Genomic DNA, 136,312 nt, shown 5'->3' on the forward strand with positions numbered 1-136,312 from the left:
ATTTTTGTTTAAGTACTATTCACATAATAGCAATTAACTTGGATCATAAGCCTCATCATTTTGAAAGAAAAGCCTAAGTAGATGATGCACGCACAGGTATATACAAAAAAGTTGAAATCAATCACATCATTGGCGAAGATTTAACTACAAGAACTATAGGATAGATGGATTAAGACCAAATAGACATGCCAAAAAGAATTTATATGCCAAAACAAAATCAGATTTGAGTTATTAAATACACAATGAATTCACATTTTCTCCATAGGGAAGAAAGTTAAAAAAAAAAAAAAAAAATCAAATGTGAGCTCACTATGAAACACAGGTCAAATTCACAAAGAACTCATATAAAGCTTGAAACTAGATTCTGAAAACTGTACATGGAAGTGGAACATTTCATTCGGAAAAAAAAGAAGAATAAATTTCAATATCAAAGCATACATTTGTGAAGAGTGAAGACTCGTGATATTACAACCTACAAAATATCAACCTACCAATGTTCTTTGGTTAACCGATAATCACGACCCACATATTCAACAACTACAAAAAATCTAATATTTTAGGGGAAAAAATAACAATGTATGGATATCACCAACTTGTTGAATACCATGTCCTACATGAAAATGGGCCCCCTCCCGCAATACTTGGGTGTAATTTGCTTCATTTTATCCTCTACTTATGCTGTACTTTTCATTATTTTGTACTTTTCATCTTTGTTTCTCTTTTTCTGTTTTTTTTATTTTTCGTATTTTCCCAACTTGCAACTTCATTTTTTATTAAGATTTGCAGAGCTGTGCTTAACCATCTGTCTTTTCAAGCACTTAAAGAATAACGCAGGATAAAGCATGGGCGACAAAATGAAGGTAAAATGATACCACGCAAACCATATTGGATTCTAAACCTCCTCTAACCAATCCTAGATGATTATATCCACCATCTGACAATACAACTGAAAATAACTTCACTTGTTTATAGAACAGAATGACCGAACTTCTTGTACTTTGAAGAAAACAGCTTTTCTGTAACTCAACTAGTAAGCCCTTCCTTGACTCAATCTCACTGTCCTGATGTTCCAGGGGAAGTTTATTGAAAAAAGAAAAAGAAAAAAGAAGATATACAACTGTCGATTCAGAAAACAACTCAATCAACAGATTCAACATAGCTGAAGCAATACAGCAAAGAATTTTATATAAAAGAGAACTAACACAAAATTTGGTTAACCATCTATTTGCTTTCTGGCATGATTGAATCATAAATATAGGCAAATGTGATGCCGAAGAAAATTAGAGCGTAACAGGAAGCTCAAACCTCTTAGTAATGCCTTTTTATGGAAAATTAGAGCGTAAGAGGAAGCTCAAACCTCTTAATAATGCCTCTTTATGGAAAATTCAATGCAACGGATCACAGCCAGCTTTAATTCCGCCATGTGTCTTCTATATGGGTTTTGACTGTTTGTTGAAAAAAATGGCTTTGATTGTTTGTTGTAAAAAAATCTGAGTAAATCCCAACTATAGCTGGAGAAAACCCCTTGTCATATAATATCCCAGCCATGCTCCATAGAGACAATGGCATGAAAGAAATATCCAGAAAAATTCGATCAAAATTTTGAAGGTTTAACAAAACAAAATCATCCCCCCGACGTGCTCGAAATGGTCTCTAGGAATAATGCCTTAGCTGCAGAGTCACTAGAGAACTGACCCAAAACGGCAATTGTCGCCGTACTGCTCCTCACCTTCTCAATCCCCCTCGATATCATGCATATGTGGTTGGCTTCCACAACTACAATTACTCCTTTACTAAAAATAGAATAAACTGCCTCTGCTATCTGCTTTGTGAGTCTCTCTTGCACTTGGAGCTTGCACCCATAGAAATGAACCAAAGATTGCAACCGGGCTCGATCTATACCAGACCCACTTTGTTCATCAAAGTAGCCGATGTGGACCACTCCGTAGAAAGGTAAAAGATGGTGCTCACATTGAGAACAGAAGGGCATATTTAGTGCCGAACGAATTATAGTAGTATGACCATTAGAAAAAACTTCGCCATTTTTGTGATTTGACCACAATTTATCGAGATTATAGCCATCTAGCTTCATTTCCGGGTTAGCAGAAGCCTTGAAATTCATCAGCCAATGGACATAACGATGTGGGGTCCCCACGAGTTCTTTCCTTATGGGGTCCTCACCAAGGGAAAGGAGTATCGAACTCACTGCGGAAACCATAGAAGAATAAGTAACTCCTAGTTTGGAAGGGATTTTACCATTAACAGTGTTCTTCATGCTATGCCCATTGGAGTAGGGCACCTCCAGGGAACTTAATGGACACCAAGGCTGAAGCGCCAAGCAGTTTATATTACCTTTTTCAGTGTTTATTCCTCTAAACTTCAAAATGGTTGAGAAATCATTCCAAAATGAGCTATTTTTTTCCTCAAAAACCCCCGAACAAGAAGAGGATGATATTTTAACCCAACCTTGCATACCCAATTTGGATGAACGTAGATTTTCTGGAAATGGAATGTGCCAACATTGAAGAGAAACGGCCACTCCAGCTGGCTTTATACTAGAGTGTAGAGCAGCACAAACTTCATTGGCTAGTCGATGTGGGTCTTGGAGTCTTTTAGCGAAGATATCAGCGACACGAGAGAGTTTGCTTAAACCAACCACTCGGTTGGCTGAGGGTACATAGCCAACATGGCACTGAACACTAAAAGGAAGCAAGCACAACTCACAGTAGGAAAAGAGGTCGATGTCACGGACAATGACTAGACCTCCAGTTCCTCCTGCATAGCCCGTTCCGTTGGGGATGCCAGCTTCAGGAAATAGAGCACCTTGCACAATGTCCTTCACCTTTTGTCTGTAGCCTAAAGAACGAGCAATTGGGATTAATTATGATGTTGAAAAGAGAGCAAAATTAGCGAAGTAAACTATCGTATTAATTGAGAATCAATAAAGGCAACTTGATGTAGCTTTAAGGAAGTATGTCCAAACGCCAGAAAATAAATTCCACTGTTATACACCTATAAGTTCCTACAATTGAATTTGTATACATTGGACTGATTACTATATAAATGTATCCAAGCAAGCACTGCAAAGCACTATCATCAAACACATACAAATGCATCAAAAGAAAGAAACAAACAAGTTTTACATTTATACACAGACATATAAAATACATACAACTACATGCACAAGAAGGAAGAACTCAACATTTTACATTTACTTACAGACAAAAATAAATAAACATGGACAATTCGTGTTTTGTGTCTGACCAACCAACAACTGACACAGGGGTTTGTTTTGGCTTGAACAAATTCTCTCTAGACCATAGCTGCAAAAATAATTTCAATTAATAGATGGTCAAGTCTTTTTTTTTTCTTTTGTTTTGGCAATACAAGTAGTGCATACATAGGACGGTATGCTATACTTCAACATATCATGATTCATGCCGCTACTGAATAATACTAAATGAGTCAGTTTTATGCAGTTATCAATGCTCGACCAAAATAAAAACAACTAGCAGAAGCTAAAAGTTTATCTAAATTTCAGCTAAGGAAGCTAATACTAAACATATCAGCAGTCGACAAATAAAAATTTTGAGTAAACTAGGCTTTCCTCGTCGATTCATGTTTCTAATAATTTCTTGATAACTTTCATGCAGCCATGTCAAGTTCAATACGTTTCAAGACGAAAGGAACCCATCACCAACTGCAGCAACATGTAGTAACACATAAAGCTATTTATGATGATGCAGGGTATACGTAAGCTATAAAAACAAAGGCCCTATAGAACAAGTAAAAGAAACCAATCAGCTAATAAGCAAAACAAAAGGAAATTGTTAACTACACTAGTGAAATAAAAGGTTAAAAAAACATAAGAGTCAACACTGGCAAAAAAACAATAGTTATAGATAAGCGAACCAAAAAAAAAAAAAAGGACTTTGTTTACATATTCTATCTGGGATAAACAATACAGTTACACCTAAAATTAACAAACCAACGTAAGGTTACAGCTAAAAATCCCATTTTTCAAAAACCACATCAATTACCACATGATTTCTAGCTAAAAATCCCTCCTTTCTTCGAGACTACGCATCCGCGATAGAAACCAAACACAACCGGCAAACAAAAGAGTAAGAAAACACTACGAAATAATTAAAAAGGGGGGGAAAAGATAGAGAGCGAAAACGCGGACCCCTGGTTCCTTCTCTGAAGGCCTTGGCGACGCGGTGCGGCGTCCTCCTGAGCCCCTCCCTCTCGTGGTCCTCCCCGAGCCCTAGCAGGAGCGCGCGCACCGCCTCCTCCACGGCCGCCGCATCGGATCCGGATCCGCAATCGGCGGCCTCGGGCTCGGACCCGCCGAGCTCGAGCTCGAGCTCGCCGAGCCCCCCCGCGCCCCCGTTCTCCGCCGCCGCCAACTCCCCCTCGAACCGCCCCTCCTCGAGTGCTCCCATCGCCAGAGAGAGAGAGAGGAAACCCTAGCGAGAGAGAGAGAGAGAGAGAGAGAGAGAGAGGAGAGGAGGAGGGGTGGGGTTTGGATGGAGAGCCAACGAAAATGGAGGGATGCGAAGGCTCCTCGAGATGTGTGGATCGACGACGCCGCTTCGTTTCCCCCTCGAGCGCTTTTATGGGTTAAGGGTTAAAAAATATAATAATAATAATAATAATAAGGGACAACAACAACAACATAAATGAAAAGGATTAACGGGTACACTGAATAAAGTACCAAACAAAGGGAGCTAAATAACTACCCCAACGCACACGCATTATACATTTGCAATATTAATGATCTTGTATAGTATTTTGCTTGTGATTTGTGATTTGATTTCACCGATTCACGTGGCTTAATAAAATTAAGTTATGTGCAAATTTAAAAGAAATACAAGTTTTTACTCTTAAGTATAGTTAGAGAGAAATTTTAAAATTTTTTTATGTGAGAGATTATTTATATAATCTTTATGATATCATTCCGTAAAACGGTATAAATTAATTCCTATGTCAACTTTTAAACCAAATCTATCCTATACTCGTGACATCCCACACGAATTGGAGTGTTGCAACAAATTAAAGTTAATAACATATTTATTAACTGATCTGAATAGTTATAACTTTATAAAGAGAGTAATGCGGAATCATGTAATTGGGTTCCATTCAAATTAGATTTAAATTAGATTTGGTTTGGACTTGATATCAACTCTAACCAAATCCAAATATAGGCTTAGTTGAGATTTTCTGACTCTTAACTCAAACCCAAATTCTGATCAAGTTGCGTCAAAGAAGGGTCGGTTTGAACCCAATTCACTGTCTGAAAAACAGTCAAAATAGTAGAAGGCGAGTTATTTAACAATATTTTGAAACTTTTATTACTTTTTGGATTATTTCCTGTGAAATATTCCTAACAAACACCTCCTAAACATTGAATTCACTCAGAGCATTGATCTCTCAACTTATGATAAACTTTTGTTTAAATTACCTGATTTCAATTTATTATGATTAAGGCATTAAATTTTTAATTTGTATTTGAATCAAAATCACTTATTCCTGCCAATTTTGCCTCAGTTTGCATCATTTGGGTGAATTTTGAAATATTCTTCGGCTTAGCGTGCCTTGGAAAAAATAAAACTTTTGGTGGGTCCAGGGCTAGTTAGGGGGGAGTGCCACAATCATGAATGATGGAAAAAAAGTGTATGTGATCACTGAATCTAGTGATTGCTGCGTACTAGATTTGGTCACCTGCTATTAATAGTTGGTGAAATTTTTGCACCATGCTGCGGCGGTTGTTGCATTGTTAACGTAACAATCTAAATCTGAACCTGAATCCGAATCTGCCACACATAGTAAGGACATGTTTGTTAAATCGGACTAAAATTGGATAAAACATTGAGCTCAAAAAACTTGCCATTGCACCCCCTTCCGATGACATTATTGATTTTATACTTGTATGTTAATTGATGAAATCGTGAGAAACGCGGTGTGTGGGCTACAACGAAACCTAATTCTTTTAAAAAATATAATATATTTTTTTAGATATCTTTTTTTAATATATATATATATATATATATATATATTTGTTTAGATATCATTTTTTTTTAATTTTTTTTTAACTGGACTCAGTAAATTCTATATCCTATTTATCTTCAGTATACACAGAGATTCAAACCACTGACCTTCTAATCGACTTTTAGATATAATTTGGTGGCGCTGGTGGTTGTTGGAACCAAAAGTAGTGGAAAAGTTGTGTTTGAGGCTACTTCGTAACGTCTAAGGGTAGACTAATGTAATCGCGAAAATGACTGTTTGAGAAGTTTTGTATTAAAAAAATCGACCAACACTTAGTGGGTTGGCAAAATGTCAATATAGTGGAAAAAGGAGTCCATTTTATTTTTCTCTTTTCACTTTATTGACTAGAATTTAGCGGGAATATGCTAGAAAAGTACGAACTATAAAAACCAATAAAAAAACGAAAGAAAAAAAGACTCAATGAATCAGCTTTTGCAATATATCATCTAACTAGTGATTAAGTTTTTTTTTCTTTAGAATTTCACTCAACAACAAATTTTTCATTACGTGCCCTTAGAATTTTGGAGTTGTAAGAAAATAATAAGCTATAACTATATTACGCACCAAGATATTATTATATTAAAACTTAATTCAAAGCACAAGCTTGGAATACCAACCTAGTAGCACCCAGTAGAATTTCTTGTTCAAAGCAAACGACACACCTTGAGTCCGAAGACCACATCTCGTATCACATCTAACGGTTCACGTTTCGAACTTTGAGATCTCCAAGTTTGATTCGAAAACTAGAGCATATAGATCAAATGCGCATGCAATAACTTCTCCTCAAATATATAAATTTTAGCCATTAAATAAGATCATCAAACTTAGTTGCAAATTAAACAGCAATAACATCGAAGAGAGGAATGGAAAACAAGTTGATTGATCAGGCATAAGGATATGATATGTACCACCTCAAATAGCCAGATAAATTACCATGGTGATCATAGCAATAATTAACTATTTTGAACAAATATATTACATGACACTGAAATAAAGAGAACTTAGAAATTAGGTGGTATAGTATGCCCAGTGGTATCCATTGCAATAATTACTATACAGCCATGCATGTTAAGGTACCAATGAGACATTTCAATTGCTAAAATGGAGGGCAACATACTGATTTGTGCTTCCGCTGCTGAACAGTTAATGCGCCGTAAAAGTCCACTACAATGAGACGCCCTCAAACTGTAAATATGGTAGGGCCAGAATTAGTATGCAAATAGGCGCAATAGACAAAATTTGCGAGAATGTCAAGTTTTTAATGAGCATTACCGATTTAGTACTCGAACATTGGCTTCGTACTAATTCATGCTTTCGACGGCAACTTGTTCATTATTGGATTAATCTTCTCATCCAGGAGACCCTTCTGCGGATCAATCTTATAAGTGTCGTAGAAGTCCAATATTTCGATTGAGATGTTCTTCACCTGTAAAATTACTAGTAAACAGTTTGATTGAAACCCAAATTGGAAATCAAACTCAGGCATGGGAGATAACCAAGTTGAATACATGCGTACACTGAATTATAGTGAATTTTCAAATGGTACCACGCTAATAGCAAATTAACCATCCATTATTGCTCATTTCAATAATTGCATTCAAATATACCAGAACTGAAAAAGGTTCTGCCAACAAGTTAACTGAATATACCATCAAATAACAAATATTACCATTCCTGTTTTAGCGCTGACTTTAGATATATTAAACAAACTGCAAGGTAAGGTACTAAAATTTTTAAATTTCAACTACCCGTTGCACTCTGAGCTTTTGTTCAGGCTAGGACTGTACGCTTTCACCAAAAATTACTCATTCAAATTGGTATTCCATTTGGGGAACTTACAACATTCATGTCGGCACGGAGCTCCTCAAACCATGCAGTTGTGTCTTTGTCCTTGAGAACACTTGCAATGTAGATGCAAGCTAATGCAATCATATATGGAGGGTATATGAGAATAAGATCCATTTTGTAGGTGTCATTTACCAGGCCCCTGCATGTTTACAGACACTGATCAGCAAAAAGTTCAAAAAAGGGAGCGGAGCTTGCCATGCTTATACAAGAGACTTAGGCCTCACATGGTGCTACTTATGTTCCTCTTCTTCTTCTTCTTTTTCTTCTTAAGGAACTCAAATTCTATGTGATTCAATGTCCAGACCAGAGTGACATCTCCGCTATCATTATTGTTGGCTAGCTTCTAAACTCACTGTATTTTTTTTTTACAGAAAACATAAAAGCAAACAAAATCCCACTAACATTTTGTTTTGTTGCCCAAAAACACCCCATATAATATAGATTGCAAAGAATGGGTCATCTACTGGCACGTCCAATCACATAGAATTTGAGTTTGAGAAACACACACAAAAAAAAAGGAAGAGAGAGTGATACTAAGCAAGAGCAATACTAAGCGGGACCTTAGATAATATTTCCATGAAAAATGAACAGTCCCCCAAGAAAACATTAATTTCTTTCCATCACATACTCTTCATGCTGCTATCAAAAAGCAGTTAGTGTAATGTAATATATGGCTGTTCATTGTTTTTCTTTACATATATAAATTACCATATCTAAATATGCACATATAGTCTATCTATATAAAATACATGTATACGCACTTCTTGGCTCACCTATACTCTCCCATCCTACTTCTCAGTACAGTTATAAGTTACGAAGTATGATTACGACAGAAGCCTTTTATGGTATGCAGGTTACTATTTGTGCTTAAGTCAAGCTTAATTTAATAAGCATAATGCATAATTATCATAATGAACCGTCCTATTAAAACTGCCTAATTTGAGCTATGTTAAATGATTCAAGAATGTGTTGCTTACCAGGCACATTGAGTCAAATCTGTTATGTTAGCATCCTGCAATAACCTGTTTGATAAGAAGTTACTTTCATAAATCTTCGTGTTGATCAACAGGTGAAATGCTTAATAAGCATACAGATTGCAAAGAAAAAGATAAATATAGATTAGAACCAAAGAGTTTAAACACACTTGTTTATCAGAACGCTCCGGGAGTTACTTCTAACCTCTACAATTGCAAAGTTCTAGTAGTAGAAAAGAAGAGAAAATAGAAATAGCTTCAAAAATTAAATCACGATTAACGAGATCTGCCTTTCTGCCAGCTCCCCTCTCTGAATTTGACTTGACTAAGAATCTATGTAAATGCCAAGAGGATAGCATTTATGTTGATGACTAGCCATATATCTAACCAAACATTTCTGAAGAGCCAATCAACTTTCAGGGGCATAATGGTCATGATCTTCTTAAAAGTACAGACAGAATCATTACTTGCGAAAGATGAAAAATTCATAGAAATGAGGAAAGATGCGAGTGATGACTAATTAAAGAAATAAGCTGATAAACCTCAAAACGTATTCGGGTTACAGCACTTAAACCACAGATTATGGTTTGTCGGGCACTATTAATTATTCTAAGTAGGTCCCATAATGGCAAGAGGTGGCATAGGTAGGCTAAGGCCCTTCGGTGGGCTACTGGTAGCTCAGAGCCTGACTGCCTGAGTCAATAACCCCAACCAAAACTAGGGTAGGCAACCCTACATTAAATAAGAGAAGAACTTAATAGGACAATGAATATTGAGAGCTAATGATTTCATCATATGAGGGTCCAAAATCACCATGAAAACAGTTACTCAGCAATAAGGCTTCACCAAAAACATGTAGTAGTTGAGACAAGAAGCTCTGCCAGTTCTTTACTTCCACCATCATGAAGGAATATATAAAAAATAATAGAGGATATGGAAACTTACTGAAGTAGAGGACGATAAGGATGATAAACAACCAAATAATAGTCAAGGGCTTCTAAGAGTTTCATTTCCATTTCAAGAATGTCCTTGATTTCAAAACGATACCTTTCATCAGGCCCTATCACATAGAACAAAATAGCTAATTAGAAAGCTAAAAAAATACAAGATTCAGAGTAGGAAAATTTGCTTAAAGTTTTGCACTTACACATTTTTTTAATATAAAACACAAGAAGTCTAGCTTGTACTGTGCTCTCCTCTGCTTTCGACGCTAAGTACAAACAAGTTGGGGTGACTAAACGTGGATCATATTCCGTCATGCTCTTTCTAAAAAAACCAAAAGTTAGAATTAGGACATTAAATATTATGAGGAAATCATAAAATAGATAAAAAGAACCAAATGGCTTTGAAAATCAGGAACCATAAATGCCAGTTTCAAATGTATTAGTCATATACATGGAGGAAAATCGTTCAGCCACACCTGCCACTACCTTCTTATTATGAGACAAGAAAATACCTCGTATACACGCGTCTGAAATAAGTAGTTGCCGTAGCTATAACTCTGAAATGTTCATTAGAAATAGTTAAAGATAAAGTTATAACGAAACATTACGATAACAATTTGTCTAAAAAGTTTGGGTTCTTGAAGTATCAAATAATAGAAATGCTTTCATAAATGTCTGTACATAATTCGAACAATGATTTTCATGAACAAGCACCAAAAAGAGATTTTTGTAATACAGCATCTAACCAACCTTTGCCTCACTTTGACTTGTTGTGCCAATTTCCAGATATCTGAAATTGTCAACATGGTTACTATCAGCATGAAACAAAATAAACTAAAATTTTAATACACTGTGAACAGGCCTATTCAAATTGAAAAAAAGAGAAGAAAAAAGATAACACAAATTTGAAAGGATGCCAGATCAACTCACGGATTTCATATTTGAGTGTTACGCGCGTAACAAATATAATTACTCATCTAACCAACACAATTGTAAGTTCACATCTTGAAGAAGAAGCAGTTCTGAGTATCAAGTGTTATAATGCTATAGTCCTGTAGGTATCGAAACAGTTACTAGCATTATCACTAAACTCGGTTCAGAAAGGGTAAATTGCAACGTAGTCATGAAACTATATAGAAGTTTTCAACTTTGTGCCCAGAACTTCCAATAACTGCAATGAATAGCTCAAATTGCCAGCATTCAAAACTTTCAATTAAAGTCTACAATGAAGAACTGCAACAACCAACAGCCGAAAATAAAAAGAAAGAAAAAAGAAGGAACCTATTAATAGTACTCAATACTCTCAATCTCGCTGTATCGACAATACAGTTTAAAGATTGCACCAAAAAGGTGAAATTTTTAAACAAATTATTGAATTTAATACACAAAAACAGCAAGAAAATTAAGATCAGATCTTCCAATAGCTGCAATTAATAGCTCGAGCTTGACAATGTATCAAACGGTAATAAACCTTAAAGATCGCACCAAAAAAGATGAAATTTTTTAACAAAATTACCGAATCTAATACACGAAAACAGCAAGAAAATTAAGATTAGATCTTTCCGATAGTTGCAATTAGCAGATCAAATTTCTCATTGTCTCAAACAAAATACACTTTAAAGATCACAACAATAACACGAAATTTTTAACCAAATTATCGAATGTAATACTCGAAATTAGCAAGAAACTTAGGAATGGGGATGATGACAAGGGGGATTACAGAAGGACATGTGGATCTTGACGAGGCGGAACTCCTCCTGCGTGATACCCCGCTCTCTGTCTAGTGGGTGGACCACGTCGACCTCGTCGGGGTCGAGAAGCTGCTTACTACAACACGAATAATCGAAGAGATTAGGACAAAGAGAGAAAGAGGGGGCGAAGGCGAGGAGGAAGAGGACGGAGAGAAATTAGGGTTTCGAGGATTACCAGTGCGAGGAGGTCCAAAAATTGGCCGCCATTTTTGGATGGAGAGAGAGAGAGAGAGAGGATACAGCGAGAGCTCTGTGGTATAAAATAAATAAAAATGGGAACTAACGGAGAGGTGAATTAAAAAAAAAAAAAAACAAAACAAAACAAAACAAAACAAAACAATGAGAATATATTAATTTCTTTTTTCTTTCTTTTTTTTTTTTTCGCTTTTCCTTTCTTTTTAGCACTGAGGTCTGAGCTGGGCATTATTACAGTTTTAGGTCTGATTTTTATTTTTTATTTCCAAAACGGCCCTAACGCCCCTCTAAGGCTGCAGCTAGGGATCCAAACGGATCCGGGTTGGTGGAGCTCCTGCTCCGATCTGTTCCGACAGGGGCAGTAAATAGAAGAAAATAAATAGATTCAGGGCAGAAAATGGGGTAAATTTTACGATTCGAAACGGATTCGGGACAGAAAACGAGAAAAATTTTGACCCGTCCCGAATCCGCCCCGTCATGATCCGTTCCGAATCCATCTCGAGTCCGCCCTGAAAATTATTTATATTTTTTAAAAATATTCTTAAAAAAATGTATTTACAAAAAAAATTCAAAATACAAATAAGTTAGTACTCTCATTTCTAATGTATTTGAAATATTTGAATTTTGTTTTGAATTGTGATTGATATTTTTTATTTTTATAATTAATATTATTAAATTATAATATTATTAAAAAATATTAATTTATAATTTATAAAATATTAATAATATTATAATTTTATAAAAAATATGAGACGGGCCGGTATTCGTAAGCGCTGCGAGCGTTATGAGCGGGGCAATTCGGGTGTCGCTCCGGCGGGGGAGGCGGGTACGAACGCCGCCAGATTCGGCCGGGGAGGTACCAGACGCGGATATGATCATATTTTTAACCCGTTACGATCGCGGGGCGGATATCGGAGTATTTTTTAACCGTCACAGATTCGAGCAGCGGAGCGGACAGATTTTGCGAGCGGGAGCAGGGCGGGATTTTGCTAGTCGGGGCAGGAGCAGGCGTAGGCTCCCGCCCAATCCCCGTTTGCATCCCTAGCTGCAGCACACCATCTCCGGATACCGAGGCGGGTAGTGTACTGTATCATACTTACACCACATGAGTTACTATAATAAATTAATTATATATTTATTAAAAAATATAATAAATTTTTTTTTTTATAATCATGATGTGATAGGTTAATTTAAAAAATTTATTTGATTTGTTGGAAACGCCACGTCACCGATATAGCTGATGCATTTAAAAATTTTCACGGCCGCCGCAGGCCTTGCAAATGTCTTACCCCCTAATTTCTAACAAAAATTGTTTAGACATGGCGCCCAAACTACAAGTTTGGAGAATGGGCGCAGCGCGGCCCATCGGAACGACCGGAAACAAACCCTTCCTCTTTCTTTCTTTCTTTCTTTCTTTCTTTCTCTTTCTCGCTAAAAACTCAGGATGCACGATTTTTTTTCTTTTTTTTTTTCATACCTGCTCGTTCAATGGGACATGTGGCAACAATCTGCATCGTCCGCAAACTATCCTGACCACTTTAATCGGAACTTGGATCAAATAAACATGCTATCAAGTACATGAAAGTGGCAGACTCGCAGGTGGCATGACCTCAACTTTGCATCGCACTGGATAAACTCGACTGCGGAACGTGCAGAATGGTTCGACGGGAACTCGGAACTCTAAAGAACACGCCGGTCATTATACCGATTGTTTCTAAAGCAAGTGACAAAAGACTTGATAGTTGGTATCCGAGACTCAAGTTCGAATTCTAGTTGATTCATATTTTCAGCTAAATTTATTTTTAAATAAAATAAACGAAGCGGGCAGCGTGCTACCTATTTCTCAAAAAAAAAAAAGAAAAAAAACATGCCAGCCACATGGTCGTTTCCCCTACTACAAAGGATTGTTTGTTTGCCCGTAATTAATTTTCATACTAAAAAATTTTCAATTATAATTAAAATTAAAATTCAAATAAAAATTAATTTTTAAAAAAATTAATTTTCAACGACTATTTATTTAATTGAAAGCCAATGGCCTAGCAATTGTAGTTATCTCATTCTTTTCTTATTTGTTTTATTGAAGTTTTTCATACTAGCACGTTAGAGGGCCAAAAAATAACAACAGTAAATAATAATAATGAGAGAGGAAATGCCAGATTACTTCCAATAACGCATATCACATGTTCGATAATGAACCAACAGCGACTTCAAAGAAAAAGAGAAGAAACCAAGAGATTTCATGACAGAGCTTTCAATAAACAAACAATTGCAATTCATAAACACTGCATCTCTCAGCAAATGTTACGAAGTAAATTTTGGCCCAAACTATGGAGCAATTTCTTCAAGCCGATGATAATGAGAAGTTTCCTCCAATAATCGCGGATATGAAAAAAAAAAAATTGGTACAAGGAGATAAAATGAACCCAGATCATTCTACCATGCAGCGGAGGAAAGGACAAAGGAAAAGAAAACACTAGGCCGTGAAAGGCCGGCCTAGTGTTTAAATTCGGCAAAATGAATACAACAAATGCCATGTTGCTCAAATTAAGAAAAAAATGGCAAGACCTAAATTAGACACTACAATTTTTAAGTTCATCCTAGTGCTACAACAAACAAAATCTTCCTTTCTAATACCTTAATCAAGCTGAAGCGGGCACCTCAGGAGTGGCGTTTCTAGGGAGCGCATTACCAGAACGGTTTCCTTGAGCACCATTTGACACGCCATTGTCGACTCTTTGATGCCCACTATCACCACCAGCACGGTTGGAAGATCCACCACGGCCTGCACCTCTGTTGCCAAAATCAGAACGGCTATTGTAATCCCCCCTCCCATAACCCCTTCCACCGCCATATGGCCCCCGCCCTCGCCCTCCCTCATTACGGAAACCGCCCCCTCTGCTTGTGAACCTTCCTCTGCTGCTAACTGCAAAAACCGACTCAAATCACTTGACAAATGTGTTATTTAAGATCACAGTAACAGAATTCTTATGTCGAAGATGGAAAAAGGGAGTTTGACGATACATGGTTAATAGATACTTTTATATCGAATAAAAGTTAGATCAGTTTCTCATCCACTTACCTCTTGAAGCTGTAGGCCGCTTTTCCTCAACATAAGCTTGGCGACCACCAATCATTACAGGCGAAGCCTAAAATACATATGAATATGATTTCAGCAAATAGTCTGCTAGAAGGGGGAGAATTTGACCAGCAATTATAAGATTATCATTGTAAGTAATATAAACCAAATTTTGATAATTTCGTGAGTTTAGCACCAAAAGCTTTAGCTAATTCTAGCCCTAAATAAAATAAAATAAAACATATAATGACAACTGCTTTAAAATTTGCTCGTTTAAGAACCAGAACAGGATTTTTCAAACTTTACATATATTCCTGTCGCGTATTACCTCCGTTTGTGTAATCTTCTTTGTGCAAAAGATTTTTGCTTGAAAAAGACATTAAATGCTGAAAATCATATAAACTGATGTTAGAGCTTGCCTACTATTTAAACTTTTATAACTTACAGCCAACAGGACTGACACTTTCTTTCATCACAATATCGAAATACTCAAGTATTCACAAAAGGTGATCTTATGAAGGTAACAAATAGAGGGAAGCAGGAGAATATACTTTCTTGAATTGGAAATAATCAGACTGACAGCAGAATCTTTGCACAGTGGCAAACAAGAGCAAAAACAGACAAAAAACCAGCTATTTACAATATGCTACAGGATGAATAGATCAAAAGGTAATTACTTTTATACTTAGCCTAACCAGATATTTCTAGCTAGAATCACAAGCTAATCCAATCTTATTTCTCATAAAGCAGGAGAAGAAAGTTCCAGTAGGCTAATGCATAATACCTCAATTGCACTTTGGACAGCAATAGCAACCTCAAATTCCACAAACCCATAGCAAAAACCTTGTTGCTGCATGTCATAGAAAATTGAACTAATTAGAGGAAAAGAGAGTAACTTCAGTGGAGAAAATTCAAGCAGTATATCAACAAAATGCACAGAAACTAAAAAAAACGGTGTACCTTATGGCTTCTGACTTGAATGCCTCCAGGCTTAATGGGCCCAAACGTCTTAAACTGCTCCTCAAGTTGTGCAGGAGTAGCATTCAATGGCAAATTTTTAATGTAAATTGAATAACCATCATCTGCAAATTGAATTATAGATGGCGATCACAACAAATGGATAAAGCCTAATACATATGGACTGAAATGAAAAACTAAAGCAATGGATCATCATTACCTTCGGTCTCTTGGGTATTGTAGGTTTCAGCAGCATTTAAACTGACAGATGAATTATCCTTTGCTGAAGCAGGTGTAGGAGCAGAAGCCACCTTTTCCGCATTAAGAGGTGCAGGCCTAGTAGAAGTCGGTACAGGTGTTGATATTGGTGCAGGGTTTTCTTTCATAACTTTCACCTACATCCATTAATACATCTAATATCAGCAAATAAATCAATAACTTAGCTTTCATGCTAATCTAAGTGCGGTTAGCCACATCAAATTGAAAAGGTTGTCAAGGATCCATCAAAAAGTGAGTATTGGCATCCTTTGAATACATGAGAATGCACAAAAACAGCTCGTCATAGAAAAAAATTATCCTATTCAAGCCACAAAGAAACAAAAATAGAAAGTATTACATTTGAAACACTTACTATAGATGCATATGACTTCTTAGGTGCTTCTTCATGTGCAGCAGTAGAAGCAGCAATAGCAGAGCTTGAATCGGCAGTTACAGCTTGCATACTAACAGGAGCCTCATTAATCACCTCATCATCTGGCACTTCCTCCTCCACAACCAAACCTTCCCCATTTTGCGGCGGGTTATACACTTCCACTTCATTCGTCTCATCTTCGACAGTGTTTATGACACTTTTACCATTTACTTGCTGCTCATGTGCAAGAGGAGGAGCATCTATGCGAACACATTAGAGAGTAAAAAGAAGAACCAATCGGATAAAGTAATAGGATAAAATATGTGGACTGTGACTGTACCATCCCAATATTGTGACTTGACCCCTGTAATTTTCACTTAAACACCTCTCACAGAACTTTCTTATATATAGCAATTCCATTCCAGACAATTCAGCAAAATCTACTTTTCCTCATAAAGTGACCATTTTATCCCTTCTCCTATTTATTTACTTTGATTTACTTCAAACACGGTTAAAATGGTCATTTTGCAACAACAATCAACCGATATCAAATTTTTTTTTCAACGGTTAGCGCTGAAGTCGCATCTAGGTGAAAAGGGATGAAGTCTCTATATCGGGATAGTAAAGGGACTATTCATACATTTTACTTCAAATTAAAAACTCGACTACTATAATTCTTCAATCGCACATACCACTAACTCCGTTCTCCGATCCATGAGTTTCCTGCTGCTCATTGGCCTCTTTAATATATCTAAATATGTCGTTTAAGACATAGTAGCCCTTATCCTGTGTAGCGAGGAAGAACGACTGAGTGAAGTGCCTCCTTAGGCTATCCTTTCCTGTGAGGTAGCCCGTTACAAGGACGAGAACCCCCTTATTGTGTGACTCCTGTGCATCGATTGAGATTATCTCGGCCTTCACACCATGATACTCCATCGCAACGATCTTCTCATTTATCGCCTTTTTAATAAAATTGGATGCAGGTCAAGGATTCAGTCACTCTGATTTATGAAACAACCTCTTTTTTTTTCTCTAAACGCTCAAGCTACTAGAGAAACGTTTTTCTAATCATTTATAATCAAAATCCAACACAGGATTCTTGAAATGTGGGAAGAAATCAAACAAGACTAAGAGCCTGAAAAGTTTCAAACTCGGTTACACAATGTGAAACAGCTATTTTCCTCTAAAACATTAAGCTGCTAGTGTACAATATTATAGCGCCAGTAGCTATCTTTAGCAGCGCGCTTGAGTTTTTTTTTTAAAAAAAAAATGAAAAATGAAGCAAAAATGATATTGTGATGCCCAAAAGCAGAATCTCCAAATGGGAACTTCTAATCTACTATAAGTAGAAGCTATTGCTGGGTATTTCAGCATAGTGCTTCTTTCATAGCATTACTCAAATAGAATCCTATCGAACATTACTACACCCTACTCGAACATCATGAATCCAATCGAGAGAAGTAGAGGAGGAAACCGGGGAATAGAGCATCTCACATCAAGAGTCGAGACGGAGGAGACGGTTCCATCGGCGCCGGGGCGGTCGAGCCTGCTATCCTCCTGGTAGAATCGGTAGACGAGCTCCGGCGACTGGTGGAGGATGTGATAATACTGATGAACAAAAGCATGGCCAACCTGTATGATTCCACAGTGAAACCGATTCAGCAACCAAACGAAATTGAGATTTGGAGAGGGAGATCGGAAGAGGAGAGGAGAGGAGAGACGGGGCGGGGTTGAGGGATCGGATCGAGATGGAGATTGAGCTTACCACTTGGGGGGAGGGCGGCGGATCCGTGCCGGCGGCGGCGGAGTGCGGCGGCGGGGTGGGGCGGGGGGCGGGCGCCGCCGCTTGCTCGGTCGCCATCGTCGGGTTATCGGAGAGCGGAGGAGGCGACGGCGGCGGCGGAGGGAGGGATCGGGCTTTTGCTAGGGTTTTGGAGCTCTCTCTCCCTCGGATCGGATCTCAGAGGAGAACTCGTAGGAGGAGAGAGAGAGAGAGAGAGAGAAAGAGAAGAATCGTAGAGAGGAGGAATTCTACACTGTCACACTTGCACCACGTCATCAATAACAAGCCAATCACATTCCTTCTTTTCAAACAAAAGTACAATAAAAATAATTTTTTACCATCATGACGGGACATATATTCTTAAAAGGATTAATTTGATTGATTTGTTACGCCACGTCACTAATATACCCGTTGCATTCTAGAATTTTTCCGTAGAGAGGGAGGTGCGCTCTTTTTCTATTTTTCAATTATATTTTTTTGGGAAAATGTATGGATCGTCCCTGTACTATTTTGTAATTACAACTTAGTTCTTTTAAACCCATTGCACCTCAATGGGCTCCTGATTCAGATTTGTTTTTTTAGGGGGGGAGGATTTGTTTGGGTATAGTTTTGCCTATGCTTTTAAAAGTAACAATTTGAAATAAAGTGTTTGGCAACAATAAAAATTGTGAAGCCTTTTATTACAATAAAAAGGAAATTTGAGCCTAAAAAAATGGCCGTCAAAAAATTAAAATTATTATAAGATTATGACTATTGAAATAGCACTTTATAAACTAATTTTACATCGTGTAGCAAATTTTTTTTTATTATTATACTTTTATTTCTTACTATTAGTTTTTTTATTTATAAAATGAGAGTTTTAACTGATCTCTCATTGCTCCTAAAACGATTCGGATTACGCATTTAAACAGATTCAAAAGGCATTTTTTATTTATTGAAAATTCAAGGAGTAAAGTGGAATATGCTTGAAATCTTGGTTATAAAAGTATTTAAGTAAAAACTAAAAGTTCCAATCTGCCATATTGTAATAGTACAGGGACTTTCGCGCACTATTATGAATTTTACCGCATTTTTCTTAAATTTTTCACAAATAAGTACAACCGCCTAGAAACGTATATGCGGAAGTACCACTGACCGTCGGATGGAGTCGAACGCACATATGGGCGGTCCATCGAGTGGGAGCGCATACAAAATAAGTTCTCTGCGACGCATTTTTGTGCGGCGCCGTTCTTGTACGGACAAATTTCGGTGCGAGCAATTAATTAACTCAAATGCCAAAGAACGCGTCGACGCCGTTGACGAAGAATCACCTCCCATTGGCTGGATATCGCGCGTACGAGATCGTGGTTGGTGCGGTGTATGACCAACGCGACACGTGCGAGTGAGAGCATCCCACACGTATTCGACTAGTTTAAGTCTGAATTTTTCTGTGCCCCTCCCCATAAATACTCGCATAATAATATATTGGGAAAACTTCAAATAACCCATTATGATTTCACTATTTTTCACTTTAATATCCTGTAGTTTAAAAGGTATCAAATTAGTATTTTGTGGTTTCGCACTTTCTCACTTTAGTACCATATAGTTTAAAGTGCATCAAGTTAGTACCATATGATTTCACACTTTCTCACTTTAATACCATGTGGTTTAATATTTCATTAAGAAAAAAATAAAACCACATGGTACTAACTTGATAAAAAAATAAAACCACAGAGTACTAATTTGATACACTTTAAACCACAGGGTACTAAAGTGAGAAAGTGCGAAACCACAGGGTACTAACTTGATACAGTTTAAGCCATAAGGTACTAAAATGAAAAAGTGTAAAACCACAGAAGGGTTTTTAAAGTTTTCCCAAATATATTTATATATATTGTTCTTTTCTTGTCACGTAAGCGTCGTGTTGGTAATTTTAAGTTCAACACGGTAATTGAATCATCTTTTTTAAATATGGTGATTGAATTATCATGTTCATTTTAACATTTTAATCTTTTTTTAACTTAGGAATAATAAATAATACAAAAGGGAACAAACACGGTGATTGAATCACCGTGTTTAACTTAAATCACGTGGGAAGAAGAGGGCAAACACGATGATCGGATCACTGTGTTCAACTTAAAATCACGTGGTAAGTGAAGGACTATTTATGTAAATATAAATTTGTTATGATCATTTATAAAAATAAAAAAAAAGAAAGTGAGGGGGGTTAAATATAAAAAAGCCCTAAATTTTACTTAATATGCGGCGTTTGTATCTGTAATAACTACACGTGGACCGCGGTCTATCAGGGAAATAAAAAAGAGGGGGGGTTTACGGTAGACCAGGTCCATGCAAAGTAACCACGCCCTACCGTTGGCGGAGCGCGGGAATCGGAAGACACGTTAAAATTGCGGACGCGCGGAGCCCCTCTCCGCCCCCGAAGACCCCCTCCCCTCCCCCTCTCTCTTTCCCCTCCCCCTCTTCGTCTCCCCCACCCCAAAATCAAGCTTTTTTCCGCCCTAATTTCGAATCAAATCAAGGGGAATTAGGGTTTTCAACTTGATTTTGATCCGTTCGGAGGAGGCATTTGGGGAATTTGGGGAATTTGGGGATCTTTTTTCTCCTTTTGTGTGTGTGCGTGTGTGTGTGTGTGTGTGGGTGGGTGGATAGGTGGGTTTGGATTTATGGGGGTGTCGACGGACAACCTCCGGGGGCTGGTGTTGGCTCTTTCGTCGAGCGTCTTCATCGGCTCGAGCTTCATCGTGAAGAAGAAGGGGCTCAAGAGAGCCGGGGCTTCCGGCGTCAGAGCAGGTTAGGCTCGGAACGAACACCAATTTGGGCCTTTTCTTTCCAAATTTAGGTTTTTGTTTTGGTACAAATTGCATCAGTTGAACATAAAAACATTATTCTTTTTTTAAAAAAACAATCCACTGTTTTATCAGTACAGGAGATTCTGAGATCAAATCCCACCACGCTCCGAGTCCTAGCATTTAGGTTTCCGGTCATCTGATAACGACAAGTTGTAAATTTTGATTTTGACTTGTTAATCCCTGTTTAAGTTGTTTTGATAGTTCTGAAGAATTATTGCCTGAGCTCAGTGCATTCAATCTCCGTGGCCCGATTAGTTACGGTTTTTCCTACTTGGGTACTCTCGCTGCTTGGATTAAAAGTATCAGATAAACGAAGGACCGACGTAGGTATGGTTCATGGATGCACGGATTCACCGGATGTAGGTGATAGTTTCTCGAGATTCAAATTAAACAGTTTAGACATTTGAGACGATTTATCACGAAATTTAGTTATCTCTGGAGATCAAAAGGTTGGCTTTTGTTCCACCTGCACATATTTTCAGGGATTTTTTTTAATTAGAGGGAAAAAAAACAATTTTGAGGTAAAAGTCTCTACTTTTTTTTTTTTTTTTTTGGTTCAGAACCTTGGTTTATATGCTTGGGAAATATTTAATCTTTCTTACATTTTGTTGCTTTGAATTGGTGAAATGACTTTCTTTTTTTCTTTTCCTTTTCCCCGCAATAACAGGGTCAGGAGGGTTCTCATACTTGCTAGAGCCTTTGTGGTGGGCTGGAATGATTACCAGTAAGTTTGCTGTTGAAAATTCAGTGCTTCTTCATTTTCTTGTTGTTCTTTTTTGCTGCAACCCGATCGTTCTCTTTTTCCGTAGAAAGTACTGCCACTATAATCAGATTGTAGTTTCAAAACAAATTCTATCCAGTAAAAGAGGTTTGTAATAGCCATTTGGTACTTTTGTGACATGTTCTGTCTCATCCGATTTCTCATTATGCTTAATAAATTCTGTTACCAAATATGCATCCAATATCAGTTTTCTTTTACTTTTTCTTTTTAGTTTCTTGTACGTGTGTGTAACATATTGTTTCGTGCTAATCATGATTTGTCCCTATTATTCAGTGATAGTCGGTGAAATCGCTAACTTTGCTGCTTATGCATTCGCCCCAGCAATACTTGTAACTCCTTTGGGTGCACTCAGTATTATTGTTAGGTATTGAATAATACCCATTTCACCAGATGTGAAAATCCTATCTTGTTTTTTTTTTTTTTTTTTTTTTTTTTTTTTTTTTTTTTTTTGATGGTTGTCACTTCATTTCAGTGCAGTGCTTGCACATTTTATTTTAAAGGAGAAGTTACACATATTCGGTGTGCTTGGGTGCGTTCTTTGTGTGGTGGGTTCAACGAGTATCGTTTTGCATGCCCCTAGAGAGAAGGATATTGAATCAGTTAAGCAAGTATGGTATCTCGCAACTGAACCAGGTATTTTGGGGAATACTAGTTCTTTTACTGTGTTGTAGTCCCTCACGGCACTCTGTTTTACAAACGTTTTAAAATATTTACATTGTGATGCAACATGCAAAAGTCATACTTTTCATTCTTTAAGTGTTTGTTTGTCATGATTTCTACTACAACCTATTTGTGTAGAAAGAAGAAATTTTTAGAAATTAGGTGTTTGGTGAACAAAAGTTAAAATGAGATTTTGGGCCTGAAAAGAAGTTACTCCAATTTGAACCTTTTGCTTTTGCTGTGGTGAGAAGTTGCCAAGCACTTTTGTGGAAGTATCTTTCAAAATAACTATGACTTTTCTTTTTCCCACAGGTTTCATTGCTTACTCTTGTGTAGTAGTCTTCTTGGTTCTTTTCCTTATAGTGCAATTAGTTCCACGTTACGGTCAAAGCCATATGATTGTATATGTTGGAATCTGCTCTCTCGTTGGTTCCCTTACGGTATGTTCTTCTATTTACTAGCAGAAGTAACTTGCAGGTTTATGGTTTAATACTTAAATGTTTCTCTTTGTTTTTTTATCGTAGGTTATGAGCGTGAAAGCTTTAGCTATTGCCTTAAAGCTAACTTATTCTGGAATGAATCAGTTCATATATGCTCAGACTTGGTTTTTCACATTTGTCGTTCTCACCTGTTGCCTCATGCAAATGAACTATCTGAACAAGGTGATAATAAACTCACATCCATGACTTCTGAAATAATTTCATTAGTAACTTCTCCTTTAAAGCTTTTGGGAATATACATATTGAAAGCATATAAAAGCTTTTGGTACAGAGAGAGACAATAGTGCTTACATGTGAATCATTGATACAAAGTCCTCTACAACAGCTATAAGGTTGTATGAAACTTTTATCTAATAGTTTACAGTTTTACAACATTTAGAAATGTACACATGTGATATTCTCCTGTTTATACATGCCCTTCTTAGAATCTTCCATGTTTGTGAAGCTTCTTCATTTGAGTCTAGTTTACTATTGTCTATGTTACGATGTCTTGTAACTCTCAAAAAACACTTTCCTTTCATTGTGTTTTGCTAGTTAAAAGTATGCTCTATATATGCAACTTTTCTCACTTATTGTAATTGTTTATTCCATCTCTGTAGGCACTGGACACCTTCAATACTGCTGTCGTATCTCCGGTTTACTATGTGATGTTCACTTCTCTCACAATTTTTGCTAGCATGATTATGTTTAAGGTAACTTCACGACAAGTACCTTCTTATGCTTGAGGATGACTTTCACATTTTATACTTTTTTTGTCTGAGAAAATTTTACATTCCATCTTTTGGCTAATTATAATGCTTACAATCTTATTCACCGTATGGTAATATAGCAGCAACCTTAAATTCTGACATTTGAGATTACTCTTTGAACTTCCTCAAATGACCTAGCAGTGCATTAAAAGGAAACATGGGTTTTCGAGGGTGACATTTCACTGGTTGTTTGATGAAGGAAACTATATATAGTGCCAATTTTAGTCACTGAAGTATCTCCACTCTTCTAGAAAAGTTGATTCCAAATTTGTGGGATTTTCTGCTTCTAAATTTTTCTCAGTAATTACATTTAAGTCCATTTCAAAATTATATCACCAAGTCACTCTGAGCAACAACTTTTTTTTTTTGGATCTAGCTCAGTTTATTAAGCTTCTTCTGTATTTTAATGAACTAGGACTGGGACTCGCAAAACGCGTCGCAAATAGTAACCGAGCTGTGCGGATTCATCACTATCCTTTCCGGAACTTTCCTCCTACATAAAACCATGGACATGGGTCAGAGCACACCCAAAGAGGCCACCACAGCAGCTCAGAGCAACTCATAGGAATTACAAGAACAGCGAAAAAGAAGAACATAAATTCTCACATTCTTTCATTCTTTGATCAAGCTTCTATCTTTTCAATGCACAGTTGAATTCAATTATTAACTCAAACATGCGAACGTCTTCGTGGCTTTTTGTTATATCATTCTAAGGTAAAAACGAAGCAGGATCAAAGCGCGTGTCGTCCTGCATGAGCAAAGTGAACAGCTTACATTGGAGCTGTGAGCAGTGATTCTTCTTTTGGAAGTTCCAAAGTAGAGCAGTCACATTTTTGAAATTTGAGTTTGATTTATGAATCCACATGATGTAAATTTTTGTTTGTATGTTGGTTATGGGCTATTCAAGGTTACTTCTGTTTTTGGAGGTGATGTAGAAATGAATAAGGGGTTTTTTCTTTGTCTTTTTTCTCTCTAGATAACTATTATAAACCTGGATGCATCACTTAAACAAAACCAACTATTTGCCATCAACAGGATCCTACAATCTTTGCCCTTGAAAATCTTGTATTATTTGCAATGCCGAGCTGCGACCGGCATTAAACAACGAAAGTAAATTTTCAAAATCCAAGTATTGGGTACATTTTTCGAACATCGTAGCAATGAAAGCAACCTTTTGCACTATCCTAGCTTCATTAGTGCTTAAGCAAACAGCTCTATACAAAAAAAAGATTCTTGCAGAAACTCCAGAGAGTCAAACAGGCTAATAGAGAGAGAATCAACATTTGTGCAAACCAAGTTAACTAAATCAATATTTGTCCAAGTATCGCAATCCATGTTACAAATTAAACAGTTAAATGGGCGGGGATGGCGTGGCCCGGAGAACTACAACAATAGCTTGCTCTGATTAATTGTTAAATTAACTTAAAACTGTCCTAAGAGAGCAAGGAAACTAATGATACAAACTCCGAGGTGACTCTTCCTTTCGATCTCGTGTTAATGACAAAGTGCTCGGGGTACTTTCGAAGCAATGTTAAGAGCCCAAACCACGGCCTCCCTTTTGTTTCCGTTGGCGGCCACTCCTCGGATGTGAGGTACCTTCTCACTCTGCTGTGGTGCCACACGTTGCCAAATTGTTCAACGAGCTGAAGAGAGAAGAGAGAACAATTAGAAATTCCGTTTAAAGTTATATACGAGGCAGGAAAGAGGAGAGGAGGGTATTAGTTACAACCAATTCTCAAAATTGAAAGATTGTAAATAAGAACGATATTTGGTACTAAGCTATGCTTTAGGTGAATATTAGTTATAATCCATTCTGGTCTGATTCGTCAATTGATCTGTACTGTAACCCATGTAGGCTTTACCTACAAAAATCTAGTCAAAGTTAACCCAGAAAACCAAAAAAAGAAGACAATGGTCCCATAAATTTTCCAGAAAATGGCTGGTCATCGATTTATGTGTCAATGTGAACGGATGCAAAACAAACCATCATTTCATGCAAAACAAGAGCTTCTATGACTAAAGACTCTTGGCAAAGAAGAATCCGGTAAATAGCTAAAAGATCATTTCTTGAATAACCTCCGCATGAAGTTTTGCTAGAGGCATCCATTCTCCAGGGCCACATAGATCGGAGAGCACCGTGGCAACGGATGAGACAACATCTTTCTCTTCTAATTGCAGTAGTTGATGATTATCTGCTTCTCTATCGGCCCTTGATCTTGTTTCAGACTTCTTATCTGCAAAGGAAAAAAGCAGTGTCATGTTACTTGAACATCTTACCAAAAGAGGATGCTCTTCTCTAGCCAATTGAATTACATGCAAGCAATGTTAAAGAGTTATCCGATGATCCCTAATAAAGCAGTTTGTCTTTTTGATCCTCTGCAAATTAGAAGCGACTTTTCTGTGTTTGCCTTACGCAACTTGGTTACCACAGGAAAGGTGAACCTAGTAACAATGGCATGTAGGGAGGAAGTCGAAAGATAAATGAATAAGAGAGTAAATGTATACCATTTGACTAAATGATTAACTAATTCCCAGAAACAGCAAACTTGCTTTAAGAACCTCCAAAGCACAGAATTAGGCATTTTTACACTCAAAGAAGAGAACAAGCTAAACAAATTGTTAACTCAGACAACATTATACATCCTGAACACTAATGAAAGTAAGTCTTTGCAGCTATATCTTTTTTTTGCAAGTGTCAAAAAAGAAGAAGGGTAAATGAACTGTAAATATTAGCATCAAAGTCACACTTTCAAGGAGGGTAGATTCTTCCACTGTACCACCATATACTAATACATCCCTTCAACATATTAGCTTTAAATCCACCCAATTTATGTCCTATCCCCACACACAATCATATTTTTATGCATGTAAACTTAAATCTCTCCTTTATTTATTACAACAGGAATATATATATTATTCCTAATACCGCCTCTTTATCATTCATAACCGGATAACAACCTTTCAACAGGTTTTACCTGTTTAAATTTTGAGCAAAGATTTTTTTTTTCCCCTCTCTCTTTGATTATTTCTAAGTATACTAACCTAAAAAGATAAAACCAAATTTGTACAGAAAACCACCAAATTGGTGTCTGTTAATAATGGGCTTAAAGGAAATGGAAAACATGAGATATATATAGACAAACTAATATTGACATTTTTTATTTTTATGTTTTTGATCTTTTAATGTTGATGTATTGATTTGCAATAAGTGAAAACCAAACCAAACATCATGAAAGCTATGTGAGTACTCACCCAAGGGCCCGGCCACTCCGGGGCCAACACCATAACCTTCAAATCCCTCTGACCCACCAGAAAACCTCTTCATGGTCTTCCTCGGTACCATCCCTTTAATGGCACCATCCTCCATGCTTTCCTCTTCGTCATCATCACCGTCCTCACCATCATCCTCATCATAGGAACCATCACGGAAATCAGACAGATGCGGTCGGCCCTTCCGTAGAAAAGATGATGGCAGAATCGGTGCCAGGGGAAGGGCGGGAGGAGGAGGGTGGTGGCGGGCGGCAGCGGCAGATGCAAAGATGGAGCGAGTGGGGAGGAGGAAGTAGAACTTCTTGTCGCCGATCTGGAGGAGGTCCTGTGAGTCCAACTTGACAGGGGGGCTCCCGGGCAAATGGAGAACACCTTCAACAAGGCACCCATTCTTGCCAATAACATCAAGAGCAAAGCGGCGGCGCTGGAAGTCGTAGAATATGCGTGCATGGTGGCGGGAGATGTTCATGCCGCCACCCAAGCTCGACAGATCAACATCGACAGTCGATTTCTTGCTATTGCGGCCCAGCATTATAGAATAAGTTTGCATGTAGTACTCAAAGTCCTCTCCTTGGAGCTTTGCAAACCCAGCTTCAACCTCACCGCCCCCGCCACTTGACCCAATGATGGTAGCCCCACTGCTGCCCACCATCGCCATCACCACTATAGTTGTTGGAGCGAGAGAGTAAAAGAGGTTCGTCGTCTCTTAGAGTAAGTTATTATCAGCCATATCTGCCAATATGATGCTTACTACGCGATCTGCAAAAGCATTAAGTTATAAAACAAGTACACAATAGATTGAAAAATAATAACTTTTACCCTTCCAAAATGCAGATCTTACCCTAATAAAAATACTTCTGGATCTGACTGTATCACTACGATAGTCCGTATTATACATCCATATTTGCATCTAACAAAAAAAGAGTGAGCTTTTCAGCTGCTCAACCATTTTCTACGAAAAGAGATGAAGTTCATGGTGGATACATAAGCAAAAATAATAGATATATTGCTAAGATCAATACACAACTAACAAACAAGCATGCAATAGCTATTTTACGAAGAAAGGTATCTGATCATATGAGGAGCAACATCAACTCAATTAGATGAACTGTAAAGAAATAACATTTCATAACGAAAAAGAGCAACCTTTAAATGCTTAATTGGATGGTGAAAATCAAAAGAATTAAAAAAAAACTATATTTAAGGGGTTCTCTGTACACTTTGACCTAGTAAATTTCTAACAGTTCTCAGAGGAACAAAAAAAAAAAGAAGAGGAAATTGAATGAATTGCTAGCTAAAAAAAGCCTAAAAATGTGAAATTAGTAATGGAAAACGAAAGCAATCAAATAAGTAGTTTTGCATGTATTTAACTAAAATTTATGTCCAAATAACTACAATAACATTAGGACCTATCAAGTGAGTAATTTTTACATATATTTAAGTAAAAAAACACTCCAATGGCATTTTTGGCCCAGAAAATTTCATAGAAAACACCTTTAGAACTCAAAAAACAAAATAAATACACAAAACATAGTGTTTTCGTTAGGAATTAGTCAAATGACGTGAGAAATGGACGAATTTAAACACAGAAAATTGCAAATAAAAAAACATTACAAATATGAACTAAAAAATGAAGCGCGCGAGATCGCACCTTCCCCTCCTAAGAGGATAGGATTCGAAACATCTGATCTCTCGCTCTCTTTCTCTCTCTATCTCCCTCTCTCGTTTCCTCTTTTACTCTCTCTCTCTCTCTCTCTCTCTTGCTCTCTCCTTTACCTTTGTTTTTGTTTTTTTGTTTTTTGGGTTGCTTTATTAATACTTTAATAAAGCTCCACTCTCGGACACTATATGAGAACATTGAGAAGGGTAGTTTCGCCCACATAAATATATATATAATTAATTGTCTTTGGGTTTGGGTTGGGGTTCGGGTTTGGATCCACACCTAGACCCGACCAAACTCCGAGCCGGCACCTTTCGTTTTTCTCCTTAAAATGTTTTATTTAGTTAAAAAAAATAATATGTCAAATTTTTATTAGTTTTTCTTTTATATATATTATTATAATGACTAAGATGACCATTTTAATATTAATCATCATTATCAAGTCCAGTGCAAGTTTTTTAGGTCACGTAAAGTCAGTTTTGAGGGTTTTTTTTTTTAAAAAAATATATATATAAAGCATGTACTCCACTCAAAGCAAAGTACTCCGTAAGGTTCCTCGTCGTTATTATGTTTTGTTAGTTGTCGTTACTATTATTTATTTGAAAAATTATAGCAAATATTGATTACATCCCACCATTTATTCAATCGACTGTAGCTAATGCAGTTGACTGAAAATTTGATGATCGATATCTGAAAATCCAAAATTCTTAAGATTAAATAGCATAAGTTTAGCCGCCGCATTCCCAAACTAGGGCTTGAATAGAAATGAGACAAGCAAAAAATTCAGGAAACACATTTATAGCATCCACAAGTTTTGGGTGTGAAGGAGCAGGAGCCAAAAGGAGACTGTTAGGTAAGTTGCATTTGATGCCATAGCAACAACAGGGGGAGGGAGGGGATGCACAGGCTCTTTGGACTGGTAAGCCTCCCAAGATTGTTCCGAAGCCGAGCAAAGCCGCTGCTGCTGCGGGCTTCATCTCCATCCCCTGATGCCGCCGCCGCCGTCGTCCAGCCACTTCCTGCCGGCCTGAAGCGCAAACCACCCCCAATTAGAACTTTTAGCAAGGCGGAAAATACGATAATCCATAACCTAAAGTTGTAACTCAAATTGGTTACTGGTTAGGAAGTCCACAACAATCCCAGTTTCTGGCTGGATTTAGGTGTGATAATCCACTGGAACTCAACCTTACCTGCTCTACATTGAACCAGCTCATGGTTTTCCTTTTTTTACCTTCTATTCAGTATAATCAATGGACCCTGGCATATCAAGCCTATTATCTACTGATTCAAAGTATGTACAACCTAATCAAGACCTATCCCAAGGAAATAAATATGGAAATAAGAAAGTTCATCCCCGAGCGAAATGCGCATCAAAGTTAACGCACTAAAAAGTAATGCACGACCGAGAAGCGACAGCAAAGAATTATATACAGACGATAAGATCCACCCTGACCAAGCAATCTCCACTGAAGATAGAAGCTACATGAAAGAAGAGGAGAGGAAGATTACGGTAACACAGAGAGTCCAGTTCTAGAAGTCATGACACACTGATCTGTTTTTGTGAGAAGATATTGAAATGGAGGGTTTCACTGTTGTTGGAAATTAAGTGAAGGTTTTTAAAGGGATTTTGAACGCTTTTGTTGTGGTTGATTGTTTCCATAGTGCTTTTGTGGGCTGTTTTAGGCTGTTCATAACAGTGTGCAATGAATGCTTTAATTAAGGATTAGTGGGGCACCTAATTAATTGACAGTTTAATGAAGGTTTCTTGCTTCATGCCTTAAATATATCTGGAAGCAAAAAATGTTATGGTTTACACTATATTTTGTGAGCGACAAATTAAATTAAACTGAAGAACTGAAATAATAGATTACTGATCAGAAAAGAATCAATATTTTGGGCTGTGCTTGAAAGAAGTACCAAGTAACAATACATATCAGAGGCACCCATCAATCGAAACAAGGAAACCTGAGAACACTGTCATGAGCAACCAATATCCAATCCACCATTATCATACTAAAAGAAAGTAAATACAGTTCACCGATTTTTGAACAGCATTAATACGAAAAATTTTAGGGACCGCTATAATGGACAGCAATTTCATAATATAAGTACAGTAAACCAGAAATTTCAGATTATTGACCTTGTTCTACTACTATCCATCCCTGAAGAAGCAGCAACTTCTCAGCCCTATCAAGACCAGAAATCATTGCCACCTGGCTTCTTCACGAAGATCTGATTGTACTCGGGCCTTGACGTCTGTATGGAAATTCACTTGTCAGTTAATGACGAATATCAAAGCAAAATAACAACAATAATTTCCAACGATCAATTACACCACGATAAGTGAAAACTTGAAGGAGTTCAGCAATAAAAGAGGTCTCCCGATCTGATTCTTCTCTTTAAGCAGACCAAGTTTTTTAGCCAAAGACTGTTTAATACTGATACTAGATTTACACTTTGCATAGCTAGTCAATTTGTTGTGCAGATAGATATGATAAAAGAGCATGCTCTAGAGCAGCCTTAGCAAACCAATATGCTTCGGATTTAATTCTTATATGTTTGCCCGGTCCAAATAAGAGCCTTAATTGAAGTCTTAACTTGGTTAATAAGTCAGTTTGAATTTACACTGAGCAAGATTATCTTTTGCGCTATATTCCTATCGTTTTAAAATGCTATAATGACTTCCTGCCCATATTTTAGGACCACTTGTTTTCGCAGCTGAAAATGATGGCCAATTGAATAAGATAAGCATAAGGAGATGTACTGAAAGAGACCTACTTATCTCCGTAGAATAAACCTAGCAGGAGATTTCCTAACTAACATAAGCCTAGATGTGCATAAACTCTTCTATGACAGCTTAGAAAAGAAATATAGGTCATTCAACCAAAAAGAATTAAAGTATATGGTTATATTCCCCTAAAAGCTACAATTTTTTGTAGATATCATCACATGCTTTTCATCTTTGAATGTCTTAACAATCTCTCTACTGTTACTCTTTTCTTTCACAATCTCTTTATTATCTCATTTTCCTTACTAACTAAATTTCCACTAGATTTCTTCAAGTGCTGCAGAGAATTCTCTCCTTCCTCTATAATGAATAGTTTCTGTTAAAATAAAAAGTTTTCTGCCAAGATTTATGCACTATAGTCTCAAATTCATTTAAAATTGGTTCTTTTCTTCCCAAAAATGTTCAATTAATGCATATTTTTGAGAATCTACTCCAATTTATTAACTTTTTGGATCTGTGCTTGCTTTTGCAAGAGACGAAACCAACCAGCTTCTGGTACAAGAATGAGTGTCATCAGATCACTAAACAATACATCTTTCTATTAGGCTAGGTTAAGTCCAATCGCACAGCAATTTCCTTCCAATCCAAACCAGATTCATCACATCAAAGGCCCAAGCGCAAAAATCATCATCCACAACCTAAAATAAGGTAGATCATCTGTTCTCCTTTACTTCTAGTTCTTCTCAATTCCTCTTCTTTTTTTTTTCCAAATCCTCTTCTATAGTTACTTTCCCCTCACAATCCTATCATTTCTTGCCATCAACCTCAGCAAAGAATCATCACTGACTGTTGCAAAAATCTCATCTTTCCACTACGAAAATCAGAAAAAGACTTAATAGCGATCAATTTGGGAGTGGGGGGATAATCACCAGGTCTTTGAACAAGAGGAAGGCGACGACGAGGAAGAGGAAGAAGAGGATCTCGAACTCCGCCATGCGGACGAAGGCGAACACCGCGTCCACCGCCCTCGTCACCGCCGATCCCCGCCGCACCTCCCCGCCGCCGCCGCCGCCGCCACGGCCGGCCCCGGGGCGCCGCATCGCCGCCTCGATCGGAGCTTCGCGCGATCGCGACGGGTTCAAGGAGCAGGAAGAAGAAGAAGAACCCTCGCGTGGTCGGTAATGTTCCACTCGACTCGAAGGTGGGGGGGTAAATGTAGGTAAACTTTTTTAATTAAATTTTGATTAAAATCAAATTTTACTTTATTATTACAATCACGTCTCATTAAAGTTAAACCCAAAAATTTCCATTTTGGAAATTGAAATAAGCTCATCAACTTTATAGTTTTCTTTTCTTTTTTTTTTCTAAACATCAATTTCCAAACTAAAAAATTATTATATATTTGATGATTAAATTTAATAAATTTGTTAAGAATTAACTGTTATTAATTAATTATGAAAATTACAAGGGGCAAACCGGCTCGAGCGGTCCACATCGGGTGCGTGCTCGTCGAAAAGGGACCGGACTCGACCGGTCCACATCCACTCGCCACGTCGGCACCCGGAGCCGAACCGGCCCAAGTGGATTCGGACCTTCCTCCTCCTTTTCGGACACATATAGAGAGAGAGACGGAGAGAGAGAGAGAAAGAGAGAGAGAGAGAGGAGTTGCTCCTCGGATCTCGCGATCTCCACTCCCAAATCTCACCTCTCCTCTCCCCCTCGATTTGACGAATCCATCTCCTCCTCTCCTCCCCTGATCCGATCCCCCTCGCCTCCCCCCCCGGTCTCGCTTTGGATCTGAATCTAGGGTTTCCGAACGCCCCCGCCACCCTTCTCCCTCCTCTCCCATGGCCCCCATCTCGCGGAGCCGTACATGTCGTCTCCCTCAGCTACGATATCTCTTCGTCGTCCTCCTCTTGCTCGCTTCCATCTGTGGCCCGCGAATCGTCTCCTCCGAGGTGATTGCAGCTTCTTTTCACTATATGCTTGTTAGCTAACATATTCGAGCTGGGAGCCAACTGATTCCTTTGTTGGATTTGATTTATTGTAGGGTTTAGAGCTCGACGATGATGAGGTGAAGGAGAATGAACCCTTGGATCGCCGCACCAAAGTGAGATAATTTTTTTTGTCCATAATTTCATGTATTTATTTATTTATTTGTGAGAAAGTTGCCTATATATGCTTGTAGAGTAGCGGAACCGTGGATCTGTCCATCAAAGGTTTATATAAAAGGTCCAAATTTGGAAATTTATCCTCTATGTCAGTTGACTGGCTAAATTTGACCCTTTTTTTTTCCTAATCAAATGGCCATTATGTCCTTAAGTAAATATCAGTTTGATTCATCTATTTCTTAATGCCTCAATTCTGTCATTCATGTTATTCTAAGTGTACCTCAAGTCCTAAGCCCTTCAAAACATCTCAAAAGTTCAAAATTTTCCATGGAATAATGGTCCCAAGGGCGAAAAATTAGCGGTCAAACTGACGATAATCAACCGTCAGGGACAACTCTGCAAAATTTTGCACATTAGATGGATGTATTTGAGTATTGACGCTTTGCAAAGAGAAATCTGAAACTTCCAAACTTTCGGAAAATATATTGGATTTTATTGTTCAAGAATCAGAGAGTTTGCATGAGTTTTTTTTCTTTTCCTCTAACTTTTGTCTATTAATTCTACTGCAGATGTTTCTTCATTCTTTCAGGAACAATACTACTAGTTGGAGCAATGGACTTCCCATACATCAAGATGGATTGGGGCTTTTTGATGCCTTCTTTGCTAGCTTGTCCATGATTATAGTCAGTGAGGTTGGCACCTGGCATTTGGTTCTTTTTTTTTTTTTTGGTGATTAATTTTGGTATGCTAGGTGCACTGTTATTTCATTATATTAGTTTCAAACTCTTAGTAATATTTCGTTTTTAGATCGGAGACGAAACATTTATAATTGCTGCTCTCATGGCGATGCGGCATCCCAAGTCAATTGTTTTATCTGGCGCTCTCGCTGCCTTGATTGTCATGACAGTAAGTTATGATGAATGTAACTTTAAAACATTGCCTCTTTGTTTACCAGGTCCTATTAATTTGCTTCCTAGTTTTTTTTTGTTTTTTTTTTTGTATATATAAAATTTTTGTGAAACTATGTCACTATGAACTGATATTTGTTGAATATTAGGTGCTATCTACTGGACTTGGTCGGATAGTGCCCAACTTGATATCGAGGAAACATACAAATAGTGCAGCTACAGGTACTTTATTCTCTCCAAGTTCAACTTATCAAAGTTCAACTTATCAATAAATAACTGTAGAACGCAGCGGAAGTATTCGGTTCGTACCTTTTGTGGAAGCGATTCGCGCAACAACGCGATGAGCCCGGATCGTTTAGATTGATTCACGTGTCCTCGGATCGTCCTTGAATGTCTTCTCACGCTCCAAACTCGCGGTGGATCGAACTACAAACGAGCACGATCGCAAATCCACCGTTCAAGTCCCTTTAGAATAATAGGTCAATGGAGGATGTGGTTTCTCTCTATTATTTTTTTATTCTCTCTTTTTCCGTTCTTTCCGTATATTCCGTTACATGTGGGATCGCCCGTCTATTTATAAGGAATTCCAAAATCCTAATAGCGTTAGAGATAAGGCCAAATCGGTTATTATTTGTTATCCTAATATGATTAGATTTATCTCTAATTAGCTTTCCAATTTGAAAGCGAGATTAATCCTAATCCAATTAGATAACATAATATCCGTCGGATCGAACCCGCTTATGGGCGTACCCGATTCGATTTAACCGAATGCCAACAATAACAATATGCTTTAGTGCTTATTTCCTATTGAATAATAAAGGCTCTCATATAAAAATGGAAGGCTGCCCTGTTACTTCAATGAATAAGATATTAGGATATGGGTAACAACACTAGATGAAGTGCTTTATATATCTGGTTAAGAAATAGTTCTAAGAGACTTCTCTTTTTCACTTTTTTTTTTTTTTTTTTTTTCTGGGGTCCGGATATGCTCAGTTTTTTGTATAAGACTTAGGGCTCACCGCTTTGAACTTTCAACTTTAAGGATCATTTTGTTATTTGAGGCATTCCTTTTGTTATTAATTTACCTTTTCGTGTTTTACAATGCAGTGCTTTATGCATTCTTTGGATTACGGTTGCTTTACATTGCTTGGAGATCAGATTCAAAGTCTTCACAAAAGAAGGAGATAGAAGAAGTATGCAAGCACATTATTTAGATTTTAGAAGCCCTATTATTTTTGTTGGACAATTTCCTGTTGATTTGTTATCGGCTTCCTTTTAAGTTGAATAAGAGTGCTTATCCCTAGCCAGCTTTAATGAGAATGCTCTATTAAATGCTATTTAGGTGATAAAGAAGAAAGAAAATGATGTGTCATTCCTTAGTTAGCTTCCTCTGGAGTTAACCTGTTTCTAGGGAATTCTTGTTCAAAAATTACCTCTTACACAGAATATTAGGGTATTGCCATAACTTAATGTTGCATCACAGCTTATGATAAACAGGATCAGAAAGTTATGTTGGATATTTGGCCTCTCGATCTATTCATCCTATCTCCTTCAACATGACTGTCAGCCCAACTTTAGTATCCATGTTATTATAGTCATTTATTAAACCTAACATCTAAGGGAATTTCCTTTCGATGCCTTCTATTTGGTCCCAGCTCATTGTAAGGTACTTCCTAGATTGAAAGGTATCAGTTGGTAGCAGATTCTGATAATACACTTTTTACTACAATTGATGCTATAGCCACAGTTGCGAGGAACAGGGAAATATTGAAGTCCTATTGATATATGTGTTTTGTTCTGGGCTTCTAGCAGTGTGATTATAATACTTCGCATTGATTTATTATATTAGATATATCTTTTTTATTCTCTGCTATTTCATGAATTATGATACCTGGGTGAAAACTTGTGTGCTGCTATAAGAGAATATTCTTGCATATATTTGATGTTGGCTATTGCTGCTGAGATTCTTCTCATAGGTTTGTTTTATATCCAAGATGACACACAAGATAATCGCAATAAATGAAAAATGGTAGAAAAAACCAGTTACAGCGCATGTTTCTTTTGACTGAATAATGACTAACCAATTTCACAAGCTGGTTTTTTGTTGGAATTGCTTAATGTAGGAGTTTCCATATTGGAAATGGTTAAGAAGATTGCTTTCCCAAATTTTTAATTTGACACTACAGCTGCTTGGTTTTTCAACTGAAAAACTTCTTGTCATCCTTTTCGTCCCTATTAGTTCTAATGTGTGATTTATTTAAGCTTTGAAGTATGTTTTGACAACAAATGCAGGCTTGCCAGCTGGAAACTCTATTTGTATTGTTATTATTGATATTATAATAAGCACATTCTTGTTAATCCTGTTGAACGTTGCTTGCTATTTTATTGGGAATTGACACTTATTATTAACATATTTGCAGTTGTTTAGTTCTGGAGAACTTGTTTCATAAATCGACTTCTTTGACCAAAATAATGCAGGTGGAGGAAAAGCTCGAGGCAGGGCAAGGGAAAACAACATTCCGACGCATATTTTCGAGGTTTTGTACACCTATTTTCTTAGAGGTACATTTCCCTCTATACATTTTCAACCTGTCCTTTTTTTTTTAATACGGTTGTTCATGCTTTAGGATGTACGCTTGTTTTTGTTTTTGTTTTTTCGTGGGGATGATTCTGAATAATATACAAAGAATGTATGAATTCAATCTCATGCCTTTAGTCGGTCTATCTCAGCCATTAACAGCGCAGAGCTGCATATTTCTCCCTTGATCTCTTTTATTTCTTAGTCAGCATCGCAAGAGCAAAATGTTCATTGACTCTTATTTCTGTATAGTTTTCACCTAAATTTACCAAGTAAACAATAAATATGAGTTTGTTTGGTAAACTAACTATTGCTTATGCTATGTCCAGTCCTTTGTTTTGACTTTTCTGGCCGAATGGGGTGATCGCAGCCAGATAGCAACTATTGCGGTAAGCATTACAACTATTTAATTTGTTTTGCGGGTAAATTTTTCCATTGTGGTTTCCTTGTTCGCATTACAACTATTTAATTTGTTTTGCGGGTAAATTTTTCCATTGTGGTTTCCTTGTTCGCACTTTGATTTGTTGCATTCTTTGTAGCAGGTTGCTTTCTAGTGCAACATAGCTCATCAATTAAATTACATGGTTTTGAATTTAACATTTGGACTAATTTAACATTTCTGACTTTCCCCGCCACGCAGCTTGCAACCCACAAGAACGCAATCGGGGTTGCCGTTGGGGCGACCCTGGGGCACACAATTTGTACATCCTTTGCGGTGGTAGGTGGCAGCATGCTCGCCTCCAAAATCTCTCAAGGCACTGTTGCCACCATCGGCGGCCTCCTCTTTCTAGGGTTTTCCCTCTCTTCCTACTTCTACCCCCCATTGTGATTGTAACTTGTCATCTGATTCTTCTTCTCTGTTGTTGTTGTTGTTGTTTTTGTTGTTGTTGTTGTTGTTCTTTTAGCATCATTTTGATCACTAGTAAGCCAGCAAAAAATTAGGTTCAATATGCAGCACATTCGTTATGTACGACATGCAGTAAGTTGATTTATTTAAGTGAAATTACACACACACTGGATCCTTGATGCCTCCTTCTCATCCTGTAATAGTATAACAGCAAAGTATACGAAAGTGCTTTCTTTTGGTGACTAGATGCCTACCTATATATGCCTTTTTAGGGTTCCACTTTTTTATTTAAGTTCCATTTTTAATATATGGTTGGTTTGACTGTGTAGCTAAATTTTCTAGGTTATATATTCCTAAGCCTTTCTTCCAGTGTGGAGTTGTTTGCTACATTTTCATTTAGTCCACTTCTCCCTCTCTCGTGTGTGTGTGTGTGTGTGTTGTGGGGGGGTGGGGGTTGGGGCGGGGGTGGCGCGTGCGCGCGTGTTGTTGTTGTTGTTGTTGTTGTTGTTGTTTTTTGAGGAAATAGTATAGTGCTCGTATGACCGCGTGGTTAGAACAAGGCCCCAGTAACTTTGGGCGAGCTTGGCATTGTCTCTCTCTCTCTCTCTTCCACGTGAAAAGCCGTTCCATTGGAATTTTCTTCATTGTATTTGTTGTGATCATTTTAATCTTCGAAATGCTATATATATATATATATATATATATGCTTAACTAATATTCGCAGGGATATATAATTTTTAAATTTACGTTATATTCAGAAAATTGCTTCTTTTCCCAACCGAACCTTGTAAATTTAGTCCATGTTTGGTAAATTCGGGTACAGCCACCGCGAATTTCCAGTGTATGACGCGTTACGCTGATGCCCAATTCGGAATCTGCACCGTTTCCCTACCGTTTAACTACAGTAAACACAAATCTCAAAGCAGTAATAGATTCTCCGAATCAAAAACAAAAAAGAAAAACCAACCACGTGCGCGGCACGTGCCTACTAGCACCTTACATAGTAAGAATTCCATCCCCTTCATCGTCCATCCTGGCGCGCGCGAACGGCGGGGTCGCCCGGGAGACGCTTCCGCGCATGACGCTCCCTCCATGCAGAACAGTAGCCGTTACTCCTTCCGCCCGTTTAAATTTCCCGCGCATTTTTTTACGCCTCTTAACCTCTCCTCTCTCCCCAGCGCCATTCCCCCTCCCTCCCTCCCTCCAATCCCTTCACCTCGCTCCGCAATATCGCGCCTCTCCTCCCTCTCCCTCTCCCCCCGAAAACCCCCTCGCATCCTTCATTGCTTCGCTCAAGAACCCGTCGCCCGCCGCCGCCCTTTCGGACGTCGAGCTCCTCCATTCGAGAGCAATCAAGGTCGGGTTCGCTCGAAACCGCCGAGTGGGCGCCGGGCTCCTTAACCAATACGTCAAAATTGGATCTTTGGGCCTCGCACGTAAGCTGTTTGAAGAAATTCCCAACAGAGATGTTCCTGCATGGACGGTTCTCATTTCGGGTTATTCTCGAAATGGACGGAACGAGACGGGGCTGCAGCTATTTCATCGGATGCTAGACGAGGGGGTTCAACCGAATGGCTTCACTCTTTCTAGTGTTTTGAAGTGTTGTGCAGGAATTAGCGACGTAGAAAATGGTAAGAGGATTCATGGGTGGATTGTGAGAAATGGGATTGTTTTGGATGTCGTGCTGCATAACTCAATCCTTGACATGTACACTAAATGTGGCACTTTCGAACATGTGAAGAGATATTTCCACATGATGATGGAGAAGGATTCTGTTTCATGGAATATTATGATTGCCGCCCATTTGGAGATTGGTGATATTGATGGATCGATGGACTTATTCGCACATTCGCCGTTTCAGGACGTTTCGAGTTGGAATACAATCGTTAGCGGGCTGGTGCGAAATGGATTTGACGAGATGGCCCTCAAGCTTCTCGATCAAATGGTAAGAACCGGACCGAGGTTTAATCAATTCACTTTCTCTACGGCTTTGGCACTGTCAGGTAAATTATCTTTGCTGCACTTAGGCAGGGAACTTCACAATCGAATATTGAGAATCGGGTACGAGCAAGATGCATATGTTACAAACTCTCTGATAGACATGTATTGCAAATGTAACCAGATGGAAGCTTCATCCATTATATTCAATTCCTCGTCATTATTTGCTACTAATTCAACGGCAAAGACCATTTCATGGAGCACGATGATGGCTGGATTTGTCCAAAGTGGTCGAAATGAAGAGGCTCTCGAGCTTTTCCTCAGTATGCAAAGAGGAGGCGTCACTTTGGACCAATTTACTCTCACTAGCTGTGTCACAGCTTGTGCTGATGCTGGAATTTTAGAGCAAGGGAGGCAGGTACATTCTTGTATTGAGAAACTAGGGCACGGTTTTGATGTACACTTAGCATCGGCTATCACTTACATGTATGCTAAATGTGGTAGTTTAGAAGATGCTGATAAAATTTTTCGCCACACCGATAATAGGAATGTCGTTCTTTGGACTTCAATGCTGTGCTCCTATTCTTTGCATGGGCAGGGGAGGCCGGCTGTTGAGCTTTTCGACAGGATGTTGGGAGAGAAAATAATCCCGAACGAAATTAGTTTTATTGGTGTTTTGTCAGCTTGTAGTCATAGTGGGTTGGTTACAGAAGGGTATCGATATTTTAGATTAATGAAGGAAACTTACGGGATAAGTCCCAGTGTAGAGCACTATACTTGTATAGTTGATCTCTATGGTAGATCCGGATTCCTTGATAGGGCCAAACAGTTCATTTATGAATATAAAATAAGCCATTATGCTGTTGTTTGGAGAGCATTTTTATCGGCATGCCGTGCTCATAATTACATCAAAGATGCAATATTGGCATCTGAAAAGTTGGTTGAGCTTGAACCATATGATGCAGGATCCTACATTTTGTTGTCAAATTTATATGCAACTAAAAGGAAATGGGAAGATACATTTGAATTGAGAAGTTTAATGCATGAAAGAGGGGTTAGAAAACAACCTGGTCAATCTTGGATTCAAATAAAGAACATGATTCACACATTTGTTGTGGGGGATAAGTCACATCCCAAAGCCAATGAAATTTATTCTTATTTAAATAAATTGATCGCAAGGTTGAAGGAAATGGGGTATTTGAGTAGAACGGATTTGGTTCTTCATGATGTAGAAGAAGAACAAAGAGAGTCGGCATTGAATTTCCATAGTGAGAAGCTAGCTATTGCTTTTGGGATCATTTCCACCCCTAGAAAAACACCTCTTAGGGTCATGAAAAATTTGCGTGTCTGCGAGGACTGTCATGAAGTTATTAAGTATATAAGCCAAGTCACGGAGAGGGAGATAATTCTTCGAGATACACACCGCTTTCATCATTTTAAGCATGCAAAGTGTTCCTGTGAAGATTTCTGGTGAACGAGCTCAGATATTCATGACTATTTTACTTTGTTATTTGAGATGAAGCAAATTCATGAAGGTATGTACCAAAGCTCGCATCTTAGATTTGCCGGATTATGAAATAGGCATATATGTGGTCTTTTTTATTACTTTTAATTCCATTTCACACCATAGAGCATTCAAGAACATAATTTCATCGTATTAGAGGACGCGCATTCACACAGAAGCTTTATGAAAGTGCTTGAATGCTATATGCCAAACTTTTTTAGCTGCTCTTTTAGCTGACTGCAGAAATTTGTCATCTGTTTTCTGAAGAAACTACAAGGTGATTTATGTTATTGCAAGAAAGAGGGGTATTCCTCTGTCATCGCTGAGCCGAGTGCTTAGGATCTGCGGCTTTGGAGGCATCATTTGTCATATCAGGATTAATTCGTTTTTTAAAAAAGGTATTTTAAATTAAAGCAAATCACACATTGTTATCATTTTATTATGCTTTTCTGATTAAAATTATCATATTGTCCTTGATGCAATGGCATGTTAACTAGTAAGAGGGACGAGTTGGTTGTATTTTAGATATGATTTTCCTATTGGCATTATTCTCATAATCATATAGTCGACATAGATTAAATATTGATTGAGATAAATAGTGCCTGATTAAAATTATCATATTGTCCTTGATGCAATGGCATGTTAACTAGTAAGAATTCTAAATTGGTTGTATTTTAGATATGATTTTCCTATTGGCATTATTCTCATAATCATATAGTCGACATAGATTAAATATTGATTGAGATAAATAGTGCCTGGATTGATGCAATATAAGAAATTCTATAGTGGCGTAGAACTTTGCGAATACAGAGAATTTTACATACTGTAATTTTAGAGAAGTATACACCCAATTTAGAATAATGTAGGCACAAGAGGAAATTTTTTACATTTTTTTTGTTCTCTGTTTCTCTCTCTTTTAATCTTGTGATATATTTGTTGGAGATTGATCATATTATCCAGTGGAGGGGAACAAAAAAGGAAAACATTTTAGTAGAAATATTTGTGTTACTGAGAGCATCTAATTAATTAGTATCATCATGCTTATATAAGCACTAAGTATATCTAATTAGGAACCGAGATACTAAACAAATCTGTTTTTTTTGGCATTTTACAGGACAAATACATTATATCTTTTGAGAATTCTAACTTTCTTGCCCTGTAGAAAACAAAAACAGTTCTGTCGATATCATTGTGCCCAGAAAAACTCCCAGTAGTCGATCTTCTCGCCGAGAAGACGGTAACGGTGGCGCCTCTGCCAGCATTTAGTGGCGATTCCAAGGAACCGTTTGCATTGCTCCACCGGGAGGTCCCCGACCACGCGCTTCCCGCCAGCCCTCGTCGTCTTGTATAGCACCGCGTCCTTGATCTCGTATAAGCACCCGCCGCGGTCGACGCGGCAGTTCGACGCGTCCGGCCACTCCACGTCGAAAATTCGTACTTTGGACGCGTAGTTGCCCTTGTATCCGTAGTAGCACTCGATGAAGAAAGGCCGCTTCGTCGGCGTGAAGAGCTGCTCATCCACGACACCTGGCTTTAGGTAGAAGTCCTTGAAGAAGATTGTTTCACCGAGGATTCGGATGCGGCACTTGAGGGCGACCTCGTCCGCCATCCGGCTCACAATGACAATGTTGTGCAACTCGGAGAGGGCTGAAGGGACGACGACGACGAGGATCGCAAGTAGGAGAAGGCCGCGGCCGTGCCCCCGCTTAGCCATTGTTTAACTTTTGGATCTCTGGACTACTTCTTGATATATGCTATACAAGAAATTGGTGTCTGATTCTGATCCTCTATATATATGCCGATAAAGACAAGAAAACCGCCTGACTTATGGCTCATTTATAAACAGATAACTGAATTCGCAAAAATTTGCATTTCAGTACTTAAACTTTCTGAAAATATAATTTTGGTAAATATAGATGTGTGGAAGGAGCAGGTGCAGGTAATAATTTCTCAAGTAGCTATCCTTACTGCAAGATATTAAATTCGAAATTGTTTACAAAATTATTAGGTACTAAAATGCAAACTTTCAAAGTTTCCTCACCTGTTTAACAAATGTGCCTCATAGTTTAGGTAACCCCTATGTGTTGTTTTTGTTCTTAATTTCCTATAATAAGTAGAGGAACATTAAGAAGTGTAATTTTCAACTAAAGAACACAACAAATGTATTAATTTGTTATGTTACTTGAAATTAAATTGTGATAAATACATAGCAACTTAATTATAAAGTGTTGTCGTGTTTTGAATTCGGAGGCGTTTATTATTGTCCTTTAAACATTTCCTAGGGGCTTTCGCGAGAAAATACCCAAAAAGAAAATTAAAAAGCATAATAATAAAGATAATGTGTGATTAGACTTTAATTGAAGTAGTAAGAGTACAAGGTTGTTCGATTCTTAGAGCTTAATGATTAAGTTATTGGTATCAATAACTAAACTATTTTACCATTCAATTTTCAAAAGATTTTACTGTAATTTTAGATGGATAATATCGTATTTAATTCTGGGTGTAAAATCTATACAATAATCTTAATACTATAAGAAAAAAAAATGGGATAACTTCAAAAACCCCCTCTGTGGTTTCGTACTTTCTCACTTTAGTGCCATGTGGTTTAAAGTGTATCAATTTGCCCCCCATGTGGTTTCGTTTCTCTTTTTTTTTTTTATCAATTTTATTAATTTTTTTTCTTAAATAAGCGACAAAATTAAAATTAAAGAATACTAAAGTAAATATTTGGTAAATCTAGATGGGTATCTGAAGTTTTTTGTATATAATTTAACGAAATATTAAGAAAAAAGCTATAGAAAAGATAAAAATAAAACCACGGGGCAAATTGATACACTTTAAACCATAGGGTACTAAAGTGAAAAAATGTGAAACCACAAGGGAGTTTTTTGAAGTTTTCCCAAAAAAAATTGATAAATAAATACAAGGACTAATCCTGTTGTTGAAATTTAGATTAGTTGCGATGTTACTGCGTCTTTTCCTTTGTTTATCCAATTTTGTGTTTACTCCTCAAAACCACAGTTTGAACACGTTTTTTCTAAAATTGTATAATTTAATTTTTATAAAAGCAAATTGCTCAAAATATAAAAAATCATTTTTTTTTTCAAATCTTATTAAATTTCTTTCAAGTATGCTCTTGTCGTGTATATAATCATTGATGAGTCAAGCACAGTTAATACAATTACATGCTTAATACTTCATGCAAGTAATTAATTAATCAATTAATTAATTTAAAAAATGTTGTGCCTTCTCAATCATACATGTACTGTGTAGATACATACTATTCATTTTTATCTGTGTGGATCTTTCGGCAGTCTCTTAAATCGCGCAGATGCTGTGATTTTACGTGAACGTACACATGCGCGGGCATCGCGAAATTCTAGTTGGTTAACTACTCGTCCACCATTGCCAGCGGCTGATGACGCGACCGACGAAGGGGTGGCTGTGAGGCTTCTGCCGGCAGTCATAGGCAAAGAAGAGGAACCACTTGCACTGCTTTGCCGGCAAGTCGCCGACCACCTGCTTCCCGCCGCTCCGCGTGATGTTGTACATCACCGAGTCCGCATCGATCAGGATCCGGCAGCCGTCGTTCTTTACCCTGCACTGGTCGGCGTCCGGCCGCAGCGAGTTGAAGATCACGACGTCGGCTGCGAAGTTTCCTCGGTAAGCGTAGTAGCAGCTGACGGCGTAGCCGTGAGAGAGAGCCTTGTCAGACAGGCGGAAGTACTTGCGGCGGGCCTCGTTAGTCTGGAGGGAGAAGCTCTGGAAGTAGTCGTCGCTGCTGCCCGGCGTCCAGGTCTTGCAGCTGAGGCTCACATCCTGCGGCATGTGGCTCATGAGGACTAGTAAGAAGCTGTCCGGCGGCGGCGGCGGCAGCCGTTGGGCAGCGCCGAGTAGAAGGTTGTCGAAATGTTCGTCAGCACCGACGGCAGCAAGATGCAGGAGAAAGAAAAACAGGAGGAGGACGTGCGGCCTGCTGCTGCTGCTGCTGCTGCTGCTGCTGCTGCTCATGGTGGCCATTGTCAAGTTCTTAGTATTTTGTGAAGGTGTAATGAATGTTGGTGGATTAATTGCTTGGGTGCATACATATGTAGTCACTATAAAAGGAGCGAATTTGTTGTTATTTTTTAGCAATTAGTTAATTTGTTGCAAATTTCTCTCTTCACTTTATCATCTACCACACATTTGTAACCCCCATCCATCTCTCTCTCTCTCTCTCTCTCTCTCTCGAGCAAAGTTTGTTGTGCAGGTAAAATGCCAACTACATATGGAAGCTTCAAAGTTCCAGCTTTGCAAAACTAGAATGGGTGAAATATAGCTCCCTGTAAACATGTTTATAATAAATGGTAAATATATTTTTATAAAATTTAATTTTTTATATTTATTTCTATAAGTGATATTTATATTTATTCTTCTGGTTTGTTATTATTAGAGTATTATTTATTTTTTAACAGATGATAAGTGAAATAATATTTTTGTCATTATAAATGTACCTTTAAAAAATGTCAACTATTAGAATCGTGCCGAAATATTCTTTAAAAAATCTTCGACAATTATCTCCTTTCTTTCTACCATTATAAATAACACATAAGAGAGTAGAAAGATGAATTTATCTCATTCACTAATAAGAGTTAAGTATTTTATCTATGGTTTACTATATTTTTCTAATAGATCCTAGCTAATAGCAAGAGTATATTTAAAAACATTAGAACTTTTGTAAAGATAAATATAAAAAATTAAACTTTGTCGAAAAATATCTGCTATTCTATATATTTATAGGGAGCTGTATGTAGTTAACCCAACTAGAATTGATAGCTATACATATATTTCACCATTTTTTTAAAAGGTAGCATGGTATCTGTTTCGTTTATTTATTATTTTTTTTATAAATAAATATAGTTAAAAATATAAAATAAGTATATTTTGAACTTAAATTTTTATCTTTAAATACCAAACATCAAATTATTTACTACTCATGCACATATTTCATTATTACCTAAAAAATTAATAATAAAGCTGAGATTTCATTACAGTTAATAGTACTGATTGTGGCAATTACATCAGTGCTTGTTACATTTACCAAGGATACTAGGACAATAATTCATTATCTTCCATTATAGATATATATATTTATATATAGGAATAACAATAATCGATCAAAAAACTCCATATGCCTCATACAAAAAAACAAAAACTAATAATTAAAAAAAAAATCTTTTATATAAAAATTATCATGTACCGTGGCTAATTAGGTAGATCATTATTCTTCTACATGCATGCATACCTATTAATTTTTAGTATGCTCTATGGCCCCGTTTGGCTCTCCCTTGCGATCCAAAATGAAACTCTACAACGATGTGTAGTTAAGGAGCATCAATTTTTTGTCACATATCACTTTAATTTTTATCCACTAATTATTAGATGAGAATAAAACTAATATGTGTCAGCAAATCAAAATCATTTCTAACAAAGTAATATTGAAAAATCTTTAGCTAAAATTTTTAATTAAATCATTAAAAATTTATAAAAATAATTATAATATAGTAAATATTTAATTTTTATAAAAAAATAAATAAATTTGTATTATTTTTTTAAAAAAAAAAATGAAATGGAATTTTCACTCCTTCCAAGGTTAAGGTTAGATCTTGGAAAGAGAGTCCTCCTCTCCGGGAGCTCAGGCCCTAAAGCCCAAGAGTTCGGGCCGTGCTGATTCAGCTGGCACAGCCCAAGCGGGCTCGGTCAGCCTAGGCTCGTTTCAGGCCGTGCCGTGTCTGACTGTCAGGCCACAGAGGAGCGACCCAGCACAGTCCGGAGGCTCGGGCCAAGCCGACCCGATATGCGTGCTATTATATTCGTATTGTGTCGTAGCCCGGCCCGAGACCGTTCGTCCGATCCGTTTTACGTCCCTAGTGCTACGTAAGCGCATTTGGCAAGAACCGCACTATCGGAGGCCCCGCGATGTACAAAAGGTTTAAACTCTTCCCTTTCGGTTACCCAATTCGACTAACTAAATCCAAAAAAAATAAACTTTTTAGGTGGTGCCATTTCATCCGTATACATACTTCTCGAATCCAAAAGTATATCTACGATATCCACAAAAAATTAGAAAAAGAAAAAGAAAAAGAAAAAGAAAAAGAAAAAGTGCTCGTTAAATATTATAATAATAATAAAAAATGTATATTATATTATCCCGCATGCCAACTGGGACTCCACATTCCACAACGAGCAAACGCCGCCCCCGAAATCGCAACGAAACCACCCCCTTCCTCAAAACTCCTCCCTTTTCATAAACGCTCGCCGCTCATTCGTTCATTGTACGCGGCGAGTAAGAACACGAAGTTTTCGATTCGGAACCCTAGAGAGGAGAGGAGAGGAGAGGAGAGGAGAGGAGAGGAGATCATGATTTTGGAGGCGAGAGGGGAGGAGGAGGTGAAGGGAGAATGGAGGAGGAGGGGGAGAGGAGGAGCATTTGGCTTCGGGAGAAGCGTCGCTGGGGAGGGGCTTCTCTTTCCCCCTTCCAATTTTGGGATGGTCGATCGCGGGATTTACCGGTGCGGCTTCCCGGCGCCGGATAATCTCCCGTTCGTGGACGCCCTCGGGCTCCGCTCCGTCGTGTGAGGATCTCTCGATTTCTCCTCTTCTTTTTTCCCTTTTTGCCTAATTTTTTGGGGGATTTTTCGGATTTGGAGATGGGATTTGGGGATTTTTGGATCTGTCTTGTGGTAAAATTTGGTTTTTTATTTCTTTTGTACAGGTATTTGTGTCAGGAGCCGTACCCGGATGTTAATGCGGAGTTTGTGAGGTCGCGTGGGATTCGACTCTTCCAGTTTGGGATTGAAGGGAGCAAGGTAAGATTTTTCTCAAATTTTCATTTTTTTTTCCTGTTTATTTTCATTATTTTGGATGTATGTTATAAACTTCTCTGTTTGTTTTCGTTTAGAAATCATGTAGTCTTGTAGAAAGATTTGATGGTGTTGGGGTTTTAGTGGATCTGTTTATATTAGGTATTAGGTATTGAGAGTTTACTATGTTTAAATTTGTTGTTTTTTCCTATTAATAATCATATAGAATGATAAATTGCTACGTAGCCCGATGGCATACTTAGCCTATGAAAGTGGAAACCAAAAAAAAAAAAAAAAAGGAATGTTGGATTATCAGCAGTTTGGCCTACCTACCTGCTTACTATTTTTGTATATCAGTATGCATGTTTAGCTTAAACTCGAAAAAAAAAAAGAGAAAGAAAAATGGACAAGCCCATGATACAAACTTCAGCATCTTACCATTCTGAGTACAAATTATCTGATTTTTCCTGTGTCCTGATTGTTTAGATAAGGGTTAATGTGAATTTCGTAAATATGTTTTTAGGTATTTATTGGCTTGACTACAAATTTAGTGCCGGATATGTGACCATGATGGCTTCTCCATCCACCAATTTCAATTTTGGCCACGAAGTTTGACCTCAGTTTCAAGTTTTTCAGAAAGATTGACTTTGGAGTTTCCAGTTGAACTTAGAGAAATTATAAATGAAGGTGCTGATATGGCACTATTCGGCTGCCAGACTAGTGAAGGACCTAATTGTCACAGTAAATTAACTTGAGGAACCGGATTCTTTCAATTGAAAATTATAATGGCGAAATAGGTAGTAATCCTGGTCAAACTACAGGAACCAAATTTGTAACACTTACTATGGTCCATGACTTTCATTGTTGTGCAAATTAGCATAATGAAATTTATTAAGCATACAGAAAAATGCTTGTGAGGATGTTAGTTTACTAGTTTCAAGCAAAATTTTAGGACTTATGTAATTTGAGGGCGATGTTGGCTCACTTAAGAGATCAGGTAAGAGCACTGTTGAAGTAGCATCTCATCTCCAATTTTCGTTAGAAGTTCTCATTTGGATAAATATGATACCTATAGAGGAGATTCCATAAATTGGTAAAAGGGTGTTACAAATGGTGCGAAAAGGGGAGTTAGCGAGATGTGCAGGCTTGGATAAAGTAGAAACTTCTCATACCTTGTGGGACCAGGAACAAAATTTCTGCAGAATGGTGAATTATTTAAGGAACTAATATGTTGATAGTATTAGGAGACTTGTATGCCAAAACCCAAATATTTAGATACCCTTAATTGCCAAGTATCTGAAGCTACTTAATATTCTACAACAACTCCTTAGGGTTTGTACCAGTGCCTAAGTGTGTTGGCATGGGAAACACTATTCCACCGAACTGTGTTGGCGTGCTATTTAATAAGGTTTATATTGTCTTGCTGTAGTTCTATCGTGTTGTTTCTAGGATTCAAAGATTCCAAAGAAAGGCACCTAACAAGATCTGTTGACATGCTCTATTAGTTTACCGATTTTATTAATGTATGTGCCTTTTTAACCATACATATGACTTGTTCCGCCATAATCTCAATGACTATCTCCTTTATTGCAGGAACCTTTTGTAACCATACCTAAGGATACCATCATGGATGCTCTCAGAGTTTTACTTGGTACTTTATTATTGAAGCATTTTTTTTTAATCTGTGGGCCATCTATTACATTCTGACTTCAATTGGTTGGTTCCATGAATAAGCACCATTCTTTCCTGAAATGGTATAATCCTTTTTAATGTGCAGATATCAGGAACCATCCCATTTTGATCCACTGCAAGAGAGGAAAGGTATAATAAATTTTCGGAAAAAATATGCTTGACCTATCGAAACATTGCTCAATTACAAATTGCCACCCGTATCTTATAGGGTGGAAGGGAGAATTTGAGATGACTCGGTATTTCTCGATAAACGTCAATCACATAAAAGCTAAATGACTCAAAAGTGCGCCTAAAATGGTCCGAGCATTCAAAAGAAGAGGGTATTTGAGTCACTTTGGTTTTTCATGTCATTGAAGATTGCTAGATGGTTGGTCGAAACAGTTGCAAAATTCAAAAAGTTGATTTAATTTTCAAATTTTGGTTTTTAAACTTTGGTGGTTATCTGCAATTGAGTGCATTTTTCCATAAATTTTGGGAAGTATGAAATCTTCGTTTTAGCGTCTTTTTTCTTCTAAAACCTCACACAGTATTCCATTGCTTTGTTTCCAATGCAGCATCGTACGGGATGCCTCGTTGGCTGCTTCAGGAAGTTGCAAAGGTGGTGTCTATCCTCAGTTTTCGAGGAGTATCTGCGATATGCTGGAGACAAAGCCCGGATATCGGATCTGCAGTTCGTCGAGATGTTCGACGTTTCGTGCATGATGCAGTCCATTCACGGGATTATATATAGATATCATGGCTGCGGCCCTCAAGGCGGACGCCTCGTCTACCGTCAAGAAGACGGTTGACATACAAAGATGCATCTGTTTTGCATAATTTCCTTTTCCCTTTTTTTTTTTTTTTTTAATTGTTCTTTTGCTTTCTTAGCAAGTAAGAACTTGTGAGTTGTAACATGAAATGTGGCCCAATGGCTTCCCTGATTTTGGCTTGTGAGAGAGAACTCGTGTCGGCGAAGCCGACTATAAATATCTCTTCTTTTTTTTCTTTCCTCTCTTGAGCATGAAATGTGGGCAGACAGTAGTTTTATTCAGAAACTCATTTGTGACACACCACTGTGTTATTTAGTTTATGTAGAAAGTATGATAGATGATCTTATTATGCAAAGAAGAATTTGATTGAACATTTTTTGATACCAAAAGTAAGCACTGATAGGATTGAGGTACCGAAGTGGATTTCGGCGAGAAAGTTTTTTTTTTTTTGTTTTGAGAGATAGGTAGCACGCTACCTGCTTCGTTTATTTTATTTAGAAATAAACTAAGCTGGAAATATGAATCAACTAGGATTCGAACTTGGGTCTCGGGTACTAACCACCAAGTCTTTTGCCACTTGTTCTAGAGACGGTCGGTTTTCGGTGAGGAAGTTATGTCGAAGAAGGCTCTCAGTTGGACTACGGGTATCATACCGAAACGTCCCTGCATCGGCTAATGGTAGGGATGTAATGTGGGCCGTGCCGGGCTGGCATGGCCCACATTTTCCGGGCCAAATCGGGCCACTGGTCGGCCCGGTCCGACCCGGTTCTTAATCCGGGCCGTGTCGTGCCGGCCCGTTTCCATGAAGTAGAAGACCCGGCCCGGCCCCCGGGCCCGCCCAGTACGGGCCGGGCCAGGCTTCGTGCCAGCCTGCCAGGCTACCAGGCCCTTTCTTTTTTTCTCCTTTCCACAGTTTTTTTTTTCCAGAATTTTTTTTTTCAGAAAAAAATATTTTTAANCGAGCCTAATTCGAACGAGCCGAGTAATACTCAAGCTCGGCTTGAAATGAATTTCGAGCCTTTTATTTTGTTCAAGCTCGGCTCATTTAATTTCGAGTCGAGCTCGAGCGAGCCGAATATCGAGCCGAACACGAGTCGAACGCGAGCCGGCTCGCTGGTTTGCCAGCCCTATTTGACACCCCTAGCTAATGGAAGGTGGGCTTATTTGAATGCACCAGCAGCTAGTCAAAGCTATTTATATGATTTCTACTTATCCATATTTACTTCTTCTCTATATCTATATTTTGTAATATATATAGTGTCAGATTATGGCATTCCCCGAAGCACCAATTCTTGGATCAACTCTTTTGATTATTTCTAATATTAGTCCTAGAAGGACAACTAAACTAGAGAGACCACAATCATTCCAATTCTATAATTTTTAAGCCAAAATTCGAAAGCACCAAATAATTCCGATAATCATTTTGAACAATGTATTTCAAATACTCAATTACATAATCATTTATTCTCAAATATAGATATTAATTTTTCATGATTGGATCTCATCCACCGGTTGAAAATATAAGTACCTGTTATTTTTTCTGAAAAACAGGTATCATTTCATTGTAAATACCAGCTTTATTCTTAGCATAATACCCATCATTTATTTTCAAAATATTAACTTATTTTTTTCTCACGCTCTCATAGGGCTTAATTTTTTTGCCATTGGATCTCATGGAACGGTTGATAATATCTAGCATATAATATTTCTGCTGCTCTGTTACTATCCAACATATAATTTTTTCGCAGCATATTATCTCATTGAAATGTTAATCTATTAGCTGATTATTTATTCTCAAATGTTAGCTGATAACAGCAAGCATCTCAATTTCATGCAAATAGTTTGTTTTATGCTAATCTCCGACTAGCAATATACCCCCATTCAGCTCTATTAGAAACTAACTCCATATATGAGTATGCCTAGAGCAAGTGGCAAAAGGATGGCTGGTATCCGAGACCCAAGTTCGAATCTTAGTTGATTCACATTTCTACCTAAGTTTGTTTCTAATGAAATAAACGAAGCGGGTAGCGTGTTACCTATCTCTCTCAAAGAAAAAAGAAAAAAAAAAAAAAAAAAAAAAAAAACTCCATATATGGGTATGCCTCTTGCTAATTCTACTCGTTATCGTGAGGTTTTTAGACCACTAGTCTATCTCACCACACCTTGTCCTGTTATTGCTTATGCGGTCTATATTGTTGCCACTTTGCTTAAACACTCACTTTAATTTCTTCACTATGCTGCACTTCTACTTATCTAGTGCTATTCGCAACAAAGTACTAATTAGGATCTATCCTTTTCCTTCCTCTTTCATGCCTTAATTTCATGTCTATTGTGATACAGACTAGCTATTGTGTTTTCTTCGAAGATTTTTTTTTTATTTCTTGGTGGTCTAAGAAACAAGATTTCTTCGCCCAAATCTTGTGTCAAAGCTAAATATCGTGCTAAACCTTCTGCAACTTAGGATATTGCATGTCTTTGCCAATTCCTCAATGACGTCGATATCCTCTGGTCTCTCTCGACACCTCTATATTGTGATAATTAAAGTGTGATTAAAATTGCGAATAATGCAATCTTTTATAAAAGCGCCAAACATATTGAAATTGATTGTTCTGTGCGTCATCATTATATTAATGGAATGATATTCCTATCATTTATTCCTTCCACTCAACAGCTTGCCGATTTCTCTACCAATTCTCGCTCACAATATTCAACAACAACATTATTATCTATGCAAACTCTCTGTATTTAATCTACTTTGAGTTTTCAGGAGAGTATTATCATAAATAAATAATTTTCTCTATATTTTTTACTTGGTAGGATAATAGAGTTTCTTTGCATAGTTGTGTACTTATATAAGTCTACTTACCAAACCTGGACTTGCTTTGTTTATTTGATATCTCTCTCTATAAGGAGATTTTTGGTGAATAATAAATAAAGATCAGAGTAAAAAGTTGTTTTCTTTCTAAAACAAATATTTTTTGTTTTTTTCAACTCATGAGTTACTATCCATGCAAGCATGCATTGACATACTTTATTTTTCAACAATAGGGCATGGGAATTGATAATTCATGTAACTGAACATCAATTATCCGAAAGGTTTGAGGTTTTAGAAATCAAATTTTATAATTGGTCATTATGTCCAGTAAATCCAAAAAAAAAAAAAAAAAATAAGGGAGAAGTGTCAAACGTTTTTGGTGCTTCTAAAATTGCTCGAGCTGAACTATATATCAACATCATATATTGAGGTTATTAATTAACGGTGCGTTAATTAAGCATAGTGACAACAAATCATACAAATGATTAGGAGACTTGTTTGGCCTACGGATATACACTTTTTGAAAAACCTCAATGAAAGGTCTAAAATGATGAAAAATTCGGCTTTTAGAACTAAAAAGCTCATTTTTATAGAAGTTAAGCCAAATAGACCCAAAATTCATCAAATTAACAACACTCTTAAGAATTACATCACATTTATAATCAATATCGGGAAAAAAATAGTGAGCAACATGCATACTTAATTAAAAGATAGAGGAAATAATACTACAAATTAAAGGCCACATAATTAACTAACTTGGTTAGCATGTGCTATCTTTTTTCATTAACATTCTCAATTGGAAGTCGGTACTCGAGACTCAAGTTCGAATCCTAGTTGATTCACATTTCTAACTAAGTTTATTTTTAAATAAAATAAAAGAAGCAGATAGCGTGGTACCTATCTCTCAAAAAAAAAAAAAAAACATTCTCAATTGGGTGTGGAGTGGTAGCCATAATCCTCTTCCCATTCGCTTCTCTAATGGTGCTAGGAGTTGAAGGTTGTTCTAGTGGTAAGTAAAACAATATGATGGCGAAGCCTACAATTACTTATTGCATAGAAAGATAATTATGTGTTAGTGATAACGTGTTTACATATATACAGAGGGAATTCAGGAATAAAAAATTGTGGGATGAAAAGAGAACAGACGAATAAATTTAAACAAAATAAATAATTATTGGGAGTTCTTCAGATTATCTATTTAAGATTATAGGATCTATTGCCACGTAGGTGTTGAACCCTCCATTTCGAGATAATTTGGTAAAATAATCAAAACTTGCTTTTTTTCAACTATCAGTAGATTCGAAGTATTTTTTTAGATTTGCAAACTCAAAACTAATAATAATAATTCTTATAAAAAAATAAATATGAACTCAAAAAAAGAAAATTACTATTTGTATACTACAGCAGGGATGTGAATCTTACTTCTTTAGTCTTAAGAGTTGATAAAATTTTAAATAATTTTAATAAAAAATAATAATAATAATAATATAATCATTAGTATAATAATGGTCATCTTATTTTAAAGGGTTATTACCAGTACAAAAGTTTCTACATGATCTAAGCAAAGATAAACCCTTCGACCGGTATCTTTTTTCCCCGTTCCTCATATACTTTGGTGTTAGGGCATAGGGTCCTCTTTCACCCTCTCTATCTCTCTCGCTTCCTCTATATTTTCCCAAATCCTTTTATACTAAGGATTCCTAATTCGATCCCAAATCCTTTTATACTAAGGATTCCTAATTCGATCCCAAAACCCTTTATCTCTACTCCGCGCAATCACTCTTGCGAGGTAATACACTTGTTATTCCTTATTTTTTACTTAATATATCGGAATAAACCACCCATCTCTTCATATCCCAATCGTTTTGATTGGTTTTTTTTGAAAAAAAGTTACGATCTGGGTTCTTCTCCGAATCCCTATCTGGGTACCTTTTGTTTTTCTCAATTTCGATTATTTTGCTGCGATTTTGCTTCGTTTTTGGATTGGCTTCCCGTGAAGATCGCAGTTTTGGTTCTGTAGATTATTTTTTATTTGAATTTATTCAATTATTCGGGGTTGGGGATTGGGGATTGATGGGGAAGAGGGTGAAACCGAAGGCGCGAAACCCTCGTAAAGCGCAGCCGCAAGCGGCAGGTAGATCTGCTCAAGCTATTTCGGAGCCGAAAGATCCGAAGAGCGAAGTAGGGGATGAGGAAGTGAAGGAGAAAGAGCAATGCAATCACTTCACTAAGGATTCTTCTCATCTGAATCAAGTTTTATTAGGGATGTTGTCGTCGAAGGATGTCGCGGCGTGTGAGCATTGTAGGGAAGAGCCCAGTGGTAGTAGGAGAGGGAACAAGGAGAAGGGGAAGCAGAGTAAGAAGAAAGGAGGGGGAGGAGGTAAGTATTCCGAGGCGAAATCGGAATCCCAATTCATATGGGTTTGTTTGGACTGCGGCCGCTCGTTCTGCGGCGGCACGGCGAGTGCTTCTGAGCCGTACGGCCACGCCCGCCGGCATGCGAAACAAGAGCGCCATTCGTGGGCCGTTCGGTCCGACAGCCCGAGCATCGCCTGGTGTTTCCCGTGCGACTCGGAGATCCCAATCGAGATCCCAGAGGAGGAAATCCCTAAGTTGACGGTTGTTGATAAGGCGTTAGAACCTGGAGCTGATACTCTGAAGTTGAGTAATTCGAAAGGGTACGTAATTAGGGGGCTTTCAAACCTTGGAAACACCTGCTTCTTCAATTCAGTGCTGCAGAATCTCCTTGCCATTGATAAGTTGAGAGAGTACATGGTGAACTTGGATTGGACTATCGGGCCGCTCACTATGGCATTGAAGAAACTCTTTATAGAAACGAGCAGTGTAGATGATTCCAATTCGAAGGCTGTATTAAGCCCTAAAAATCTTTTTGGGGGTATTTGCGCGAAGGCCCCCCAGTTCAGGGGGTACCAACAGCAGGACAGCCATGAATTGCTCCGATACTTGCTCGATGGTTTGTTTATGGAAGAAACATCCGCACGGAAATCACCGGAATCTTCGGTGGAACAAGAGCAGAAGAATGTTTCTATTTTGGAAAGTACTACCATGGTGGATTTCTTTTTCGGGGGGCAACTTTCTAGTACCATTGCTTGTAAGGAATGCGGGCATACTTCAGTAATCCATGAACCTTTTCTTGATCTCTCACTTCCTGTTCCATCAAAGAAGCCGCCGGCTAAGAAGCCACCACCACCTCCGCCGAGGAAGAGTAAGCCGCCCCTAAGAGATAAGTATAAGAACCGGAGGTTTAAAGAGAAGACGAGTTTGAGAGGGGAGAACATCGCTTCGCCTTCAGAACCAGAGGCTGATGCAGTGAACGTAGAGGAGCCTGCAGAGTGCAGTGGGTCGTGCGCGCCTGTACTAAATTCAGAAGAAAATGCAGGTGTCATAGTAGAGGATGATTCGTGGTGGATGGACTTTATTGGACCCACTCCTGAGCCAGGTGTGGCCAAGTTGGAGCCTCAAACTGTTGGAGAATGTACTGATGATGGGCAGGTTTCCCAAAATCAGAATATTTTACAAGACAATTTGGAAAATCAGATTGTGGATTCCCCTAAGGATGAATTGGAAGGCGCTTTGAAAACTGCCATCGACACTTGCCCTAAAGAACAAGCGGGTTCTCTAGATTATTGTGGGGAGAGTTTGATTTCAGATACGATCTCTTCTTCATGTGTCCAAGATTCTGGTGTTATCTTACTTCCTTATAAGGAATTAGATCCCGCCATGGAGGAAATAGACGGAACAGCTTCGTCTTCGCAGAATCTTCAAGTTTCGATCCAAGCTGTTGCTTCAAAAGAAGAACCGGATATGCAGTCTTCATTAAATGTTAACAATGAGCAAGCTGAAGTTGAATTTGATGGCTTTGGCGACATGTTTAATGAGCCTGAGGTTACTTCTGAACCCAAGACAGAAAACGGCCCAAGTGATGATATGGATATCATGTTCTGGAATAGCAGTTCCAGTGAGTTAACGCAGGATGAGGTGGATGACAGTAGTGCTCCTGTTTCTGTCGATAGTTGCTTGGCTTTATTTACTAAACCCGAACTTCTCACTGACGAACATGCATGGCATTGCGAGCACTGTTCGGAGGTTTCATCAAGCAATGTTTTGAAACGAAGAAAGCCCGCTAAACAGTCTATGGAAATTGTTGATGATTCAGAGTCCTTAAGTTTACAGGTTAAGGGTGAGAACTCTTCGGATGTAGAAGAATTAAACAATGGAAAGATTTCGTCAATCTGCAAGAACATAGATAAACAGGTTGACACACTTGATAATTCAAATGTGGATGGAGAATCGGAGAGCAAAAGATGCAATAGTCAATGTAGTATTGAGAACAAATCAGAGTTGCTAAAGCCTGCATTAAGTGAACAACCTCAGAGTTCTAATTCCCAGAAGAAGGAGAAAGATATAATGGAAATAGGCCCAGAAAAAAGTACAACAGATGAGACTTCAGATAGTAAAGACAATGATTTGTGCAGTGTAGGCAATCAGCAAGATGCTGGTTGTGGTGAGGATGCTTCAGAAGCTTCTTCTAGTAGCTTGAAGGATGATATGGAAATAAGGCATTCGAGTGCTCGTGAGAACGAGAGTACCACTGTGATTAATAAAATAGAGAAGAAGCATTCCAAGCCGTCAAACAGAGCTCACTCCATCCAAGACAGCAGGGGAAAGGGTAAAGTGTCGGAAGGGAGGAGGGTGATGAGGGATGCTATGAAGAGATTTCTTATCTACAAGGCACCGCCTATTTTAACCATTCATTTGAAGAGATTTAGCCAGGATGCTCGCGGCCGTTTGACTAAATTGAGAGGTCATGTCAACTTCCAAGAGATGCTTGATATAAGGCAGTACATGGACCCGAGGTAATCTACATTATATACTTCTAGACGGATAATACCGCTGCCGTCTCTTCTTTGTCCTATGTATGCTTTGATTTGTATCATTTTATGTATAACTACTTTGCTGTTCTTTTCTTTTTACTTGTCAATTTATTTTTCATGTTTCGTTTCAAATAGAGGAATAAAATTTGCCTTTGCAATCCAGTTGATACCTGTGATCTAGGTTAAGACTACATTTAAGTTGGTAAAAGGACGCATTGCCTATGTAGTTTATTCCGGTTTTCATATGTAGTTGGCGCTTGTTCCATAGTGGATTATACTGTGTTCAGAAAAAAGGGCTTCATTTCTATCTTTTAGGGAGTTTTATTTTGTAGTTTTAGATGTAGACCAACGCATAGTATTCTTTTAGTTTTGTGTGGTTTGGATGTGGTTCTGCACTTTGTATTTGAATTAAAGAAATATATGAACAAAATTAAAGCATGAATTTGATGCTTGTGGAGATACAAATTTGTTGGGTTAGTCAATCTTGTAGCATATATTTTTCTTATGCTGAAACTTTTAAAAACTACGTAAAGCGCATGCACACGCACACATGCATATATATAGAAAGAGAGAGCTTAACAGTTAACACAATGTAATTTAGATATAAAGTTTGACCTTTGAAATGGCAGATTGTGTATTCAAAATATGTGCCAATATAGAAAAAGAGCCAGCCATATGGATCACAATAGTGGTAGAAGGAAAACTTTTAAGTTCAAAGAAATTAAGCTTTTAAAAGTCCCCATCTCCTCCCAGTCCTCCATGCAATGGGAATAACCTGGATTCTTTTCTGTGTACTAACTGTTCTCTGTGCAATGAAGATCATTGAAACTTTTTGAACTAATGGTGCATGGAGTTGCAGCATCTTGGCTTTGTAGCTTCAATGTTGACATAGACTTCCATTGCCAAAATAATCTAGAATGGTGCAAACAAAAATGCCATTTATTGATGTTAATTAGCTTATAACTACCCTCAAACATAGCATAAAGTTTTCCTAGTCTAGCGATTACATTTGTTTGTCATTTAGAAATGGTTAGAAATTTCAAAGTAACTAGGAATCACATCAAAAACGAAAATTTAGTTGTCTACTGCAAAAATTCTTGTTGTATGGATGCCTATTTCTGTACTGGTGCATTTTCACTAGTAAACTTTTCATGTAAAACAAAATAACGACGTGGAAGGTTGTTCATGCCCTGTAAGAGTAAAGAAAAGAAAAAGAATGTAGATGTAATGATAAGAACGAATGTTTGTAATAGTTTAGCTATTTTATATGTTTGGTACTTTCCTTGTGTAATCGTTATATAAATTCTATTACTGTTTGGAATGTTTTAAATTGTACTGGTTGTGACGTCTTGGGCTGATAAAGAAAACTTTATCTGTTCGACGGGTTTGTGCGCGTGGCTGAACTGACCAAATTGGCGGTCTCGAGGGCATGACATGCCCACTTAGTCAACCAAAACAAACAAATACTAAATAAGAAAATATGTGATAGATAATTTTAGGCAATACTGCTAAGTTGTCATTTGCTCCTAACCACATGAAAATTGTACTGAATACTCTGCTTCCAGGCAAGATGAAATTCATTTTCTTGTGTCTTATTGCTCTTATTGATTTGATGTACTCTTTTTCCTCCTGTATGATCCGAACTAGCTATGCTTCCACTCGTGCTGTTTCGATGAGCAATATTTCCACCTACTAAAACTTAAAATGTTCTGGCTTGCCCTCTTTTTGTCTTCAAGTATTCGTCTAGTAAAGCTGGCTCATTTACTGTTGTAAGGACAGGAGAGACTCTGCTAGTGATGAAATTATCTGTTTTTGCAACCTTCCACGATTTTCTCTCACATTGAAAAAGTAAAGCAACTTCATGCAATTCTACTCAAGTACTCGGACTCATGCTAGTTAAATGGTGTGATTACCTTTGATGTTTCCTGGATTTGTCTGAAGATTGCTGCTCTCATGTATGACATGGATTTAAGAACACATTGCTTTTGATGATGCAAGAATATTCACTTAAAACTGTTTTTTCTGAATTTTTCAGATGCAGGGAGAAGGAGAAGAGCATTTATCGGCTGGTCGGAGCGGTGCAGCACTCAGGTAGCATGGGAGGAGGCCACTATGTTGCTTACGTGAGAGGAGACAAAATCCAAGGCAAATCCCACAGAGCCGTCGGCTCGCCTTCGTGGTTTTATGCTAGCGACGCTCATGTCCGAGAGGTTTCTTTCTCTGAAGTCCTCAAGAGCGAGGCTTATATCCTCTTTTACGAAAGACTACAGGATTAAAAATTTATTGCTCTTCAATGCCAAATCAGTTGCTGAGGGTTTGATAGAAAGGAGAGGGAATGGAGTTCATTCTTCTTCTTTAAAATTTTGATTCCGAAGAGGGAGATGATTTGAGGGAGAAATTACGGGAAATACTCATTTACGGAGTTTGAACACGATCATCGAAGAGATGTTGCAGCTCTGTTGAATGATTGATAGATGATCTCTTCTTTTCCTTAAGAGTTTTTAAGGATCGAAACCGATTCTAATTGAAGACTTCGATGTAATTTGTTGTGATGAGCCATTTCTCCCCCCATATTTTGATCGATGGGGGTCGTCGAATTATGAATTGATAGGTATTGGGAACTACACTTCTCATTTCTTTGTTGATTCAACAAACCACAAATAATTGACTTGTGGATTGAGTTTTACAGGTAAAAAAGATGGTGATGTATTTTGAGATCAGATCCAGATTCAAAGGGCAGTGCAACCCTTTTATTCATGCCATTTCCTGTATTCTCACTTGCTCAAAAGTAGTAATTAATGGTGTAGTTGAAGCTTCGCCCAAAGTGTAATTTAAATAGAGAACATACTGTTTCTCCCAACAGCCAACCAAGTCAAATTTGGACTTTATGCAGAGTATTCTTAGTCAAAAAGTAGACGTAGCATAATTTTGGGCCGAATACGGATTAAGTAATTCCAATGCCGGCGACGACTTGTGTAGGCATTGCCGACTCCAGTCGCTTCAGCCAACCAAGAGGAGATAAGAGAAACGATAAGGTTTGAATTATTAAAAAAAATTTAATGCTTTTTTTTATAGAGAGAGAGAGAGAGAGAGAGAGAGAAAGATAGTATGCTATCTGTTTTATTTTTTTTTTAGAGATAAATTTAGCTGAAAATATGAAGCAACTAAGCTTTGCACTTGAAACTTCAGATAACAATCATCAAATTTTTTGTCACTTGCGATAGAAATTGTCGGTAATTTTAATGCTTTTTTATTCAACTATCTGAACTACAGTTTATGATACTATTAATTGTACTATACTATTACTTGAACTTTAAAAATAAATTTAGCTGAAAATATGAAGCAACTAAGCTTTGCACTTGAAACTTCAGATAACAATCATCCAATTTTTTGTCACTTGCGATAGAAATTGTCGGTAATTTTAATGCTTTTTTATTCAACTATCTGAACTACAGTTTATGATACTATTAATTGTACTATACTATTACTTGAACTTTAAAAATAATCCGAACTAGAATAATAAAAATATTCAATAATTCCCGATGAAGAAAATTGAACTTGAGGGGCGTCTACATTAGAGAGGATTTGATATATGTTTACCGTTTTTGTCCAAACTTTTTTATTGGCCCCAAACTTATAGTAATTTACAAACCTTTTAAATTTATTGAACTCAGAGGTGGTGGGAGTTGCAAATTTAGATATTTATTGGATGCACTCTTGTGCGTAAATAACAGAAATAAAATAAAATTATTTAAGAATTTATTAGGGACTAGAATTGCCGAACTTGAACGGTCGAGGACCAATTTGAAATTGCCTAAAGTTTGGGGGCGGTGCAATTTGTTTACCCATTGTCGAAATCCAAATGTTTTGGGTGGTAAAAGTGAAGCGTTCTCAAAGTTCAGGGACTGGTAGTGCAATTTGCCCGCATCACGGGTACAAATTAGTAGACCTTAGCGGGCCCCACAACGGCCAGGTGAGCCAATAGGAGAGCAGGAGAGAGACCAACGTCAAAAGTGTGGGCCCCACGTTGATGTAACGTATTCACGTATGCGCGCATGGATCCACGGATGGGCCCCCACGTACGTACAAGCTGTCCCCCCTACCTACGTCCGCACGAAAACCTCATTATGCGGGGGGCGATCAAGATCGGTGATCCGATTCCCAAGGGATGCGACGATCGTGGCCGTTGGATTGTGGATGAGGTACGTAATCATTTTGTGTCGTGCGCCTTTCACGGTGCCGTGATTGTGATCGTCCTTGAAACAACACTACTACGTATCTTTTGAGACGTTGGATCATTCCGGAAAATAGTTAATCGCAGATAATTAGTAAAAAAAAAAAAAAAATTAATGTAATTGAATTTCTTATAAATTTTTGTCATCGTGAAAAATACAGATCGAAGATAGCACTCTTATCCAAACAGCAAAATACAACGCCCAAACTATTATTATTAGAAGATGATAGATTACCACAAATGCAAAAGGTCAATCAATGATTAGTGTTAAAGAAGATCACAAAAGTATTGGACAACAAAGGATTTACGAAAGTGAGATTAGTTAGATGATTATCAGGTGGCGGATGAGGTGTTTGGTGGGAAGAAGATCTGCTTTAATTGGACTGTTGTTTTGTTAGAAAAAAAAAAAATTTAAAATTTCTACAAACACTTTGTTATGCTGCAAAAATTTTTTTTTTTTTTTGAAAGAAAGGTAGCATGCTATCCGTTTCGTTTATTTTATTAAGAAATAAACTTAGCTGAAAATGTGAATCAACTAGGATTTGAACATGGGTCTCGAATTCCAACCCCAAACCTTTTTGTCACTTGCGCTAGGGACGATCGGTATTATGCTGCAAAAGTTAGAATATAAATTTTATAATTATAACTAAAAGTAAAAATATTATCATATAGACACTTAAATATTTTAGAAATAATAATTGGGAGATTAAAAAGTAATAATTTGGCATGATAGGTAATCAAAGCTTAATCTCATCAAAGCAAAGGACGAGGCTAAGATTGAAATATTTGGCACATTCAAACATGTACTTGATAAAATTTTAAGTGCCAAAATGAAACACTCAAACGTTAGTTACAAACAAAACAAGTTCGTTAGGAGCTCACGGGTGTAAAATTCCGTTAACCGGTATTTTAGCAACGGGGTTTGGGACACGACCGTGAGACCCGTTCCCACCCCCCCTCTCCTCACCTCTAACTCCCCAACGAGAGCCCTACGTCGCCCTCTCTCTCTCTCTCTCTCTCTCTCTCTCTCTCTGACGCGCACTCTGAAAAAGGAAACCCTAGAAGAAGAAGAGGACGACGAGGAAGAGAAGGGGCGAAGCGAAGCCCCAGAGGGGGAGGGAGACGAGGAAGGAGACGAAGAAGCCCCTCGAGATCCGATCCTTTTTTTTTCTTTTTTTTTTTTGGTTTTGCTTTCGCTCTCTCTCAATATGCTTTAATATGCTTTCCCTCTGACATCCGTCGATTCTTCTCGTGCTTTTATGCTTCCTTTTGTCGCTAATGGCCCTTCTTTTCCCCGCCGCATTTTTTTCGAATTTTTTATGGTGAAAAGGAGCTCGATTTGTGTGGTTGCTTCTCGATTCGGCCATCCGGGGGGAATTGAGGGGGTTTAGGATTCGAAAAGGCGAATTTTTGGGTGGATTTGGGGTGAGTTGTGGTGGAATTTTGGGGATCGGATGCTGGGGATGGACGGAGGGAGGGACCTGCGGCGGAGCGTGACGCTCTCGGACCAGCTCGCCGCCGGGTACTCGTCCTCCTCCTCGTCCAATAACCTCCGGGACCTCCTCAAGGTCCGCGACGACGACGACAACAACGAGATCCGCCACCTCGGCCGCCGCGCCTCCGTCGCCGGCGACGGCTCCACCCTCGCCTCCGCCATCGCCGCCGAGAAGGCCGGCGTCTCCGACGGCGGCGCCGCCGGGGGCCGGACCCTCCTCGATATCATCCGGGAGGAGCAGGGCGGCGCTTCCCCCGCCGATGCCGACGCCGTCGAAGGCGACGCCGGCGCCGGCGCCGGTGCCGGTGCCGGGAATGGGATCAACTGGAGGTCGTTCAAGGACAGGCTCCGCATCGGCCGCACCGGCGCCGCCGCGTTCGCGTCCTCCGCCACCGCCGCGCCGATCTCCGACCCCGAGCTCGTCCCGTCCCTCCGCGCGAACCCTAACCCTAGCCCCGGCCCTGGCCTCGGCTTCCCCCGCTCCCTCTCCATCCGCCCCTTCTCCGCCGCCGCGCAGGAGCCCTCGGCCCCGGGCGGAGAAGAGCCCGACGCCGACTCACCAGTCGGGGCTCCCGCCAACCCTAGCTCCACCGCCCTCTTCCGCTCCTTCTCCATCCGCCGCCCCCGGTGGCGGCGGAGGAGGAGGAGCAGCCGGTGAGGGTGTCTCTGATGGCGTTGCTGGAGCAAACGGACCGGCAATGGGCCGGCGGAGACGGGGCGGAGGGGGAGTCCCCTGTGACGGCAACAGCGTTGGCGGCGGCGGCAGAGGGGGAAGAGGAGGCGGAGGAGGAGGACGGAGGGGACGATGGGGATGCGAAGGGGGGTATGTACCACGTGTGCTGCGTGTGCATGGTGCGGCACAAGGGGGCCGCTTTCATCCCCTGCGGCCACACCTTCTGCCGCCTCTGCTCCCGCGAGCTCTGGGTCAGCCGCGGTAACTGCCCCCTCTGCAACGGATTCATCCTCGAGATCCTCGACATCTTCTAGAGCCCCTGCCACCGCTGCCGCCACCAATACCGCTCGCTGCCCCCGCCGCCGCCGCCGCCACTGCCACTACCACTACTTTTATTATGGTAAATTCTCCTCTTATATGAATACTTGATTTTTAGATGATGTTACTCATTTGAGATAGTGGAGTAGTGCTGTGGATGGGGTAATTCTCAAATTGTCATCTCATTGTTGTTACTGTCATTGTTTGGTGAGTTGGGCTCGGCTACTCTCGATAGTATTTGAGGACAAATATTTTTATTTTTCGACTTACATCCGTCGGATGCATATTATGATTCACTGCCAAATTGGTTACAGGTCTATTACTTGTTATATGCATGATGATTCTCTAGAAAACGATGATTCCCATAAATGAATAAAACACCATTCTCGAGTAACAAATCCTTTCAGCAAAAAAAAATGTTGATTCACTTGTTATCTGAGCAGAATGTTTTGGAATTAAGATTTTCATATTCCTAGTCTCGTTTCGTATCGCCAACTCATGAATCAGAATGCACAACTGATGAATAAAAAGTCGAGAATATTTACCCTCTAATGCTCTCTACGGTAGCCAATTCCAACTCTTTATTTGGTTGTCTAAATTGTCCCGGTCTTTGGGTGTCTGGTCAAGTGGTACCTCAAAGGAGGGGGGATAATGTCATATTGTCATGACAATGATCATAATAATCATAGTAATTGTAATATTTCTCTTAAATGATGATGGACATTAAATTTCTTTCTAATTTTTCGTCTTCTAAGCTTTGCAAGGCATAGTTCGTAGCGGTTGGCTTATTTAGGTGTTAGATTTCTTTTGTTTTAGTTGTCGATTCATATATTAAACCTAGAATATAGTTGTGATTTCTTTTTTTGAGATGTTCTCGTGTCCCTTTCCGAGTAAATTTTTGTTTTTTTATCCAAAAACTATCCGACTGTTTCTACAATAAAATGAAGTCACTTTAATTTTCCCTTAGCTTATACAATCCTAGGTGTTTTATTGCCGACATAGTTGGATTATTAAGGACAACCCAGTTTCAGTTGATTGGAATTGCAGGTTTTGGAATAACCTAGAATAAGTAACTTGACCAGAGCAATTGTTTTCATGTCTCTTCACCGATAGAGTTTTTATGTCCTTTTCTTTTCTTAAAAAGTTGTTCATGCAATTTGAGCCAAGCAAAACTGAATTATTGTCCTAGCATCCTCTCTCTATAGATTGTTTCAGAACACCAGAGGATTTTTTGTAATTTTTTGTTCTCTTTACTTTATGGGAGATAATAATATGAGGGATTTTATTGCCTTGTTATTATCCCCCACCCAAATAGTGCCTTAAAAACTACATATCTTTTTCTTTTCTTTCTTTTTTTTTCCCACCTTACAGATTTGTAAAATTTTTAATGGCTTACTACAAAATATATGCGATATTTCGATTTGCGTTGTGTCATTTTAACCCCTGCTCTATGGTCTAGGTAGTATAAACAAGCTTTTCTCCACTGTCGCTTCAAATGAGAATCTATGTTTTTCACGTGCTTCCTTGGGACCTTTTTCACCTCCCAATCAAATGGTTTGCTTGAATCCAATTCTCTTTTCCCTCACTCTTCTTTTTGACCCATCAGATTTGGTGAGTTGGAGGTTTCCTTAGTCATATATTGTATTAGTGAATCATACTAATCTTTCAATTACACTAATCTCACCGATCAATTCGGTTTTACTGCAATAGAAGTTTTGTACTATTGATTACTATTTTGCTAAAAGCAGGAAAAATGGAGTAAAACAGGCCCCAACCCAATCCTCTCTCTCATCTTAGACATGTAAATATAAATATACATATCCCCACAAAATTGCTTCTTCAGCATCATGCCAAAAAGAGCTCCAAATTCTCTATTTGCTTCTCCCCATTAGTGAAGTGCTGTTCCCAAGATATTTCACATAAGATAATGGCTTTGTGGGGACTGGATGGGGAGGAGAAGTTGCTTCTGTTTTGTCCAGAGTGAAAGGATGCATGTGATGCTGTTCCCAAATAAAAGGAAAAAAAAATATGCACTGGTTTGGTTGTTGGTCTACTACTCGACTCTCTCATCAAAGCTTTATCCCTTTTCATTTTATCATATCAGCTTTCGTTAACAGTTGGGATTGTGATATCTTTGGATTCTGCTCATCTTCTTATTGTGGCTCCCACTTCACTCCTAATTAATTTCTAGCTTGACCCAGCTCATCATTTCTCCCCTCTTAGCCGGCCTTGTCTAAATACAATAATAATAATAAAACAATAGGGTTATTTCAATTTTTAGAATGTTTGTTACTGATCTCAATCATGTTTTGTTCGTCAAAATGCTCTCAGTAATGTTTGGTGCTGTTGCGGCAAATATGTGGTCTGATGTTGATCTGACAATTTTTTGTCGAAATTATTGAGCATTTGACAGCAGGGATATGACAGATGATTAATGAGTGTCTAAGAGAATTGCAAAAGTTTGTGAAAGTTGGGGACCGATGACGCAATTAAGCGAAAATAATATGTAATGATCAAAGATTAAGAAAACTCTGGAGGAGGTGGGGGACCAAACAGAGAGAGGGTTAAACTTTGTTATCAAAGGGAGCAATCTTAGCATATACCAATTAAATCTTCTGACAGATGTTTAGAGAGAGAGATAGAGAGATGGGGATCAAGTAACCAAAACTTTTTAAGAAAAAAAAAAAATGTATATAGAGGGAAGGGAGAGTGAGACCTAAACAGGGTTAGGCTTAAATTAACAAGTAATATGATTCCATATAACAGTACCTTTTCCAATTTTCCATTTTTTTTTTTCAATCCCAAGCTCAGAGCGTGGCCCAACGGAGCAGCAACCATAACCTTATCCCATTACTGTGAACTGACCTTTTCTGATTCTTTTCTATTTTTTCTCGATCGTAATCTAGTAACCGTGCTCGATTTGTATGTACGCGATAACGCGAAAGAGAGGGTGTGAGAGCCGCGGCCACATGGGAGTGGGGGACCAAATCACAGTATAGGTTTAAACCAATCTGGGTCGTGACGGAATGGACGGTGGATGATTCGGCGGTCCACGACTGACCTGGTGAACCAGCTGGGAGCAATAATTTCTCCCCCCCTCACCGAACACATGGTTAGGTTTCAGTGACTCTGCAGAGGCATAAAAGCACTGCAACCGAGCAAGTACCAACCCCAACCGTACCATTGATTGTGCCCATCACAAAATCAGTAAGGGGTAGAACTAGAACAGAAAAAGCTGTTCTTAACTATCTTTCATGGAAGTGATCATGCATGATGCATGCCCAGTTAATGCAGCCAAGATGGTTCTACTGAGGAGATTAGAGCAGTGAACTTCTTCAAATTCTCACAACTGCTATCGATAAATCGACAGATTTCGCTAAAAACATATGCTGTTACTTCCGAATTAGGGTACTCAAAAGTTAATCCTCAGCTATAGTTTCTTTCCTCAAGTAACAGAGTAATCTGCTAGGCCGCAAAATATTCTGTCGAGACCGTTAAAGATATTATCAATAGAACGAAAAATGTTGTAAAGTTAGATAGTTGAATCAAAATTTTTAATGTTCACTCAAAATGACCGGACCGGGCCGAGTCAGGTTGGATGAAAAGAGCGAATCCTGGGTCGGGCCGGATCAACAAAAGGAAGAGAACAGACCCTAAGAACACTTTTTTTAGAGAAAAGTAGCATTCTATCCGCTTCGCTTATTTTTTTAAAAAAATAAATTTAGTATTTTTAGTTTTAAAAAAATAAATTTAGCAGAAAATGTAAAACAACTAGGTTTTGAGTTTGAAATATCAGATTTTAATTACTAAACACTTTGCCACTTGCGAGAGGACGGTTGGTGGCGCAAAGAAAACTTACTGTCTTACTTTATCTAAGTTAATAGAAATAAGATAAGCCTATAACAACTGGTCCAGTGAGAAGGACAATCAGAGAGTGGAGCTGAAAGACATCCTGCATTGGGGTTTGGTTAGCAGCTTGAAAATTAGCAACAAAAGGACAGAAAAAGTAAACAAGTATTATCTCATCAAAAGCAGAAACAACAACCTATTGCCAACTACTGTAAGTACAATGCTAACTACTACATAAGATGCTACTCCATAGGTCAAAAAGTGGCACTTCCCAAAATTAGACAGCAAATGAGGGAAAGGGCTTGTACATATCCCTGTAGAATCATTTATTCACAATTTCTACTACTGAAAAATCGGAACCTGCATATATACCCTTTATTAAGAAGGTGCAGCTTTTACAAAAATAAGCTTATTAGTAAGTACAAGGGTATATATATATANCTGATTTACCTCTCTTAGAAGACTAATATTGAAAATACCATTTTTACTCTCCAATCTATTTCAAATATACCCCTAGAGTTAAAATCTGCTAATGAACTCTGTTATCTCTGTAAAATTACTATTTTGCCCTTTCAAATATACCCTTCTACCATCACTGACTTTCTTATTTGCCCTTAAAGTCAGGGACACAAAAACTATTTTGACTTTTGGTCTTTTCCAATATATCCCTCTACCATCACCAACATTTCTTATTTGCTCTTAAGTTAAGGGCAAAATTAGCATTTTAATTTTTTTTTAACTGTGGTAGATATTTAACTCACGTTAAAAAAAAAAAAACTTAACAAGAGATAACTGCGGGAGTATTTTGCAATAACGGTGGAACACATGAGGGATATTTTACAAAGAAAAAAAATGTATGGATAAATCGGATATTTTCAAGCGTACGAGAGGTATATAGGCAATTATCCCATATATATATATATATATATATATATATANTTAAGCCTCCTTTTTCCTTACTTTGTTTTTCTAAACTATTTTCCTTGCAAAGAGTTGGGCTTTTTTTTATCCCAACCTATATTTTCTCATGGACAGCTTTATGTGGCGGTTTCCCGCATTACTAGAGAAGGGTTGCGCATTTTCATAGATAATAAAGACGGAGAATCTCGAACTTTTTTATAAAACAATCCTATAGAATTTTAAAATTTGCAAAATAACCTTCTCAATATTATATTTGTAAAACTAACGCTACTTTCGCCACGTAGGCATTGGAGTGGATATTTCTTATGAAGGCGGTGAATCGTTCACCGCCTTTACGCCTTCCTAATTTTCCACAAAGGTGGTGAACGATTCACCGCCTTTTGCTTATTTATTGTTTCTATATCCCATATATAATTCTAACAACCACATAAAAATTTTAACAAATCATATATAATCTTAACAACCTAAAAATTCTAATAATTTATCCATACAATTTTATATAATCTTAACAATCTGAAAGGATTGTATGTGGATCAATATAATTTCATATAATCTTGACAGTCTAAAAATCCTAAGAATCTATCCATATAATTTCATATAATCTTAACAATCTGAAAATTCTAATAATCTATCCATACAATCCTAACAATTAAATAAAAATTCTAATGATCCACATACAATCCTAATAATCTCATTTTTTTTCTATTTCCTACATAATCCACTTTTCTATTTCCTATATAATCTACGTACAATTTTAATGAATGCAGCGAACGATTCACCGTATTTAAAAAAAATAGAAAAAAACGGTGAACACTGCCTTTAAAAAAAAAAAGAGAGAGAAGGCGGTGAACGATTCACTGCCTTTAAAAGAAATTGAAAAACGCGGAAAACGATTCATCGCTTTTCAAAAAATACTCACACATAGCTCCTACGTGGCGAAAAGATGATTAGTTTGCCACGTGGTGAAAAGAGAGTTAGTTTGCCATGCGGCGAAAAAGGATTAATTTGCCAAATATAAATTTAGCAAAATTATTTCACAAATTATAAAATGTTAAAAGATTATTTTATAAAAAAGTCCCATATATGAAAATCCTAGTTTTTCTTTTTGAGAAAAAGGTAGAATCCTAGTTCTTTTTCTTTTTGTTTTCTAAGAGAAAGAAAAAGATAACATGCAATCTGATCCGTTCAAATTTTTTTTTTTAAAAAAAATGAGGTTAGCTGAAAATGTAAAATAGCTAAACTTCAAATTTGAGATCTGGACCAACCATCAAACCCGTTACCACTTGACGCTAAGGGCGGTAGGTTGAAATCCTACTTCTGATTTCTGAAGTAGCACATATGTAAAACAGAAAATTTGCAAGGATATGAAGGTAAATATCTCAATTCTCAAAAGAAATAAAAAAGAAGTCAAACAGAAAATTAAAGGAAAATTTAAATTTCTGCAACCACCAAAAGCATCACAATCAGCAACTACATAATACAGGAACTAAACCGAAAAAGGATTCAACAAGTATAAAGGGCAGGATCCAATACCACACAATGATCCCTCTGAAACATCCAAGTATTTCAAACTACCTTAGATAAAAGTAATTGTACAAAAAAAAAAAAAAAACAAAGGACAAGAGGAGGAGAAAAAAAAGCATGAGAGAGGAATTAAACACACCAAAACAAATCTGCAGAAAACTTAGTCCATTCAACCTCTTGTTCTTGTGATTGTAATGCTGCCTTTTCCGCCTTCAGTGCGGATCTTTGTTTTCACTACCACAGGTTTGCCAGAAAAGGCTGAAGTGGAGTATGCAATTGAATCCTCATCCTTTTTATGCTTTATTTTGGACATGGGCTTAGCGTGAATCCGTTCATTTATGTCGTGCAAAGTTAGATCCCCGTGAGCTCCACACGGTTTAATAAGGGCAAAAGGATAAGCAACTGAAGTAGCAAACTTTGTAGGAGGATCGATGACAGACTCGCTACCTAAAACACAAGATGAAGTGCATAAGATGCTACTAATTAAGAGAACAAATACGGCTGTTCGACACAATTTTACTAAAGCAATCAATAGGAGGTAAACTATAAGGCTGAAAGGTAGAGTTTCATTGGAGGATTCGTATCACAGGGATAGACATAAAAACAGTCACGACAACCGTAGTTCAATGTGTTATCCCCATTGGATTTGGCTTGGGTGGTAGCATGGAAGTATGAGTTACCCATGGTATAGGTTTAGCCTTAGGAATAACTGTGCAGCATAATCTAGCGTAAAATTCTTTCTATGTTCGATGGGAGAGTACAGAAACTTTTACCACTGTGCCCAGCCTATTTCCCAACCTTACTACACTAATTAAAGCTAGACATACCCGTAAGAATCTTCAGTTGAGCAGGAATAGAGCGGTCTTCGACTACATTAGCTCCCGTTTCAGGTGAAATATTGTACAACTCTAAGTAAAAGAAAAGAGTACAATAATATCACATTTGGAATTTTGTTGACTCTAGAAAATGTCAGCGACAATTCAAGAAGAAGGGATTTCACTCACCAGAAACATCAGGATGGTCAGTAGAAGCCATAGAATTATTCCTACAAGAAGGCATATGATGACTTCCGTAATGTGCTAATAGTAACAGTATAGGTGGTAGAAAGAGAAAATAAAGGCAAATTGCACCATGGGTCCTAAATCTTTAAGCATAGTTTCAATTTGGTCATTGACCTTTCAATGTAACAATTTGGACCTCGACCTTTGCAATTCGTTGCAATCTTATCCTTTTATTTCAGTTCCTCCATCAAACTGAAATGACAAATAGACATAGTCGTCTTTAACAGAGACATAACCAAAGTTCAGACTTCCAATATGGTGATTTATGTGCATAATTTCATGTTGTTATGTAATGAAAAGAGCAACACGGCAACGGAATACAAAAGTCACGGCCCCGATTCATGAAATATTGAAAGGCTAGGGACCCTTGGTGCAGTTTTCCCAATAAATAATTCACAAAGTAAACCTAGACATTTCTTTGGAGCCGCTATTCTCCTTGCTTTCATTTAAGCAATCAACTAACCATCCTTCTGACGATTGATCCAACCCATCACAATTTAAGGCACACTGATCATCTGAATTAGGAGAAAGTTTTTTAGAATAACTGTAGAGGTGATATTGATTAGTTGGTTCAAGATAAATTATATAGGAAAGAACCTGAAAACTCGAAATTCCATTGTGAATCCCAATGAAAATTTCCTGAAATCCCATCTTCCATCATTGAGCATTCAGCCACCTACAAAAGTATTTACAGAAAACAAATGACAGGGGAAATGATAAATAGGGTAAAAAAAATGGCTACCCGGGTTTGGCTTATATTCCGGAACATCTTCTCTACTCCATAAGCAATGGCCAAGTATTTGGCGAACAAGAAGTTCGACGAGTTTGGAGCTTTTGCTATGCCATGAAGCTGCAATTAGCTTAACCCTAAAATAGAAGCTCTAATTTGAAGTTTTACTTCTGCTACAGTGAGAAGTTACTAGGACTTGGGAAGATTTTAATGAAAAATATGTTAGTGCTTCTTCAAAATTGTACTCAAAACAACAATTCGTCAAAAGCACCAAATAGGCCAAACTGGCATTAAAGAGATAAGATGCTCTCTTTCCAAGTAGCCACTATTAGAATGAGATGAGAGTTTTCGCCAACTACAATAACCTCATTGCCTTCAGAAGTAAATTGCAGCATGCGTCTTCTTTTGATTTGCGAAGAATCCAAACATTCCTCCAACCCTTTGTCGCTGTAATCTGAGTTCAACTCTCTCATATTATAGTCTTCAGTAGAAAATCTTGGTTACTACTGACCTAATATGCATTAGTGAAAACAATATACCTCCTATATCAGAAACTTGGCAACTTAATTCCGTGCAATCCTTTATTGGAGTTTGTTCATCAAGCATGTACAAAAAGCCGTTTTGATTCACATCACCCCACAAGCAGTGAGAAACATCTGCGGAAAGATAGATTATAAGAAGCAATTCGAATCTTCATCAGAGAATTCCCAAAGATTGATTACAATATCCACATACCATTCAGTGATACTCTCTGCAAATCATACTCTTCTCCTCGCCATTCCCACATCTCACTGTTGCACATTCGACATGTACCGTAAAAATGAACCCGGGTAAAGTTAGAGAAACGACACAAACACACGAAAAACATTCTTATAAACATACTTAATGATTGGTTTTCTCTTCTTAAGAAACTAGAACACAAGGCAACAAAATAAGGGAATATGCTCAAATTTGAACAAGAAACGAGTTGCGTTTTAACTCTGGATGGAAACTACTAAGTTTACTTTCACTGGATAATCAATGTAACAGTTGGTAGCAGAGGAAGCAGCAAATTCCAAAGGGGCCTATCAACAAACAGGTTAATAACAGCGATTTAGTGCTCACAACATTGAATTGAAGTAGCAAAACCCTAATTATATAAATACAAAGATCAATTAGGCAAACTACAGAGTTCACAAACACTGAAGCTGCTTCATATTGCAAAACCCTAACTTTTTTTTTTTTAAACTGCTTGATCCAGGGGAGAAAAGTTGAAAAGAGGAAAACTCAACTCACCGCATGCATCAAAAGTCAAGATCCCATCATTGAAACTTTCTTAAAAATAGTAAAAGTGAAATTGTGCATTTGATGTCCCAACGAGACCCAAACAAAACAAAACAAAAAAAAGCGACTTTTTATTACCAAAAATGCAAAATTTCTCTCTTTTTTTTTCAAAGCATCCAAAATCGAAAAGAATTTGACAAATCCACTCCACACCCACTTTGAATCCCATTCCCATCCTTCATTTACACTTCAAAGGACTAAGACCCACACGAACAAAATCCAAACTGAGTACAATATATATGTAAAAAAGGACAAAAAAAAATAGAAAAAAAAAAACAGAAAGAAACCCACTTGTGATTGCCACCATTATCATCAAACTCCATGGTCTTCTTCCTCCTCCTCTTCTGAATCCAGCAGAGATTCCCGTGAAAAGAAAAAATCCAAAAAAGAAAAAGAAAAAGAAAAAGAGAGAGAGAGAGAGAGAGAGAGAGAGGAGAGAGAAGTTTCAACCAAGTCCCTTTCTCTCTCACACTCTCACACTGGGACAGCTGCCACAGAGGTAATTATAGCATATGATAATTTAATTACAACTAAATCTTATAATAATATTTTTTTAAAAAATAAATATAAAAATAAACTATAAATAATAATTAAGCACTTAATTCGAGGGGTGAAATAAAAAAGGCAACATAGGAGGATCAATGGCGTTACTTGTAATCAAATTCCTAAATAATATTTTAATATAATTAGCACTTTTATTATTTGTGCGTTACTATGAATGCAGATCAAATGTACTAAAATGGAGACATTTTTCTTTTTCAAATATTTCACACTTTATATTCAATTATTATATATTTCATTAATAAGGTTAAAAAATTCTAAATTATCATTCGAATTATTTTACTCTATATACGGAGAAATTAACACTGTATAAAGTGTATAATAAAATAATAATAACAATTAAAGCAAAAATAAAAAAAGTAATTGAGACATGAAGTACGGGGCGATTTTGGTAATTTAGCCTAATAATTTTATGCGGACATTGGTACGCGCCAGTATGGACGTGGGCGGACGAGATGAACTTTAGCGAAAAGGTGAACGGTGGATCCTACGGTCGCATGTGACATTATATGCGCAACGTACGTACGAAGCATCATCAGTTAAAGGTGATGGTTTTTGGGCAGGTAAAAGAACCGAGATACACTTTATGAACGTGGACCGCTTCTTAACGGTCCTCGCCACGTGGCCACGTGACATGTCTTGTATTGTACATCACTCTTCACAAATTGCAACAATACAACATTTTTTTATTACTAAATTATATTCTTATTAATCTTTCAAATTTAATATGTGACTCGTGATGTTTTAGTGCTTAATTTTAATTTATTATATTTTTTTATCAAAAATATTAAAATGAATATTCGATAAATTTAGGTAAGATATCTAAAAATTTTTGTATATAATTTAATAAAATATTAAATCACATGGTACTAAAGTGAGAAAGTACGAAACTATAGGGTACTAACTTGATACACTTTAAACTATATGGTACTAAAGTAAGAAAGTGCGAAACCACAGGATGGATATTTGAAGTTTTCCTTTAAATTTAATATGTTCGTTGTCTATAATTCAAATTCCAAAGTAAAGTTAAATTCAAAAGACTTTAAAGAGATTTGCGCGGGTTTGCGAATATACCTACTATATTTAAAAAGTTTATGCATAAAAATTCATTAATTTTTTTAATTTATTATATAGGCATTCTAAACAGATTTATAATAAACTGGGATCCAAAAATTTATAATACTTAGTGTTTAGACTTTTTTTTTTATTTTAAAAACTTTCAAATAAAATTTTAGGTGTGTGACTGATGCATGAGATATACGACGGCTCTCTGCAGGCAATAAAATTATTTTCTGAGTTAATGCGAACTAATTGAAGTGGCTCTTTATTAAGCTTCGACAACTTTAGTCATCATCGTCATATCACAAATCTAAGATAAAACAACTAATGTAACTGCTTCATTTAAAGTTAGTTTGATCCAACCATTGGACCAGGTAAGAATCATACTATGTTCTTTTAATGTTTTCAGCACGTGGTTATGTACTTAATTTTTAAATTAACTTATTATTTCTTAGATTACCTAAAGTATAGAAACAACCAAGATTTGGGTAAATTCAATCACGACCAGTTTACCAACCGTATCAAAGAGTTACGCGAAGGGTGAACAACCCCCAACTATAAAATTGTAAGTAGCAATATTTTACAAACCACAAGATCCAACAATTTACACTATTAATTTTTCCGTAAAATATATTATTTTACTACAAAGTCGGAATCAGGTGAACATTTTTTTATGACAATATCAAACTAAACACATGAAGATAACGATGATGAGTACGAGCATTACATAGAGGCAAAAAGGGTTTTCTACTTGGTCACAGGCCAAGAGAGGAACTCACAAATTAAGATTTAGAGTAACACATGAGAAAATTCTTGGTTAAAATAGCAAGTGCTCAATCCAACGGAAAAATGCTACAGCAGAATATCCACTAATTTAACATCCCAAAGTATTCAAATCCCCGAATCATTATATCAACGACTCAGATGCACCGAGAGTAAAAGGAAGAAGTTCTAAACTTTATAAAACAAGCTTACCATCTATCCACTTTACATGACATCTAACATCCTTTCAAAGATCAGAAGATGATTTCTTTTTCTCCATTTTTACACACCTCCTGCTATTCCCCCCGTCTGGTGGAGCATAGCATCAATCTCATCTCCATCTTCCATCTCAAGCTGAAAAAAGAAAACAAAAAGTTGAGACTAGAAAATCGACCCAGGAATCAATCAGCAAGCATCAAGTTAAATAAGAAAATAGAGAAGTTGAAGGTACTTCGTCTGGTGTTTGCTCCCCACGAAGCCTACGGCCGTCGAAGAGGAAAGCAATGGAGTTGAAATCCACCGACTGACGATCACAGTAGGCATTCATTAGTTTCTTCAGCTGAGTGCTTCGCTTGATCCTGAAAAATACCTCATTCCCATCCTAGGAAGCAGCCCAGAAAAAAAAAAAAAAGGAATATTAAGATAACAAAAAAGTTTGATAATAATTCATAAATAAATTATAATCCTTTAAAAGGTAACAATTTTTGTTTTCCCGTACACTCGATTGTTAGGATCTTCTCAAGTATTTTTGCAATTCCAGATCACTTCAAAGACGACAGCAGGAATAGATGATCATGAAGCAGAAATCTTAAAGGAGGTAGCTTCAAATGCAGAGGTATTTTACATGGATAAACAGGGTTGTATTTGTTGATATACTTTTTGGTTTTCCCTGACTCTCCAAGAATGATGTTAACCAAGGATTACATGCACTTGAACCTCCTATTAGATATAGCGGGACCACTTCACTGCAACATATAGTTATCTCTACAGGGAAATGCTTGACAAGATATTTACTACATATGTATCATACTGACATACAGTAAAAGATGAAAGATGATAATCAATGACCACGACATACAGCAAGCTGAGAAAATGATGCACAACATTGTGAGTAAAGCATAAGGATGTAAAATACAACTAATCAGGTAGAGAATATAGGGAAGAGTCGACTGGTAATCAGTTCTAAGCAAATTTCAAAAAGCACTCAAGCGACTCAGCAAATTATACTTGAAACTCAGAAACTCCATTACCAACCTAGAATCATGAAGAAACTGCAATAATATACCAAAGGAACATCGTGTATCTAAAACATCAGCATCCTTTGAACCTTCATTGATGTAGTTATTAAGAACACAAGATCAAGAAGACGCAAGTATCAAAAGATTGGAGATCAATGATCAATACAGGGATAATAACTAGCTCTACTCATTGCAAGCACAGCAAACACAAAGGTATTCGTGCCCACTTTCATGAGTCCTACTTGATAACATTGTTAGATCATTGTAATGATTTACATACAGCAGGGCTAAGAGTTTATGCAAGGAATTAGAAGTGTTTAGCTCAAGTATGTTGTATGCCAAATTAATAAAAAATAACTGAAAATGAAAATGCATTTATTTATCAAATCAAATCTAATAATAGGCATGTATCAAACAGATCCTTCTATAATGCGAAACTACATCTCTCTTTGCAAGAGGAAGGGCTAATGAGCTACAATAAATTTTTCTCTATAATCAACAAGCTTAGAATCCACAGGCACACCTCAGCTCATGAAATACCAAAAATAGATAGGTTAAAATGTGTGACGAACCACTCAAGTATAGACCTTTTTCAAATAGGCTCCTGATCAACCTTTCTGATTAGCATCCTCTAAATTTTCATTTAATTTATCCGAATCATTTCAACTAGGGATCCAATTAAAACTACCGGTTCCCTAATTACTGATTGTTAATTTACTAAAATCACTAAATAATTTAGCAAAATCCCCTCAACTGATTAAAGTTTCTCAAATCAAAACAAATCAAAATTAAGGGAGTGTTAATAAAGTTCAGATGAGTCAAATTAGCCTACAATTAATGGATCTCCGTCCCATTTTGCCGAAAAAAGGAAAAGAGGAAAAAAAACAAAATTCACACTAAAAACAACGTGTTAATATGAAAGCAAAAGGAACAAAACTTCACATCAAAAGAGAAGCAGAGAAAAAGAGAAAGATTAATCGAAAGAACCCTAACCTGTCCCTTAACCTTGAGATTGATGTGCGCGGACTGATCCGCGGGCTTCTTGTCCTCCTCCTGTCCCGCTCCCGACATTCCGATCGTATCAAACCCTAACCCTAAACCCTCGATCTCTTCTTCTCTAGGGTTTCACCCTTCTCCTCAGAGACCCCAAAATTACCCTAAAAATTATTGTGTTTCGACAAAAATGTTTCTTCTTCTACAACAACAAGAGAAGAGAAAAATCGCCAAAATAAATAAATAGAAAACAAAAAGCTGCTAGAAATAAAGAAGCATCTCCGCCGCATTTATACTGCGTCGGGAATTTCAGAGCCGGAATTAATAGTTTCCTCGCGCCCGCCGATGGCCCCAACGGAGCGAAACCGGCCTTTTATGAAGGCGCATGGGTTTCTATGCGGGACTACGTACGGCCGTTAGATTGGACTATGAGGTTAAATGAACGGACACGATGGAGTATAACGAACGGATCCCATACGAGTGATATACGGGATCTCGTACTGGGGAGTTGGACGGCGCGCGTAGTCCGCATATGTGTATCGTCCACGTGGCGTTCCGGGGATTGGATACTGTATTTTTTTTCTTTTTTCCTTCCATTCAATGGGCTCTAATCCCACTAATCCCAATCTGCCTGCACCAGGTGTATTCATAGGCTTCATGCACCACATTCTTTGTTTGATTTGTAAAAGACAATTTTTGACAATTTGCTATTCTTCTTTATACATAATCATTTTAGATATTATAAATTACGGAAAATAAATTAGATTTTAATTTTCAAATTCTTATTGTCAAATTTTAGGAGTGTGATGATGTATAAAATATGTTCATGCACATGGTGCAGACAATTAATTCTCCGTAAAAATGTATAAAATTTGTTTTAACTATAAATTATTTTGAATTTTAAGCCAGCTACCAAACTTTTGTTTTTATTTTACTATACAATCTATTCAATTTATTTAATTCGAGCAGGTCAATAACACTTTAATTTCAAGTGTAGTCAATACAATTTGTATAATTTTTGTAATTATAAATTTATTAATGTAAAAAATTAATTTAAATTTTAAAATTAAAATATCGTTGACAGATTTAAATTAAATAACTAAAATATTAAATAATTAAATTTTGAAAGATTAGATAACTGACTCAAAATGATTTGTAATGCAGATAAGTTTTATACTTTTTTATCTTATTTCTTTAATCTACAGTTGCCATCTAAGGACCAGAGAAAAATGCTTTGGTATAAGTATTCGGGATTGGATATGAACAAAACGTTACAACCATTCTCTTAATTTACATAAATGCTAGCAAATAAAATACAAGTGTGTTTACAACCACATAAAAGGAAATGCACAGCAAGCATCCGCTGGTTTTTTACACAGCAATGCATCATCATGGTAATGAAGGAAGAGCCACTTTGTTGAAGGAGAAGAAGCTGACACGCCCATGATCGACGTCGCAGAATTTGAGGGGAATGTCGTTGCACTTCTTCTCAAGATTTTCGACTGCTTTTTCCGAGGGAGGTTCGCCCCTGCAACGGAAATCAGAAAATTTACGTTTTTTATATACGACAGTTTGAAGCAAAAGTAGTCTTCTGAAGGACATACAAAAATAGCCAGACGATAAATGGAAACAATGAAAATGAATGCAGCAGATCCTCGCAGACAATTTCTAAATTATGCTGACATCAAAATAGCTTCAGACACGCTATTGTTGAATTCCAGAAAAGAAAATTTATAGCACATTATAGGAAGAGAAATGTGTCAGTTTGAGTTCAATCGTATCGGCTAAATTCTTTCAATCATAATGCTCAACTTCTGTAATAGTAACAGCTCTCTAAATCCTTAGGTTTTAACACAGCATAAAAAAAGACCTTGTGGTATCTGAGTTATATACCAAAAGCCTCATTCATTTTGCTAAATGGAGTGGAGGATATCTATAATCCTGTTAGAATGCAAGTTAAATGAAGCATCTGACCTAGTTAGTTGAATCAGAGATAACATTTAAGACATATCACAAACTAAACCATTTAAAATTGGAAAAATGAAATTATATACCTAGAGCATTCTATCCAATTACAGAAGGTTGGTTTTTTTTTTCCCCACTGTAACAAGTAAAAAAAGCTACCAATTCTTTGCAGACCTCTTTTGAATTAAAATAGGACTAAACTTTAGACCTCAAGCACTTTTAATTATTCAAACGAACTTGTGAAACTATTTTCTACTTCCAGATAGAAGAAAACTGGTGCAGGAGATATAACGAAAATGACAATTGAACTAGAGCTCTTAACATATGTAAATTCAAAGCTAATTATAATCTGAACAAATTGCTTGGAGGTCATCCAATGTCCAAACATATTCTCTCTTCAACCTCCGTGGGCAAACCGGTTACTATCTATGAACTCCAATAAACTTATAAATTATCAAAGGAAATATTATAACAAGCTTTCTCAATAATTTCATCAATTAGAATATATATACCAAATCCAGTTAGCATTCAGGTCCTGTATCAGTACAATAGTACACTTGTCTAGATAGCTACAACATAAGGGCTCTCTCAAGTAGGCTATCGCAGAGAGTGTAGAGCCGGAATAAGAAACACAAAAAGTTGGATCAGGCAACCAAGCCAATTTGCTACTTACTCAGTTATATGGCATGCGGAGTAGGATCCACAATTACAGTAGAGATCATAATGAGAGAGAATTGAACCTGTTGCTTCACTATCTACTGCCAGATAGAAATATCAAGAAGCAAAACTACAAACAGAAGTCCTTCCACGAAAAACAGCCAACCATCATATGAGATATTCATATCAAATTATCAACTATAATCTCCAAAGTAAGACCTCTTTCGGTGCCATCTAAGTGTTTTTTTTTTTTTCCTTTTTCCTCCTAAACTCCAGATCTTACTATTGGTAGTTAGCTTCCAAACTCATCTTTATAACTTACAACCCAAAAAAGAGAAAAAGAAAAGACGAAGAAAGTTACTACTAAATTTTTATCTTTTGTTGCCAATTGCAAAACAAATACAGTAAATTTATAGAAAGCAAACAAGTTGCCACATGTTGGTACATCAAATTGCACAGAAATTTGAGTTTAGAGATAACAGTAAACAGAAGTGGCACCAAACGAAGCCAAGATATGCTTTATATTTATAAGTAAATAGAGCAATACATTACCTGAGTAGACAAAGAATGAAACTTGGGTCTCCAGGCAGAGATTTTTTAAACTTGCTGTTTGGTAAATACACATCAAAGGCTGGATATATCTCAGCGATTTGCATAGCGTCAAGCATATGTGTAATGAGAATGTCATCTTCGGTCTCCCGCTCTGGAATCTGATCTCTATCTTCAGTGTTCAACCAAGAACTACAAGCACGCAAGCTCATATCATGCTTCAATGTCCAGTGAAGACCATGACGTCCGACAATGTACCCAAGTAATTTCAAGTGTCTGTAAGCCTCAAAGGACTCCCAAGAGCACCCATACTTTCCATCAGCAACCTTTTGGTACATTTCGACTAGCTCTACGCTTGTATCATCATTGTCGAGCAGAACTAATGCCCCTCTTTCAGCTAGAAACCTGCATATTTTTTGATTTCAAACCAGTCGAAATCCTAATGTTTTACGAGTCTGAAGCTTGAAGGAACTAATCTTCAGGGCAGGGCCAATAATAATTATTATGCTTGTCGCCATGTTATTTGCCAGTCTATGCCTATTTGGGCTAGTTGCTGAAACGACTTCTTTACTCTAAGAAGCAAAAGCCATGGAAAACAAAATGTTTAAAACTTTTATAGTGGCAGGATGCTGAGTTTACAGTTACAGTTGAGAGCATCTCTGTAATAATTACAGTTACAGTTGAGAGCATCTCTGTAAATTTAGACCTTTGCCTACAAATATAAGGAAAAAGAACAAGTTGAATGCACAGAAAAGTAAGATCCATACATACACTATTTCTTCGATGAGGCAATAGAGCTTGCCATTCCGAACTACTCCAGTAGTTGTCCACATGCTGCCCTTCTTCTCTATGACTTCTCCCATCCCCATCTCCTCGACCCATCGAGCCCGTGATACCTCCTTTCTTCTCTTCGTCCAGACAACCCAAAACAGTTAACACGAAATCCAAAAAGGTCTCCTCTTGGTGGTAAGAGGCACAGGATTACCTGAATTGAGGCCGCGATAGAGATGATTTGGTGATGCTAGAAGTAGAGAGGAATGGATTGTGGTGGTGTTCTTCAGGGTCATCTTCATCGTATTCTTTCAGCTCTTTTCCTTTTCTTCTACCCCTTGATTTGTCGCCCACTAAGCCCATCTTCGAAAGGTTAAAGGTTAAAGGTTTCAAGTTTAATAAAATAGAAATAGGCTGACAAGGCGGCAAGATGGCTTGGAATGGAGGGCAAGTTGACCTGCGGAAGAAAACATAGTTACGACTTATCATACCTAGGCAAGAGTACTAGGGTTGGGGTCGACTACTATCGATTGAAGTGAAATTTATGACGAAATAAAAAGTAAAACTTCAAAGATGAAATAGCAAAAAATGGACAAAACTTATACATGAAAAGCCTCTAAAAGCATCTGGTACTTATTCCTCCAATTTTTATACATATTTATCTCTCCCATTTGACTAAGGGTTTGTGGCCGAAAATTGACTCTTCGCTATATAAATGTCCATTATTTCCCTTTGAATGTGTGTTCCTATACATATTTTGATAGTATTTTTTTACTCCTTATCTCTCATGACCCATTTGAACCCTACACAGTAATACACTTCCCTATATACAGTGCAAACGAACAATAGGAAAAGATGATTTCTTTCGACAGCTAATTCCTTCTCCAAGTAAATGCAAACAAATGTCGAGTCCTTCCAATCAGACTATTACCTGATAAATTAAATCAAAATTTGAGCCCTCGATACAGCAAAGGCCGATCGAATTACAAGGTATAATCCAAAGCATCCCAAGTATAAAAAGAGTAAGCAAAACGCCAAAAAAGACTACACTAGAATAAGTTGAACTGTTGAATCCTCCACTAAACAACCTTGAAAGAACAGGAAAACTTCAAAAACCTAAACCTAATATTTACATAAACACCCACAAAATATAAAGCCCCACAAAAATACCTTGAACCTTAAACCGTAGAATCCACACCATACCGATCAAACTCGCGACCAAATCAAACCAAAGCAGGTCACTCCATTCAATTCAAAAATTACATAGAAAAACCTCAAACACCGTGATTTGTAGCTCCCGTTCAAACGTACCAAGGGAAAAAAAAGAAAGAAAAAAAAAAAAAAAACGATCCTCCTAAGCACTAGCATAAGAACCGATCACTAATCATCGAAACAAGCATATAAAGTATATAAATTTAAAAAAAAAATCGCAATTAGCGATCAGAATAGAGGATCAACCCACTGAGGATCAAAACCTAGGGCTCGTATGAGGATGTGATGAAATTAGAGAGAGAGAGAGAGAGAGAGAGAGAGTGGTGTCCGCAGGGTTTTGTTTTTTTTATTTATTTATTTTGGGGTTCGGTTTAGGGTTTAGGGATGTATATGGGTAGATCCGGCCCATTATCTAATGGGCCAACACTAAAAAGATGAAAGTTGGGTCATGTTCCTTGGCCCATTAGGATGGGCGAGGTCACCGTTATGACCACGAATGATGATGATTGTATATGATTTTTCATGCTATATTATATCTGTATATATTCAATCACATGAAAAATATATATTATATAATAATTATGTTAGATCATCAAATTTAATATATTATGTAATATAATAAGTCACGCCCCTAAAACCAAGAGCCCATTAGAGTAACTGATTTCATATCTTTTTGTTTTTCTGTTTTTTTTAACTTTTTATTCTTGGTGGTTCTGAATCTTCTTTGCTCTCGTAGGGTCGGGTTTGGTCACAATTTTATAACCGGTTGCTGGCCAGGCCTGGACCCGACCCGCTCATAAATTTGTCCGGGGAAAACATTAGATCAGACCCCTGTAACTTCTTGGAATAGTTGTTTACATAACTCGATATCCATCCAAGTGGAGATATTTAAACCTTGCAAGTAAATGTAACAAGATCCTGAACACGGAAAATAGAAGCATTGTATTATTATTATTCTTATTTTTATCTTAAACTCCAATTCTACCTAAGGAATGCAATTAGGATGAAAACCTAAGCACACCAAGCTAAAGAGAAGATTCAAGCTCCCATTCACACGTGAAAACCAGCGAAAGCCAATGAAATTTGAGCATCGCATATAAACCTTCAAACTCCTTTTTAAGTCTCCGATAATCGAGGAAGGTAACACCGAAAAGCTTTAAAAAAAAGGCATTCATGTTAGGATTGATCTAAAACTTTTTACACAGGCTTCATACTTTTTCTGCACACATTCTCACAGTATACAGCTTCTGGTTATCAAAATACAAGTTAGAGAGTACAAGATACACTAGTGAATTTGTCATAAGCAAGCGATCCCGCATCTACTGGTTATGCCATGAATGAACAGAAAAGAGAATAAAAGGAGCCCTGCTAAGACTGTTTACATCCAAAAATTTGCAAAGCCATGATGCCGCCAAATAGCACACAGTAACAGATAACGCAGATGATCAACTTAAAGAACAGGCTACACGTTGCCATCGTTCTTGGTTTTGGAATTCACCGCCAACAGTATCTTTTTCCTCGGACCCTGGAAATCCCCCATGTTAATTATGTAAAAACAGAAGATCAAGAAGCTAAATGCACAAGAAAATTAATGTATAGAAGTTCAGTAATTTTGCCTCCTCAAAGCGTATTGGGATCAGTAAACATAAGAATTTCATTGATGGCCTTCAGATATGCATACAATGTTATTTGTGACTACATATGCAACGGTATAATGACTTATTAGAGACTATATATGCAACTCTATTTGACTCATTAGAGATTTGCTGCTGACTTCCTAGAAGAACCAAATGCATTGTTAGATGCAGGTGCTTTGTTATCTCACTTTCTGCCATCACCAGAAAAAGTCAAAAAGCTCTACTCTAATACCAAGTCAGTTTAGTAGAATTAGCTTCAAGACTCGACCTGAGTACATTTAGTTTTGGATTTTAAAACACAAAACACTAGACAGTAAAAGTTGCATTAACAAACCTCAACACAATTATGAAGGACAAACATATCTAGGAAAAGTCCGCTGGGAGTTTCATGTTTTTACATATCAAGAAGAATTGTGACAACAAAGAGTAAAGGCACCAGAGTATAGTTATATACCCTACTAATGTTCATTATTATCACTGTTTAAAGCAACAAGTCAATGACCAACACACCAAGTCAACTTCCAACTTACGACATAACAAGCGATGACCAAAGTATGAAATAGATTGCCTTACAAGTCATTGAAAATGAAAAGTACAAAACTATGATATATGCCTATTTTTTCCATACAATCTCTAGGGGAGAATGACGAATAGTTGGCTCTCTTCTCGAATCCCAAGAAAGAGTGTATAATTTGCTCAGCAACAAAGGCTAGAAACAAGTTATCTCCATTTTAGTTCATCACAGGTTTGACTGAAACTATTTCTTCGTAGTAGAGGCACCTTTTGGTAACACAAAAGTATCCAAGCCATATAAGCCGTTTTAATTCGTATCTTAGAAAATTGGAATTGCAAAAGAAGTACCAAATACATATCTGACAAGTATCTAGTATCATATCCAATATGGACACCTAGAGTGTTAAAAACCCATGCTTCATGGGGCTGTCTACGAACCATTTTTTCTATATTTAGAAAAGGAAATGAATCGATTCAGCTTGCCAATTTTAATGACCCCTAATATTCAATATCTGACAAGCATATACTTCTCATATAAATAGTTTTAGGTCATAAAACCAGATAGTACCTTTTGTTCAACCGTGCAGAAACAATTGGTTAGGTAATAATTTGATAAAGTGTAAGAAGTCTCAAAGGGCTTCAAATCTTAGATTTAAATAATGTAGATGTTCTAACATCCAGTTTGATGTGCATCCTGATTGGAATCTCTAATGGCGTGAACTCCCTACTTTAAGCGCAGGATGGACAAACAAGTAATGTAACATAAACATCATCTTCAAAAATGCAGCACAAATATCGAAGCAACAAATTCCAGCGTCTCGACACATTCTTAGAGAAGGCACTATGTGGACAGCTCACTGAGAAAACGACACGAAATAGTGAAAACCTTCTTACCATTGGGATTCCCAAAGACTTCAAATCCTCATCTGTCAAATGCCTTAGAGCAGTCATATCCACCTACGAATCCATATGCCAAAAAATTGAAAAAATAACCATGCCAATATGTCCAACTGCAGAACAAGGATGTCTTTGCAAACATACCTCTTCTGCCCTGAATGTAACTAAATACTTCTCTAGGCCCAGAGATTTAAGTAAACCCTCCACCGACGCCTGAACCTGCATAAATAATTAAATAAAGGATATGCGTAAGACAAATACCACAGCAAACTGAACAAAGAAGACACTTGAAGATGAGAAAAGGAGAATAGCTCTCATAAGAAATTAGAATACTTAGAAAAGGAATTAAAAAAGACCCTTCTTATTAAATATAGTAAAAGTGCAATGTTTTAGTCTATGAAGCACGGATACTTCAAATTTCATGCCGTACCCGTATCGGATACGTATCGAATACCGATACGCGCCCGATACGCGCCCGATACGTGTCCGATACGGGAATGAAGTATCGGGCATTTTTAAAAAATAAAAAAATATCGGATACGGCTCGGATACGTGAGGGATACGGGGGGATACGAGGGGGACACGGCCAGGTTCTTTTTTGATCTAAAATGATCGAAACTTAAAATTTTTTTAAAACACTCACGTCCAAACCTATTAGAAAGAAGGAAAAGAGTGAGAAAAACGTCAATCTCTGTTCAATTTGTCATTTCATATATCTTTTTGCTCCTGAATGGTAGAAGGCGCTCCCTCTCGTTCTATCTTCACACAGTATATGCTCTCTTTCATCTAATTTGTCAACCTAGCATTAAGCAACAAAGGCTATAGAAAATATGATTTTTTTATTTCTCTATTACATTGCTACCATATTTTTTTATTACTATTTTAATAATAGAACTAACAAAACAGACATGTATATTGAATGACTAATTATCTAGTTTGTGCAACTACATATCTATTGTTATCATTTGATCAAGTTGGATGACAGTTGGTTTGATACTTTTTGAATTATTATTTTATATGATTGATTATCTTTTTTTATGAACATATGTAAAACAATTATACAAGTTAATGCATATTAGAATATATTCCTTAATATAGTCCAGATATTCTGATTGTTCTCAATATATCATTACATATAATCAACATATATTTAAATATATTTAAAATAATATTTTATTCAAGTATATCCCGCGTATCGTATCCTAGAAGTTTTAGGAATTGCCGTATCACCGTATCCGTATCGTGTCGTATCCGTATCCCCGTATCCGTATCTGTGCAACATAGGTTTTAGTACTTCTTGCAATGATTATTCAATTACAAAAGAAACTAAGACTCATGAATGATGCCAAAATGTCAACTCCTGTGACAGGGCATGGGAACTGGCAGGGATGAATAGTGACAAATGCTGGAGCAAGTAAGAAAACAAATTAGCAGAACCTAGCGATGCAGAAAAAGACACCAAACTTCAACATCTGACCAATCATAGAGAGTAATATTCTAGTCAGAGATTATTGAATCAGCGACTTGTTCATGAAAAAACCCTAAAACAACTATGGAAACAATTGAAGATAATAAGAATAAAATAATTTAGAAGACATCTACTTTTTGTTGGGACTGCTTTCCGGAAGTAGTTGAAGCAGACATTTTTCTTAAGACTGAAATCTTAGCTTCAATGGTAGGGACGTCACTCTTTTGAACAGGTTTAGAACACTGTGCTACAGGCTTTGGTTTCAGTGATTCAGTATTTTCTGACCGAGGCCGCACTTTGCCAGATAGCTTGTTAAGAATAGCTTGCTGTGAATCTTTTCTTTGAAGTTTCAACCGAAGGTCTTCAGAATTAACTCCAGCTTCTACAAATGCAGCCAAGATGCAATAAACATCACCAGTAAAGGTAAACTTAAAAGAAAAAAAAAAGCCCATGTTAGTATAATCTAATATTTTAGGACAGTTATATATACTTGAAATCTGAGATCTCCTGTCATCCTCATAAAGCACACGCCTCCACATGCCATCAGTTTGGCGCTGCCTGCAAATCAGCTTTATGAATCAGCTAGACAACGCAAAAACAATAGAGCAACAGAATACACAAAATGGCAGGTCTATCAATGTCATAGCCTTAGAATTACAGCACCAGAGGTTGTTCAGCTGTGTTTTCAGTTAACCGATCGGAGAATCAAATGAGTGGCTAACAATGTTTAATCTAACTGAAACAGCGATAAACCATTGCCTACGTAATCTCATCCCTGCTTCGTCATCTCCTCAATTAAGAATTCGTAGGCTCATGTTTTAAGCAATTTAACTCTATAATGATCGTGCAATACTTGGGATAATCTGTCAAATATTTCAAGCAAAACAACTTCAATAGCATTGTAAGAAATGAAATGAAGGTCCAGTCCCTCAAGTGGTATTTCATACCAAAATGCCACTTGGATCCTTCCTGATGTAGATTGTATTTTTCCTACTTCCATGTTTTGTCATATTGCAACTCGTCTTCGTTTGTAAGGTGAGATGTATCACTGGTTGATCATATTTGCATTTCACTACTTTGTGGTACCATTTGTTACATTTAATAACCCTATGATCGTTGTTCCAATAAGCCGTAAGGACCTCTGCAGTAGAAGTGCAAATGCGCTAAACTACAAGGGGGTATATTTGAAGTTCTCCCAAATCGTTCGTTAACACTAAAATCAACTAAATGTGTACCAAATTAACCCCAAATTTCTTTATCAAAGACAAATAGAGGTAAGCTAAACCACATGCTTGAATCCAAACAGAAAAACCTTAGCTACAAGCAGCACTTGGCGCTCAATCAACTCCATCAAAACACCATTTCGGAATGTAAAAAGCTTAGAAACGTCTAATTGCGTGGGGGAAAAGCTCGGAAGGGGAACCTTTTGGCGTCGCGGGAGCTCGGGAGGGGGAGATCGTCGTTGGTAACGCCATTGAGGCGATCCCTGATGGATCTCTTCGCACCGGAGGCGACATGATCGGCGTACATATTGGTTGAGAGGGCGAGAGAGAGAGAGCGAGAGAGAGAGAGAGAGAAAAAAAGGTAGGGTTTAGAGAAGGGGAAGGAGACGTAGGGACGAAGATGGAGGTGGGGGCAGGATAAGGGAGGGATTTCGCAAAATGTTTGGGGGTATTTTCGGAAAATGATCTTGTCACGGCGACCGAAGGACAGCCGATGGCTGTTGGAGGAAAGATTGGTGCACATGGTCCACCACGTCATCCATAGACCGCCTCCACCACGTCATCCATGGCCCGCCTCCTTGACAATTTTATTATTATATTTTTGGCTTTTTTTTTGGTATAAATATTTAAAACATAAAAACACTAGTATTAACGTTGATGTAAATTGCCAAAATAAATTATTTTTTTCTTTTAGAAGATTTTTTATATTTTTTCTCATGTGTGTCTCTTCTTTAATCTATTGATCAAATTATATTTGGATCTTTTTAAAATTAGACAATTATGACATATTTTTTATTTTCTTTTATTATAGATTTTTTTTTTCATATTTTGTTCGTTATTTTCTAGCCTTTTTTTTCTTTTAGCCACCTAACATTACACTTCAAGATTTTGCTCCTCTTTTCTTTTTTATTAGATTATCTGCTTGTGTGAATTTGATATATATTTTGAAATTATATTCGACATGAAAATATGATAGTTCTAGATACAATTTAAGATAAGAGGCTTAATAGACAACAACATTAAAAAAAGTACTTCTGTTCAAACATTCCTCAACTTCTATTTTTCTGAGTTTTAGTGATTATGAGTTTGATTATTTTATAATTTAATATTTAGATATTTGGAAGACCACACGCATGATCTATCTTTTTTTATTTTTTTACCCATTCTAATTTACAGGTTTGAAAATCTTCATTAATATTTTTTTTTCTATATTTTGTTTTGGAAATAATTAATTTTCTCTTATTACTAAAGATGAAATCATATAATCTTATAGTCAAAACTGTATATTTATGTAATCAAGCTCTACAATTTAATGAAGTACCGGCATGCTAAGCAAATTTTTTATTTTATCTATACTTTCAACCAAAATTATTTTATAATTTATATTTTCAAATATTTAAAAAATTATTATTTTATACAAGTTCAACCAATCTCTCTAGGCTCTATTTCACCTTTAACTTTCAATCTTAATCAATCAATAATTTATGTTTTAATCCAAATGTCATTAATTTTAATTAGATTAGATTGTTAAAGTGTTAGCACAAATAATATCAAAATTTTAATTAATTCACGCTGACGTGGTGGAGCAGGTTCAGCAAATAACCATTCCGTTTTCCCTTCACCTTATCTCTCCTCTACACCTCCAACTCCCGTGACTCGCCCTTCGCTTCTATCCATTCGGAGCTAAAACGAAGCTCCAATGGCGACAACTGCGGCGATGCTCCAATGCTACACGCTCTCCTTCTCTAGGGTTAGGGTTAGGGTTTCGAGTGGCGGCGGCGGGGGGACGACGCTAGGGTTCGCGAGCTCCCAGTTGGGCGGAGCCAGGATCAGCATCTCTCGCCCCGCGCCTCTTCCCCATAAGCTCCCGACCCAGCCCATCGTCGCACGTAATCCTCTCTCAAAACCCTACAATTCCCTTCTGAATGTTCTGTTTTCAATTCATGGTGATTGGTATCCCTCTCAGTCTCTGCTTAATTAGGGAATCCTTTTGGCAAAGTGGGAATTTTCGCTCTTTTGAGTACTTATTTAGTGTGGCCCTTGCTGAATTGCACTGCGTTTTCAGTGTTCATCGCAAAATATTAATTTTTTTTAAAGTACGAAATTAGAAATAGATAAAAATGTATGAAGAATAGCCATTTTGAAATACGCACCTGAACTTTAATTTTTTGATCGGCATCTCCTCAACTTTTGTATGTTTACTTTGAGTTATTTTAGTCTATTGAATTGAGTATTTCATTAAAATTAACGGCTTCATTAGCAATTGATTATTCGTTGTTATCAAAATCGGACCACCACTAATTAATTAAACAGTATTTCCAGTTCAATTTACCAAAACAAATTAAAGTTGAGGATGGTTCAATAAAAAAAAAAAAAAAAATTAAGTCTAGGAATTTATTTTTAAATGGCTATTGTTGTGGGTGCCTCCCTACAATTCTATCAAAGAAATAATAGGGTGTACAGAGATGAAAAAGAAAAAATGTTTTTTCAATTTTTTGCTTGTAGATTGATTTGTCATAAATGAGGAAAATTCTCTATATTCGAGCTAGGTTAAAGAGAAGTGGAAGCCTTACTCAAATCAGATGTATAATTCTTGGATATATTTAATTGTGCACTTATTTTGAGTTCTTTAGACAGAACCATCTTTTCTTCATATTGAGTGTCACACTTTGTTGCTTCACTAATGCAAAAGAGCTAATTTTGGGTGTCTGATCATAATATCGGAGTAGAAGTTTGCTGAGAAATCCTTTTCTTATTCAATTTCAGAACCTTTTTAAATAATTTCAAAATCCCGCAATTTGGGTCTTATTGTGAGAAACTATTGATTAATTCCCATTTTCATCAATTTCCAGTTTCTGTTTTGCTTCCTATGTCTCCTATTTCTTCGACAAAAAGTTTGGCTGTTAAACTACTGTTCATGAACTTTGGGTGTCCATCGAACATAAATTGTAGTAATATAGAATAATTACATTTAGAACTACTAAGGTAACTTCTTCTTCTTCTTTTTTCAAAGTAATGCAGTGTCGATTTGCTGTTAGTTCGGTTACAAGAATGAGCAGCCAAAATTTTGCTTTTCAAAAGCATAAAAAAGAAAATTCCTTTGTCTTGGATGTATTGAGTCTTGTATCTGCTAATATTCTCTTCATATCGTATAACTCTGTATCTAATTGTTAAGCAAGACAAATTGCCGGTATTCTCTTCATATCATATTGTGAAAGTTGATGTTTCAAATTGGAGCTTCCGCCTTTACAACCAAACAATTATTTCAGCTTTCCGTCACAGCAAAAGCTCCGGTCTATTTGATTTATAATTGTCTTGTGTCTAGCTTCTACTCGCCAGATTTGGCAAGCTGCTCCAAAACTTGAAGCGAAACGACACTCAAATATTTCTTCTTTCAGGGAGGGTGTGTCCTTTCACCGGGAAGAAGGCGAACAGGGCGAACAAGGTCTCCTTCTCGAACCACAAGACGAAGAAGCTGCAATTTGTGAACCTGCAGTACAAGAGGGTGTGGTGGGAGGCAGGGAAGCGCTACCTCAAGCTGCGGCTCTCGACAAAAGCGCTCAAGACCATCGAGAAGAACGGCTTGGATGCTGTTGCGAAGAAAGCCGGAATTGACCTCCGAAAAGAATGAGCTCAAGCAATCATCAGTTTATTCTCCTTTTATTTCCATTTTTTTTCTTGTTATGTTCGCATTGTGCCAATTTATGTTGAAAATAGAAAAACTCTTTTTGTTTTGCCAGCAATTCACATTATTAGTTTTAGTTTCTATGCTTTAATTTCGCAGAGTAAATTGCAACATAGTTCCTCAATCTTTTATTGTAGTCTCATTGTTATCTCACCTTTTTTTGCTTAATTTTCTTGCCAATCGTATCAGTTGCTTCTTTGAGATACGTGCTCTTTAGACATATGTCAGTAGATAGAGAGCTTCTCAACGAGGACTTACTGGGGAGCTTCACACTTAAGTTTGTTCGTATGAACTCGATTAAATCTAAATCAAAATTGTTGGTTTATTCAGTTTGAATGCAAAATGCCATTTATTGTTGGTTTATTCAGTTTGAATGCAAAGTGCCATTTAGAATAATGTGTTAAACTATTACATGACAGATTAATCATCATTTAATCGTGGATTATCTTTTCTTTTCTTTTTATTTTTTTCTTTCAGTCCCATGTAAGGCTCCATTTGAAATTGTAAGGAGAATATGCTACCTTTGACGAAAATGCAATGTACAATTATTTTGCTTGTTTTCTTAAAAGTGAGCGTACTACATAGATCTTAAAAATTCAGGTACAATATAATTTTGTGTTACCGCAGAGAATGGAAATGCCTTCTTTCATGTACTTTTGCTCTAACTATATTTGATGAACCACACGGACTTATACCATGTGTCTATTCAATTACAAATTAGATGCAGCAAAATATATTTATTTGGTTTTCGACGTAACCATTATAAAATATGTTTTCTAGTTCAAACCTTTTGAACCGAATAGTCTACGACAACTTTGGAGCCACCAACAAAAGCTTTCTATTCAAAAGCTTTCCAGAGGATTTTCATCTTATCTTATTTTGAATTTCATTAGTTTTTTTCTTCTTCTTCAAATTAGCAGTTATCTAGAAATCATACAAAGCAATTATTATTCTAAATTAATCATAGATTTCAAAAAGTTACATAAATTGAGAGTCAAAACGAATATCACGAAATTTCACAGAAAAAGCATGCACTTTTTTCTTTAATCTCCCTAACTAAGAAGAATCTCTAGAATACTGACAGTTTTGTGCATATTGTTACGTTTTCATTGAAAAATAAAAATTATATTATATTTTCTAAAATCGTTAATCGATTCTCCTCAACACCAAAACGCAGAATCTAAATCAAAACTTTGGAGTAGATAATAATTACTAGACTAGGCAATGTTTAGAGATAAAATCACATTAATGAAAGTTGCAGTGAAAATTGGATCGAATACCACCCTCAACTTTACTAATTTTTTATTTGAGGGAAAGATACCATATTATTATTATTTATTAGTTAACCAGTTAAATTATTAATCCAACTGCGCTAAATGCCATTATGGGTCCTCAGCTTTAATATTCGAGCTCCAGTACAAGGGAAAAAGGTATATATAATAATAATAATAATACAATAATAATAAGAGAGTAATAAGGGTATACGTAGTATGTTCGTAGTACGTAGGCCCCGGGGTGGGGTGGGAGAAAGGCGTTGGAGAAGAAGATGCCGACGCTCTGTGACTCACCAGTCAATAATGACCGCTGCCCCTCCCCGTCAACAACTATTTCTCTCGCTGTCTCTCTCTCTCTCTCTCTCTCTCTCTCTACACATCCATTAGAGGCGCCCAAAAGAGGCTCCTTTGAGGCTACTTCGCATAATTGAAGCTGCTTGGATCACAAAAGAGGCGGCTTTTTCTCTTTTGGGATCTCCCTCCGCCCAAATGGCAGTGAGTTGTCGCGTGTTTTTTTAATTGATATTTGGTTATTCTCGGGTCCTGGTTAAGTAGATTGAGGAAAAATTGGATCTTGGGTATTTCTAAGTACCTTGGTCTTGGTGCTCTGTTGATTATTTTTTTTCATGGTATTTTTGGTAAGAAATGATGGTGCTTTTGAGTAATTTGAGTGTTGGGATAAAGGGTTCTCTTTTGGGATCTCAGTGGTAGTGCCCTTTTGTGTCTTCTTGTATTGATGTTTGTTAAATTTTGGGTTCTGTTTAAGTTGTTGTCACATAAATTGGGGGGGAAATGGAACTTGGGCATTTTGCAGCATCTTGGTCTTTGCAATCTGTTGATTTCCATGCTGTTTTGGGTGAGAAATGGTGCTGCTTTGAGTAGTTTGAGCACTATATTTGGCTTCTGATTTAGGTTTTTTTTTCGCATGATCTTTTCATGCTATTTTGGGTGAGAAATGGTGCTGCTTTTGAGTAATATGGGTGTTGGGGAGACGGGGTTACAATAAATGGTGTTTTATAGATATTTGTCTACTTCTGGATTCTCCTTCTTCTTTTTTTTGAGCTATTTTTTGGGTTATGTGTAAGTTATTATCACATAATTGTGGGTGAATTCAGAAAAAAAAAAAGCTTGGAATTTGGGTGTTTATTTCACCATTTTGGTCTTACTACTCTGTTGATTTCGGTGCTATATTTGGTTATAAATGTGCTACTTTGAGTAATTTGGGTATTGAGGAGATAGGAGGTGGTTTTTTCTTTTGTTCTTTTTTTTGTTTTTTTTTTTTGGAGAAAAAGGTAGCATTCTATTGTGCCGTACATTAAGCAAATGAATTTAGCTATAGAATGAAGAAGCCGAGGTCTCAAGGTGAAAGAAAAGGACAAAAGAGACAAAAGAAAGGAAAACAAACAAACACTTCCCAGATGGGAGTTCTTAAGTTCTGACCAGTTTGATGTCTTATTTACTAGTTTGTACTTTCTTCTTCTTCTTTTTTTCGGGTGGAATTGGAAGAAAAATTTTAGCTTCAGTTGTGGTTGATGAGAAAAATTGGACTTTGGCTGATGTTTACTATCTTGTCTTTATAATCTATAGATTTCGATTCTTTTTTTGGGAAACTTGGTGCCATTTTGAGTAATCTGAGAGTATCCTGAAGTAGGATTCTGAAAAGTGTGTTTTTCACGCTCGTACTACTTTTCAGGGGAAAATAAAAGCTGTAGTTTGGTTGAATTCTAGTTTTCATGTGGGTTTTTGCTGCAATTTCAGTAGAAGAGATTGGGAGATTTCAACATTAAATGAAGATGTTATAGAATCATTTGGAAACTTTGATTAATGTCTAGGGTTGTCAAGTAAGTTTCTCTAGTATTAGTATATTTGAGCCTGACTGAGTCTGATCCAGCATATAAGCATCGACTGGGAAGATTTCGAACAGCTGTTATAGGATATTGCAAAAGGATATCTGAGAAAAGTAAATTTCAGCGTAGGAACTCGCTTTTGGGTAAACTGCAACATGGGTCCTCAACCTTTTTATGAGATTTAGCTTCTGTCTCTGACTTTTCAATTGTTACAATTGGGTCCATATAGTCTTCATTATTTGATGCATTCAAGGTCCTTCCATATTTTATAATCTTCTGTTCAAATATTCCAATTCTAATCCTTCGCTTTAGCTGCTCCAGCTGCTCTGCAGATTCTCTGATCAGCTGCAAGACCCAAAAAATTGGTGAACTCGCAATTGTGTCCCCTTTTATTCACCACACTTGATTGAATTTTAAATGAGGATTGAGATGGGATAGATGATAAGAAAGGTTAGAGATCCAGTTGCTGCAGCTGTAAATTTACGGGCTAAAGTGAAGCCTAGTTAGAATAGATGGGTACCCGTGGTGCAATTTGCGCATTTACTTTTTCACCTTAAACTATCTCTATAACCCTCTTTATAACTACTAAGATCTCTACTACTCAAAGTATCTTCTGGGTATCATAGATGAATGTCCTGTTCGTTTTTCACTCCTTGAGGTATCTGCATATTTTAAGGAACAAGTAAATTATCAAACATGCTGATTTGTTTATTTGTTTGCTGGTTTTAGTATCTAGTTGTTTGCAACTTATTCTTGTAGCAATAAGCTGTTCATTCTTTCATTGTAGCAACCTGTTTCGAGTAAAGGGGGAGGTAGCCATGGACCTAATAACACTCCAGGAAGATCAAGGATGAGAGGCGGTGGTCGAGGCGACGAATCAGTAATTGCCGTCTCCTTTTTATCGAGGGGTTTCTACATATATAACCTTGCAAAATCATCTATTTACATACATATACCCCTCAAATTTGCAGTTGAGGTGCCATCCAATTCATTGGGGGAAGTTGGTTTTTGTTCCAGAAAAAGTTTTCTTAAGAGATGCACTTCTGTAAAAATAAGTTTCGAACAGCATACATGAATTCAAATTATGCAAGGGTATTTATATGTGATTAGACAATTTTTCAGGTGTTTCTTGTTTATGTTCTTATAGAATCGTAACATCACTTTGTTAAATGATAGCCCGAGATGGGGTCGACCGTGCCCAAGTTTGGGGAGTGGGATGAGAAAGATCCTTCATCGGCTGATAATTTCACCGGCATATTCAATAAAGTGAGGGAGGAGAAACAGGGTGGATCTGCAAAAGCTTCAATCATTAATGACGACGCAAGATACCTCTATGGCTCCAATCATGACAACAGAAAAGAATCGTCGGTACGTGAACTGTTCACAGATTCACATACTACGAAAAAATTGATATCATCTTGCTTGAGATTAGCATCTTGCAAAGATTCGAGATGGTATAAATAGTTTGATATCGAGCTGTGCAACTATTAGCACAATCTGTCAGGTCTGCAGCTTTTGTATTTTGTTTTAATCTAATGAAACTTATAGGGCGTAGCGCCTATAACTTTTTCAAAAAAAAGAAAGTTCAGTAAAACTATGTGGAGAAAATAACTAAGTTGTAGGGTATGTAGTGTTATTCGTGATGAAATGAGTTAATGATATGGTGTTGTCAATCAAATAAAAATTGAACCTCTAGTGCCTTTTACAAAATGGCCTGTAGTTGAAGTGATATTCATAGTTATTACTAAAATTTTCTTCGGGAGGCTTGTTCATTTTCATTCTCAAATCTCATATTAAGATTGGTCTCAGGGCCAAGTTAGTTTGTTTCATTCTAATGTTATGGATAATGCCTCGTACATTTGAGCCTCGCTAGATGCTAAAATGATGCAAACCCTGTGCAACATTTACGGTTCTATTCCATGACACATAATCGCTTAGCTTAGGACTTACTTTACTGAAACCAGCAAATCGGTGCTCCTTCAACAGGTCTGTTTCCAAAAGTTATCTGATAATTCAATCGTTTCACAGTGATATATCTGTCGATGAATCTACATGATAGCGAACTGGTACCTTACAATTTAGAAACATAACATTGTTACCCATTAACTCTTACGAGGAGATCGATACCCTGTTTCGATTACTTACTTTAATTTCGGTTTTGCAGAGATGTTCATGCTTCCCTTGGTTCAAGAAGTGATGTGCTGCTGACGAAGAGAGTATGAAGCTTTGGACTATGGACATTTCCTATAGTAATTTTTTTTTCCACTTTTTGAGAACACTTTAAGGATGATTGTTTATGGGATGGATGTATTTTGCTGTTGCATTTCGCTACTAATGTATCCAATTATTTGCTTCTTGTGATGGTGATTCTTATAGCTACATGCAAAATTACTTTCACTTCACTTTTGTTCTCTCTCTCTATATCACAAACTTGTACAAGTTGCATTTGCAAGTTGGATTAGATTCAAATTTGATTAAATTTGCATGCGCTTCAAATTAAAGTGGATTTGGATTATGTAACTTTTATTTACAAACTTTAATCCGCAATCCGTTTGAAATATCTTTCAAAGAAAGGGTTAAAATGGTTAGTTAAGGGCTTATTTGGTTTTATTATCGATGTAATATTGTTTAACAAAATATTATATGAGAATTGCATTTGGGACAAGCAATATACTAAATTCCTTCTGGTAGTTTATTTTTGCTGTAAAATTGAAAGATCTAAATGTAAACTTTCACTTTTGAGCTTTAAACTTATATTTCTACTTTTCGCCGTAGCAAAAGCTTTATATTTTTCTAATTATCAACCATTTTGTTATATGTAAACTGCGAATAAAGTAAAAGTAGAAGCATAGTCAAATGGGTCTAAGGTCTAATTTGGAATTGCGAGGTTTAAAAGTATTCATACTTTAGAAGATCTAAAATTTTTGAAATTATTTTCAATGTTTGATCCTCTAATCACGTAAAATTATGCACTTCTTTGTGTTAACGGTTGAGGTATCAAAAAGTGCTTTGAGAAACTTTTTTTTTTTTTTTTGTTGGTAAAAATTGTCTCTTATCTTTATTTTACCTTTTTTCGCAAACAGAAATCTAAATTTTTAATTTTAACAATAAGACTTTTTAAATTTTGTAAAATAGTGCAATTAAATCCTTTCTTCAATTAAAGTTACTTATTTCAGAGTCATTATGTTCGTGTATCTTGCATATAATCATATAAAGATTTAAAATACAAAAAAGTTTGTTTTCCTATTTTGACATATAAAAAAGTATAAAAAATCAAACGTAGGCTCATCCTGTTCTCCAATCCTCATGCCTAATTATTAAAATTAGAGAAGATAAAAAAAAGATCTCTTTGGTATTTTGAAGTCGTGTAAAATTATGTGCACGATATTCATCAAAATAGTTGTATAATTTATAACTTTAATTGAGAAAAGGAATCTATTAAACTATTTAATATAGTTTAAAAAGTCTAATTGCGGAATTAAAAGTTTAGGCATTCTTTGCAAAAACTAGAAAGCTCAGGGGTCATTGTACATTTTCTCCTTTTATTTTGGACGTATCAAAGTACGAAACTGGTTTACAGGGACTAAGTATTAATATTGAGATAACACTGGGCGTACTGTGCAATCATAAACCTGTTTTCTTTGCTTTAAAATTTTGGTAAAGTTTCAACGGTCAAAGTACCCAAATTAAAACTTTATAGGAGTCTTCTTTTGAAATATCTAAACTTTAGAGCAGCTTTCTACATTCTTCCTTAGGCTTTTTCTGCATTTAGCCCTTTTAGAAATTTTTTTCTATAAACACTATAAAATTTATATTTGCAGGATTGACTCTATTCCTGTGACGCAAGCGCGTGAGCGCCACGGGAGCGTCGATGGCGGTGGAAGTTAAGTTGTGAATGATTCGCCATATTCTTTCTAAATCTTAAATTCTAAATATTAAGTAATATTATTGTAGAAAAATAATGAAATACGGATTCACCGTGTTTGGACACAGTGATAGTTCACCGCGTTCAACTTACCTACTTATGTGGCACTCGCGTTGCGTTTGTATTGCGAAAATAGAGTCAATATTGTAAATATAAATTTTATAGAACTATTTATAAACTTTTCTTTGAGTGGGGTAAATGCAAAAAAAAAAACTCTTTTTCCTTTCTTGTGGACCTATGAAAGTACGAAAGCTGGTGTCCTGGGCAGCAAGAATTAATATCGGAATAAAATAGGGAGTACTCTACAATTTTCCGAAGGGCAGTGGGGAAAAACGTGGTCGGTGAAAGGAAACAAATGTATAAAGGCGAGTTCTCAAAGCGGAGAACTTCCCCTTTCTCTCCTCATTCTCGATCGCTTCTCGACCTTCAAAACCCTAGCCCACACATCAAGGGCGACGCCTCTCCCGCGTTTGGTGCGATTTCTCGATCCTTTCCTCGCTTTTTTCCCCCTTTTTTGGCGTTTTTTTTGGTTATTTTTCTAGGTTTTATGTCGTTTGCTGAGGGGCGTTCTTTTCCTCTTATCCCTTCGTGGTTTGGATCAGGAATTTGACGATTTTAGTAGTGATTTGCTCCATATTTGTTCTGCTGATTTGATCTTTTGTCTATGTGGTGCACTTAAATTTAGGGCTTCGTATATCTCTAAAAAGTTTTTTTATTAGAACTTTTTTGATTTAATCTAATGCCCAAAATCGGGCTAAATAGGGAAAAGATTTTTTAGTTTAATTTATCTATTAGTTTAAACGCTTGGATTTGGGGCTTTTGTGTATAGAATTATATGGAAAATTGTTGTTTGATGATAATAACCTTTTACATTAAATTTGTTCAAATTTATGTCACGAAAAGGGGTAAATGATGAGAAAGATTGGATTTTTGCTGCATTTTGGAAGGACTTGGAACTCATTGGGTGTTATTCTTGTTGTAGCTTGGAGAAATTCCAGGGGTTGTACTGTTAGGTAAAAGGCTTCTAAATATCCCGAAGACACAACATGAGCGCACTGGGGCCGACAAGGAGATCGATGAAGAGGCGTGGTCGCGAAATTCCGCTTGGAAAGGAGGTATTTGATTTGGACTTGAATTCTCTGCCGGTTGAGATTGCTGATGCGACTTCAGCTTCCAATGTGGGGCTGAATCGTGCGCCCATCGATGTTGATGCTATTGAAGATGAAGTTCAGTTGCTCTCCTCCTCAAGAGGGGTTCCCCAAGTACGTTCGCTAATTTCCATCGTTTTTATTTTATGTAATTGTGGTTGTGAAACCTGTTCTGACTATGCAAAGTTTTGATATTTGCAATCATTAGTTGTGCTTGAACTCATGTATAAAAGTGTTGCATGGTAACAAAGCCCGGCAAATTAGATGTAGATTTCTCTGCTTATGTATAGTCTCATTATCATTGCTACAGCGAGAATGATCTGTTAACTTATTTGTATTTCCTTCCTTTTTTCTTTTTAATTACAGACAAGGGCCCGGAGTAGACGGGAACACCCTGCGACAATAATTTTAGATGATGACTCAGAATCAGGTTAGATTTTTGCTTGAATTGATTGTATTTGGACAGAATGCTCATAAAGTAGTTATAGGTTCCAAGCAGTCTTGGATTTGCTTCAAGCAATGTTTTTGTTTAGTAAATCTAACATGTGCAATATTTTGTCGCTAATGCCGCTCATGTCTTTGTTTATACCATTCATCAGACACTTTTTCTGTATAGTTGTCAAAATATGTTAGACTGCTGTTAGGTAGATCACCCTATGATTTAGGCAGTTCATTATTTTAAAATTCAAACAATAATTTAAAAGAGATCTGAACTACATTGGTAGAATAATATGTGATTTGCTGTTCATTATGTGTGTAGCATCAAGTAATAGCTTACAGTAGATAAAAACTTGTGCTTCTGAATTAACATCGATATGAAACATCAAAAGGAGGTAGGAAAAGTGAAAATTCGAAAAAAAAAATTGTCCAAAGGAAATATTTGTGCGTCAGTACATATCGAAGTAAATATCAAGGTGTGGAATACCTTTTTGTTTTCAGGTTGATCGTTATTACAGGATTTAAAGACAAACATCTATGAGCAATTTTTGTCTGGAACAATCTGCAGGGATAACTTTTCTTTATTTGCATATGACATATTGACCCTTTACTTGTTTATTCTTCCATAGTATGATAGGTATTTTATGATTTGCTTTCGGAAGTTAATATTGGCTTTTAATTGAATTTCACAAGTATATCTTCTTCTGCATGTTGTGTGGCTTTTGTTTATTTTCTCTATTTTTTTCCCTTTTTAAAGGCCTAACTACTACTGCATATGTTTAATTAACTACTACTGCATATGTTTGGTAGATTTGTGGGATTTCCATTTAGAAAATAATCCATATGGGACTAGACGAGGACTGCCTGGGTTCGAAAATTTTAGCCTAAGTTGATCTATACATCAGATCACATGTGGCTTCTTCAGTAAGAGCAATAATCTCAGGATTTATTAGCAAGATTGCAAGAGCCTTATGTTACAGAGTGATTTTCTATCTTTCGTGGCTGAATTGTCTCTAAAAATGGTAAAAAGTTCTGAGGCTGCTGCCTGTTGTAGGTCATCATTGTTATTTGGCCACAGCATAAACAGGCTAGACATGCAATTTTTTTCCATTAAACTGCTGAGATTAATTTTCTTTTTGGAGAGTTACTCTTTCTTGTTTATGCCAAATTAATATTCATTTCTTTTCAGGCGTCTCTATCAGAAACAATGAATCTAGGACGGCTCCACTGAATAGGACTGGCACAAATTATGATGTTTATCAAGATTTGGAAGGAGGCTACAGTGCCAAGGTATGTTGTTTTTTTTCTATGTTTTATTTCTTGTGTACCATTCTAGATTATGTTGTTTCTTCATTGTGATTCAAATGCATCACAATTTTTTTTTTTTTAACAAAATGTGGCAATTGATACAGTATGACCGTTAATTGGAGTATGTTTCTGCTATTTTTGCTGATCTTTTACTCAACCATTTTGTGAGAACAATTACTTAAACATACTAATGCAAGGGGTTTGGACAGTTGGGTGTTTCAACAATTTCTAGTGTTTTCTAGCATATAATATAGGTGGATCTTGGGTTGCTTAGTTATTGGCAATGATCTTCTTTAGATAGCTGATTAAAACCTGCGAGAGGAGTAGAGGTCACTCATCATCCTCCACCATCCGTATAAGTAAGGCCTTTTTTCTTCAATAGTTCTGTTAGCATCAGTTTGGCCTGGATGGAGAGTCTCCAGAAGGCGCTAGCAGCTTTTATTAAAATCTCCTCAACAGCATCTGCTGCAGCATGTTTAGTGATTCTGCTTGTAGGGCCAAAATGCTCTTTTCAGCTTCTTACCACAGCAAAAGCTTCGGAGCTGGTATTTGCTAAATGCCAAGTTTCTTAAGCTTCTTCTTTCTGGGTAGAAAAGTTACTCCAGAAGCCAAGCCAAAGAGGCGCTTCACCGGTTTTTCGGTAATCTTGGTAAACTTAATATTTACACTTTTAGCTTGCTTTCCTACAGCTTGTATTGTTACTGCCATAAACCCATAAGTCACACTAAATTAGGTACTTTTAACTTAAAACCATCTCGTAGTTACTTCAGTGATTTTTCCCCTCTTGTTTTATCAACTATTGTCAGCTTTCTCGTCAACTTAGTCCTCTTACATCAAGTTATTCTCATCAATACTCTTTCAGAGTATTTTCGAAGGGGGAAAGGCATCATTTTAAGCGTCGATTTGGATTTCAGAGGAATTAGATTGAACCCATCAAGCAATTGATGTATTTTAATCGTATTACAGCTTTCTTTTCTTTAATAAACATTTGATTTGACATTAATCTATAGTAATTTCCACTTCTCTTAATTGCAGAAAAAAGATGTGGTGAAAAGTAATCCGGGGCCCGTTGTCAAGGAGGTTCCGAAGGAACCCACATTCACCTGTCCTGTATGTATGAACACGATGGTCGAGCCGTCATCAACTATTTGCGGCCATGTTTTCTGTAAGGGCTGCATCAAGGCCGCAATTCAGGTTCAGAAGAGATGCCCCAATTGTAGAAGGAAGCTTACCGTGAACAACTTCCATAGGGTTTACCTCCCAAATTCTGAATGAGGAAGATGGATATTTTGGTCGCTTTTTCTCTGCGCATCTGTTTCGCTCGCTTTAAGTCTTAATAACTGCCTATTTTGGGTCACATTCGCAGTCCTTTTTTTCTTTTTTACTTCCAATATTTTCGCTCTCTGTTGACAATTGCTAGTTCTTGTGATTCGACAAACTTGTGTTGTATATGTGTTTAAAGAATCATCTTTCTGTTTCTGCTGCTGTACCAAATGCAAGTTTTTTAGTAACATTATGTTAGTGAAATAGTGGGATATGTGAAGATCATTGGTACAGGACCTGGACAACTAATTTTACACTGGAAGTGTTCATTTCCTCCACTAGAGGAGGATAGTACGAATTGTGCACGGCCCCCTATTTCTGAGGCTTGAAAATCAGAATCTAATCATCCCCAAAGAACTCTGTATCGAAAGTTACAAATTTTGGGCTTCTTATTTCGTATGGACCGAACAATGTACTCCGTTATAAGTTTTCAACCCTTATGATGTTTTCAATAAATAAGTTTTTTAACATGTTGAAAATCATATCAACTGGAATATATAAGGGTGTGATATCAAGATGCTAATCAGTAGATATTAATATCAGAGAATGGGGTAACTATTGATTTCATTCTCATCCCTTTTCATTTTTCCATGCTATTTTGATTTCTGTAGGATGTGAATAGTAATGTTCCGAAAAGAATGCAAGTTAATTGCTGTCTCCTAAAAAACAGCTGTGGGAAGCAGAGCTGCTGGAAGAAGTCCTAACAGCTGATTTATAAGCTTCAGAAATGAAAGCTTTATAAATTATAGAATAAGTATTGAGATGTGCCGGATCGTCGGCGCTAACTATTAATCCCAAAAATTCAAATCGTTAGAAATACGTAATGAATTTACTTAAAGTATATAGATTCAGCGTTCACAGATCTTGATTGTCACTCGGCTCTAGCCTTACGCCACTTCGAACATGACTCGGTCCAATCCAGCCTCATACAATTTCGAACATGACTCGACCCACTTGATCTTCCGTCACAGGACAGGACGCTGACCTATTTAAGCCAATAAGATGGTGATCATTATTGTTGCTTTTGCTTTAATTTTTGAGCCGTGGATAATCCGTTTAATCTAAGATTACACATCTTTTTAATTTTAAAGTCTTGGATAATCCGTTAAGAAAAGAATACCACATCCTTTGCGCCAGTGCTAGTATAACCTTTCATTGATAAAATTAAACCAAACTTATGCCCAGATCAAATGGGGAGTAAAAAGAGTCCAACATAACTGCTAAGAGAACTAAAAACGAAAAATTGTTATTTATGTACATATATTTGTGATGGGCAATGGAGTGTCATCATCTTATTAAACCCAGAAGAACGTAATATGCAATTAGCACAGGCAGGGAAACAAGCGTTCCAAAGATGACACTGCAAAGTTAATCAACATAATTTAGAATATATTAGTTAAACAAACCAATCAAATAAGAACTACATAAAGTTAAAAATTTGTAGTTTTAACGAACAACAACTTACGCTGTACTGAGCACCTCAGCATGCAACCCATACTCCCTTGCGAAGACAAATGTGGTGATCGATTGAGGTAACGCAGCCTACACAAAATACATTCGTTGGCGATACTAAAATTTGTAGTACTTCGCAATGTATACTTAATTCTAATTCCCAATGTTTAGGAATGTATGCATTTTCCAATCAAAACTTCGAAAGTCGAATCTAAACCTGTATGATAGCCAGACGCAAGACGTCCCCGCGGAGTCCTACGGCGATGGCACCGACCATGGCGGCTGCAGGTCCCGCGATAAACCGCAAAGCCATTCCGACGACCGTCAATCTCGGCCCGCAGGCGATCAACTTCTCTTGCAGTGCCATGAACAGTCCTGAACACCAAGCAGAAACTTCAGTTGAAGATTTTATACTTATTTAGGAGGGTCTAACTCGATGTGCTTACCCATGCTAAACATAGCCATTCCGGCACCGGCCCTCGACATGATCTGCACTGATCCTTCGATTATGCTCGGCATCTCAATGCGCCATCTACAAATTCATGAAGAAGATAACCAATATCGAACATCTTTCTATCGAAATTTAGTGCGACATTGAAATGTTTGCACACATTTTATATTGCACGTATCGTGTTCGAACATGCGTAACTACTTTTCGCATATGTGCAACTCTAAGCCATTGGTTAATATTGCGCTTATTGCACAAATGCTTTTAATAAGCGTGCAACGTATTCTATTAAACAGTGGCAGTGGATGGGGGACAGTGATAAAGCGACGATGGTGACGATGGTGACTTTTTTTCTTTTGGTTAGCTTAAAAAATTTTAAAAGTAGTCAGAATCTGCAGAATCAAAAAAAAAGAGAGTATAATTCCACTTTATGAAGTAAAAAATTAAGTAAATTTATTATGCAAACACTAATTTATTTAAATTGGCTCCCAATATTCTAAGATCAAAATTTTGATTTAATTCAAATAGTATAGTGAACCGAATCAAACCGAACCAGGAAAAAAAAAAAAAAAAAAAAAAAAAAAAAAAAAACACTGATTGCTCACCTGCTGGCAATGGAGGCCCAGGTGATGCCGACCATGCTCGCCCAGAAGTTTGGATGACTGCGAACTTAACCCAGACTGTCTTCATCAACACGCGAAATGACACTGCACTTGTTGTCTGCGCTTTCTGTGCCCTCCTCCTCATCTTTAGTCTCAACATCTTTAATGACCTGTTTTGAGGAAAAAACTATAGAGAGTAGAAAAAAAAAAAAAAAAAAAAAAAAGTTTGAATTGAATTTTAGTGGAGAGAGAGTGAGAGAAAAGAAGAAAATTATTTTTTCATGCCTATTTGATTTTCAATTTTGGTCTTTCAATCTACGTGCATTTTTCCTTATGATCAGATTCCTGTTCTATAAAATCTATTTTAATTTACTACTGTAAACACCATTAATTCTAATAAAAATTATTACTTGACAAGATTTGGTGTTATTGTGGTATTGGCGTAGCAATTATTATTTTAATATTGATGTGGCATTTTTTATTAGAGTTAACGGAGTATTTAACACTGCAATTTAATTAAAATAAATAATAAAAAATTAAAAACCAATGTTAAAAAAAAAAAAGATTAATTGGAGATCAAAAAATAAAGAACAGGTTAAAGTCTACAAACCACTGATAAAATTAACTTTTTTTTATCGAAAACAGAAAGAAAGCAAGAAAATTAATAAAAAAGAAAAATAGACTCTTTTTCATTTGTATTAAATGGAAGTATATCATCATTTTCATTTCTTTTCTTTCGCAGGGATCAAAGAGAGCCGAAACTGTTTGTCCCCAATGAGCTCATTCGCATTTCAGACAACGACCTTTTGAATGTTTTTATAACTGCCAAACAATTTGTGTATAATTTGTTGTACATTTTGCTTTACAACGGAAGGTCAGATTGGATTGAGTTATGTTCGAAATAATGAAAGATCAAATTGTTGGTGTAAAATCCAAAATCTCCAAATCTCATTTAGTTTTATAATTATTCTCATTTATTGTCTTTTATTATGTTAATTAATTGGATGGATTAAATTTAATTTATTTCTCCTTTATTTTACATTAAAGCATAAATTAAATGGAATTAATTATTGGAGTAGAATGTTGGGGTATCCAATTTGAAAATGCACCAACATGAGCTCACCTATCAACATGTTCTATATTCACACCCTTTTATATAGTACTCTTTCTACTGTTCATGATATGAACTTTACAAACAGAAACATTGGAGGATATATATTTTTTTCTATCTATTATTTTTATCTATTTGGCTTTGATCTTTTTATCATCGGGTGTTGAAAGAGTCTTCGTCAACCTCCCTCACGATCGTGCTCGCAATAGGAGGAATTCCGGTAGTACCTTGGGGCGGTGTTTCCGGTTAATCCCGCACGTAAGGACGGAAATACGCCTTAGGGCAGTGCCTCGCACGCTTCCGGATCAATTAAATATTTATTTGAATTTGCGTTTATATGTAAGTTTGTATTTATTTATTTTTATAATAATATTTAGTTAAATTTAAATCACAATTAAATTTTCGTTGCGGTATTTATTCTAACACAAATTAAATAGAGTTATGTACGAAGTGGCAGAAGATTTATTAAGCTGAGTCACAATCCAACTGTACCTTTTTAAGTGAATTAATTACGTATTTTTAACTGTGCTTTTGGGATTAAAGATACCGGCGGGACGGGGGCGGTCGAGGAAGAGAAGCCGATCCTGGTCTTCCGCAGCTCGAGGGCGAAGAGGAGCATCGGCAACCACACGGCGGCCTGCAGCACGGAGAGCTGCACCACCAGGTCCTGCGCCCACTTGCCGTACATGGCCCGCACCAGCGGCACCCCGACCACCAGCGTGTTGTTCAGCGCCGCCAGAGCGAACCCCGTCACCGCCCACCCCCCGCCCGATCCGCCTTCCTTCTTCTCCCTCGCCGTCCTGCCGACGCACGCCGCCGCCGCCCACACGCACGCCAGCGCGACGACCGCCAGCGCCTTCGCGATGGCGTCGGCCGCCAGCACGCGGTAGTTCATGGCCAGCGTGTTGGTGTGGACAGTGAAGTCGAAGCCGAAGAAGGGGAGGATGAAGAGCGTCACCAGGCGGTTGATGGCGCCGCATTGCTCCGGCGTGAACACCTTCCACCACCTCACCGACCCGTAGCCGAGCACCAGCGCCACGTACAGCGGCGCCATCGCCGCCGCCACCTTATACACGTCCCCCCACCCTATCATCCCAGATCACTCTCTCTCTCTCTCTCTCTCCAGTGAGTTACCTTACGTTCCTACTATTGCTTTAGATAGAGTGGTTATATATATAGAGTGCGTATTGCTTTAGATAGAGTGGTTATATATATAGAGTGCGTCTGGTATGGTTTTAGAAGCACGGAGCATTCTGTGCTTCCAAGTTATTTTCGATGTTTGGACTTTCGAATTGACGATCGGCTCAGTTAGACTTGATCTAGAGAATTTGAAGTATCAAGAAAATAAATTTAGCGATTTTTCGATATTATTTGCCTAGTGATCGAAGTGGCTCAAAATCAATGACTGAAAATAAAAATCTTACAAAATATGATAATATGACATTAAAATTTTAGATCAAAGTTACTGATCTTGTTTTGTATGGTATAAAGAATTCTCTATCAAAATTTCATGTGATTTGGATATTTCTACACCGTTAAACTTGCAACCGGCTCACTACGGCCATTAAAATTATTGATTTTGAGCCCCTTCGATCACTAGGCAAATGATATCAAAAAATCACAAAATTTATTTTCTAGATACTTCAAATACTCTAGATCAATTCTAACGGAGCCGATCGTCAATTCGAAAGTCCGAACATCGAAAACAACTTGAAAGCACGGAGGGCTCTATACTTCCAGAAACATACCAGCCCTCTCTCTCTCTCTCTATATATATATATAGAACTAGGCTGGAATACTATCGATAGCACCAAGGGCTTGGTGCTATTAGGTTTTTAGGCTTTAGATTGAGAAATGTGCGTTTAGAATGATGTGGGCCTCTTAGGGTTGATTAGGTGGTTGGTTAAATAGTATAATCTAACGGATAAAAATAATCAAAGGATTAAATCTAACGGTGAAAAACTAAATAGCAACAAGCCCTTGGTGCTATCGATAGTATTCCAGCCATACTATATATATATATATATATAGCATGCAAAGGGTTGAGGGTTGGTATATATGTATACATATGCGTAACGTGGTTCATGCATGATACCAGCAGCACTGGAGCCACAAGTTTTATGTAGAATTAAGGCGCACAATGGATGGTCAACAAAATTTTAAACATCTCTATTAGCTTTAGTTTTCCCATATTTTATAAATTATACCAAAGTTAAACTCTGCCTTACAAGAAAGATAAATATATATATATACTAGTAAATTTTAATTCTGACTCGTTGGTTAACTAAAATATTCTTAATTACTCAAAAAATTTTAACAATGAAGGACACTAGATAATAATTTACAATATTTTTCTTCACTAATATAAAGAAATTAATTTGGGGATCAAGTAGGGCCAGTTACCGCTGCATGTTATATCGTTTTCTGGTAGATTAAATTTTTAAAGAAACACAATAATTTTGGATTTATCATACATTTCCGAAGGGAAAAGTGCTTTGGAACATTAGAAAGGTGAGTGAGTGAGGTGTGAGGGAGAGAGAAGGCATAAAATTAAAGGCTAATCTTGTAGTGGATGCGCATGTATATGCTTATGCAATGTTGTCCATTAATGCATGTGATATAGAAGTAGAGACAAAATTGGAAAAGGATACTTAAAAAGAGACAAACTTTAATTAAGAGTCCTAATGAAAAAGAGCTAGCTATACTATGGTTACCCAAGCCATATATTCTATCAAAATGATGCTCTACTCCATTTGCAATGATACTTTTGGCTAAACCAAGATACAGTTGATGTGAACATGAAGTACTGCATATGAATTTGATGTTGCATGCATATGCCTTGTGTGTGCTTGGCCAAGGATGTTGAGTTTTAATGAATTTCTCTCCTCGTACTAAAATAATTTCTTATCTTTTACCAAACAGCAAAACAAAATAAATTTTTTCAATCCAACTTCGATTTAACGCAAACAAAAATTTCATCCGATCGAATTTCGTTAAATTTATTCTATTCAAGCATTTTGCCAAGTGTCTGCAAGTGGAATAAAGCCCTTCATTACAAGCTCGATCATCATACTACTTTTTCACTTTTTTTTACCATTAATTTTCGACTCGTGCCCTAACCTTTTAGCATTTGTTGTCAATGCATAAAAAAGTAATCTACAACTATGAAATTTCAATTTAAAAAATGATTCTTTTGTGCCAAAAACAACCAAACAATGTGCCATTCCTAGTCATCTACCACAACTATATATATATATATATATATATATATATATATAATGCCTAAAGGTTTATTTGTTTGGATTGAATGGAGCTTGTAAATTTAAACACAAATAGATCAGTTTCTTGTTCTTTGTCAAAGTCCTACCATTAACTTTCGCTGTAAATGCCATTATAAACATAATAGGTTCCAAATTAAAACCCGAACTTTGGGAGCTTAATTACTAATAAGAGCGAAGCCTTATTTGTTAAAATATAAAAATATATAAACACCGTTCTCTACAGCTTAAGGTTTTAGAGTACAACAGTTGTTTCACATTATTCTTGTTTTTGCTGGTTAGCTTGTAATAATACAACGGATTACAGAATAACAACATCTTGGGAAAAAAAAAAAGAAGAAGACACAAATAGAAAAAGCACAAAGACCAAACAAGACTAAGCTACTTAATATGTTTTTCAAAGCATTGGACTGCTTAATCTCCTAGCTAGCATAGAAACTTTTCCATATCCAGGATAACATGCACTCAAATATATATATATATGCATGTCTTAATTTGGCCATTTATGCTGAGCTTAAGAGCACTTCTAGCAGTATCTGGCTTTTATACTATAGTAAATGGGCAGCTAAGAGAGAGGGGACAGTAAGAATAATGGAGCACTAATGAAGTGCTTTGTTGAGCCTTACATAGTTACATATATACTTAATTGTCTATACTAGGAAGCAGACAAAATAAGGTAGTTTGGCCATAGGATCTTTCTCATTCTTTTGTCATTTAAACCTTTTGGCATCTCTTCTTGAACCATTGTCGTTTCATCTAAATAGTGCCTAAAAAATTGATATGATAATAAGACAATATATTCACAAATAGTCTTAGGCCAAATTTGATAATGTGATCGCTAAAAGCATCTTTTTACACAATAAAAAATGCGAAAAAAAAAAATCTAAAAGTGCTTATGATAAATCTTTCCTCCTCCGATGCTTTAAAATTCAACTGCTACCGGAGAAGCATGCATGTAGCGACATTCTTGTCTGATAGTGCTTGCAACGACAATTATATAATATAAAGAAGTAAAGATTGAAAACAACTCTTTTGAAATTCTAAACTTCTATAGTATAATGGTGCTTTTAGCCATCATGTCATCAAACTAGATCTTAATATCTCTATTCACATAAGTGTTGAAGACCATGGAAGCCATGGCATGTGCACCCGCGGAAAAAAACATAATAATAGTGATAATAATAATAGAAAGGCCGAAAAAAAAAAGAAGAAGAACCCACACCATTAAAGAGTGAGTGTGGGAATTAAGCTTAGGACTGCTTGGAATCAAGAGCACTTTGGATCGACTTCGATGCCCTAACACCCAAAAGAGTCGATAAGATATGTAACGGTACTAAAATAGTTTAGTACTAAATTAATGGTATTTATGCTTTAAATGATAATTGGTATCAAATTCCTTATCAATTTCTTGTTGAGAAGAATGACTAATTAAACTTAGTGGATTTCCAAATCATCTACCATTCGAGAATTTTTCTAGCGAAATGTTTAGGGACGAAAACAACCCAAGCACATAAAGAGAGGCTAATATATTATATATGTTGCCCTTCCAAGTCATCTATCACAAAGTGATGCTTCTTGTATCTTTCCATGTTGATGCGCTATAATGTTTAGTTCTTTCCATGAAGAATAGAGCGAAACATGAAGAGTGAAAAACTTTTAACAAAGAAAAGGACTTAATTAGGACATGAACAGTCCTAGAACTTAACAATGCCTATTGCTCTACATCTACTTCTTAATTCTAGTCTAATTTCAGTTCTGAGCCATGATTGAGCTCCTCAAATGAATTATATGCAAAAGTGTATAGTTTAGTAAGTGTTGCAATCAAATATTCCACGTATATGAAGACGTCCCATTTTTCTCAAAGCTTTTGCTTGAGAGATCCTATACTACGTACGGATCACATTTATTAAATTAAATTTTAACCCATCTATAAGTGATTGCAGTGTATAAAGTGTGCACACACCCATTGATTGGTCTCAGTTGGTTAAGGTGCACTTACAGGATGCATGTTTGGTGCTATGTAATTGCAAGTGTACTGTAGTTGTAAGTGCAAGTTTTTTTTTTTTTTTCTTTTTTTTTTTGGAGAGATAACTAGCACAGTCTGCTTCATTTATTTCATTTAGAAATAAATTTAGTTGGAAAAGTGAATCAATTATGATTTGAATTTGGAACCTTCGATACCAACCACCAAGCCCTTTGTCATTTGCTCTGGGCATGATTGGTGATTGCAAGTATATTAAGTTAGAGTTTTATATCCCTAATCAAATCAAGACCAAGCCCAACCTTTTGAGAGCCTAAGCTGGTCGTGTCAACCGGCTAAGATTCAACCCAATTAACTAGCCCAGCACAAACGGTCTAATTTAGTTCAATAACAGGATTCCGCCTTTTTCTATTTCTTTTTCTTTTTTTTTTTTTCCGCGCTCTTCTTTTTCTTTTTTTATTGTTTAGCTTTTTTGCTACCTGTTTTTTTTTTTTTTTTTTTCCTCCTGAAGGCCTTTCTATAGTTAAGTTTTTTCTGTAGCTAAGTTGGTGACTCTTAATGAATGAGGTGGGTAACATACTATTTCCTCTAAAAAAAAGATCCTTTTATTTGGCCATCATTTTCTCATTTTGAGTTTTTATAGTAAAATGTTTGATAATTAGAAAAGTCTTTAGCTTTTGCTGTTGCCAAAAGTAGGAAATTGAATTTTGTTTTTCAGAAAAGAGGTTGATTAATTATAGCACTCCTCCTAACAGAAGTTTTCCAGATCATGACCTGCTTCATAAAAAAGCACTACATCACATGGTTGAGCTAAATAGGTTCATGAAATTATTCGATGAAGTGTTATTTGAAAGGTACTTTTAGAAATTAAAGGATCATACTAAAACTCTCCAACAAGCAAATTTTGGAGCTGCAAATTATATGCTTAATATTTGCGGATTAGAATCTCACTTCAGCTTCCCATCGCCACATATATATGTTTCAAACTTTTATTTTCACCAAAATAATTAAGCCAAATGTATAAGCAGGTGAAGCAAGAAAAGAGTAACTTTAAGGGGAAAAAAAAACAAAAAAAGAAAAAAAAATTATGAGGTGGGAGTTACATATTCCGGACCCAATGTAGGCTCGGATCAAGCTAGGATTCGGGCTCCATTTGACTTCCAAGTGGAGCCTAAGAGTTCAACAAAACTATTAAGAGAACTAAAAAGAAAATTGTTATTTATGTACATATTTGTGATGGGCAATGGAGACTTAATTAATTATCTTATTAAACCCAGAAGAACATAATATGCGATTAGCACAGGCATGGAAACAAGCGTTCCAAAGATGATCCTGCAAAGTTAATCGACATAATTTAGAATACTAATTAATTAAACCAATCAATCTTATCAGAATTCTAAAATAAAAATATTTGCAGTTTATTGAAGAGCTTACGCTGTACTGAGCACCTCAGCATGCAATCCATACTCCTTTGCAAAAACAAATGTGGCGATCGATTGAGGCAACGCAGCCTACACAAAATATATTTGTTTGTGACATTAATTAGATCACTAATCCGCGATATAGTATATACATCGTTTTTGTAATTCATATATAATACTTGCAAATATATAGATTATCAGATATTATGGAATTTTAGAGCAGTGTACACATCAATTGACTACTGGACTAAACCCCTAACTAGTTACCGAAAAAAAATTATGTGCAACCTGTATGATAACCAGATGCAAGACGTCCCCGCGGAGTCCTACGGCGATGGCTCCGACCGTGGCGGTCGCAGGTCCCACGATAAACCGCAAAGCCATTCCGACGACCGCCAATCTCGGCCCGCACGCGATCAACTTCTCTTGCAGTGCCATGAATTGTCCTAGACACCAGGACGATGTCAAAATTCTTGCATGCTTCGCAATACAAACTTTAGTCGAAAATTTCATTCTTATTAATTTAGAGGGATATATAAAACTCGATCTGCCTACCCATGTTAAACATAGCCATTCCGGCACCGCCCCTCGACATGATCTGCACTGATCCTTCGATTACGCTCGGCATCTCAATGTGCCATCTACAAACTCACGAAGAAGATAAATATTTGAATGTGTGCAAATACTGATGCTTATTGTGCAAAATGAAAAACATATATAAATTGGTTTTATGGAGTTGAAAAATTAAGTAGTTATGGACAAATCCTAATTGAAAACAAAAAAAAAAAAAAAAAAAAAAAAAAAAAAAAAAAAAAATTGAACAACAATTTATTTAAATTTACTCCCATTCTAAGATCAAAATTTTGCTGCTCACCTGCTGGCAATGAAGGACCAAGTGATGCCGACCATGCTTGCGCAGAATTTTGGATTGACTGCGAACTTAAGCCAGACTGTCTTCATCAGCACCCGAAATGACACTGCAGTACTCGTTGTCTGCACTTCCGCGCCCTCCTCAATATCTTTAGTGACCTGCTTCCATGAAAATAATAATCTAAGAGGAAAAATTAAAACGAAAAAAATAAAGATTGGAGATCAAAAACAATAGAGAAGTGCTGGTCTCAATCCACCCCCTCTCATCCAAAAGCTAGCCTATGTTTCTTTACTTGTTTTCTTTCGCTTTTTCTTTAAAAAACTAAAAACTGAAAAAAAAGAAAAAAGGATATTGGTAAATTTTATAATACTTGGATGGAAGAAAGTAGAGATTAGAATCCTTTTTTTAGTATAAATTTAATATTTCTCTTTCTGAAAATAAAAAACTGCGTACATGGAACTATATATTAGCTATTTATTATTGAGTAAATTAAATAGATTCAACTTTCTACCGAGTTATAATAAATTTAGAAGACTAATAAGATGAGTTGGGTTAGTCCAAATTAAAGTTGAGTGGGACCGTGGTACATAATAAATCTTACGGCAAGAGGTCTAATAATAAACTTAACGTATAGGTTGAGTCTAATCGAAACCCATGAGTAGTACTATAGTTGAGCTTTTAAATGCGATAAATAAGTTCTTTCTATTAACATGTGCTTTTGAAATAGTTTGATAGCATTTACGATTCACAGCAACTATTAGAAAATTTAAAGAAAAAATTGACTCTTTCACATTTGTATAATATGGAAATCCTTCTTCTCTTCATTTCTTCCTGCAACATTCAAACCAGAGAAGAAATCACTATTATTATTATTATTATTATTTTCTTCCATGATCTCTTTTCTCTTCTTCTTTACTGTTTTCTCTTCTTTCTAACGCGCTGAACTCTTTCGCAGTTTAGATAATGACCTTCTGCACGTTATTATATTTGCTGTAAAGTTCTCTCAGTTCTGCTGAAAAAGAAGAAGAGGAAGAAGAAGATCAAGAAACCGCATACCGGCGGGCCAGGCGCGGTCGAAGAGGAGAAGCCAAGCCTCATCTTCCTCAGCTCGAGGGCGAAGAGGAGCATCGGCATCCACACGGCGGCCTGCAGCACGGCGAGCTGCACCACCAGGTCCTGCGCCCACTTCCCGTACACGGCGCGCACCAGCGGCACCCCCACCACCAGCGTGTTGTTCAGCGTCGCCAGGGAGAACCCCGTCACCGCCCACCCCCCGCCCGATCCGCCTTCCTTATTCTTCCTCGCCGTCCTGCCGACGCACGCCGCCTGCGCGCACGCCAGCGCGGCGACCGTCACCGCCTTCGCGATGGCGTCGGCCGCCAGCACGCGGTAGTTCATGGCCAGCGGGTTCGTGTGGACCGTGAAGTCGAAGGAGAAGAAGGGGAGGGTGAAGAGCGTCACCAGGCGGTTGACGACGTCGCATTGCTCCGGCGTGAACACCTTCCACCACCTCACCGACCCGTAGCCGAGCACCAGCGCCACGTACAGCGGCACCATCGCCGCCGCCACCTTGTACACGTCCCCCCACCCTATCATCCTCTCTCTTTCCCTCTCTCTCTCTCTCTCTAGTGATCAGTTACGTAAACTACTATTGCTTTTGCTTTGCAAGAGTGGTTTGCATGCAAGGGTTAAGGGTTGATATATATATATATACATATGCGTGGTTCTCGGTAGCATTTATTAGAGAAAAACGGGCATCTTTCCCATGTAATAGAAGTCCACGTACGTCTAGGATCTACGGTGCAAACGTGGTTTGTGTGCTGGAGATGAAGGGTTGGTCATTCCAATGGAAAAGGTGGTTTGGAACATTAGAATATCATTTAGTGATTGAATGAGGAGTGAGGAAGAGAGGAGGGATAAAATTAGCTAGAGACTTTAGTTGACGCATGTTGTCGCATGTGCTTATGCAATGTTGTCCATTAATTACAATACGTATATACTTCCAAAAGCACGGAGATCAGGTTCGTGGTCGTAAATTATTTTTAATAATAAAATATACAATCGGTTTTAATTAAATATAATCTATTTCTCTACATGAAAGGAGGGTTTGGGGGGGCCTTGGGGTGACACGTGTCCCTCCAAACCCCCCTTTACACTCTCTCTCCCTCTATATATATTATTAATATATATATATATATATATATATATATATATATATATATTGATATCAAAATTTAAAATTTTAAATCTCTAAACTCTATGAAATTAATTAATTAATTAATTATATTAATAAATTCATTGTATATAATATAATTAATTAATATTATTAATAATACACGTAATAAATCGCATAATAAAATCTAATTTGATCGATGTATAAAAAAATACATAATTTAAATTTGAGGAGTAAGATTTTAGAAATATAGTGCGTATGTGTATATATATAATTAATTTTATTAAACAAATTCTTCCATTATTTTATTTCCCTTCTATTTATTTTTTTAAATTATTTTGATATATTTATCACAAATCTTTTTTCGCATAAATCTTTATAAAATAAGTTGTCGTTTTAATAAATTTTATTTAAATAAAATTAACTATTAAATTATTTTTATATAACTTTTATTTAATTAATAATTAGACTTATACAATTATTTAAAAATATAAAAAACTAAAATTTATTAAAAAAATTTTAAATCCGCAGCATCGCGCGGGTATTTCACTAGTTTACACTATTAGAAAGTAAACAAATAGGCAAAAGCAGTAAACAGAGACCAAACATGACCTACTTTTGCTTTCCAAATCATGGGGCTGTTCTTTCTCATAGTGAAGGAACTTTTCAAACCCAGGATAACATGCACTCAGATGTGTGCATGTCTTAATTTGGCCATTTAAGCTGAGCATAAAAGCACTTCTAGCAGTATCTATCTGACTTTTGTACTGTAAATGGGCAGCTAAGAGAGAGAGAGAGGACACTAAGTATGGAGCACTAATGAGGGTCTTTATTGCGCCTTGCTTGTATACTAATTTGTCTATAGTAGGAAGCAAACAAAGTAAAGCCAAATTTTGGCCTTTGTGTCATTTAAATCTTTTTGGCATCTGTTCTTGAACTTACTTAAAGAGGTTGATATAAAAAAAAAGGGCTTCAAAAATGGCCTTAGTGTATATCTCTATTCGCATTCGTTTTGAAGATCAAACAAGTGATAATATGTGCACCGACAGAAGAAATAATAGAAGGGAAAACAAATACGACCTGCGCCTATTAAAGCGTGATTGTGGGAATTAAACTTAAGACATGTTGGGATCAAGAGCGTTTTGGATCGACTTTGATAGCATGCCATGCACCCAGAAGAACTGATAAGATATGCTTTAAATGATCCTCGAGATCAAATTCCTTACCAATTTCATGTTGAGATCGAATTACTAATTAAAAATAGTGGATTTCCAAGTCATCTACCATTAGAGAATGTTTCTAGCGAAATGTTTATTATGTTGCCCTTCCAAGTCATTTACCACAAAAAATTGATGCTTTTTGTATCTTTCCATGTTGATTTGAGTTGGAACTACTGCAATTAATGTTTAGTTCTTCCCATGAATAATAATAGTGTAACCTGATAGAAGAGTCAAATAGCAGCAAAGTAAAGGTCTTAATTAGAACATGAATAGTAGTAGAACTTAACAATTCCTATTACTCTGAATCTTCCTCTTACTTGTGGGCTAATTTCATTTTTAAGCCATGATTTTAATTTGGATTGAATGTAATTAAATTAAAATCCTAAAATTTATTATACATAAAGGTGTATAATTTAGTAAATGTAGCAAGCAAATACTCCACACGTATGATGACGTCTCATTTTGCTCAAAACTTGTAACTCCAGATATTCATAAAAATTTGAATATTACAAATCACATCTATCAAATTAGATTATAACCATCTATCAACGATTGCAATGTATAAAGTGTGCATATACCCCTGTTGGTCGCTTGGTTGGTAAAGCAATATTTAGGGAATGTTTGGTAGATTGTAATTAACTACACTGATGTAAGCATATCGTGTTAGAGATTTATATCTCTTAGGGTGCGTTTGATTCGCATTATGAAAGATTACTAGGAATAAAAGATATCCGAGAATCTTATTCCTATTCATCCTATTACTAAGAATGTGGAATTCATGTGTTTGGTTCGCACGGTAATATTAATTAGCCATGTTATTTAATATTACAAAAAATATACAATTAATTAATTAATTTATTTATTTAATTTTAAATAATGTTACCAAAAGTTTCAACATCTTTTTAGAAAAAAGAGAGAGAGTATAAGTTAGAGAGAGAGAGCATAATAAAAAAAATAGAAAGAAAAATATAGTCGAAATTAGAGGGAGTGAGAGAGTTGAAATTTTAGAAAGAGAGAGAGAGAGAAAGCTTAGTTTAGAGAGAGAAAAAAAAGTTGAATTTTAGAGAGAAAAATAAGTTTAGAGAGAGATATAAGGTTAGAGTGTAAAGAAAAATAATATCAATTAGCCGGCGGGTAGGAAGAAAAAAAGAGATTAGACATATTATGATTACCCCAATCCATTAATATGAGGATACCCACCCCCCTCAAGGGAATGAGATTAGTACTTTGGGGTGAATCTTATTTCCAAGTGAATCCAATATTACCAACTAGATTACTTAGTGCGTTTAGCCAAACACCGTCATATTTTTTTATTCCCATTGGATTACTAGGAATCTTTAAAAGATAGCGCGAACCAAACGCACCCTTAACGTAATGACAAGACCAAGCCCAACCTATTGAGAGTCATGTTAATGGGCTAAGACCCAGTTAAGCCCAAAATACTTTGTTTATTTAGCCCGATAACGGGTCCGCCTGTTTAGACATGATTTTTTTTTTTTTTTTTGGTTCACTTTCGATAAATAGAAAAGCCTTTTAACTTCCCCTATCGCCTATCGGCTAATCGGTAAGTAAAGTCAATTTCACTGTAGGTTCGGATCAAGCTAGGGTTCGAGCTCGCACATTGGCGTAATTGGCTCGACCCAAACCCCAAATCCCGACTCGATGTGTTGTTTCTTGCCCCAAAAGCTAACCCTCGTGACAAAACGCGAATAAGTGAAGAAGACGACGAAGTAACACACCACACCACACCACACACCGTTTCTCCATCGTCGTCGTCGTCCTCCTCCTCCTCAAACCCTCGAAACCCTCCTCGGCAATGGCTCTGCGGCGCGATTGGGTATACGAGAACAATGGCGGGTACTCAGATCTCTCCCCCCAATCTCTCTCTCTCTCTCTCTCTCTCTCTCTCTCTCTACATGTGACGAGGTGGTGGTGTCGCAGGACGTGCGTGGCGATCGCGGGCGCCGACTACTGCGTGGTGGCGGCGGACATGAGGCTCTCGGTCGGATACAGCATCCTCACCCGCGACCACTCCAAGATCTGCGAACTGTACGTGATTTCCCTTTTTTTTTTATATATCCCGTGTACCCTCTCTTTGATCGATTCGTTATTTTGGGTCTTAGGGTTTGCTGTCTGATCTTAGTTGATTCGACGAAGATTCTAATTGTCGATAAGATTTAATCGTGACTATGGTGACGAAGACGAAGTTCGATTGAAAGGGGAAAGGAGACACCTTTTTGTAAGGTTAACCTTAAATAATTTATCTTTGTATGGTGACAATAATTGGAGTTGTTTCGAGGAGGAAGTCGATTTTGCTTGATGCAGGGGTTGAAGAGATTCAGGCAAAATAGAAATTTTAGATCAGTCAAATGGCCCTATTGTTGTTGGAATTTACTCTATGATTACCTTTACATGGGGATGATGTTTGTTAATTTAGGGTTTTTAGTTTAATCTTAATTGTGCTAGGAAAGGATTAGTTTTGTTTGAGTGGAGATAGATAAAAATTGCGTGTCTCTCTGGAGTGAGATTTAGTTATGATTATGGTATGAATCAGATATAGAGGGGGGAGGAATACTAATGTTGAGGGAAAAAAAAAGGAGAGCCATAATTGTAAGAAATGCCATAAAGAAGCAGGCTTTATATCTGATGTATCATGTGTTACTCTGCATTTGCTTCACTACCTTTCATTTTGTGAATTTGTTTTACTCGTTTTGAGTTTTTAAACATTTTACTGTGATCAATGGTCCTTACCTTCAAGATAATTGATTATGTGCGCATTTGTTTGTTTAGTGCGGATAAATGTGTATTGGCTTCCTCTGGCTTTCAAGGTGATATAAAAGCTTTACACAAGAACTTGGCAGCTAGACATCTGGTGAGCGTTTAGAAGATGATAATTGCTACATCTTCATTTTATCCAGATTATTATCTTACCGTAATGCCTTTAGATTCTTGCGTAGCATTGCGTTTAGTAAAATCTTTCTCTTTTAGTGTAACGTTTAATATTCATGCTCTATATTGATTCTTTGATGCTTAATATTGGAAATTATGATCCAAGTGTTTTGAATGGTCATAGATTTCATATTGACAATGTAATATTGTAGCACAGAAGCATCAGTAACTGGTTGTTGTATTATCGTGCATAAGGCTTAAAACCACATTAGGGAGGCAAATAGTGAAATGTTGCTACAAGTTCAGTTAATTTCAGTTGACGAACTTCGGGAATCTGCTCCGATGTATTTAGCATTCAGTGGCTAAATTTCTCTTTGATCATATCCATCAAATTTCTGCCTGAACATATCCTATTTAATCATATTCATTGCAATCCTCTTAGTGTTTTATGTAATTATGTCCATAAACTTTATGCCCATGATTCTTCAAAATACATAGAATCACAAAGAAGCTTGCTTGCTCAACTAATTTGATAACACTTTAATCATGAGGCACTGTTGTTTATGCATGGCTGGTGCATAGGCCTATATTGCTGAGCATATCACTCAAAGAACAAATAATAAATTAGTTGATGGGGAATGCAAAAAGATGTTTACAAGACTACAACCACATACTTCATGAAGCACACGAGCTTTGAGTCAGTTCTTCAAGTATGATAAATCACCTCATAGGTTTAATGTACTATTTATTAAATTTTTGCAATAGCCAAATATCAAACTCCTACGTGGCTAGGTTGTCATCACAAAATGAAGTCCAGATAGTGGACAGCTAATACTTGGACAACTTGATCCAATGTTCAAATAGGCCCAAAAATGCTCATGCATGAAACTGAAGCTGGTCAAATGATGCAAACTGCGTTCTGATCTAGTACCCATATGATGTATGAAGAATGCATGATGCATCTCGTTCTCAAATGCAATAACGTGTCTGTTCCCAAAACTGACTGAAAGAAGATCATGTCGCTGGGTAGTGCATAAAATATAACTGTATTAGACAAACATATTCCTCTATTAAGAACGAACAATCTAGATTGTCAGAAGTTTTGAAGGCTTTCTGATCACACTCATTTTGCTTATGCAACTATGCTTAAAATTTAACTACTCTTTTCTGTTGTTATGTACTAAAACAATATAATGCCTGGTTTTTCATAGGAGTAATTAAACTCTCTGCTTTGCATGTTCTTCTGTAGATCTATCAGCATCAGCACAACAAGCAAATGAGCTGCCCTGCAATGGCTCAACTGCTCTCCAATACTCTTTATTACAAGCGATTCTTTCCCTATTATGCTTTCAACGTACTTGGTGGACTTGACAATGAAGGTATGACAAAGTATAATTAAACTCTAACCACAACATATTGTATGAGACAATTAAGTTTCTAAATACATCAATTGTTTGTTTTTTGTTTTTGTTTTGTTTTGTTTTTTCTTTGCAGGAAAGGGCTGTGTGTTCACATATGATGCTGTGGGATCCTATGAAAGGGTGGGATATAGTGCTCAAGGAACAGGAGCTACATTAATTATGCCTGTTTTGGACAATCAGCTCAAATCCCCTAGTCCTCTCTTACTTCCTGCCAGGGTATCTTTTCTTATCTAAAAATATAGTTAATCTGTGTTGGATTATTCAATTGAAGGATTTGAAAATTTAATTCTCATAAAAAATTGAGCAGGATGCTGTGACACCACTTTCAGAGTCTGAAGCCGTCGATTTGGTTAAGGACGTTTTTGCATCTGCTACTGAAAGGGATATTTACACGGTATGTTCTTTTCTTTTCTTCCCTGATTTTAGGTATATTTTAGTAGAAGAGCAGTCATATCTCATTTGGGTAAAATATATGTGGGAATTTTGCAGGGCGATAAGCTAGAGATAGTTGTCATCAACGCTGCTGCTACACGGCGTGAATACATAGAGCTTAGGAAAGATTAACTTGGTATATTAATGGAGTTCGGAATTGGTTTGGGATTAATGGTGCATCCTTGTTTCCTTCATGATTTTCCCAGCAGCTTTAGTAACATTATCCGTTCAGAAACAAGATTGTTGTGCTTGAAATGCTGATGGTTTTCTTCAAACCAACACCTTCAGATTATCAATTACATTATGTCGAACAAAGGCTTTTTGAAGTTACGAATTTGCCCATGATTCTATGTTTCTATTATGCTGTATTTCTTTCTAGTTGTGTTGCATAATAGCTTTTTAGTGTGAGAATTCATGGATAGCGATAATTCGGTTGCTACAACAGCATCATGCTATAGGGAAGATCACAACAGATCACGTGGTTGAATGTGCATGGAAAGATATAAATCGAGAGTTTCTTAATTGGACCTCATTACCAGCTTGGGTGCTAATGCAGTATGTGAATCTTGCATGAATGAAATGATGCTACTTTCATATGGGAAGCGCGGTAAGTATATAAATGCCTATCCGCTGAAGCATTATATTGCATTGATGATGTTGGTCCACGGCATGTTATTCTAGATCTATCTGTGATGTTCTGGTGGAGTATCTCAACGAACGCGCAAGAGTACCTCATATAATGTATGAGAAGATATATTACTTCTATCATTGAACTTTGTTGAGGGTTCAATTCCACAGAAATAGTCAGTCTTACTTCAGGAAGTTCTGCAAGTCATTTTGTTTTTTTGTGCGAAGGTTCAGAATGCGCATATAAAACTAGGAAGGCCAATCTTTTCGACATTGTCGTAATCGACCGTACAACAAATATGTTTCACTGAACTTAGGTTAGTGCAGTATTGCAAGTAGTCAATCCACATCCGCGTTAGTGACGCGAAAGAGGGCAGAGAAGTGCAATGCTCATGGCTGCAGATATAGAATTGCTCAAGTTAAGCTGTCAGAAGGGAAATGAAGTGATGAGTTCAAGTCTCTTTACTTTCTAGGTCAATAATCCTGTTATTAGTGTTGCCATAAACTCAAATAGTCACAAAGAACTGTGTGATATAATCAAACAAGATGCATTTGACATTGTCAAAAATAAAAAAAACGAAATAAGAAAAAAGAAAAGGCTTTACAATGGAAGTTCCCTTAGATTTTAATTTTTTTCTGAAGGGAACAGGAAAAAAGAAAAATCCCAAATATTCCAGGCACAAAATAGAAAATTATTGCACCTAGTAGCATTTGAGCATGATGGAACATAGGCGAGCTAAAATGAATCAAGAATCAAACTGCTGGAGTAACATTCTTGGCAACTGCATTAAGGATATCTCTGTACCCAACCACACCAATCAAGACGCCGTCGGCTTCAGTCACCCAAACACGGGTCGCCTGATTCGACAGCATCTACGCCATGACGGCCGCCAGAGAACTCGTTTTCTTACAAGTCAAAGTCGCATTCCTCCCCCTGTACACACTCCTATCCGTCCTCGCAGAAACTGCGATCTGGCTCACATTATTACTGAAAAAACCTACACACCTGCTACTGAACTTCATCAGCCTCGGAGAAGCCAAAGCCCCAAATTCCTCAATTTGAGAACCGAGAGTGAACTCGGGCGTTGTTCTGTTTGCATCATTAGAACCTGCAACAAATTCTCCTGCCGACAAATTCGCCATGGCCCAGGCGGTTGCCAGATAGTCACATTTCTGCAGTTTGTAAGAGGATATGTGTCCTAGTGGTTTATGACTTCTGTCCGGGTTAGTCTCGACAACTGCAACTGCAGGTGTGTCATAGGGGGGTATTTTGCGAATTGCTTTGATAGCGGGGGAGAAGGCTTCGATGCACGAGTAGTTGGGATTGATGGCTCCGAGAGAAGAGATTGGAGATAGCGGCAGTGGGGCGAGAGCATTAAGGCAGCGGCCAATCAAGAAGCGGACCACGTCTTCTTGGGAGAGACAGCAGTAGTTGTTGCAGGGAGTGGGTGAGTATGATGGACCGGCATCCGTGACGGAACTGGCCGATGAATTTTCGTTGTTTCTCAGCCACTTGACACTGTAAAGATCGGAGGATCGTTTGCTGATGCCGCTACAGGCTGAGCACTTTCGAACGAGGAGGCAACGAACTCCCTGTGTGGCATCGATCGACCTTGCATGGATAAAAAGATCAATCAAGTATGTAATAGAGCAATTTCATAGAGAAAAATTCTGGTACAAATATTCGACATAGGAATAACACTAGTTCAAACAATTTTCTTAAAGGTCATGAAGAACACTCTTAGAGATGTTGAAGTCGGTATTATCGGATAAGATCAGTCTGATCGACCCACAGCAGTGCTTAACATGACGGAATATGCGACTAACGTAAGATGCATGTTTATGCCTTCCATTCAGGCCAACCGGATCGAATAACCAAACTTTCAGAAAGGCTATTGATGAACAAATGCACCCCAAAGAACAAAATACGCAATGAAAACCAACTCAGACTCCAAAGAATCAGATCCCAAACAGATTTTGATCTAGCAAATCACTGAGTTTCAAACTTGCTACTTCAGTATCCAAGCAACTGAAATGTTATATCATAGGCTATTGCGAAATACAGATAAAATTGGTTAGAACAATCGTACAATTGGTGGACTCTAAATGCCACTTTGTTCAGTCCTCTAGTTCAAGATCCAAGAAAACATTACCTTGCAATTAAACATCCACAATTACACCGAAATATTCCAGTGTGTTCATGTCTCTCTTGTACATTTGCTAGAATTGGTTTAAAAAAAAAAAAAAAACCTCGGGTTTTAACAAGTAATCATGATAATTTATACAGAGTTAACTATTTGATTTAACTAAAAGTTTCCCTATGAAGTATTTTCCATACTTTTTGAAGTAAAACGAAATTGAATAAGCTTCAAGGCAATTCATGTAAGAACCCAACATTAAAAGAGCTATATATATCATTGTCCTCGTATCTTTTATTCCGGGGATTCATTGGATTATGCACATTGACTACACATATTAATCAATTTCTGGGGACTACAAGCAATCAATCACATCAATAAATGCTGTTCAAATTGAAATTATTGTTGCATCGCATATCCAAATTCATGCAAAAATCCAAATTTATTATTCGGATTCCTACATAAACATCTGGAACAAGCAGTTGAAAAAAAGAAATTCTCCATCACTGAGAATAATCTTATTATTCTATACAAAACAGGTGTCAAAATTTCGCCCTAGATCAACGAATCATGCGAAACACAAAAAGAAACCCTACAACGTGGCCATTTCGATCATACCTCGTCCCCGGATCGACCTCCCTGATCACCCCTTGATCCGGCGCCGCCTCCGGCACCGGAATCGACGCCGCCGCCGCACCGCCGGCGCCGGCGAGGAAGGAGACGACGTCGAGCGCGCCGAGGATTCCCCCCGGTGGGGCCCACGGTGATATAGGACCAACATGAGATGAGGGGATGATGCGGAGGAGCTATTTGGGTGGACCCGGAGTGCCGCGTCGGCAGTGGACCGCAACTGGTCCTTGTGTGGACCGGGTCCACCGCGTCAGCAAATAACCGTTAACAGAGAATTTTAATTTTACAATCTAACCTTTTAAAATATCTAATCTGAGCTAGATAGTAATCCTCTAACTTTAAAATTTTGAATATATTGTTTATCTCTACGAGTTTAATTAATATATATTTTATACCACTCATATAACTATAATAAATGTATTAAGGTGATCAATTGACTTAAAGAGCTAGTAAATTATTCAAATCAAGTAAATTTAAAAATTAAGTATTTAAATAGTCTATAATTCAAATAAGTTATACATTTTTACATAATATTCAACTTAAAAGATGCCAACAGGAATGCCAATTAACTGTTGTTGCAGCTGGTAATTTCACTCAAACTGTTCTTACTGCATGTGATTGAATGTGTGGGGCCAAATTATTATTTGTACGATTACATAGTGGATTACTATTTTGATGAGGTCCATTTTTCTCTACAATTTTAACAGTGGGCCACAATTAAAGTTAGGTTTTATTTCGAAATTTTTTTACTTTTCAGGTAGAAAAGCAACTCAGGTGCTTATTAACCAATCAAGAACAGTTAACATGGAAAAGTTGTCAATATAATTTAGGGCTTTTTTTTTGCAAATAGCCCCCTGACAAAGTTTATTTGTAAAAATAGCTCCGTCCAAAAATTATTTGCAAAAATGGCCCTGCCCCTGCCACGCCAGCGCCACGTCAGCGCTACGCGGGCAGGACGGGTCCAGATGTTTAAATTGAACACGATGAACCATTCACCGTGTTCAATACAAGATTTTTGTATTGGACACGGTGAATGGTTCACCGTGTCCAATACAAATACCCCAACAATGGCTAAATTGGAGGTATTTATATTAGACACGGCGAACCATTCACCGTGTCATTGGACACGGTGAATGGTTTACCGTGTCCAATACAAATATTTCGATCTTAGCTATTTTGTATTGGACACGGTGAATCATTCACCGTGTCCAATACAAAAACTTTGTATTGAACACGGTGAATGATTCACGGTGTTCAACTTAACCATCTGGCCCAGCTCCACCGGTGTGGCGCTGACGTGACGCTTGCATGGCGGGGCCAGGACCATTTTTGCAAATAAATTTTTGACAGGGCCAATTTTTTTAAAAAATTTTTGTAAGGGGGCTATTTGCAAAAAAAGCCCTATAATTTAGGAAAAACTTCAAATACCACCCCTATAATTTCGCAATTTCTCACTTTAGTATCATGTAGTTTAAAATGTATCACTTTTGTATCCTATGGTTTATTTTCCTTTTTTTGTAATTTTTTCACTAATTTTTTTTGCTAAATCAGCGACAAAGTTAAAACTAAAAGGTACTAAAGTGAATATTCGATTAACCATACGCGGGGTATCTGATATTTTTTGTATATAGTTAACGAAAGGACCGACAGAAAGAGAAAAATGAAACTACGGGGTACATAATCGATACACTTTAAAACACAGGGTATTAAAGTGAGAAAGTGTAAAACCACAAGGGTGGTATTTGAAGTTTACCCTATAATATATAAAAAGATAAACTTCAAATATCACCACTGTGGTTTGCACTTTCTCACTTTAATATTATGTGGTTTAAAAAAGTGTATCAAGTTAGTATTCTGCGGTTTCATTTTATTTTTTCGTCAGCTTTTTCGTTAATATTTTGTTAAATTATATACAAAAAATTTCAGATACCTTACATAGGTTTATCGAATATTTATTTTAGTATCCTTTAATTTTAATCTTATCACTAATTTAATGAAAAAAAATTAGTGGAATCGATAATAAAAAGATAAAAATGAAATCACAGGTTCACGGGTCCACATGGAACTAAATTGATACACTTTAAATCATATGGTACTAAAGTGAAAAAGTGTGAAACTTTTTTCCTATATAGAATTACTTAGCTCTAGCTCTCTCTGCATTAAAATTTTTTTTTTTTGAGAGATAAGTTGCACGCTACCCGCTTCGTTTATTTCATTTAGAAATAAACTTAGCTGGAGATGTGAATCAACTAGAATTCGAATTTGGGTCTCGGGTACCAACCACCAAGCCGTTCGCCACTTGCTCTAGGGACGGTCGGTTCTCCGTTAAAATATTTGTGGTAAAGTATCTACCATAAGATATCTTTAGATTTTATAAATTTTCGATCATTTCATGTAAAAATAGATTAGTTCATTGAGAGAGAGAGAGAGAGAGAGATAGAGCCAAACCTGCAGTAGCGATAAAGGACAAAAAGATAATTAAGATACATCAAAGCTGTCCCCCTCTGCCCCACATAGGGTATGTTTGTTTCAACGTAAGTAGACTTGGGGTGGAAGTGGACTTTGAGTTGAAGTGGAGTTGGGGTGAAAATTAGTTTACTTCTGCTGTTTGTTTCTAACTGTGGAAGTGCAGTTCTGCGAGTTCTGTTGTTTGTTTGGTAGGAAGTAGATGACGTAAAAAGTGTAGCTCTCCACCCCCGGTATACTTACCCCCAAAGTGATATCATTGTCTATTTTGTAACTTATAGTGAATAATATATTATAATAAATAAAAATTAATATAATTATATATGTATATAATTATATATATGTATAATTATAAAATAAAATTTTTAAAAAATATATTATTTGTTTGCATATAAATTATAATAATGCAACAAATAAAATTCTAAAGTTAAAAAATTATTAACATTTAACAAATTCATTTTTCATCATTTTCTAAATATACAAATTAAACAAAAAATATATTAAAGTTTACCTAATCAAATTTGATCATATTCTAGAAGAGATAATCCTAACACATCAATCCATTCTTGTATTTTTTTTCACTTCACCGGAATTGACTTCGCCCCATGGGAGGGCGAAGTCAAGTTCACTAGTTTAGGTGAACTGGACTTTCGGGCGTAATAAAATTACGGTGAACCAAACAGTAGAAGTGGTCAGTTTTCACCGAAAATCACTTCCCCCGTCCCACTTCCACCCCACTTCCCTCGAAACAAACAGGCCCTAGCTGATTTATGTTCCCATCCTTTTCTTAAGACCAAAAAATCTAACTATTTAGGACCAAAGAAAAATTTTGTTTTTTAAATTTTGATCTGATTATACTTTTAGTTATCTGAATTTCAAAATATTTATAATAAGTTATTTTATTGGCTATATCATCCCAAATAGTATTACTCTTTCCTAATAATTAACATAGATTAAAGTTTACATTTCTTTAATATTTTAACATTTAGATGACTAAATATTATCTGATCAAATGAAAGCAATGTACTGCTTCATTTATTAAACACTTGAGGTTCATGGTACCGAAAAGCATAACAATTAATAAGCCAATAAATCCTATCAAGCTAACTGTGCACCACTTAATTATTCTTTAATTGGAAATTAAAAAGGCTTTTGCAATTTGCGTTAAAGGTGTAGAAACATGTGACATAAAAAGAGCTAAAGAAATTCACCTTTTTATTTATAACTTACAACTACATTAAAAAATAAAAGCTAATTGCATGCGCCTGGTACGTTGTACACTATACTATACAATTTTTCAAAATTAGAGTTTAATTTATTAGATATATTCGTATCATTCAAAAGATTATTTCTATATAGTGAATAAAAAAGTTATTCTCTTTTTTATGTCATTGAATTTTGAGACTATAGATTATTTAGATTTTAATTTTGTACAGTAATAAATATGATAAAACTGGTGCAGGCCCTTAGTTTCCTTATTGAAATAACACCCAGTTAATAAATGGGAGGAGATGAAAATGATCTGATGAAGGGCCCCAAAAGATGGTGGTGTTAATTTCCCAAAATCAACTCTCTCTCTCTCTCTCTCTCTCTCTGTTTCTCTCTCTTTTGGTAAAACCACATGACTCTTCAGCTTCAAAACTGTTAGTGGGTGTCCATATCTGCTCATTTTACACCAACCCAAGTACAACCCACACATCCTTTTGTAATTTTTTTCCCCATTTTACACTGATTTTTTGTTCTTTTATATTAAATTTTTCTTTTTTGGCTGTGGAAGTGAAGAGGCTATGGAAGTGAAGAGGAACCAAAAAGTGTAAAGATGGGATCTTGTGCTTCAACTCAGAAGAATCCAAGCTGCTTGGTGGTAGTATCTCGGTTTGGGTTGGGCAACAAATCCAAGAGGGTTTTTGATCCATCACCAGCAACTGAGAATCCTGTGAATGGAAGAGACTTAGTTGGTGGAGTTGATCTCAAGGAGAAAACTTTGGAGCTTGGCCTTGGTTGTAGGAGCCCAGAGCTTGGTATAATTTTTTCACCTTCAAAGTTTTTGCCTTTTTTCCACTTTTATTTCACTTTTGAGGGAACAAGTACTGGTGGGTTTTTTGCTTTTTGTTCAAAAGAGGAACCATTTTTTGAGTTGATCCATATTTTTTAAAAATAAAACAAAAAAAAAGTAGTTTTATTGATTCTTTTGAAGAAATTAAAGGCCACCCACATATTATATATCATATCTAAGTTAGGTGTTCTTGGTGTTGGTGTTTCCACTTGATGATGCATGGGTAATTTATGTTCTTAAGGCTTGGTTGATTGTGTATTTAGTCTATCTCTTGTGTGTTTCTCTACTTTTGGTAAATGGAATTTTCATTTTTACTGATATAAGTTAATTAGTAGGAAAGTAATTAACTATTGCTAGTATCTGGAGGAGGGACTTAACTGTTAATCTACTGTTGTTGGCTGTAATTTGTTAGATGTAAATGCTGCTATGCACATGATCTGATGCAATATTCTGCGAGGTATCGTCGGAGTTTTCTGATTTATTCTGATATTTTGGTACTTGTGAGCTTCTGGGTATTGAAGAATTGCTTGGTTAGTTGATTAAACTTCTCTTTCTTGTAGTATCAGGAGTCATATTGATCTCTGAGATTGTAAGCATATCAAATAAATATGAATCTTCTTATGAGTGGGTTGTTATGATACCTTTATACGTTTCTCACGGTGTGGGCGTCTTTGATCGATATTTAGTTACCAGAGTTTATCTTCACTAGTTCTTTTGGAAATCTTTTTTCTCTTCTACTCAAGATATAGGTGGGTTTTGTTCAATAGGCACTACAACTTTGTACCTCTCAACTCCTTTGCCCCAAAAAGTACATAATATGCATCTTAACTCAACAAACTGTGAACTGCTGTTTGCAAAGTTGATGTGCCTAACTCAAATAAAAGACTTTGAGGTTATGACTAGAAAACTAAATAAGTACCAAATTGTGAGGACTTTTTTTTTTTTTTTTTTTTTTTTTTTTTTTTTTGTGTAATGGGTTCGATCACAATTTTTACGTTGCTACTCACGACATATAGCCTTGTTGAGCTGAATGCTGTTCAACACTGCAAAGGTCTTTTGACTTTTATCCCATAGCTGGTATCACCATCCTTCTCTGTATTTTGTATGTCAATGTTCTCATTGTTTCATTTTTACCTCCAATAGTTTTCATTTGCTTCGTTTAACTTTTCAAGTCAAAAACTTATTTCCACTAAAGAAATGCACATCTTGTTAAGCCTACCATTGACTACTACTTTTGTAGACATCTGGTGTTGAGTATATTTCTTGGGTTTCTTGGAAATTAATATAAAATACCGGTTGGTGATATGGATAATATTTATTTTGGAGTACTACATTAAAAAAAGTATAATCATGCTGATTATTGGAAGACTTCAATAAAATATAAAAAGAATTGTCTTTGAAAATCATGAAACAATTATAGTTACAACAGTCACGCCTTCCTTTTATTTCAAAAAAATAGTTTTGTTTACCTTGTACATCTGCTTACACTGATGTCGAAATTTCAGGGCATTTAAATCTGAGGTCCTAACTCTTTCTCTTGCTCCTACCGTTTTGATTTCTTATAGAGTTATAGTATGGTGTTTTAGTTCAATTGTCAAGATATTGCCAAGGAAATGGACATGCACGAACTTACATTGATGGTTGCTTGAGAAAGTTTACTGTCTCCTGTAGCCAATTAAATATCTGTCTCAAATATTTGGTTAGTGGTGCAATTTGCCATTTTAGCTGAATCTTTCTTGTTAGGTGATAACCAAGTACGCTTTTTGAACATTTGTTATCAACACAACAGGTTCAGTGAATCTATACTAACCAGATTCAATATAACTACTCTATCATTAACAACTGGGAAACTACTGAAGCTTCTGGGGTTAAATCACTGAGGTCTCCAAGTGTCGTGTACTGCTTCATAGACTCATGTTCCAACTATCTTTGCATTCGATCCTTATCTATTGGAATTTACTAATGTACCAAACAACTTGTCGAGTCAATTTGCTTGCGAAGTAAATCAATTACCACTGATTGATCCAGCCTTGCCTGATTGTGGCATGTCTGCTGGTAATTCTCAATCATATTCAGTCCTGTGGCATGTCTGCTGGTAATTCTCAATCATATTCAGTCCTGTGACTAATTTGTGGACAAAATTTAAACCCGAAACAATCGGGGATTTAAACCTTTTGGGTGAGGTCTTGTCAAACCACCAAATCACTGGGCACCCTTGGGTCGACTATTTTGACATCCGTAGATGGCCTAATCGAGTCCTGTAGTTTACCTTATACCATAGGATGATACTGCTTCGACGGTTTTATGTGGATATTTTCAGTCCAAAATAGTCGCATGGGAACTATCAACTATGTGCGAATATTGGGCGGGAACCTTCCTGCCAATATCGGCCGCAACTTGATGCCACAGAGTCTAGCTTACGTGACAGAACTATGATGTCAGAACTTTGATTGAATCATTTAAAGAAGTTTGATTCGTTGTTTCGGATAACTTTATGGCAAGGAATCGAATTGAAATGTGGCTCAAGTGTGCGGATTTCTTGTACAATTTACTGCCTGAGTTTGTAATTCTTGTATAATTTACCAATTTTGCTTTGTGATAATATTGGTTGGCGCAGTTTTATACCCATCCTTTCTGTTCTGTTGTACCAATAATTGCTTGGTGACCGCCGACAAAAGAAAAACACAGATTGTAGACATTTTACCTACTTTCTTGTTTTCTCTTTTATGAGAACTCAATACTTCGCACTAACAGCTTCTAACTTCATGACATTTCACAGGCAGTAAGGAGGAGGAAGTCTTTTTCGACTCACAAGCATGGTTGGACTCCGACTGCGAGGATGATTTCTTCAGTGTTAATGGAGGTAGAACAACTGGCTATGCCTTCAACTGTGCTTGTTTTAGCATTTGGAAATTTACATATCCATATATTTCCAGTTCTAGAGATATACAGCCAAGTCCTTGATTCCAACTTTTCATTTTTCAGATTTCATGCCCTCGAGAGGCAGCACGCCGAATCATCAACCGGGCGCACCGACGAGGCCTACAGCGAACAACGTTCAATTCACCGACAAATTTCCCGACTCTAAATCCGAACCTTCTCCGACCGGTCGGAAGCGACTTGCCGAACTTTTTCGGGAAACATCGCAGCATGAAAGCACAGTCGGTACGCAAAACACCGTCGAAGCGAGAATACTCGCAAATGAGGAGGATGATGACGCTCGCAACATTGTCAACTGCGGCCGACCCGAAAAATCTCTAGATGGAACTCCTTACATTTCTGAAGCTAGTTCTAATCGCAGTAGCGATGCGACTCCGAGCAGGGAGGAGAGGAACAAGAGAGAGAAGGCGTGGGACACGATTCGGTGTTGCTTACCGAACTTGGTTCCGAATTTTAATTTCGACGAGAAGGCGGAGAAGATAAGTTCTGGGCCATGCACTGCCTAATACTTCTCTCGCTGGGAATTACTTAAATGTGTCTCTACTTGTAAGTTGCAGCTCCCTGAAGAAGCTTTTTTATCATCAGTTGCAAAGCTATGTAGTTTAGTTTACTATATTATATGTTATTTGAAGCTGTATAAAGAAGGGAGAATGTTGTCAGTTTCTATACTGTACTCTTCTTTATCTTGCTTGAATGTACAATTCTTGTTCACTTATAATTATTATGTGGATTAATGGGGCAGTACAAATATAGGGACACCCTTCAACTGTAGTATTTTTTCAAATAGATCCCTCAACTAATTTTTCAACTAATTTTTGGGCTATATTTATTTTTGTTTTTTCAAAACTGTTTAATGTTGTAATTGAGCTCTACTTCTTTTTTTTTTTTGAGAAAAGGTAGCGAGTTACCTGCTTCATTCATTAAGCATAATGAACTAGGCATATAGGATGAAAGCAGCTAGGGCCTTCGGTGAAGGAAAAAAAACAAGACCGAAAAACAGTAGAAAGACGAAAGCAGAAAGGAAAAAAAAAATGTCAGATAGACGTCAAAGAAGATTTTTGCAAGAATTGATGAGCAGATTTGCACGGTCGATGGCCCTGACAGCGTTAGGAGTCTTCAAATTGAAAATAATGTTGTTTTTTTTGGTCCAGATAACCCATCAGAGTGCCGCCAAAAAAGTTAAACCTTCTGCTATACCTTTTTAATGAAACGCAGGCTTTGCTGTAAAAGAAACAAAAGAAAACAATTATAGGAGTTTTTTCAAAGTAGAAAATAGTGAGAGGTGTCCA

At 36.9% G+C, this 136,312-nt stretch overlaps 23 protein-coding genes across 36 annotated transcripts; 10 read left to right on the forward strand and 13 right to left on the reverse strand.

Moving 5' to 3' along the window:
* On the reverse strand, positions 886 to 4,620 carry LOC109711089 (GTP cyclohydrolase 1). Its single transcript, XM_020233988.1, has 2 exons — positions 4,187 to 4,620; positions 886 to 2,856 (listed from the first exon to the last, which is right to left on the reverse strand). The coding sequence occupies exons 1-2, from the start codon at positions 4,443 to 4,445 to the stop codon at positions 1,625 to 1,627; spliced, it is 1,491 nt and encodes a 496-aa protein (XP_020089577.1). The 5' UTR covers positions 4,446 to 4,620; the 3' UTR covers positions 886 to 1,624.
* Positions 6,912 to 11,837, reverse strand: LOC109711093 (cyclin-C1-1). Its single transcript, XM_020233994.1, has 10 exons — positions 11,744 to 11,837; positions 11,538 to 11,644; positions 10,568 to 10,607; positions 10,330 to 10,374; positions 10,021 to 10,139; positions 9,819 to 9,933; positions 8,877 to 8,921; positions 7,891 to 8,038; positions 7,324 to 7,477; positions 6,912 to 7,236 (listed from the first exon to the last, which is right to left on the reverse strand). The coding sequence occupies exons 1-9, from the start codon at positions 11,773 to 11,775 to the stop codon at positions 7,358 to 7,360; spliced, it is 771 nt and encodes a 256-aa protein (XP_020089583.1). The 5' UTR covers positions 11,776 to 11,837; the 3' UTR covers positions 6,912 to 7,236; positions 7,324 to 7,357.
* LOC109711090 (putative G3BP-like protein) lies at positions 14,013 to 18,448 on the reverse strand. The gene is made up of 9 exons (XM_020233990.1): positions 18,193 to 18,448; positions 17,922 to 18,059; positions 17,120 to 17,387; positions 16,428 to 16,687; positions 16,017 to 16,191; positions 15,800 to 15,921; positions 15,624 to 15,689; positions 14,843 to 14,909; positions 14,013 to 14,686 (listed from the first exon to the last, which is right to left on the reverse strand). The coding sequence occupies exons 1-9, from the start codon at positions 18,286 to 18,288 to the stop codon at positions 14,403 to 14,405; spliced, it is 1,476 nt and encodes a 491-aa protein (XP_020089579.1). The 5' UTR covers positions 18,289 to 18,448; the 3' UTR covers positions 14,013 to 14,402.
* LOC109711092 (probable magnesium transporter NIPA3) lies at positions 20,637 to 24,712 on the forward strand. The gene is made up of 8 exons (XM_020233993.1): positions 20,637 to 21,000; positions 21,727 to 21,783; positions 22,114 to 22,204; positions 22,313 to 22,473; positions 22,813 to 22,940; positions 23,025 to 23,162; positions 23,600 to 23,692; positions 24,165 to 24,712. The coding sequence occupies exons 1-8, from the start codon at positions 20,874 to 20,876 to the stop codon at positions 24,312 to 24,314; spliced, it is 945 nt and encodes a 314-aa protein (XP_020089582.1). The 5' UTR covers positions 20,637 to 20,873; the 3' UTR covers positions 24,315 to 24,712.
* On the reverse strand, positions 25,019 to 28,808 carry LOC109711091 (FHA domain-containing protein FHA2-like). Of its 2 annotated transcripts, XM_020233992.1 has the most exons (5): positions 28,671 to 28,802; positions 27,861 to 27,929; positions 27,002 to 27,778; positions 25,826 to 25,983; positions 25,019 to 25,392 (listed from the first exon to the last, which is right to left on the reverse strand). In XM_020233992.1, exons 3-5 carry the CDS (start codon positions 27,675 to 27,677, stop codon positions 25,183 to 25,185), a joined length of 1,044 nt encoding a protein of 347 aa, XP_020089581.1. In that variant the 5' UTR covers positions 27,678 to 27,778; positions 27,861 to 27,929; positions 28,671 to 28,802; the 3' UTR covers positions 25,019 to 25,182. The 2 variants fall into 2 exon arrangements, with proteins under 2 accessions (XP_020089581.1, XP_020089580.1); XM_020233991.1 differs by lacking the exon at positions 27,861 to 27,929 and having other exon boundaries at positions 28,671 to 28,808.
* On the reverse strand, positions 29,344 to 32,620 carry LOC109711094. Of its 2 annotated transcripts, XR_002216501.1 has the most exons (3): positions 32,337 to 32,620; positions 30,820 to 30,935; positions 29,344 to 29,706 (listed from the first exon to the last, which is right to left on the reverse strand). XR_002216501.1 is itself a non-coding variant. In XM_020233995.1 (2 exons), the coding sequence occupies exons 1-2, from the start codon at positions 32,505 to 32,507 to the stop codon at positions 30,870 to 30,872; spliced, it is 237 nt and encodes a 78-aa protein (XP_020089584.1). In that variant the 5' UTR covers positions 32,508 to 32,620; the 3' UTR covers positions 30,611 to 30,869. The 2 variants fall into 2 exon arrangements, 1 of the variants encoding a protein (XP_020089584.1); XM_020233995.1 differs by lacking the exon at positions 29,344 to 29,706 and having other exon boundaries at positions 30,611 to 30,935.
* Positions 33,001 to 41,691, forward strand: LOC109711095 (pentatricopeptide repeat-containing protein At5g04780-like). Its single transcript, XM_020233996.1, is given in 10 exon segments — positions 33,001 to 33,365; positions 33,458 to 33,517; positions 34,088 to 34,210; positions 34,326 to 34,424; positions 34,576 to 34,648; positions 35,534 to 35,619; positions 36,905 to 36,988; positions 37,334 to 37,393; positions 37,645 to 37,866; positions 39,149 to 41,691. Coding segments are annotated over 10 exon segments (3,033 nt in total). The 5' UTR covers positions 33,001 to 33,254; the 3' UTR covers positions 41,264 to 41,691.
* LOC109710300 lies at positions 44,494 to 45,313 on the reverse strand. The gene has a single exon (XM_020232808.1). The coding sequence runs from the start codon at positions 45,311 to 45,313 to the stop codon at positions 44,681 to 44,683; it is 633 nt and encodes a 210-aa protein (XP_020088397.1). The 3' UTR covers positions 44,494 to 44,680.
* On the forward strand, positions 47,475 to 50,816 carry LOC109711056 (probable tyrosine-protein phosphatase At1g05000). The gene is made up of 5 exons (XM_020233942.1): positions 47,475 to 47,907; positions 48,048 to 48,141; positions 49,729 to 49,786; positions 49,913 to 49,956; positions 50,382 to 50,816. The coding sequence occupies exons 1-5, from the start codon at positions 47,693 to 47,695 to the stop codon at positions 50,613 to 50,615; spliced, it is 645 nt and encodes a 214-aa protein (XP_020089531.1). The 5' UTR covers positions 47,475 to 47,692; the 3' UTR covers positions 50,616 to 50,816.
* Positions 54,950 to 61,045, forward strand: LOC109710540 (ubiquitin carboxyl-terminal hydrolase 2). The gene is made up of 2 exons (XM_020233206.1): positions 54,950 to 58,268; positions 60,322 to 61,045. Exons 1-2 carry the CDS (start codon positions 55,465 to 55,467, stop codon positions 60,560 to 60,562), a joined length of 3,045 nt encoding a protein of 1,014 aa, XP_020088795.1. The 5' UTR covers positions 54,950 to 55,464; the 3' UTR covers positions 60,563 to 61,045.
* On the forward strand, positions 63,439 to 65,745 carry LOC109710839 (putative E3 ubiquitin-protein ligase XBAT35). The gene is given in 2 exon segments (XM_020233621.1): positions 63,439 to 64,634; positions 64,637 to 65,745. Coding segments are annotated over 2 exon segments (1,017 nt in total). The 5' UTR covers positions 63,439 to 63,983; the 3' UTR covers positions 65,003 to 65,745.
* Positions 71,191 to 74,886, reverse strand: LOC109710983 (protein XRI1-like). Of its 3 annotated transcripts, XM_020233826.1 has the most exons (10): positions 74,706 to 74,874; positions 74,096 to 74,155; positions 73,827 to 73,882; positions 73,631 to 73,747; positions 73,457 to 73,545; positions 72,959 to 73,037; positions 72,768 to 72,876; positions 72,305 to 72,345; positions 72,128 to 72,208; positions 71,191 to 71,747 (listed from the first exon to the last, which is right to left on the reverse strand). In XM_020233826.1, exons 3-10 carry the CDS (start codon positions 73,876 to 73,878, stop codon positions 71,470 to 71,472), a joined length of 846 nt encoding a protein of 281 aa, XP_020089415.1. In that variant the 5' UTR covers positions 73,879 to 73,882; positions 74,096 to 74,155; positions 74,706 to 74,874; the 3' UTR covers positions 71,191 to 71,469. The 3 variants fall into 3 exon arrangements, with proteins under 3 accessions (XP_020089415.1, XP_020089416.1, XP_020089414.1); XM_020233827.1 differs by lacking the exon at positions 74,096 to 74,155 and having other exon boundaries at positions 72,825 to 72,876; positions 74,706 to 74,886; XM_020233825.1 differs by lacking the exon at positions 74,096 to 74,155 and having other exon boundaries at positions 74,706 to 74,885.
* Positions 76,763 to 79,357, reverse strand: LOC109711003 (small ubiquitin-related modifier 1). The gene is made up of 3 exons (XM_020233868.1): positions 79,028 to 79,357; positions 77,248 to 77,397; positions 76,763 to 77,150 (listed from the first exon to the last, which is right to left on the reverse strand). Exons 1-3 carry the CDS (start codon positions 79,103 to 79,105, stop codon positions 77,079 to 77,081), a joined length of 300 nt encoding a protein of 99 aa, XP_020089457.1. The 5' UTR covers positions 79,106 to 79,357; the 3' UTR covers positions 76,763 to 77,078.
* Positions 80,261 to 84,518, reverse strand: LOC109710939. 5 transcript variants are annotated; one of them, XM_020233754.1, is made up of 5 exons: positions 84,449 to 84,518; positions 83,184 to 83,426; positions 82,970 to 83,101; positions 82,202 to 82,603; positions 80,261 to 80,555 (listed from the first exon to the last, which is right to left on the reverse strand). In XM_020233754.1, the coding sequence occupies exons 2-5, from the start codon at positions 83,330 to 83,332 to the stop codon at positions 80,417 to 80,419; spliced, it is 822 nt and encodes a 273-aa protein (XP_020089343.1). In that variant the 5' UTR covers positions 83,333 to 83,426; positions 84,449 to 84,518; the 3' UTR covers positions 80,261 to 80,416. The 5 variants fall into 5 exon arrangements, with proteins under 5 accessions (XP_020089343.1, XP_020089345.1, XP_020089344.1 ...); XM_020233756.1 differs by having other exon boundaries at positions 84,445 to 84,461; XM_020233755.1 differs by lacking the exon at positions 84,449 to 84,518 and adding an exon at positions 84,140 to 84,438.
* LOC109709792 (ankyrin repeat and SAM domain-containing protein 6-like) lies at positions 85,340 to 90,283 on the reverse strand. The gene is made up of 6 exons (XM_020232114.1): positions 90,120 to 90,283; positions 89,187 to 89,254; positions 88,831 to 89,078; positions 87,373 to 87,447; positions 87,226 to 87,288; positions 85,340 to 85,706 (listed from the first exon to the last, which is right to left on the reverse strand). Exons 1-6 carry the CDS (start codon positions 90,224 to 90,226, stop codon positions 85,644 to 85,646), a joined length of 624 nt encoding a protein of 207 aa, XP_020087703.1. The 5' UTR covers positions 90,227 to 90,283; the 3' UTR covers positions 85,340 to 85,643.
* Positions 91,569 to 93,759, forward strand: LOC109709771 (50S ribosomal protein L28, chloroplastic). The gene is made up of 2 exons (XM_020232090.1): positions 91,569 to 91,808; positions 93,318 to 93,759. Exons 1-2 carry the CDS (start codon positions 91,619 to 91,621, stop codon positions 93,548 to 93,550), a joined length of 423 nt encoding a protein of 140 aa, XP_020087679.1. The 5' UTR covers positions 91,569 to 91,618; the 3' UTR covers positions 93,551 to 93,759.
* LOC109711046 (RPM1-interacting protein 4-like) lies at positions 95,216 to 99,127 on the forward strand. The gene is made up of 4 exons (XM_020233933.1): positions 95,216 to 95,373; positions 97,513 to 97,605; positions 97,902 to 98,093; positions 98,890 to 99,127. Exons 1-4 carry the CDS (start codon positions 95,368 to 95,370, stop codon positions 98,920 to 98,922), a joined length of 324 nt encoding a protein of 107 aa, XP_020089522.1. The 5' UTR covers positions 95,216 to 95,367; the 3' UTR covers positions 98,923 to 99,127.
* LOC109710797 (E3 ubiquitin-protein ligase RNF4-like) lies at positions 100,978 to 105,092 on the forward strand. 3 transcript variants are annotated; one of them, XM_020233558.1, is made up of 6 exons: positions 100,978 to 101,123; positions 101,633 to 101,912; positions 102,165 to 102,228; positions 103,426 to 103,526; positions 104,141 to 104,184; positions 104,580 to 104,737. In XM_020233558.1, the coding sequence occupies exons 2-6, from the start codon at positions 101,697 to 101,699 to the stop codon at positions 104,593 to 104,595; spliced, it is 441 nt and encodes a 146-aa protein (XP_020089147.1). In that variant the 5' UTR covers positions 100,978 to 101,123; positions 101,633 to 101,696; the 3' UTR covers positions 104,596 to 104,737. The 3 variants fall into 3 exon arrangements, with proteins under 3 accessions (XP_020089147.1, XP_020089145.1, XP_020089146.1); XM_020233556.1 differs by lacking the exon at positions 104,141 to 104,184 and having other exon boundaries at positions 104,580 to 105,092; XM_020233557.1 differs by lacking the exon at positions 104,580 to 104,737 and having other exon boundaries at positions 104,040 to 104,175.
* LOC109710957 (probable auxin efflux carrier component 5b) lies at positions 106,053 to 109,582 on the reverse strand. The gene is given in 7 exon segments (XM_020233787.1): positions 106,053 to 106,227; positions 106,333 to 106,409; positions 106,537 to 106,694; positions 106,766 to 106,851; positions 107,373 to 107,430; positions 107,433 to 107,514; positions 109,037 to 109,582. Coding segments are annotated over 7 exon segments (1,071 nt in total). The 5' UTR covers positions 109,574 to 109,582; the 3' UTR covers positions 106,053 to 106,154.
* On the reverse strand, positions 114,840 to 117,627 carry LOC109710980 (probable auxin efflux carrier component 5b). 2 transcript variants are annotated; one of them, XM_020233821.1, is made up of 6 exons: positions 117,103 to 117,627; positions 116,035 to 116,189; positions 115,716 to 115,801; positions 115,449 to 115,606; positions 115,174 to 115,250; positions 114,840 to 115,071 (listed from the first exon to the last, which is right to left on the reverse strand). In XM_020233821.1, the coding sequence occupies exons 1-6, from the start codon at positions 117,625 to 117,627 to the stop codon at positions 114,999 to 115,001; spliced, it is 1,074 nt and encodes a 357-aa protein (XP_020089410.1). In that variant the 3' UTR covers positions 114,840 to 114,998. The 2 variants fall into 2 exon arrangements, with proteins under 2 accessions (XP_020089410.1, XP_020089409.1); XM_020233820.1 differs by having other exon boundaries at positions 117,088 to 117,627.
* LOC109710905 (proteasome subunit beta type-1) lies at positions 121,124 to 124,511 on the forward strand. The gene is made up of 7 exons (XM_020233712.1): positions 121,124 to 121,281; positions 121,366 to 121,473; positions 122,215 to 122,296; positions 123,563 to 123,692; positions 123,808 to 123,950; positions 124,042 to 124,128; positions 124,224 to 124,511. Exons 1-7 carry the CDS (start codon positions 121,241 to 121,243, stop codon positions 124,296 to 124,298), a joined length of 666 nt encoding a protein of 221 aa, XP_020089301.1. The 5' UTR covers positions 121,124 to 121,240; the 3' UTR covers positions 124,299 to 124,511.
* On the reverse strand, positions 125,238 to 128,888 carry LOC109710303 (CBS domain-containing protein CBSX6-like). The gene is made up of 3 exons (XM_020232813.1): positions 128,826 to 128,888; positions 127,550 to 127,737; positions 125,238 to 126,405 (listed from the first exon to the last, which is right to left on the reverse strand). The coding sequence occupies exons 1-3, from the start codon at positions 128,886 to 128,888 to the stop codon at positions 125,667 to 125,669; spliced, it is 990 nt and encodes a 329-aa protein (XP_020088402.1). The 3' UTR covers positions 125,238 to 125,666.
* On the forward strand, positions 131,545 to 135,807 carry LOC109711039 (uncharacterized protein At3g27210-like). 3 transcript variants are annotated; one of them, XM_020233915.1, is made up of 4 exons: positions 131,545 to 131,711; positions 131,805 to 132,048; positions 134,863 to 134,946; positions 135,069 to 135,807. In XM_020233915.1, exons 2-4 carry the CDS (start codon positions 131,847 to 131,849, stop codon positions 135,527 to 135,529), a joined length of 747 nt encoding a protein of 248 aa, XP_020089504.1. In that variant the 5' UTR covers positions 131,545 to 131,711; positions 131,805 to 131,846; the 3' UTR covers positions 135,530 to 135,807. The 3 variants fall into 3 exon arrangements, with proteins under 3 accessions (XP_020089504.1, XP_020089506.1, XP_020089505.1); XM_020233917.1 differs by having other exon boundaries at positions 131,552 to 131,711; positions 131,810 to 132,048; XM_020233916.1 differs by lacking the exon at positions 131,545 to 131,711 and having other exon boundaries at positions 131,718 to 132,048.

The sequence above is a fragment of the Ananas comosus genome, linkage group 5 (genome assembly GCF_001540865.1).
Source record: "Ananas comosus cultivar F153 linkage group 5, ASM154086v1, whole genome shotgun sequence".
NCBI lineage: Eukaryota > Viridiplantae > Streptophyta > Magnoliopsida > Poales > Bromeliaceae > Ananas > Ananas comosus.

Bases quoted from the DNA above. Each gene is read 5' to 3' on its own strand.
- LOC109711056 (XM_020233942.1), top strand. From the start codon at position 47,693: ATGATTTTGGAGGCGAGAGGGGAGGAGGAGGTGAAGGGAGAATGGAGG. The intron at 47,908-48,047 runs GTGAGGATCTCT...TCTTTTGTACAG, and splicing joins CTCGGGCTCCGCTCCGTCGT to GTATTTGTGTCAGGAGCCGT. The intron at 49,957-50,381 runs GTATAATAAATT...TTTCCAATGCAG, and splicing joins TCCACTGCAAGAGAGGAAAG to CATCGTACGGGATGCCTCGT.
- LOC109711089 (XM_020233988.1), bottom strand. From the start codon at position 4,445: ATGGGAGCACTCGAGGAGGGGCGGTTCGAGGGGGAGTTGGCGGCGGCG. The intron at 2,857-4,186 runs GTCCGCGTTTTC...CTCGTTCTTTAG, and splicing joins CTTCAGAGAAGGAACCAGGG to GCTACAGACAAAAGGTGAAG.
- LOC109711090 (XM_020233990.1), bottom strand. From the start codon at position 18,288: ATGGCGACCGAGCAAGCGGCGGCGCCCGCCCCCCGCCCCACCCCGCCG. The intron at 18,060-18,192 runs GTAAGCTCAATC...GGAATCATACAG, and splicing joins CGCCGCCCTCCCCCCAAGTG to GTTGGCCATGCTTTTGTTCA. The intron at 14,910-15,623 runs GTATTATGCATT...TATGTATTTTAG, and splicing joins CTGTCCAAAGTGCAATTGAG to GCTTCGCCTGTAATGATTGG.
- LOC109711003 (XM_020233868.1), bottom strand. From the start codon at position 79,105: ATGTCGGGAGCGGGACAGGAGGAGGACAAGAAGCCCGCGGATCAGTCC. The intron at 77,398-79,027 runs GTTAGGGTTCTT...GCTGCTTCCTAG, and splicing joins ATCTCAAGGTTAAGGGACAG to GATGGGAATGAGGTATTTTT. The intron at 77,151-77,247 runs GTACCTTCAACT...TTCTTTTTTCAG, and splicing joins GGGAGCAAACACCAGACGAA to CTTGAGATGGAAGATGGAGA.
- LOC109710983 (XM_020233825.1), bottom strand. From the start codon at position 74,737: ATGGAGTTTGATGATAATGGTGGCAATCACAA. The intron at 73,038-73,456 runs GTTATTGTAGTT...ATACTTTTGTAG, and splicing joins TTACTTCTGAAGGCAATGAG to GTGGCTGAATGCTCAATGAT. The intron at 72,346-72,767 runs GTTTACTTTGTG...GCCTTCTTGTAG, and splicing joins GGCTCCAAAGAAATGTCTAG to GAATAATTCTATGGCTTCTA.
- LOC109711094 (XM_020233995.1), bottom strand. From the start codon at position 32,507: ATGCGGCGCCCCGGGGCCGGCCGTGGCGGCGGCGGCGGCGGCGGGGAG. The intron at 30,936-32,336 runs GTGATTATCCCC...ATTTCCATACAG, and splicing joins TCCTCTTGTTCAAAGACCTG to ACGTCAAGGCCCGAGTACAA.
- LOC109710797 (XM_020233556.1), top strand. From the start codon at position 101,697: ATGAGCGCACTGGGGCCGACAAGGAGATCGATGAAGAGGCGTGGTCGC. The intron at 101,913-102,164 runs GTACGTTCGCTA...TTTTAATTACAG, and splicing joins CCTCAAGAGGGGTTCCCCAA to ACAAGGGCCCGGAGTAGACG. The intron at 102,229-103,425 runs GTTAGATTTTTG...ATTTCTTTTCAG, and splicing joins AGATGATGACTCAGAATCAG to GCGTCTCTATCAGAAACAAT.
- LOC109710939 (XM_020233753.1), bottom strand. From the start codon at position 83,458: ATGATAAGTCGTAACTATGTTTTCTTCCGCAGGTCAACTTGCCCTCCA. The intron at 83,102-83,183 runs GTAATCCTGTGC...GACGAAGAGAAG, and splicing joins CTATCGCGGCCTCAATTCAG to AAAGGAGGTATCACGGGCTC. The intron at 80,556-82,201 runs GTAATGTATTGC...TTTCCGTTGCAG, and splicing joins TTCATTCTTTGTCTACTCAG to GGGCGAACCTCCCTCGGAAA.
- LOC109710300 (XM_020232808.1), bottom strand. From the start codon at position 45,313: ATGGCCACCATGAGCAGCAGCAGCAGCAGCAGCAGCAGCAGCAGCAGG.
- LOC109711091 (XM_020233991.1), bottom strand. From the start codon at position 27,677: ATGGCGATGGTGGGCAGCAGTGGGGCTACCATCATTGGGTCAAGTGGC. The intron at 25,984-27,001 runs GTGAGTACTCAC...TTTCCTTTGCAG, and splicing joins CGGAGTGGCCGGGCCCTTGG to ATAAGAAGTCTGAAACAAGA. The intron at 25,393-25,825 runs GTTATTCAAGAA...TTCTCTCTTCAG, and splicing joins TAGCAAAACTTCATGCGGAG to CTCGTTGAACAATTTGGCAA.
- LOC109711046 (XM_020233933.1), top strand. The intron at 97,606-97,901 runs GTAATTGCCGTC...GTTAAATGATAG, and splicing joins GTGGTCGAGGCGACGAATCA to CCCGAGATGGGGTCGACCGT. The intron at 98,094-98,889 runs GTACGTGAACTG...TCGGTTTTGCAG, and splicing joins ACAACAGAAAAGAATCGTCG to AGATGTTCATGCTTCCCTTG.
- LOC109710303 (XM_020232813.1), bottom strand. From the start codon at position 128,888: ATGGTCCTGGCCCCGCCATGCAAGCGTCACGTCAGCGCCACACCGGTG. The intron at 127,738-128,825 runs GTTAAGTTGAAC...CCACCCAAATAG, and splicing joins CGGTGGAGCTGGGCCAGATG to CTCCTCCGCATCATCCCCTC. The intron at 126,406-127,549 runs GTATGATCGAAA...TATCCATGCAAG, and splicing joins GAGGTCGATCCGGGGACGAG to GTCGATCGATGCCACACAGG.
- LOC109711093 (XM_020233994.1), bottom strand. From the start codon at position 11,775: ATGGCGGCCAATTTTTGGACCTCCTCGCACTG. The intron at 10,608-11,537 runs GTAATCCCCCTT...TGACAATTTCAG, and splicing joins CAAGATCCACATGTCCTTCT to ATATCTGGAAATTGGCACAA. The intron at 10,140-10,329 runs GTATTTTCTTGT...TGGTTTTTTTAG, and splicing joins TTCAGACGCGTGTATACGAG to AAAGAGCATGACGGAATATG.
- LOC109709792 (XM_020232114.1), bottom strand. From the start codon at position 90,226: ATGTACGCCGATCATGTCGCCTCCGGTGCGAAGAGATCCATCAGGGAT. The intron at 89,079-89,186 runs GTATATATAACT...CTGCATTTGTAG, and splicing joins CAGGAGATCTCAGATTTCAA to AAGCTGGAGTTAATTCTGAA. The intron at 85,707-87,225 runs GTAAGAAGGTTT...GGGGATTTCCAG, and splicing joins AGTCTTTGGGAATCCCAATG to GGTCCGAGGAAAAAGATACT.
- LOC109711092 (XM_020233993.1), top strand. From the start codon at position 20,874: ATGGGGGTGTCGACGGACAACCTCCGGGGGCTGGTGTTGGCTCTTTCG. The intron at 22,941-23,024 runs GTATGTTCTTCT...TTTTTATCGTAG, and splicing joins CTCTCGTTGGTTCCCTTACG to GTTATGAGCGTGAAAGCTTT. The intron at 23,163-23,599 runs GTGATAATAAAC...CCATCTCTGTAG, and splicing joins AAATGAACTATCTGAACAAG to GCACTGGACACCTTCAATAC.
- LOC109710540 (XM_020233206.1), top strand. From the start codon at position 55,465: ATGGGGAAGAGGGTGAAACCGAAGGCGCGAAACCCTCGTAAAGCGCAG. The intron at 58,269-60,321 runs GTAATCTACATT...TGAATTTTTCAG, and splicing joins AGGCAGTACATGGACCCGAG to ATGCAGGGAGAAGGAGAAGA.
- LOC109710980 (XM_020233820.1), bottom strand. From the start codon at position 117,627: ATGATAGGGTGGGGGGACGTGTACAAGGTGGCGGCGGCGATGGTGCCG. The intron at 115,802-116,034 runs GTGAGCAGCAAA...GTGAGTTTGTAG, and splicing joins TGGTCCTTCATTGCCAGCAG to ATGGCACATTGAGATGCCGA. The intron at 115,072-115,173 runs GTAAGCTCTTCA...TTAACTTTGCAG, and splicing joins GCTGAGGTGCTCAGTACAGC to GATCATCTTTGGAACGCTTG.
- LOC109710905 (XM_020233712.1), top strand. From the start codon at position 121,241: ATGGCTCTGCGGCGCGATTGGGTATACGAGAACAATGGCGG. The intron at 121,282-121,365 runs GTACTCAGATCT...GTGGTGTCGCAG, and splicing joins GTATACGAGAACAATGGCGG to GACGTGCGTGGCGATCGCGG. The intron at 123,951-124,041 runs GTATCTTTTCTT...AAAATTGAGCAG, and splicing joins CTCTCTTACTTCCTGCCAGG to GATGCTGTGACACCACTTTC.
- LOC109709771 (XM_020232090.1), top strand. From the start codon at position 91,619: ATGGCGACAACTGCGGCGATGCTCCAATGCTACACGCTCTCCTTCTCT. The intron at 91,809-93,317 runs GTAATCCTCTCT...TTCTTCTTTCAG, and splicing joins GACCCAGCCCATCGTCGCAC to GGAGGGTGTGTCCTTTCACC.
- LOC109711039 (XM_020233915.1), top strand. From the start codon at position 131,847: ATGGGATCTTGTGCTTCAACTCAGAAGAATCCAAGCTGCTTGGTGGTA. The intron at 132,049-134,862 runs GTATAATTTTTT...GACATTTCACAG, and splicing joins TTGTAGGAGCCCAGAGCTTG to GCAGTAAGGAGGAGGAAGTC. The intron at 134,947-135,068 runs GTAGAACAACTG...TTCATTTTTCAG, and splicing joins TTTCTTCAGTGTTAATGGAG to ATTTCATGCCCTCGAGAGGC.